General features: G+C 46.7%; 7 protein-coding genes across 8 annotated transcripts in view; 4 read left to right on the plus strand and 3 right to left on the minus strand.

Annotated features, from left to right (window-relative positions):
- The window catches only part of PRKAR2A (protein kinase cAMP-dependent type II regulatory subunit alpha), an 18,765-nt gene extending 10,294 nt beyond the window's left edge, over positions 1 to 8,471 (minus strand). Inside the window, exon 1 of the mRNA XM_075286918.1 lies at positions 7,997 to 8,471. Within this exon, the coding sequence (XP_075143019.1) occupies positions 7,997 to 8,267 (271 nt within the window). The 5' untranslated portion in view covers positions 8,268 to 8,471. The remainder of the gene's footprint in view (positions 1 to 7,996) is intronic.
- A 30,949-nt stretch (positions 8,472 to 39,420) lies between these two features.
- Positions 39,421 to 50,609, minus strand: SLC25A20 (solute carrier family 25 member 20). Its single transcript, XM_075287959.1, has 9 exons — positions 50,416 to 50,609; positions 48,207 to 48,299; positions 47,628 to 47,755; positions 45,927 to 46,017; positions 44,473 to 44,590; positions 43,388 to 43,460; positions 41,709 to 41,818; positions 40,814 to 40,938; positions 39,421 to 40,226 (listed from the first exon to the last, which is right to left on the minus strand). The coding sequence occupies exons 1-9, from the start codon at positions 50,521 to 50,523 to the stop codon at positions 40,164 to 40,166; spliced, it is 909 nt and encodes a 302-aa protein (XP_075144060.1). The 5' UTR covers positions 50,524 to 50,609; the 3' UTR covers positions 39,421 to 40,163.
- A 2,478-nt stretch (positions 50,610 to 53,087) lies between these two features.
- Positions 53,088 to 63,171, plus strand: LOC142218334 (rab GDP dissociation inhibitor beta-like). The gene is made up of 11 exons (XM_075286986.1): positions 53,088 to 53,220; positions 54,997 to 55,104; positions 58,306 to 58,402; positions 58,681 to 58,815; positions 58,931 to 59,129; positions 59,846 to 59,977; positions 60,187 to 60,286; positions 60,364 to 60,535; positions 60,725 to 60,869; positions 61,712 to 61,766; positions 62,815 to 63,171. The coding sequence occupies exons 1-11, from the start codon at positions 53,176 to 53,178 to the stop codon at positions 62,962 to 62,964; spliced, it is 1,338 nt and encodes a 445-aa protein (XP_075143087.1). The 5' UTR covers positions 53,088 to 53,175; the 3' UTR covers positions 62,965 to 63,171.
- Positions 63,172 to 64,622: 1,451 nt separating this feature from the next.
- Positions 64,623 to 84,203, plus strand: ARIH2 (ariadne RBR E3 ubiquitin protein ligase 2). 2 transcript variants are annotated; one of them, XM_075287626.1, is made up of 15 exons: positions 64,623 to 64,746; positions 71,559 to 71,922; positions 75,294 to 75,361; positions 77,144 to 77,207; positions 77,407 to 77,554; positions 77,639 to 77,760; positions 78,517 to 78,626; positions 79,169 to 79,286; positions 79,963 to 80,013; positions 80,972 to 80,993; positions 81,178 to 81,329; positions 81,419 to 81,562; positions 81,801 to 81,869; positions 81,953 to 82,036; positions 83,301 to 84,203. In XM_075287626.1, exons 2-15 carry the CDS (start codon positions 71,671 to 71,673, stop codon positions 83,370 to 83,372), a joined length of 1,476 nt encoding a protein of 491 aa, XP_075143727.1. In that variant the 5' UTR covers positions 64,623 to 64,746; positions 71,559 to 71,670; the 3' UTR covers positions 83,373 to 84,203. The 2 variants fall into 2 exon arrangements, with proteins under 2 accessions (XP_075143727.1, XP_075143726.1); XM_075287625.1 differs by having other exon boundaries at positions 64,630 to 64,761.
- A 2,717-nt stretch (positions 84,204 to 86,920) lies between these two features.
- P4HTM (prolyl 4-hydroxylase, transmembrane) lies at positions 86,921 to 113,758 on the plus strand. The gene is made up of 9 exons (XM_075287324.1): positions 86,921 to 87,357; positions 92,418 to 92,499; positions 101,499 to 101,689; positions 103,964 to 104,060; positions 105,350 to 105,512; positions 107,451 to 107,636; positions 108,226 to 108,316; positions 108,616 to 108,739; positions 109,652 to 113,758. Exons 1-9 carry the CDS (start codon positions 86,971 to 86,973, stop codon positions 109,867 to 109,869), a joined length of 1,539 nt encoding a protein of 512 aa, XP_075143425.1. The 5' UTR covers positions 86,921 to 86,970; the 3' UTR covers positions 109,870 to 113,758.
- Positions 95,247 to 100,664, minus strand: LOC142218543 (secreted frizzled-related protein 5-like). The gene is made up of 4 exons (XM_075287325.1): positions 100,339 to 100,664; positions 99,093 to 99,268; positions 98,121 to 98,210; positions 95,247 to 95,563 (listed from the first exon to the last, which is right to left on the minus strand). Exons 1-4 carry the CDS (start codon positions 100,662 to 100,664, stop codon positions 95,247 to 95,249), a joined length of 909 nt encoding a protein of 302 aa, XP_075143426.1.
- Positions 113,759 to 115,277: 1,519 nt separating the features above from the next.
- UQCRC1 (ubiquinol-cytochrome c reductase core protein 1) lies at positions 115,278 to 121,694 on the plus strand. The gene is made up of 13 exons (XM_075287348.1): positions 115,278 to 115,384; positions 116,304 to 116,444; positions 116,683 to 116,769; positions 117,734 to 117,863; positions 118,246 to 118,444; positions 118,814 to 118,893; positions 119,235 to 119,350; positions 119,821 to 119,964; positions 120,189 to 120,349; positions 120,550 to 120,635; positions 120,722 to 120,810; positions 121,288 to 121,363; positions 121,449 to 121,694. The coding sequence occupies exons 1-13, from the start codon at positions 115,286 to 115,288 to the stop codon at positions 121,511 to 121,513; spliced, it is 1,473 nt and encodes a 490-aa protein (XP_075143449.1). The 5' UTR covers positions 115,278 to 115,285; the 3' UTR covers positions 121,514 to 121,694.
- Positions 121,695 to 128,335: the final 6,641 nt, after the last annotated feature.

A 128,335-nucleotide genomic window follows, 5' to 3' on the forward strand; every position in this document is an offset into this window, starting at 1 on the left:
AGACAGACAAGCGCCTCCAATTTTCATGACCCGATTACCAAAGCCTGAGTGTGTAGTACGTATTCACACAGAGCAGACAATGAGCTGAGCTGCAATACCAAACACTGACACTATACGGCGCTGTGCTGGGTGTCCTGTACAAAGGCCGGGGCGCTCACCCACAGTGCTGAAGATTGCTGGGGCCAGGGACCGCACCCCTCATTCTTGGGGGTCCCAGTGGTTGGAGCCCCACTAACCCTTCATACCAGATGTCCTAAGTCTATGTACATAGAAGCACAACAACCCCCACACAGTGCGAGCACCAGGCTGCGACACAAGGACAGAACTCGCCAGATCTCCGACCAGGACGATGACATTATAACCCAGGGGCTGACGCTTATAACATGACAGGTATGGGACGGATCCGCCATGCTGCCAGTTTACTGGAACAATCCTTGTCTTACAGGTCAGGATTAATGTTCCCTGTTTTTTGCTCCTCCGAGGAGAACATGTTTGACACAAGCGTGAAAGGAGAAGAAAGAAGAAAGTGAAGATGTAATTGCTCCATTTACAGCTAATGAGTCATCACATGACGGCGCGCAGGAGACATCAGGATGTAACATATGGGGGAATACTGAAAAGCCCCAGAAACGGGAAAGTGCATTCACTGCAGGGTCACACCTACTCGCATTTTTGACACCGTTCCAAATCTTTACATAACATTTTACGTCTAGAGAGTCACCTTATAAAAGCAGTGTAGTCTGTACTGAGGCAGAAGAGACCGAAGGGGGGGGGGGCAGACATCTGGGACCCCCACCAGATCCTTAGAATGAAGGGGCTGCAGCACTAGTCTGTCACTGAGCTCGGCCCCCTGTAAAGTAATATCCACATTATTACTCATCTTGTGCCTTATCTTTCTCCTTACTCCTATGTGACCTAGTAATGAGCACAGCGTATAGCGGCACATACGTATGGTTAGTCCACATATAAGGAAACCCTGCTCCCAATTTGAGATCAATATTTGTCTTCATAGATTTCCACTTCCGTCCTGGAATGAACAAATACCCGGTTGTCATGGAGCGGCAGGAACGCTGCAGCGACGGCCCCGGCCTGACTCTCTAGTAACTATAGCTGCAGAGCCCTCGCTGCACAGCCATCACATACTGAACAGACATATGTCACCTCATCTGCCAACCATCACAGCGCCTCGCTATATACATCGCTGGAGGAACGCTGCAGAGGCGCAATATGCTGCAGGACTTATTTGGGCCATGTTTGGGTGGGTTATACTGGTGAAGCCTATGTAGATCCGTCATATACAACCTGCGGCATTCCCACCACGCAGCAGCAGCTTGGCAGCACAGGAGCTCAGCTTGGATCTTTCCTATAAGTCACTAAGGAGAAGAGGCGCCCGGCAGCTGCTTATCCTACACAGGGACAGGATGGAATAACCCGGGCGGCAGCAGCGGCGCTATCACCTGTGACTGACGTATCTCTGCAGGTTGCGCAGTCATTGAGGGAACTAAATGCAAATCCCTGTTGTATCCTTGTATCTAGGTAATATTCCCCGATATCCTCTATTAAAGGCGCGGTGACGCACTGGATCCCCAGAACGACCTGCAGCCACCCACACAGCCATGCTGAGCCATCCAGAGCTGATCAAAAATTGATCCGCCATTTCTCTTTTCAGCCGATACGCTGCTTACTTGACAGCGAGGTTACAGGCCTGATCAATAACTGGAAAATCTGGGCGTAAATGAGAAGAATCGGACAGTCACAATGGGGACCTATTCGGGGTGTTCAGGCAAGTTCACACAGAGGAATCTGAAGTGGATTTTGAGGATATTGTCTATGGACACTTCTTTCCTTCAGAGCTGAAACAGACGCAGACGCCGCGGTGCAAGGATCAGTCCCTAACACCAATGAATGTGAAGCTGATCAGCAGCAGAAACCACGCACGCAGCGCTTCAGGTCTCCACAAGGGCCAGAATATGGGGAGGAATCCAAGGCAATAGACCACCCCAAATTCTCCAAACTCCTCTGCTTGAACTTACCCTCACAATCCGTCTACCCCCGACATCTACCTGCTGATGTTTGGAATCGCCTTCCTAAAGGCTATGCAAGGAGATGTTTAGTTAAAAATGACTTTTCCCAATGATAGCCCCTTTAAGGAAATGAATAGGTTGTCATAAGGATGTTATAAGGACATTGGGACATGATAAGGAGGGGAGAAGTTCCCTGCTCAAAACCCCCTCATTTGCCAAAAGGAAGAGCCATTTATTATGACCAGTTTCATTGAATTACATGGAAAGCCATTCATATAAGTGGCCACTGGGTAATGCTACATTTGTCCCACAGGGGGCATGTATGGGTAATGCCTGCAGGGAACAGGACCCGGGATGATCAGCTGATCCCCTCACACACACATTCTGCCGGCGCTGGAGCTTTTAGTGCTTTATCCTGAGGTGTGATTCGGGATATAATAAAAAATAGATTAACTATTACGGATTTGACTTCCCAACCTGTAGAAACGCCCGGGTGCTGTGAAATACAAAGCTGCAGTCCAGAAAGAGGAGCGGGTAATGCCCGAGACAGTCACCAGCTCCTAAAACAAGGTGAACAGGGGGTGAAGCAGACACAGGAGCGGTCACCAGAGACTCGGGAGGGGTCCTGACTGCACCCCATGGAGGATGTAAGGAGACATCAGGATCTGGAGGCTGGATATCAGCCGGCCCAGGCTCAAGGGGTCTGGCAGCAGCTTATTCCTTTCTTCCCATTGAAAAGACATGCACTCTTGGCTGCCTCCTTTAGGAGCCACTTAGAATAGCAGCCACAAGGATTATTGGTCTCGGACTAAGATGGTGCCACTATATATGGCTGGCTGTAACCTGGAACTGATAAGATTTGCCATGTAAGACCATTTGCAAAGGTTGTGCCCTGTTTTACTTGTAATCCATTGAGTCAAAAATGCTGCCAATCTCCAAGAGGACTTTAAAGGGGTTTTCAGGACCCCCAACGACCAGACTGCACTACTTACCGACCACAGCCTCGTACCTACAGTGGTTGTGCTTGGTATTGCAGCTTAGACCATTCATTTGAAGTGGACTAAGCTGCAACCAGGTCATGTGACCAATGAACGCAACGGCACAGCCTATGATGGGGGGGGGGGGGGGCATTGGTACTTCAAACACTTGAGCAGCAGGGGTCCTAAATATTGGATATTAATTTTACAATCTAAGAACAGGTTTTAATCCCTTCTACAGTCCCTTTACTCTCTAGAGAGATAAACCATTACCATGCCTGTGTTCACACAATGCAGCCACACGCATTTCCCAATCCCTGGAATTTGTTTAGCAATTTCTTCCCCTCGTTTCAGAAATAAAAGACCGTGCCTGCAATAAAAACTGCACCAGTGTGAATGTGGACGGATGAACAAGATCTTCCCAAACCATCCGCAGCAGAAATAATCTTCACTAATGCAAATGTAAGCTAAGCCTCCGAGTCAACAGATCCTGAACAAAGCCGCAGTGTAACAAGTACAAGTCTGTGTGTAAACACAAGGCCGGGTATGAGAGCGCGACTACCCCCGGGATCACCAGAGCATGGAGCACATAGGTGGGAGCCGTACAAGGCTCCAGATCTGCTGCTGTGGACTCATCCTCAGGCCATTCACTACAGCCATTAAAGTCAAATCATCTCTTAAAGGGATTGTCTAAAAGTTGATATAAGGATAAGTCATCAATATAAGACTAGTGGGCGTCTGACACCAACCTGGAAGTGCACGGTGTACAGAGGTGGAAGCCGATAGCGCCATATACTGAGTAGCGGCCACTACGGCTCAGCCCTATCCGTCAGACTGTACGCAGTGGAGCCCACGTAAGATGAGATCACCAACCACCTCATGCGAACGATCCCGGGATCCCCTGATGGTTGGTGTCAGAGGCGAGAAGGATTAGACTGCTGGATTTCAGCTTCCCAAACCTTCTGTTCTCAGGGTAGATTATCCGTCTGAGTGTCTGCAGTGTATGGCGGCCTCAGTCTGCTGAGTGCAACAGAATAAAACAATGGAGACAACTAAGAAGATTGTGGCCGACTCCAGACAATGCACAGACATAAGACACAGCTAATACACGGGAGGTTTATAGTTTCAATCATTAGGACGGGACCTCTAGTTTACCCAGATTTATGACCCCTCCATGCTCCTAAAACCAACCACATACCATAAAGACCTATAGCCGACTGCTGACGTCACCCGCACCATAGGAATGCACTGGAGGTTATAGGATGTCACCAGGCTCTTAAAGGGCAGCTAAACAGGAAAAAAAACAAAACTCTGCAAAGTCCCATCCCATAAGACACCGCCCCGGACTCCAATCTGCTCTGTATACAACCGAAAAACTGAGGAATTCAATCTAGACGTTCCCCCAGCTGCTGAAGACCTGTAGGCCCAGACAGGAGGAACTCTCCACGGACAGCTGTCGTATACACTAGTATATAGCGAGCTGCCCAGGATCTGACAGGAGAACGCTGCTTAGTACTGAGGAGTTAAAGCAGAGCGAATATGTCATGGAGCCGTCCCTTTAAGACATCAGCGCTGGCGCTTTGTAAACATGAACCCTCTTGTGCAGTTTACACAATGTACAGAACAGACCTAAATATTTATCAGCACATCCTGGCCTCCCCCTATAGGCCCCGCGCAGAGGACTCTCCCTGCCGGCCTGCGACAGCTCAGGGGTTCTGATATCAGGATGCCAATGTGGCCGCCAGCTCCCGGCCTTTATCTAGAGAGTGTCACATGCCCTGTTACAAGGACTCATTAGCGCCTGGTGATGGTGAGAGGGGCACGTCAAGGTGCCAGGGCAGATAACGCCATATCAAAGGCTGCAAATACCTTGATAGCTCCGTCACAGTAGTATGAAGGTGGGCACAGCAGCGGGCACAGACCTCAATCATGTAACTTGCCATACAGGGCACCACGCTCCAAGGGTTAAAGCTGAAGAGTCACATAGCACTTCATCTAGGGGAATTAGGAAGATGAAAGCCGGCAAATATAATTACCGACTACCATATGGCACTCCGCTGCCAGGCCCTTTAATTATTAACATGCCAACAGGCTGGGAGACTGAGGTTACAGATCACAAAGAGGTGATGAGCAGAGGGCACCGGGCCCACAACAAAGCACGGCCTCACCCTCCATGGCGACCTTTCAGGGGACAGCCTGGACAACAATACATCAGGAGATATATCAGATAACACAGGACAGGAAGCGCCCACGATACCCGCAACGGGCACCAACCTGGAAGCCACACACTTAAGGGGGATATTCCTCACAAAGACAGCTGAGACTGGAACGGAGATGTTAAACCTAAGCCCTCCCTGGTGTGGCGTGGAACCCATAGGTGGCGCTCTATCTCACCGCCCATCGCACCATGTCTGACATGGGCATGGGGGATGGTGCCTAAGGCCGGGCTCACATCCGTAGTAGTAGTCCGCCAGGCGCAGACTAGTCTAAAAATTGCCAGATAAAAAAAAATCCTATATCCCGGACTTGATTGTGCAGGGATTTCAGTGACGGACCTCATTATATGGAGTTCCCTTGGTGTCCACTATTTTATTGTTTCACGTGTCCATTCTTCTAGTCCTCCGATGGACCAGAACAGATAGTAAGAGGCCGGGGTCATGGGAGGTGGTGTGGAGGCCAGAGCTGAGACAGCGCCACCTACAGGATCCACACCAGGCCAGGGACAACCCATGGAGATTAGAATAGAAAGCTTAGTGGAGAATCCTAGAATAATATAATATATAATGTCACAGATGACGGGGCCATATCCTGATAACCGAACTTGTGGTCGGCCATATATTTCCTGCACGGGTAATACATGACCGGGCCAAGCAGCCGTCCTACTCATCTGAATGGGACCTGGAGAAATTTAGGAACAGAATCAACCCCATTCAGATGAAAGGGACGAACAGAAATATCTGCAATAAAACTGCAGTGTGCGAATACACGCAAGACGCTCAGTACACTCACTGAAGCTAAAGACGGATACGAGAGCTTACAATGACGTGCGAGCACTGGCTGGGCTACAACGCTACGCTTACCTGCACGTGTCGGATTTTTTATGACCGTGCCATAGGAAGCCATCGCGGTGGCGTGGCAGCAGTCCGGAGATTTCACCGTGACCTGCGCGCTATGGTGTGACCTTATCCTACCAGCACATCAGCCCCACATTACTAGATGAGCTGTGCAAATCCCCGGACATCCACTAGGCCACACGTCCCATGTGACGTACATCGCCAGAATTACACTGCAGCAGTCATCCCTACAGTACAGTTCACACAGTGCAACACATGAATCAGCTCTCCATACAGCATCTGCTGGTATAAAAGGACCACAGACAATGGGAGCAGCCCCCACAGATCAATACTAGCCAAAATTACAGGAGCATTGATGAGCGCCCCCTCCCCCCAAGGCCATCAGTAATAATAACAAGGGACGGGATGACAGCGCTGTCACTGGTGACATACAGATCAGCGCTGTCACATTATATACCCGACAGTCACTAATCACAACCCCCTCCCCTGTAGTGCGAGAACCACCTGTAGCCCCCCAGCCTGACGCCAACCACAGATACCAAGACGGCGCCCCAAGTGGCCCTAAAGATGGAAGAGATTCTGGGAACACAGGCAGATCATTGGTGTGGCCCCTCACCATTGAGCACATCACCTCTGCCCACATGGACAATCTAAAAGAAATTGGCGGGATGTAAATACAACCATAGACATGGCAATAGTCAGCATGCATATGGCAGCAAGACAGCAGACGAAGTGTTAAAGGGGTTAGCCAGGCAAACTGGAGGGGGGGGGGGGGGAATCAATAAAACAGACCCATAATCCTGCACCCCAAGTCCTCCATTCTGACATTGGGTTTCCCGTCCATGCGATGTATGAAGTGACTCAGGTGTCAGCTGCAGTGGCCACACAAAGGGTACGGGTGCCCACCGAGGTCAGTGATTGGGGCAGGGGTCACTCGAGCCGCTTCACACCTGGCCAATATGATGGACCGGGAGGGTTCGGGGGCTTGACGCCAGAATAGAGGACCAAGGAAGGCCATTATTGCTTCCCCCCCTTACTGTTCTCCACTTTGTATGGAACACCCCTTTAAGGAACTCCTCAAGTACTCCACCGTACAAACTTAAAGGGGTCCTCCTGACCAGCCGTGTCATTCACTTGTGCTGTAGGGAGGAGGCAGGGAATTCCTAGAAGGGGACACAACACTATGATCCCCCCCCCCATGGTCAGGAATAGTTGGGGTCCCCCCACAATAATACAATACATACTGGTGCAGATCTCTATGGGAAATTCATCACCACAGAAAACTGTCTTATTTAAAGGGAACCTCCACATAAAGCCAACCAACCCGCGTGCCAGACAATCCCCCAATGGATGTTCCCCTGCAGCACCCCCACAGGAGACACCAAGCACTGCACCCATAGAATTAATTATGTATATCAAGGATAGGTCAGGTCCTCCGGGGTAAAAGGGCGCCTTACAGAAGAGGGGATCCCCCAAAACCTTACTAATCCCAGGACAACCCCTTTAAGGCCGATGTTACATCACATTTATGGCTTATTATAACTGGGGACGAGGACAGGAGCGTATAGAAGGGTCAGGGCACAGCATAGGGACCCCCGGGAATATACCTGTAGGTGCCATCGATCAGACGAGGGGGCATCTTAAAGGGGAAGTGCACCCAAATACAGTGTGACAGGAGCCGGGACTTCCCCAATACAAGGAGCAGATTTTTGGGGGTCCAGGGTGAAATTTTTTTTATTCAGTCAGGTTTAGCATTCAGGTGTGCACTTCCCCTTTAAGAGTCCCCTGGCAGGCTGGGAGGTTAGGGGTTAATTGTCAGAGCAGTCTGACAGGTCGGGATGACTGACAGCTGTGAGGTTCTGCAGCAGCAGCAGCGCCCCGGCCATCAGGGGCCTCGGGGCCCGGTCTAGGGGCCTCTTACGTTCAAAGTCAGAGTCGTCGTCGTCCTCGTCGTCCTCCTCCTCGTCGTCCCCGTTGGACTCGGTCTGCATCGGCTCCCCGTCAAAGTTGACCCCGCGGCAGTGAGGCCGCTGAGCTGCGGCAGCCCCGGCGCCATCCTGCAGCCGCTTCTCCTGGAGCCGGGTGAAGTAGTGCACGGCGAAATCCACCAGATCGTGCGGTCTCTGGCGCAGAACCTCCACCGTGTAACCCTGCAGCAACTCCGTCAGGCCGGGCGGGATCTCGATGCTCATCGTCCCCCGGGGGGCTGCTCCGTCACCGGCTCTTCTGTAGACACGGACCGGAGGAGTCTCGCCCTCCCTTCGGCGGTGAACCCCCCTCCCTCCCCCCTGTCACACACGCACGGAGGCCGCTGGGGGGGATGAGGCGGAGGCGGCGGCGGCGGCTCCGGGGGCTTCACCTCACACACAGCCTAAAAGGACCGGCAAAGCGCAGCGCGCACTGATCCTGCTAAACCAGGAGGAGGAGGTGGAGCGGCCCCGGGTGTGCGCACAGCGGGAGGGCGGGAAAAAGGGGGCCGGCCTATTGGAGGAGAGGGAGGGACGCATCACTGACGTCAGCAGCATTTCTTCCGCAGGGACTCATTTTTTTTTTTTCCTCCCAAGCCTGAAGAAGAGTAAGGGGCGTGGCGAGGAGACCTCATCTACATGCAAAGACCACGCCCTTTCTTGTTGATCCAATCACGTAGAGGCCTTTGGCGAGCAGCCACGCCCTTTGACGTCAGCACTAGCTTTTGGCCTTGAGAGCTGTGTAATCAGTCAGTGCTGGTTGTGCTGTGGGCCGGGGCAGTGGCAGGCAGTGAGCTGGCAGGAGGACTACAAGGCTCTGCAGCCCTGCTGTCATCTTACAGGGTGATGGGAACCCCTAATGGGAGGGGGAAAACTCAGGCAGGGTGGGGGGAAATAAAAAATGAAGGGGCGCTCACCTACCAATGGCCACACCAAAGAGGCAGGTGACCGCTCTGACCTCAGAGGTGACATGTTGGGTGTTAGTGATGTCATCGGTACCCATCATGTGACTGCTGATGCTGCAGCGATCACCAGAACCAGCCTGCACTGTACAGGCGTGGGATAGAATGGGGCCCAGGGGTCTCTAGGTTGCCGCAGTCACCGTATATTGAGCCCCTGACCAACACCGGACGTATCATAAACTGACGACTGTCCAAAGTGTTTTTTGCAGGTTCCCAGTGGAGATTTATGGGGTCGTCCCGTGGTGTTATCCCAATCTGGCGGGGCATGCCATTGGGGTTACTCCAGGGCACAGGCGACTATCTAAAGAGCAAAATTTGTGTCGTTCCAGGAGTCTGTTTGGGTTGGTTGCCATCCAGTGACTATTGCCGGGAGCGATGCCTCTGTGACCAGGAGGGGTACCCGCCCGATCATGTGATGTTTCTTGTGACTCCGCCGTATCCCACATGCTCCCACCTGTATCAAACTAAGTAAAGTCTCCGATACAAAAGAGAGTGTCTGGAGGTCTCTGATGTAGGAGACACCACTGTCTGAGGCACTAAGTGAAGGTGGCATGACTTGGAAGGACATTGCCAAGTCCAAGAGGATCCAGGAGGAGTGTAAGGAATGGTTCTCCGATATGGAGCCGGCGTATGGCAACCAGTAGAGCCTGCCCAGGAGTTGGGGGGTTGAGACCTACTATAACTAGGCAATGGGTTCCTCCGAAAATTTGCAACGGAGAACGACCTGTTTGTACATAGAAGATCTGACCATTTTGGTGGGAAGGTTTGGCGATGTGCCCATATGATCTTGAAGTAGGAAAAAAGTTGGTGGTTCATGTGTGTCCAGAGTCCACGTGGTTGGTGGAGCATGTGGCGTACTACCCTGAGAGCGCAGTGACCACCCTTGTGGAAACGGCATGGAGTTGTCCCCTTCAATAGTGGATCCATGGGGCACTAAGAATCAGCAACAGAGGAGCAGCTCACCTGAAATTACAAGTCTGGGGGAGAGAATCTGAGGGCTGTGTTGACTAGGACAAGGCGGTGCAGTGAGAAGCGATTTATGGTTAAGGACCAAAATTGCATCACTGAGCAAAAGTTGGCCCCTCACCAATCATACTACCCCCTATTCTTTGGATAGGGGGTAACTTGTTCTAACTGGAATACCCCTTTAAATTTCCATGCACCCATTGGCATATATAGGCTCTTTTATGACCACAGACTAAACAGCAATCTGCAGACAGGACAACCCACTATAACAGTTTGCGATCCCCTCCATCTCTCACGATCCCCTCCATCTCTGGGCAGTTTGGCCGCTGCATTATATTAGTAGTCGTACAGTGCAGATTATTTACGTCGGTAGGCCGCTCACCGACCCCATGTGAACCCGGCCTAATGCATTTTTCGTGACTATCAGTCACACGAAAGCGGCAGATACCGATCTCATAAAACCCGCAGCCTCCTGCATAATGTCTCTGACCAGCAGGCCATGAGTAACGAATATCCTCATCTCCTGCGATACTGTGCGGCACGCAGCCACTAAGTGTGAAAGACGAGCGGTGACGAGCGGCTGCTTAACATAAGCAATTATCAGGTTGAGAGTGAACGTAAATTGCCTATTACACCGAGCGTTCTCCGCGCTGCGACATCATGCAGAAAAAGAAAAAAATTATATATATATATATATATATATATATATATATATATATATATATATATAAAAAATCCATCAGCGAGAGCTAAGTGGGGAGCGGAGCAGAGGGGCGCCGGCGAGTCAAGCGGCTGCTTATCAGAGGAAAGCCTCCGTAATTTAGTCTTTATCCCAAATATCACTCCGAAAAGACACGAAATGCCAAGAGGAAGCGGCTTTATTAAGAAAATCGCAGAATTCATTGAACTTTATAGTGATTGGCATCAGGCGGACGCTGAGACTACAGATCGTCAAGGCCCGAGGATTCCGGAAGAAAGAATGTTGAGTTTTTTTCTCGTTTCGAGGTGTTGGGTCCCTGATGCCACCAGCCGTATTGGTGCTGGGTGCCCCACTATGGTAGGGGCCACAGTGTGAGCGATCTGTGATGTCCAAATTAATCGATATTTGGGGAATAAATCCATCTACCAATCATCGAGGGCGTGTGTCACCAGAATCCAGCATATCCACCCAGATAGATAGGTTACAGTCACAGAGTCAGCATTATAATGCAGATAGATGGGTCCGGGTCTCCAGAATTAAAGGGTGTTCTCCTAGAAGCTACCGTATATGGATGCCAAGAGCTGCCCTATTAATTACATGATAATTACAGTCGTCTTATTGCGCACCATGCAGGAGAAACGTATAGCCAGTCTTCACTGGAGCAGACAGCAGGGACTATGCATTTCCGTGAAGCCCGGGTGACTTTGTGACTAAATGATAGCTCCATACAGGCTATGTGTCCTCAATGGGCAGAAGGGAGTAAGCCTCTTGTCTTCCTTGAGGGCCAGGTCAAAATCAACAATAAATCCTTATTATCCACTGATCTATGCCAGAGGAAAGTCAGGACAACCCTATTAACATCACATAGATGGTCGACCCACCAAAAACTGTGGGTGCGGAGCACTTTTCGCTGCTCCCTGTGCCCAGCTACAGGATATCCAGGACATAACTGGCTGACACAGGAAGAAACCAGCCCACAGCAATGGAAGGAGAGTTGTCAGCACTGCTAAGCTGCAGGATTTATACAAGCCGTGCTTTGAGTTGACACCTGATGGGGCACTATGATGTATTCAGACAGGGCTGAGGTCTGCGGAGACGCGTCACTACATTCTGCTCCAATGCAAACTGGAACGCTTACACAGAGATCTGGGCAAGGAGATGGTCAGGCTACTAAATGTTACATCATGGCAACTTAAATCCTGGCTGGCTATATAGAGACATGCATGATGGGGAAGTAGTCCTGCACGTGCGGGAGACCATGTCATGTCAGTAAGTCCATCATGGCTTGGAGTGTTTCAGGTTTGTTCCCCATGGCTCTATGCATGGTACTGACCCGTGGACCTCAGTAGTACATACTGCAGGACCTTGCTGTCCTATGGGCACCTCTTATTTTACATTGAGGTCTCTGTCCGGTGTAGCCTGCAAGAAGAAGCTTGTGATATGCTGCAATGCATGTCAGATATGCCTGTAGTCATGCTCTAATCCATTTGCCGCCCACTTCTGCTGGTTTATCTGCCCAATGTATGTTGGGAAACTTAGGAGACCAATTAGAAAGTCGCAGATCTCGTTATTCTTGTATAATATTCGAGCTCGTCCTCGAGTCAGGATCAACCACACTGAACTTCACCTGAGTTTACCTGGTTTAGCTGTGTAACTACAATATAACCATTATGGCTTCTCAACAGTGTAAGGCAGGTTGTCACAGCTCCGCCTCTTAAAGGGGATGTCTTATACGGATAGCAATGTCAAAATTTCCCTTTTAGGGGACGATAAGGTAATAGGGAAACCCATTCTATTACGTCCGGTGATGACTTATTCCTAAAATTTTAGGAGGAATAGAGTGGAACAGCGTTCACTAACACAGACACGTTGGCTGATCCTTTTGGAGAAGCGATGGAGAGGAAGTGACTAATATTGAATGATCTGTCTGATATTTCGGGTGGAGATGTGCTGGGCTCAGCGTTGCGGCGCGTCCTCTCTCACACACTCCACGTACGAGGACATAACAGGATCTGGCTGTGTTTGATGAAAGGCCTGCAATCTATCCCCACAGGAAATGGCCATTCGCTATCAGCGTGCCGGCCCTGCCAGCGCTGGGAATAGACTCTCGGGGCTAAATGACATTTTCTGTGCTGAACCGGAAGCCGGGACGTTTATCACGTTCAGCTCTCATGTCTGCCCGGCCGCTCGTAACACAGTCATCATCATTTACTGCAAAATGACTGCTCCGAATCTCCACAAACACAAAAATCAGGCCGTGCCGGATTATCAGAGATTCTGGATTATCAGTTTATCTAGTAGCAGATCCCTGATGATGTCATCACCTACCTTATGGGCGAGGGTGCTGCAGCCAGGACCTCGGGGGTCCTTAGGATCCTTTGCAGTTTCCTGACACAGTTCAATAATATCATAATTGGCAACTAAGTATCTAATAATGACTGTAATTATACATATGCTAATGAGCCAGGCTGCAGGGGGTATGAAGGAGAGATGACACTTACAGTAGCAGTTGCGGCGCCACCCATGGGTTACCGGTTAATTGCTATTGTTTCAAGCTGCGGTGCGGCAATTTGCAGCAAACCTGAGCAACAACATGTATGTAATAGCCGTGATCGTGCAGGTTAGCCTGAGTGCGGTGGTCACGCTGCTCCATTCAGTTCTATGGGACTGGCAATCTGTAGTCATGCATGTGCACCACCCCCTACATTCACATAGGAAGTGGCGGCCCCTCATGATCCGGATCTCCAGCCACCCCACTGATCAGACACTTCACCCCTTTTCTGTGAATGCCAACCGAAGGGAAATACATGGCAGTTTTGTTGTGGTTACAGCGCCACCCCTGACCACAGGTGGTGTCTGGTACTGCAGCTTAGCCCCATTCACTTCAGTGAGATGAAGATGTTGGTATTGACAAGGCACAGCCTATGGACAAGAGAATGGAGACATTCACAACCGGACACCATAATGTATGCAAAATCTGGAACTGCACCCCCCTTCCCTGCCAGCAAATTGTGCACCCTAAATAGTTAAGCCAAAAGATGAGCGAACCAGGTTAAAGGAACCAGATCCAACCCAAATGTTTTAATAGTTTTGGGTTCACCCCTTACCTTCCCCATCCACGAATTGCTTATACTTACCTTCCCTAACCACTTCTGGTTCCCTCCCAGACCACCGAGACTTGTGATTGGGCCTCCGTGGGTGCACCATTGTCATGACACTAGTGCACCCCACATGACCCAATCCCAGGCCTCAGCCGTCCCCCCGGGACACGTGACATCACCCAGGAGGCCAGAAGAGGACGCAGAGGAAGCCCCGGATGTCATGATGGAGCCCAGGAGAGGTGAGTGTCAGGGTTTATTATGTTTCCGCCCCTCCCCTGGGCCTCCGAATTATACCCTGGGGTGTAAAGAGATCCCAAAATATAATAATAGCAATTCTGGTTTATAAATATATGCAAAACAAATCCTGTGAGGTTCATCCATTTGGTGTAAAGCCCCTGAATATATTAATAATAATAACTTAAGATTAGTCAGCAGCATGCTGATGGTTTCCACTTAGCTAGAAGAGATTTTTATGAAAAATTTACTGAAAAATAACAAAAAAATCATGAAATAAATCTAATGTAACATCTCTAGACAAGGTGCTGGTGCTTGCAGGTATCTTCCACTGCAGACGGAGGGTCGCCGGCTCCACACCGCTCCCTCGGGGTCACTCTTTGACCTTGTCCGGTATCATTCTCCTTGGTATATTTTCACAATAACCGCCGTCTCCTCTTTCTTTTACCGCCTCTCGCACATTTCCAGTAAGTTTCACCTTTTGGACAGCGGCCGGATGTATTTTTAGAAGCTGAAGTTTATAGAATGAAATAAATCTGTACGCTCGCACAAAGCGCGGCCCGGTACAGACATCGCAGGCAGACGTCCACTATACAAGGTATCAGGACTCAGGCTTAAAGGGGTCCTCCTATCCTAAACAACCACTCTCTCATTGGACAGACCTGGATTCTAGAACCCCTGGCAAATACTTGGTTTGACTGCAGAGAGCCATGGCGGCCATTTTCAGTGCAGCGGCCACTACAGGGGGAATGTGGTATTACATGATGGCCATCCAGGTGACGGACTGCCTATGTAATGCAAGGACTGCCCAGGTTTTGTAGCGCAAGATCCCTCCCTTAAGACCCTTATTTTACATCCTACTTAGAGGGACACTACATTTGGACAAGATTTTTCAACACTTTCCTTAAAGGGATTGTCCAAGACTAGACATTGATGGTGCTTGGGATTGGGTGTGAATATCAGAACTGAATGGGCACCGAGTGTCAGTAACCCGGCACGGCCACTACACAGTATACAGAGCTGTCTGTTTCTGGCTCTGTACACTGTGCAGATGGGGCAGCCGCTGGGTGTGGGACCCCCACTGGTCTGATATTACCAACCTACCCACAGGACAGTCCATTAATACCTATCCTGAACCACCCCTTTAACGTGACTGATTTTGAGTCACAATGTTTTCTCCTCTAGTCACTTCCAAAGCAGCAGAGAGGAGTGCATTGTGGGAGACAAACATGGCAGTGTGAGTCGTTTATTTCCAGACCATACCAATCCCTGGACCCTGAGACGTGCAGTAGACACGTCGTCCTCCATTACAGGGGCAGCTCGGGAAATGTGCAACCAGAGAATAGGAAAAGCGATGATCTATAGGAAGAGGAATGGCGCGGAGTGAAGTGTGAACAGAGACTTCCTCAGGCTCTTCCTCCTCTTCATCATGACTTCACTGTCACCCCCATTGCTGTCCGCGCTGTATTTCCTATTACACAGTGAACGGCCCTTTTAGAAGACTTAAAGGGATTATCGACCTTTGCAATATTGACTGCTGATCCTTACTACAGGTTATCAATTTTGGATGGGCGGGGGCTGACTGGTATCTGTTTTCTGGAGCTGTCTACACGCTGGGCGCCGCGCTGATCACTTGTACTTTAGTAGCGCCGGTTCCCTGTCTCGTACAAGTCTATAGGATCATATACTAGCGATGTCACCGTTGTCTATGCTCAGACCGCCCCTTTAATCCCGTACAATTTGCCATCTACCATTCCTTTGCATTCTCAAGAGCCAAAGGCTGAAAGCCAGTCCTGGTCAGACGGGTGAGGGGCTTGTTACAGTGGATCCGACTTCCCTTTTACGGCTACATTCAGGTGAATGGGCGCTAGTCACATGACCGATTTTAAAGGACCATCAAAATATAGATTGTGTCCTTTTCCGTAAAAGCGCGTGCAGATTTTGGAAAATGAACGTGGTTTATATGTCTGCAACAAACCTGCCGTGTGTGAATATGATAAACTGTCCGTGCCGCCATCATTGAGCATAAGAGGAAAGAATTGCGCAGTTTATGGATCTTTATTATCCGTCCCCTTGCAACGAAGCTGGAACTATCAGCGCCGAGTAATGTTTACTGGCGAGACCACAAACCGCACAAGCCTCGCTGCACTTTCCTGATAAGAGGAGATACGGCGGCACAACATTTACCGATCCTGCGCCTCTTCTCACTGACTGACACTTTAAAGGGAAATGTACGACATGATATTGTCTGGCAGAGGCGACATCATCCTGATGGTATACGTGTCTATACCGAGCTCTCACTATATGGCATTAGGTGGTTGCTCCTCTCGGACAGTCTCTTTAGGTCTCCCTATTCACAAAGAGACCTCCAGCGATCAGCGGTTTTATTTATCTGCAGCGCCCCCGTGGGACAAATGAAGAATTACACATTTCCTATTGCGATGAATGGGCTGTCTGTGTAAGGTATGGACATACTGGGTCCTCCAGAGTGAGGGACGCTCTTTCCTACCACTCTCCTGACGTGACCCCTCTCAGAATAGATCACAGAGGGGTCACTTATGTTTTTGGGAAAGCAGGATGACAACCAATGTGGATACCAAAACAGATGCCACAGAGGTTGTCACCTGAATGGAGAGGCTGCTGTTATAGTGGGAATGTATCAGCATCTAAAGATTCATTATAAGGTGGGATCGAGGTCTATGGAGACCAATGGCCAACTGTGCGAGAGTGTCCTACTATAATGCTACCCTACAGTGCCAAATAACAATACTAATACCGCCATATACTGCGCATCATAGTGTGTCACACTATCCTAACAGCAGTTATTTCTCCTGATCCCCATGCATATGTATTGTTGGTTTGGCCGAGTGTGCATGTCATCTAAAAGAGAACAGTGGAATAGCCTTCTGCAAGAATCCTCTCAGAGAAAACATAGATCAGCCATTTCCAAATCCAGGAATCTGATGCCTACATGAAAGGGGCTCTCCAGGAAGCTGCTGAATAGTTATCTAGTCTGGGGCTTTTAGGTAGAGAACCTGGGGGTCCTAGACTAGTTCTGACCCCGGGTCATGTCATTGGATCCAGCACATGGCCCCTGCATCGCTCCACCTCCGCTGCCAAGTTCACTTCTAGTTACCTGTGCTATGGGGGGCTGGCAGACCTGAGTGCAGGATTACAGTAGAGACATATGGCTGCTGGCTAGCACAAACAGCGCCACACCTGTCCACAGGTTGCATGTGGTATTGCAGATCAATTATATTCACTTCACTGTAACTGAGTAACAATACCAGACACAACCCACCGACAGACATAGGGCCAAATAAGCAGCCATGTTTTCCCAATATTAGACAACCCCTATAAGGTACCCTGTAGCCTAGCAGCTTCTGAAGAGTAGCTAACAGTCTGTAGTCCGGGAGTGAAAACCTGGACCGAGAATGACTATATATTGTGATGGTGTCACAACCTCATATACATAAGAATCCTATAATTATCAGAGCCACAAAAAAAGACTCCAAACAGTAATTATGGCGGCCGACACTCCCCGGACCCTTCCCAAGTGTTATGGAAACAACTCTGATCCTCCGTCAGTCTCGCTCTGTCCTGTTTTGGTTACAGATTTATAAAAAGGGAAAAAATGAAAAAGACATTCCTCTAAGGGGTTACTAAAATAGCCGCACGGTGTAAGGTTTCCTTCATCCATACAGGCCAAGAGCTTGGAAATGTGACCATAGACGTCCAGTCTGGTGCAGATTGTGTGTGTAGAGGAGTCCTGTACGGAGGAGATCCTGATCGCATTTGGCATACGGCCACCTGGAACAGTGTGACAATGATCAGTGTTATGGAGACTGCACCCCTTAAATTGGTGCAGAACCGTCAGGAACAATGTGATAATGCTTAGTATTAAGATGACTGTACTGCTTAGATTGGTACAGGGCCGCCAGGAACAATGTGACAATGATCAGTGTTATGGTGACAGTACCACTTAGATTGGTTCACGGCTGCCAGGAACAATGTGACAATGATAAGTGTTATGGAGACTGCATCCCTTAAATTGGTGCACGACCGCCAGGAACAATGTGACAATGATCAGTGTTATGGTGACCATGCCATGTAGATTGGTGCAGGGCCGCCAGGAACAATGTGACAATGATAAGTGTTATGGAGACTGCATCCCTTAAATTGGTGCACGACCGCCAGGAACAATGTGACAATGATCAGTGTTATGGTGACCATGCCATGTAGATTGGTGCAGGGCCACCAGGACCAATGTGACAATGCTCTGTATTAGATTGTACGGCTAACAGCTATACCTTTCCCCATTAATAAATATATACTCTTAGCTGAGCTTGCATGTCTTCTGAATGGGGAGAAGGAAGTAGGACTTTTTTTTTCTGCATGTCCCCTTCCCATCCCAATGATCCGCCATGCTCCGGGGTGGTTAATAACTGGTTCCTGACTTCCCTATTGTGCACAGGGCTGTATGATCAGCTCCAGACCTGCCCATGGGTTGTGTCTGCTATTACAGCTTGGTTCCATTGAGGTGAATGAGGATATCAAGGACGAGCCTATAAAATGCAGGAAGCCATTGTGGCCGCAGTCTTCCACTTCCTGCAAATATAAACTACATTTCACAATGTCTCTGGGCGCCATAAAGCCGTCCGCTCCACAGAACACAAACACTATTATTTACTACAAAACACTCATCATTACCTCTTGCACCATCCAGTGTTTTTCCCTAAGCAGCGACGATAATAATCTGTGACTTATGCGGTAACTGCACCTGTCCTCGCTGTGTGTAGGATTCACTCCTGCGGCCTCTCATCTATTAATACTGCTCAATGGGAGTGTACCTGGAAAATTAAAGGGGTGAAACAGACATGGAGTCTGGCTAACCTTCTAACCCATCATTACCGACAATGGATTGTGGTTGGAGGGGGCAGGAAGATCCGTGGAGGGAAAGCGTAAGACTACAATAGGTGGGTTAGGGCAAGAGAATGGGTGGCAGGACTCTGGTCGGGGCAGGAGGGAGGCTAGGGGAGATGCGTCCTGCCCAGGGTAGTCTGTAGGGTGTAGGAGAGGTAACCTACAAAAATCATTGCACTGAGGCTTCTACTTACACAGAATATTCATAGAGGAAGATATCCCACACCATGGCACATCTGGGGACACTCTGGGCTCACACGTGGCACCCACATAGCCTGTGCAGAACCCAGAATAGACCCCACACCAAACCACCATAAATTAATTATGACCCTACACAAGATCCCTATATTAACTCAGACCCAAGACCAGACCCGTAAAATTGATTCAGACCCCAAATCAGACTCCTAAATTAATTTGGATCCCAAACCACAAAATTATGACCCTACACAAGACCCCTAAATTAATTTGGACCCCAGACCAGACCCCTAATTTCATTCAGACTCTACAATAGACCAGGACCTAAAATTTAATTCAGACCCCAAACCAGACCCCTAAATTAATTCAGACCCCAAACCAGACCCCTAAATTAATTCAGACCCCAAACCAGACCCCTAAATTAATTCAATACCCAGCACTCCTTCCATCATCCCTGAGTATCCCCAGCCATGATGTGACTGGGGTTGTCACAGCCCCGCCCCCTCACTAGCATGACCTAGTCTATAGATATTCCTGCCTCTCCCCCCACAAGCCCCTCCGCCATAAAGTAGCATTGTTATATCCTAATGGCAACTGAAAAGCCTTATGGGAGGGCATTAAAAAAACATAAAAAACGTATTTGCACCCATGTATTATTAATAAAAATGGCATCATACATGTTTGATGCAGAAAGGCGTCGCAGTGAATGGATTGGTTCTGGAGCGGCCGCTTTAATCCACTTGTCTAATCCAATTGTAATCAAACAAATAAGGGAAAAAATTGTTCTATTTGTGTTCGGGTAAAAAAGAGGTGAATAATCGGATGCGGCTGTCAGAATTCCTCATCACATGACACATTGTAACAGAGGGTCAGATGTACTTGGCTCTGGGTATTTCCATTCTAATCATCCAAAATTGTATCCAGATTAAAATGATTATTTTTAGTTCCAGGATTCGACCTCTTCTCATACATCAGGATCCCCTCTGTGGTCTGTTAGAGCAGAGAGGTTTGGTTTTCTGATACAAAGCTCCAAATCCACTGCATAGACAGTTAACAGTAGCAAGCAGCCACCACCAGGGGGAGCTCAGAAGCTTAGTGCATACTGTTTTATGATTGAGTTCAATGTATACAGTATGTAGTCCTTACTGCCAAACATGGTGCCTCTGTTAAGAAGTGTGGCATTGTAATCACTGAGCCTTGGCCCACTACTGTATAAAGGAGACTGTAACCACCAAGCCAGGGACACTACTTTACAAGGGTAGACTGTATCCGAGAAGTCCAAGACCACTACTCTACAAGGGGGACTGTAACCACCAAGCCTGGGCCCATTACTTTACAAAGGTAGACTGTAACCACCAAGTCCTGGACCACTATTGTATAAGGGAGACTGTAACCACCAAGCCAGGGCCACTACTCTACAAGGGGGACTGTAACCACCAAGCCTGGGCCCACTACTGTACAACGGAGACTGTAACCATCAAGACCTGGACCACTATTGTACAAGGGAGACTGTAACCACCAACACCGAGACCACTACTGTACAAGGGTAGACTGTAACTACCAACACCGAGACCACTACTGTACAAGGGTAGACTGTAACTACCAAGCTTGGGCCCACTACCGTACAAGGGAAACTGTAATCACCAAGTCTGGGACCACTACTGTACAAGGGGGACTATAACCACCAAGCTTGGGCCTAATACCGTACAAGGGAGACTGTAACCACCAAGCCAGGGCCACTACTGTACAAGGGTAACTGTAACCACCAAATCTCAGCCCACTATTGTACAAGGGAGACTGTAACCACCAATCCTGGGCCCACTATGAGAGAGACTGTAACCACCATGTCTATTGCCTCCATCCTAAGTAAATATCTGTTTCAGGTCATCCATCTAATTTACTGTAAGTCACCTGATGAGGTGCCCCATTTCCAAAGGTCAAGGGTCAATAAACCCCCACCTTGCAAATGTCAACCACAATGCCCTCATTTTTCCCATTGTTTTTTCTAAGCTTCTGAGTCTTTTAACGACTTGTCATAAATCTGGAGACAAATGTTTTTTTGTTGTTGTCATCTCGGTAAGTGAGCTATTCCAGGAAGCCGCCACAGATTGCAGCCACAGATGCAGCATCGCTAACAAAGGATGAGAATCACTTAGACAACACTCAGTCAGATTCTGTTTTCTTGCCATCACATGGACTACAGAACGGTTACCCTCTGCACTCGCACAAGTGCTGCCCACCCATGAGTGAAATGCCAGAGCAGCAGTGAAGACTGACACTTCCACTATCAAAGATGGAGAGAGGCGGACAGGGATTGCATGTAATCCAGCAAACTGTGGGACAAATTATTGGATATGGGGCAAGCGGTACTGATTATTTGGCAGGTCTCATGCATGAACAACAAAAAATAAATCACAATCCTAAATTTAGGGACCAACTGATATTTCTATAAAAACTCCATTGAACTAATTGTTAATTAGGGATCTGATATTAATATAGGGGTCACGTCTTGGGTCTGATATTAATATAGGGGTCTGGTCTGGGGTCTAATATTAATATAGGGGTCTGGTCTGGGGTCTGATATTAATATAGGAATCTGGTCTGGGGTCTGATATTAATATAGGGGTCTGGTCTGGGGTTTGATATTAATTAGGGTTCTGGTCTGGGGTCTAATAGTAATATATGGTATCTGCATATATTTAAGGGATCTGGTCTAGTATCTCATATTCACATGAGGGACTGGATATATTTAGACGTGGTCTGAAGTATAAAACCAATGTAGGGGTCCGGTCTGTGGTGTGATATTAATATAGGGTATCGGAATAGATTTAGCAATGCCCTTTAATATAAGCCACTCCGGTCGGTGTCTGGTTTTGGGTCTCGTCCATTAAAAATAGATTTCCATTTCCACTTTGATGTGAAATGTCCCTACCACCAGAGGATCCGCCCACCCCGTTTTAGTCCCTCCCCCGAGGAATCAGAAATTGAACTGTTTAAAGTATTAACAATCCTAGCAACCCCATGTATGAAGCTTTATAGTAGAGTTTCTCCATGACATGTGAGAAGGCAGATGTGAAGGGGACAGGGTTATTTTTTGGATTTGTGCAGTTCTCAGAAGGAGCGGTACAGTCTGAACTCACATAGGAACTGACTTGCATTATACGGTTTTATTTTGACTCTGACCTGGACTTCCTCTCATCACCCCGAGTATAACTTTCTATCCATGAAGGCATGGAGGGCTGCCAGACAGACTGTGCAGCGAGAGAACAGCTCCGGCTCATGGTAAGCCAGCGCACCCAGTATAAATATCATCATTTGTGTTCATAAAACAAAGAAGGAAATGATTATCTCCCAGATTGTTTCCAGAGAACCCTTGGCAGTGACAGAAAAATAACACATGAGCAGCAAATTTGGCTGAGGACGGGCTAAAAAAAAACATCTCGACGACTCCATGGCCTGAGCCTCCTCGTGGATGTGCAGAGCTCAACATTGGGCACAAGAGGAACTAATGTGACAATACATGGGGCAAGGAGCCAAAGGGAAATATAACTAAATACACCGTGTCCACATCCGGCCTTGCCGCCATACTCTGCATTAACCGCTACCCACCGTTATATACGCTCTGAAATGCTGCCATATGCTGGCACAGTTTTTGGGCCTCCATTAACTCTTCAGGTTACTTTTTCGGGCCCTTTTTTGTCAATATAGACAGACTTGGTATCCTGATGATTTGGGCAGTGTATGGCGGTGTTATTTAGATACTATATGGCATTATTTTACTAGTTTATAGTGGCGTGAGTATGGTTCGGTATGATTTGTACGCTATTATGTAATGTTAATATTATGGCACCATATTATTTGGGCACTACATAGCACCAAGACTTGATTTTCACACAATACGATGTTGGGTTTTTGGTCCTACGGTAGTCTTATATGAGTTCTGTATTTGTGGTATTATTTAGGACACTCTATGGCAGTATTATTGAATATGGTTTGATTATATTATTTGGTCATCTTTTAGTATTGTTTTTTGATCTGGGCGCTGTATTGCGGAGTTATCTAGGTACTATATGGCACTATTTTACTCATTTATAGTGGTGTTGGTTTGCCTATAGCATTATGATTTGCTGGCTATACAATTTTAATGTTGTGGCGCCATATGATGCTATTAGTTGGGCACAGCGTAGCACTAAAACTTGATTTTCATGCAGTATAATGTGAGGCTTTTGGTCCTGTAGAAGTTTTGTTTGGGTTATGTAGATTCTGCATTTGTGGGATTATTAGGACACTACATGGCAGTATTATTTGATATGGATGGGTTTGGTAACCGTATAGTACTGTTTTTTTGATCTGGGTTACAGTATAGCAGTGTTTTGTTAGTCCTGTGCACTACTTTTATTTGGACACTTTACTCCAGTGTTATTGAACATGGTACAATGATATTTAAGGCACTGTGTAGCAATAACATTTGATCAGGTTACTATGTAGCAGTATTTGCTTTAGTCATGCATAGCATTACATGGGCACTGTAGAGTGATGCTATTTTGGTGCTGTATGTTGGGTATTATTTGGACACAGCATGGCAGTATTATTGAACATGTTATAATAATGTTATATGGGCAGTGTATAGCACCATTATCTGATTTGGACACTGTATAGCGTTACTATTTGTGGACGTTCATTCTCCTGATTCTGACCTGCCCTGTGAGTCCTGGTTTGGCTTCAGATTTTGGAGCATTTATTCCTCATACCAGTTTGTATGTTGACAACTTGGACCCCAAGTTAAGGGCTGGCGCTGGTTAAGGGGTTTGGGTGTCTGATACCTCTCAGCGCTGTATAAGATTTACTGTATTAATACTTCCGCCATATAGACAGACATGATCTTTCAGTTTCCCCATGAAAGTTTCAAAACGTGACGGTGACTCCAAGCATTTACTAAACCTGGTCTACTATAAGGTCGTCACATAGTCAGACCCGCCATAGAAAACTGCGAACACAAGAATTTTTAGTTTTAGACAGTCAGGTACACCGGAGCTTTTCATCTACAATTAACCTTTGAACTGTGACATCAAACACCGAACTCCGCGTCTACGACTCCATTCACCTTGTCACTACATGCCCCACAAATCTGTCAAGTCACTTGTCCTCGGTCATAAAACCAACAACTTCCACTTTATCTGGTGGGAAACATGAGAGGCAAAAACTCACCTGTCACAGGTAGCTTCAGGGAAATATGCGGTAAAGGCGGCTTTCTAATCTACGCCGCACAATAGGGACTTGTGCTCCCGGCAAGGCCGCTCCGGATGATTAAATGGGTTGTATAAGCTATACCCCAGTAAAGTACAAAGAGCCCTCTGTGACACAGGGGCCATAGAAGAAGTTTGGACTGTCCAATCCCAAACCCCCAACCAATGCCCTATAGACATGTCAGAAGAGGTCCTAGGTGGGCGGCCATGAGCTATGGCCCTCAATCATTAACCCGTTCAACTTGGTGATCCCTATAATACTCTGTTTGGAAACGTCTTTAATAGAACATCATTCCTTCCAATCCTCCCAACCCTCTATAGACCGGCTATGCATCATACAACGATGGAAATATCTGAGCAGCTCACAAAAGCTTTGGTTTTTGAAGAGAACACTATGGTCCTTCAATCGAGAAGGGTCAAAGTCCTATATGACATGTCAACAAGCATTGGCACACACTATGGGAACCAGCATTGGTCTGAGTAGTAGTTGGAGTAGTCTTAGCAATCTCTTAAATACCCGAGACTCTGCAACCCTGCTTGGAAACGTCCATCACAGAACATCACTCCTTCCAATATTCCAAACCCTTGATACTGTCCGGACATTCTTTCCTCTATTGACTGGGGTAGGATTGATCCACACGTTGGAAATTTCCAACGATGGAAATATCTAAGCAGCTTTGGATGTTCAAGAGATGGGAAATTGATGAGGGTCAAAACCCTATGAGATATGTCAGAGAACATTGGGACACGCCATGGGAAAGAACAAAGGTCTGAGTTATCCAAGAGGTTTCTAGAAGTGGGATGCGATCATGAAATTGGCACATGCAATACTATTTGTGACCAGAAGTGTTGTCATGGGTCAGACATAGACTATAAATTGCAGTATGTATGACTGTTATAGCAATTTACAATGTCACATTGCAGCTCTGCCTATTCTGCCTGGCTGCTGTGTATAAGCACAAGCCCACCTCAAGCTCACCAAGGATAAGATTGTAAACTTGTATGTAAACTTCAATCCTCAGTCAGTAGAAGGTTATCGGGTTACTGCTGCATGTGTATTACGGGAAACAACGAGATCTTGCCGATCCATAATACATGTCAATGATTGTCTAATAGAGTTCTCATAGACAAGAGGCTCATTGATCCAAGTGCACAGCTCGGGTCACGTCGGTGGCGCTGGATGATATAACTCGTGTAGCTTTACAGGTTTGAGCGTCTTTTTTACAATCTCCATTTATGTTTCCAAATGTTTCACAATAAAGGAACACACCTGGCCCTGCAGCAAAACTGCCTGCACGGGTGCCAAGCACAGCATGCCAACACACACAAGACACCTGAGCAGAGGTTGGAGGTGCAGGCGCGGAAACTCAATATCTGTATCATGGCAGCCGGCTTATAGTGACTGACTACCCTCCCCCAATAAGAAAGAACCAATATGGAAGCCCAAACAGGTCCCCAACAGGTTGTTACCCAGATTACCCCGCAATGTCAAAGCTGTGATATTAACCCTATCAGTGTACTCAATTCTCAGGAACTGTCCAGGAGGCTCCCAAAAAAGGCGAGGCCTTCCAGAAGAGCTGATGAGTCAATCGGGCACCATATTCCAGCTCTGGTGGCAGTGCCTAGTATAAGGAGCTGAGAAGGGGTCTATAGTTATATGGGGGGTCTGATCATTGGTCTGCATTAGCTCAAAGGATCTGATCAGGGGGCTGTACTTATTTTTTTTTTTTTTGGGGGGGGGGGTCTATATTAGTATAAGAGGTTTGGTCTTGGACTGTATTAGTTTAGGGTACCTGGTCTAGGGTCTGTATTTATTTATGGGGGTCTGTATTTAGTTTTGGGGTCTGGCCTGGGCTCTGTTTTAGACTAGGGGGTCTGGTCTGTGATCTGTATTAGTTTAGGGGTCTGGACTGGGGTCTGCATAAGTTTAGGGTATCTGTATTAGTTTAGGTCTGGCTGGGGTATCCCTAAACTTATGCATACCCCAGTCCAGACCCCTAAACTAATACAGATACCCTAATACAGATTTGGGGTCTGTATTAGTTTAGGGGTCTGGTCTGGGGTCTGTATTAGTTTAGGGGTCTGGTCTGGGGTCTGTATTAGTTTAGGGGTCTGGTCTGGGGTCTGTATTAGTTTAGGGGTCTGGTCTGGGGTCTGTATTAGTTTAGGGGTTTGGTCTGGGATCTGTATTAGTTTAGGGGGTCTGGTCTGGGGTCTATATTAATTTGGGAGTTTGGTCTGGGGTCTCTATTTGTTTAGGGGGTCTGGTCTGGGTTGTATATTAATTTGGGGGTCTGGTCTGGGGTCTGTATTAGATTAGGGGTCTGGTCTGGGGCCTGTATTAGTTTAGGGGTCTGGTCTGGGGTCTGTATTAGTTTAGGGGTCTGGTCTGGGATCTGTATTAGTTTAGGGGTCTGGTCTGGGGTCTATATTAATTTGTGGGTTTGGTCTGGGGTCTGTATTAGTTTAGGGGGTCTGGTCTGGGGTCTATATTAATTTGGGAGTTTGGTCTGGGGTCTGTATTTGTTTAGGGGGTCTGGTCTGGGTTGTATATTAATTTGGGGGTCTGGTCTGGGGTCTGTATTAATTTGGGGGTTTGGTCTGGGGTCTGTATAAGTTTAGGGGGTCTGGTCTGGGGTCTGTATTAATTTAGGGGTTTGGTCTGGGGTCTGTATTAATTTGGGGGTTTGGTCTGGGGTCTGTATTTGTTTAGAAGTTCTGAGGTCTGTATTTGTCTATAGCTTCCTGTATTTATAGAGCCTGATCTGGGGTGTATATTTATAGTGTCTGTATTAGTTTAGGGGGTCTCAGGGGTGTAACTGTAGGAGGTGCAGAGGTAGCGAGCACTACAGGGCCCTTGAGTCTAAGGGAGCCCAAAAGCCTCTCTACAAAATAAAAAAGAAACAAATACTATAGCTTGCACACGGTAAGACGGGACCCCATTGTTTATTTAGGGAGTCTATTCACGATTCACTTATGACATACACTCACCGGCCACTTTATTAGGTACACCATGCTAGTAACGGGTTGGACCCCCTTTTGCCTTCAGAACTGCCTCAATTCTTCGTGGCATAGATACAACAAGGTGCTGGAAGCATTCCTCAGAGATTTTGGTCCATATTGACATGATGGCATCACACAGTTGCCGCAGATTTGTCGGCTGCACATCCATGATGCGAATCTCCCGTTCCACCACATCCCAAAGATGCTCTATTGGATTGAGATCTGGTGACTGTGGAGGCCATTGGAGTACAGTGAACTCATTGTCATGTTCAAGAAACCAGTCTGAGATGATTCCAGCTTTATGACATGGCATTGCATTATCCTGCTGAAAATAGCCATCAGATGTTGGGTACATTGTGGTCATAAAGGGATGGACATGGTCAGCAACAATACTCAGGTAGGCTTTGGCGTTGCAACGATGCTCAATTGGTACCAAGGGGCCCAAAGAGTGCCAAGAAAATATTCCCCACACCATGACACCACCACCACCAGCCTGAACCGTTACCGATACAAGGCAGGATGGATCCATGCTTTCATGTTGTTGACGCCAAATTCTGACCCTACCATCCGAATGTCGCAGCAGAAATTGAGACTCATCAGACCAGGCAACGTTTTTCCAATCTTCAATTGTCCAATTTCGATGAGCTTGTGCAAATTGTAGCCTCAGTTTCCTGTTCTTAGCTGAAAGGAGTGGCACCCGGTGTGGTCTTCTGCTGCTGTAGCCCATCTGTAGCCTCAAAGTTGGACGTACTGTGCGGCGTTCAGAGATGCTCTTCTGGCTACCTTGGTTGTAACGGGTGGCTATTTGAGTCACTGTTGCCTTTCTATCAGCTCGAACCAGTCTGGCCATTCTCCTCTGACCTCTGGCATCAACAACGCATTTCCGCCCACAGAACTGCCGCTCACTGGATGTTTTTTCTATTTCGGACCATTCTCTTTAAACCCTAGAGATGGTTGTGCGTGAAAATCCCAGTAGATCAGCAGTTTCTGAAATACTCAGACCAGCCCTTCTGGCACCAACAACCATGCCACGTTCAAAGGCACTCAAATCACCTTTCTTCCCCATACTGATGCTCGGTTTGAACTGCAGGAGATTGTCTTGACCATGTCTACATGCCTAAATGCACTGAGTTGCCGCCATGTGATTGGCTGATTAGAAATTAAGTGTTAACAAGCAGTTGGACAGGTGTACCTAATAAAGTGGCCGGTGAGTGTATATGCCTATAGGTTATCACCCAACTTTCCGAAGAACAGACATAACTAGGAAAAAAGGCTGGAAAGAATATCTGACAATTTCATGTTAGCGCCGTCTCTCCAATTCTGCATCAAACAACCTGCGCTGTGACCCCGGATGTTTGGTGTGTCGGATCTGGATGTAACACGGACACCTGTGCGCTCGCCCTCTCTTATATAGGACGCGCTCAGGAGGTGCTGCCTCATTTGTTGCTCTGTTCCAGCCTGGAAATGAAACGCTTCCTTACTTTGATGATTTCTGTCTTTGATGTGTCCTCCAGGTTTGTTCGCTTTTTTTCCCTGGGCTGTTCTCAGAGATCGGATTTAATAAGGTGAACTTTTCAAGTGTTCCTCACTCTCGCTTCGCCGTAACCCGATCGGCGAAAGCTGTTACCGTCTTATGATTTCAATCTGCGTTTTTGATAGAATAAAAAGTTTTCTCACTAAAGTTATACAACGGAAAAAAATTAAACCAGTCTTAAAGGGCCAGCACATCTTAATACATAGATTAACCCCTTAGGGACTAAGCTTATGTTGGTATTAGAGGGGTTTTCTGGGTAAAACAAATTATATTCCTATATTACCTGATCCCGTCTCACGTCCCGACATACAGGAAATGTATCCGCAGCCGATCACTGGTTGAGGAAGGGGTTACAGTAAGTTAATGATGACTTATACAAAAGATAGGTCATCGATCGTGAAGCCTTGGACAATCCCTTTAATGTAGACCTGATAGATTCCATATTATCACACAGTCCTGGACAATCCCTTTAATCTAGATCTGATAGATTCTATATTATCACCATTTTGGATAGTAAATATAATTCCTTTATTGTAATCTGTAGACGCTCAGAGCCGGTCACAAAGCCCCAGCGAGGACCATCCATTAGTCATAATCTACAAACGGGAGGGGAAATTAAGGCAAACGTTATTAAGATTTCTGTAGAGGGCGAAGAGACCTGACAAGGATTCGCTCTGACTGAATATCCCAAAATCTTTACTGAATTATCAAAAGCAGCGAACGATTCCCTCTTGTTCCACAAAATTAGGACTTTAGAAATCTGTATGTAATTTGGCAGATGAATTCTGCATTGCTAGTAAGTAGTCTAACGGGGCAAGTTGTGGTCCTCGTACAGCTCCGTGCATGGGAACACAGTTACAAACATTTGCCATGTTAATGTAACTGGGTTGCAGTATCAGACAGAACCTGTGGACAGGTGGGGCGCTGTTTCTGAAAGATAACATGATGTCTCTATGATGACTGTGTCGCCCTGTGTCTCCTTATATATCCAAATGGAGTCTCATTGTGACCCCGAGGGTGCGGTGACTGCGATATCTAGTCACATAGCGATACAATACTGCTGGATTTTTAGTGACTACAAGTTGCAGCGCCCTCACAAGGCGACTCCATCTACATACAGACTTGGGCCCCTTTTGTCATGATCACTGGGGGTCCCACTGCTGGGAAGACATCACACACCTATTTCTAGGCCCCATTTTTAAGGGGGTTGGAAAGGGGTTCTATGAAACAGAACCTATATGAGAAGTGCTAGGGCAAATGTGCCCCAAACTGGGCGTCTCCGGGATATTTGTGCGATTCCTTTGATGGAGGGGTTATAATTAGAGATGAGCGAGTACTGTTCGGATCAGCCGATCCGAACAGCACGCTCGCATAGAAATGAATGGATGGATGTAGCCGGCACGCGGGGGGTTAAGCGGCCGGCCGCCGTCAAAGCGGAAGTACCAGGTGCATCCATTCATTTCTATGGAGCGTGCTGTTCGGATCGGCTGATCCCAACAGTACTCGCTCATCTCTAGTTATAATGAACCTCCAATGAGGACTGACATATTGGGAATTTGTCATGTTCACTATCATAGAGACGTAGGTTTGGGTTATCTGTACATTTGTATTTTATCAATAAAGTTAAATGAAACTGACTAGGCCCAATGCCTAAAAATCAAGGCCGACAATACAATGTTGTTACCTAGCAACTTTACGTTATTGTTTTGTTATTGGTGCAGGCCAAAATCGCAATGGAACTGCGCTGTGTGAACAAAACCTAAGTGTTAGGCCACAGGTAGCGCCACCATCCAGCCGAACATGACTCCAAACAATGGTTTCACTTCAAGTTTTTGTGGTTTTCAATTTATTTATATTTTTTACATTTTTTTGGGGGGGTAAGATGGATTTCGGCCACATCATGGCTGCCCGGCCGCCAACCCTTTACGTCTGAGACATGTCCCGCTCTCGTCTTCTTCTCCCATCATTGGGATATCCGAGTAGAAATATCTAGGCCTAATTATTAAGACTTCATGTGCAGTGACATTTTCCTGGTTACCATAGTAACTCCGCGTCATCATGTCTTAATATGGGCTCATGATATATCCTCATCTTCGGTAGAACATAAAGAATAAAGCGACAGGATAACAATATACGGCAGATGGATACGATAACACCGCCGCTACCGCGAATTAATTTATGCATGGAATCTACGTGAGAAAATGCGGCGTAACCGGTATTTAGCGATGTCTAAAGGCAGCTGCTCCAGGCTGGAGACGAGAATGATTACAGCGTGCGGGCCTATGGCAGCTATACGCCACAAATCGGAAAAAAAAACAAAAAGCATTTTCTGATCCAAGATGCAGAATTTTTGTTTCTAAAAATGTTATTGAAAACGACACAAAATCACATTTTTATTTTCCCTCGATGAGGGATCAGGTGACGGCTCATCGATTGCGTTAATGTCCATGCGATGTGGCCATGTCTTGTCACCCAGCTTTCCCAGAAGCAGAAACAACTAAATAGCCAAAACCAAAGCGGATATGCAAACCAGAGGCTACACCTACATGACCACAAACCCGTACACGTTAATAAATGAGCCCAGATGGCAAAATGGACAGGACTAGGACTACGCGGAGTTTTTTGCCCCCCACGTGGAACTGTGAAAATTACAGTCATTACAGTCAGGCGCTCATCCATAGAAATGAAGGATGCACATTGAGGAAACATTTGGTTGTGTGCATGAGGCCTTAGGTTACGTCAAATCCAGAACGCGGAGGTGAACACTTGGATTCCTGCCGCAGGTGTGACAGTGGATTTGCTACATCTTGGTGTAGGCTTAAAGGGATTCTACCATTAAAAAACTTTTTTTTCTAGGTAACACGTCGGAATAGCCTTTAGAAAGGCTATTCGTCTCCTACCTTTGGAAGTGATCTCCGCCGCGCCGTTCGTTCGAAATACCGGTTTGTACTGGTATGCTAATTAGTTCTCTCGCAGCGATGGGGGCGGGCCCCAGCGCAGGAGATGCGATGGGGGCGGGCCCTAGCGCAGGAGATGCGATGGGGGCGTCCCCATTGCTGCTTGAAAACTGACTCCAGCGCCGCCTCTGTCTTCTTCTGCATCCGCCCCTTCCTTCTTCGGCTTGACGTTGGACGCCTGCGCAGTACGCTTTGTTCGGCGAAGTTCGCCAAACTATACTGCGTATGCCCGCGGCCATAGTGCCGACACCGCAATTTCGCGCATGCGCAGTACATTCGGCGAACTTCGCCGAACAAAGCGTACTGTGCAGGTGTCTGACGTCAAGCCGAAGAAGTAGGGGGCGGATGCAGAAGAAGACAGAGGCGGCGCTGGAGTCGGTTTTCGAGCAGCAATGGTGACGCCCCCATCGCATCTCCTGCGCTAGGGCCCGCCCCCATCGCTGCGAGAGAACTAATTAGCATACTGGTACAAACCGGTATTTCGAACAAACGGCGCGGCGGAGAGCACTTCCAAAGGTAGGAGACGAATAGCCTTTCTAAAGGCTATTCCGACGTGTTACCTAGAAAAAAAAGTTTTTTAATGGTAGAATCCCTTTAAGCCCATGTAGCGTCCCGTTGAAAAAAGTGCTGCGGGAAAAAAACGCAGCAACAACACATGGCGGTTTTTCCCATAGCACTTTATACACAAAATCCGCAGGGGTTTCTGGCCCCGGCCTTAGACCTTGTTCAGACAACAATATAGTGGCTGCATTTTAGGATGTGCTACAAGTCCTGGTGCAGACAGCCATAATACTTGCATCGGTACAATATGGCTGCATTCACCGCTATGAGGTCATATTATGGCTCCGCACGGCTTTTTGCGGTATTTTGTGTGCACAAGATCCTATTTTGAGAATTTTTTTTATATTCCAGGTCCATTTCACATAAAATTCCGACTTCATCTAGATTCACCGAAAATGTATTCTCCGTTCATGAATATTTATTTGACTTGTACTTTATTGCATTTTTTTTCCGTGACGTCTGGATATAAAACCGAAGCGATAAAAATGCGATAACGAGATCTGTCTTCCTGCGCTTAATTGACCCCGGATTCGCAGGCCCAATGTATGTGGAGGTTTTTTTTTCTCCTCTTTCGTATTTTTCCTCTCTTTGAATGAAGTGGATTTCATCTGGCAATGAGCGCACGCTATAGGAGTAAGGTTTCCATGGAGATCCCACCGAAGAGCAGGGGCTCTTAACTAAATTGAAAGGAGAACAAAGGTGCGGATAGGGGTGATAAATCGTATTCCAAGCACTTCACACACCGGAGCTTCGTGCGCACCACGCGGCGGACAAATAAGTGGCGCTCATTCAGAAAATGTGATTTAATCGGAGGATGATATATGAAGGCCGCAGCGGTAGGCCATGATAGTGGTCCCACGTGACACGTAATATAGGGCTGGCTGGGGTCATCCGGGGTGACGGCGAGGTGGCCCAGATATAGATAAAATATATATAGTGGTAAAAGCAAATGAAAAACATGGAAATAAATAAAATATATTAATATAAAAATGACGGCAATTTAGATAAAGAGTTCCAAACTGGATCCCTGGGGGCTCAACAGTGATCCTCCGCGAGATTAGCCTGTGGCCACCACCAAAAAGTGATCCCCCTCCAGCAGGACACCCCCTGGCCTGGGGTACTCAGTCCTGACAACTCTGCAGGTGGACTGCAGGGCATGGGGGGTTAATAGAAAGCGCCCTGACCACTAGGTAACAGGGCAGGATAGTTGGGTCAAGTGTCCCCCTTTACGACTCCCATTGGAACCTCTCCCCCTCTACCTATATTTCAGTTTCTCTAAGCATTATATTCATGAACCAGGAAGCTCAGGATGGATAAAATGATGTGCAGATATGGAAAGAGAATGCAGGAACAATATGATGAAATGCACCATAAGCAGGGGAGGGGGGATCATGTGCGGCAGCTTTGAAGGGGTTAATTACCGGGGGAGATTTCCTCACAAGACTCCTGAGCATGTGGCTTTCACAAGTTACACATTGGAGACAAATATTTGCTGTCATGAGAGTAAACCGCCATTGTCAGCCGTCTCCCCGGGCCCCAACCTGGCATAAGAAACATTACCAAAGAGGGACATTTTACTAGCGAGTTACACGGACCCCCACATCCTCAGCGACAAAGAGGGGAGGGGTCTGCACAGCGCTGGGTTATCTGGCAGACGTGTTTGTGGGGTGTGATGAGATTCGCTAATTAATGTAACGGTTACATAATTTACACTTTAAGAAGCTAAAAATCAAGAAATAATTCTCATTGGATGTTTCTTAGTTGTGGCAGCTGAAGTGGGACGTTAAACTGGGGGTAACTAGAGGCAGACAAGTTCCCCTCCAGCTACTCTCATGGTTTAATGTCCCCCTCCCCAGTTATCCCCAGTTTAAGTGCCCCCTTCATCTGCCCCAGTTTAATGTCCCTCCTTCACCTTCTCCCAATTCAATGTTCCCCCTCCATCTCTGCCCCCAGTTTCATGCCCCTCTTTATCTGCCCGCAGTTTCATGTTCCCTCCAGAGACATCATCACATTGCGCCTACAGCTGCCGGGGATGGAGCACAGGGGTAACACAGGAGTTGTCTGCCGAAAGCTCCTGCTTCATTCACCAGTGTATTCAACTCATCTACATCCGGAGGACATACCTCACACCGACGGGGACTGCTGGACAGGACCCACAATCCGGGAATGTTCTGCAAAATCCGGGACAGTTGGAAGGTATGCATATGGCTGTCACTGCTGCTACCAGAAGAGTTGTCAGGGACCAAGCTGTGTAATGACAAGGTACCTAGGGCCTACCATAAGCCCTCATTCCAGATATATAGGGAGATCTTGCCTGACTACTCTTCAGCCTGGGAGCCCCCCAAAAAGTTCCCAATTCTAGGAAGTCTAGATATTTAACTAATTGGGGGTTCAGGGAAGACAGTAAGGACCAGTAGATTGTCACACCCACTACTGAGCCATGTCATCACGTGACCCTCAAAGGCATAGCCATAAGCGGTGCAGTGACAGCAGTTGCTACCAGACCCTGGACACAGAGGGGGCCCAAATGTCCCTCTACCACATAAGATACAGGACTATTTTCAACAGCACAGGTAGGTAAGGGCCCCGTTACAGATTTTGCACTGGGGCCCAGGAGCTTCCAGTTATGCCTCTGCCCATGGCAAATAAAGATGTAGCTGGCGCTTTAGAAGAGACACACGCTATTCTGTGTTTGAGGGCATTCAGTGGTGGTGTGGGTTGGTTTGGACGTTTTTGGGTGCGGGATGAACACTCAGGATGAGCACAGCCCCAACATCACAGTGACTCAAGAAAGTAAACTTTCAATTTTTTTCAAGAACTTCCTGTCTTGCGACAAACCCTTGTGTTGTGCCCAGAAGGACATTCCCAGGAGCGGAGCGGTGACAGCCATCTCTAGAGAAGCATCTTAGGCACGTCAGACACATTCTCAGATTGAAAGGCCACATCTTCATTTTCGAGACAGTGACTTCGACGGCCCAGGAGATTTGCCCGTGATTCCAGGACGCCGAGAGGCCTTCTTGTGGAATCATCCAGGGCGTTTCGAGAAAGTGAGCATGTATAGATTACACACAGGGTAACCATGGAGAAACACAGGTCTGCATAGGTGCTGTATACACAAAACGGTGGTAGATTTTTCAGCAAAACTAGTTGCAAAGTTGCCACATTTTTATTTTGAATTTAATGAGGATCCATCACATTATATACTGCTAGAAAGCCATCAGATTTGCCGGTACGCACCCGGGTGCCAGAGACATCGGTGCTGGTAGTTTTGGGGAGCAGATTGGGGACTAAAGCTCTTCAGGTTCCAGAGAGCTACACCTACATGTCAAGTCCCTTATTTCCCTCCCCATCTCTAATTCTGAGGGTTTCCATTTTTACAGTGGGTTTCACTAATCCCACCCCCCAGACACCCTCTCAAGCCTTTAATCCTCTTAACTTCACGAATTTTACTCTCCATAATCCGGACCTGCCTGAAACGACTACGAGAAAGCAGAACGTGAGACGAGGACTCTCAAAGGATAAGACAGTGATCTCCAAACTACCTGAGCTACCACTCACAAGGAGTTTTATCACAACTTTTGACACTAAGTGTGAGGGGTCTCAGGGTGTAACTACAGGGGATATGGGAGTTACTGTCACACCCAGGGGGCGCTAAAGGTCCCTCTGGCGTGTCAGTAACAAGCGCTATGACCGATAGTAGGAGGTGCCCCATTAAAAAGAACATTGGGGCACAGGAGACAAGTTCCATAGCTGACTAGTGTGGTTGGTTAGCAATGGAGTGGTTAGAAGGTTAGAAGGGTCTGGGGGATCCAGTAGTGAACCCTCCTTGGACTGTTAGTATTGGGCACTGCCCCGGGTTCACACCCCCTCCTAGGAATGTTAGTATTAGGCACCACCCCTGTGCAATGCAGCATTCTATGGTGGAACTTGGAGAAGATTTTGAGATGCAGTTGGATTTTTTTCTCTAGCCCCCACCATTCCTGAGCAATCAGTGATATTAGTTTCAGCACCCAATATGCTAATTAGACTCCCTGCTGGTGGGCGGTCTTGGGCTGGAGGAGGTAGTCTGGAACCTCCCACCTCTCTGAGAGCCTAACAAGCATATTATGTGCTGCAACTACCAGCACCGACTGCTCAGGAACAGTGGGGGCTAGAGAAAATATTGCAACTGTGCCGGAATCAGAGGAGCAGATTCTATTGAACGACACAAAGTGCTGGAGTTGGTGATGAGTCCCTTTAAGTCTTTAACCTTTTTGGAATTCTCTAGGCAGCACCTGTGGCTTCAAACAAGCAGCTATGACGGTATAAATGGCTTTAGAATAGCGCATATATATATATATATATATATATATATATACACATACACACACACAGCGTATACACAAAAGCACAACCCCGCGCAGCGTCGCCGTGACAATCTGGTTGCCTTGTTATTAAATCAGGTCTGCATTCATCGCAGGAGGGAATCCGCTTCAACGTACATTCTTGTTGCCTAGTGAAACAATTGTAATTGGGATATCATCCAGCTGGGTTAATTACCCCTGTCATGTAATTGCCCCCCCCCACTCTGCACAAAGTGCTCTGACGTCACCTGCCACTTCTTAGCAGTTTATGTAATCCGGTAATACATTAATCCCACGACAAGCTGTCAGTGTGTCCTACACCCTCAAGGTCTTTTGTTGTGCAGCCTGGGGGCGCGCGCTGCATTATTAATCAGGCCTTGTAAATCGTTAATTCCAATCACTGCCGGGGTGACACGAGGCGTCGGCGCCGCTGCTCTCACCTGTCTACTGAATACTTTATTGAAGCCAGGTTACTATTACTCTTTCCTGTAGCTCAAATATTTGGGAAATATTACTAGAGCCGAGAGAGCGTGCTCTGTGCGTCCATTCCCACACCTCGCCCGATGCCCTGACAATCAGCATGGCCAACAACAGGGGAGAGGAGTCTGTGAAGTATATATTTAAAGGGGATGTCTGGGATCAGCTGGAGACGGATAGATAGATAGATAGATAGATAGATAGATAGATAGATAGATAGATAGATAGATTAGATAGATAGATAGATAGATAGATAGGAGATAGATAGATAGATAGATAGATAGATAGATAGATAGATAGATAGATAGATAGATAGATAGATAGATAGATAGATAGATTTGTTCATGGAGCTATAGACCATCCTGGAGATCCCAAAATGTCGCAGCTTTCCAGCAGTTGGAAGTAGAAAACTGTGAATATTCTGAATAGGGACAAATAAGCGCCTTTTGTCTATCCCGCCATCCGCCGGGTGCTGCGACATTTTCTGGTAGAAAGCTGTGAACTAGAAGGATCAATGGATATCTAGACTAAGGAGCGCAGGGTGACGGATAGATCACAATGGCTTCTCTGCTCCCGTGTTGTAGAATTTCATTTGCTACTTTTGATATACCTTTCCCTTGCCGCCCACTCACAGCTACAGCGCGGCACATTACTCACTGCACCGTCACCCTACGCCGATCACTTCTTACCAGCACAGGGCGATCTGCTGCTCAGCGAGTCCCTCCCAAATTAATTATGCTCTAATATGATCTTCTTAAAGGGGAAACGCATTCTTATTAAAGTAAATGAGGCAGGACAAAGCTTAACATGCAGATTCACACCAGGCACAAAACTTCAAGCATTAACTCCTGCATTGCCGCAGACCTACTGGATGCTGCATCTGTCACCTATAGGATTATGTATAGGATTGATAGGTAAAGCTTGATCCTTGTATAATGATAAAATACCCGATTTCCTAATATGATTTGTGTTTTACTCCCTCACCAGTCAGTGAATAGGAACGCTCAGGCGCTGAAAATCCTGTAAAGATCTAAAACTTATCACAGCTGAGGGTCCGCTACAATTGTATCCAGTCTAGTCAATCCTCTGACTATCAAAAGCACAAATCTCTCCCCTGTCCTGATATGCTACCATGTATAACATGTATACACTACATAGTGTAAGGCTCCATGCACGCAACCATATTGATTTTCCATACTCCCATCTGTATAGGATCTGTAATTACATGAGTCCATGAACCCGGGCCAGGTCCTATTACTGTCTGTATGGGTCCACAAACCAGTCCAGGTCCTATTCCTATCTGTATGGGTCTATGAACCAGTCCAGGTCCTATTCCTATTTGTATGGGTCCATGAACCCAGGCCAGGTCCTATTTCTATCTGTATGGGTCCATGAACATGAGCCCAAGTCCTATTCCTATCCGTATGGGTCCATGAACATGAGCCCAGGTCCTACTCCTATCCGTATGGGTCCATGAACCCGGGCCAGGTCCTACTCCTATCCGTATGGGTCCATGAACCCGGGCCAGGTCCTGTTCCTATCCGTATGGGTCCACGAACCCGGGCCAGGTCCTATGCCTGTCCACATGGGTCCACGAAATCCACAGATGGCACATGAACAAGTCCATGTACCATCCATTCCATTTCTCATGGATTAGTTTGCAAATGTCACACTACCAGCTGCAACAAAAGAGAATGACCGTGGTCATTCCGAAATCCAGAAGTATTTGGATTCCTGCACAGCCACTGAAGCTACTTTTGAGTCGCAACGCGACCACATTTACTATTGGAGGGTGTAATGTAGTAGGAGGACATTACGATCTTATCTCAAAATGTAGAACTCATGCGGATACAGCTATTCCTCTCAACCACCATATACATGTACACTTGGTGCAGCCAGTGGTGGTTTTATCCCCCTTGGGAACAAATGCTCAGGCATGTTCAATTACATCACGCCCAATCCTTCTTTGTCCTAGCGAGTAGTATCCGAGGAGAGCTGAGATACCCCCATACACATCAGTCAAAGGTTAGGATTGGCAAATCTTTGGTACCTGCTAACTCTTGATGCGTTACATGCTGATCCCTCCATCCTCTGCTCGCCAGCAGCCATATTGTTCCTATTCACTGCTATAAACGCCGTCCAATTCACCAATACGGAAATAAGACATTACAAAAGCTTTGTGTTATAAGGCAAAGATTTACTGCCGATAGAAATGTCTGTACAAAATAAAATCTCTTCCCTTCCCCCTCCCGGATAAAGAGATCTAGCGTCAGTATCGGAAAAACAATTCATAGTCTGCGAGGAGCCGGGATGATATGTACAGGAAACGCTGCGCGACCGCCATGTGGCAGATACTTAATACGGGCAGCTGTATAGGTTTAGAGGTCGCCCTGCTCAGGTTACCCACAGTATTGATGCAAGGAAAGAATGTGCCCACACATGAGGGAGGGGAGCAGCACTGGGCACGGTGGGGTTAGTGCCAGGACAGGTACCAGTCTTATTCTATGGCTTATGGCTTGACAGCTGCAGATGACTGTTCCCTGCCATGTGGGGAGAGATATACCGTATCCCGTGTCCTGCGGCACCAACGTCAGGAGTGAGCAAGACAGAGGTCAGTGCCGGATCGTCTCCTTATTGATGGAGCAGAAATTGCCTGTAAATTAAGACCTAATTCATTGCAGTCCATAGAAATCCCAGCCAGCGGCTCGATACATTCACATGGAGGATCCTAACTATTGGGTTTCAAGTTATTAAGCTTTCGGTACCTGGCAGGTGCCCGTTATGGAGGAACCCCCGCACCGAGATCACGGGGGAACTAAGGCAAGTGGTTATGTCAAAAACAGTCCATTTCTACCCAAAGATGGCAGATGCCAGAGGGGCCGGGAAGCCGGCGGCTTTCCTAGGAGGAGTCTGGAAATCTCACAGATTTGGCGCAGCCCAGTTTAGGAACTTCATGGCGACTTCAAATCCAAGGAAACAAGCCTGAGAAGGGCGAGACAGGGGGGTGGTTAGTTATTTGGGTAAACAGCAATTATTAAAATCTACATTCGGCTGCTCAGTGATATCTGGGAAAGCTGGGTGACTGCCAACATGGCCGCCATTACAGCTCATGCCAAACTGGATTATGGAGCGTCACACTCATTCTATAGGATGCTGTCACCCAGTTTTGTTTTGTTTTTTTGTTTTTTTTGGGGGGGCACGTTATACTCTTATTATTTACAGATCAGTCTACACGCTGCACCGACCATTTAGGATTTAGGGATTATTTTCAGCATGGTCAAAATGGAAAATCCAATAATCCGGGATTATAAGTGGTCTTTTGGGATTGGTCTGGAAATCCCTAACTCTATCAATTACATTAATGGTATCTATTAGGCAGCGCTCGGAGCGGAGACGTTACATATTCAGGGCTTACGTTAGACTATTAAAGGGACACTAAACCTAAAGTTGGCCATTTACGTAAAGCGTATTGCATTGGGCGCCACATGGATGTAGGATGAACGGTTTGGTCCATTTTTACAGCCATTTGACATCACTAATGACGCCTTAAGTGTCAGGCCGCTACTTACAGCATTGGCTGGGAAGGCCCGGAGCATGACCGCCGTGAAGCCTTTATACAGTGATCCGATTCCCTCTTCACGGATTAATTCGCGTAAAACGTCCCGGAATCCATTGGGATATTTTCCTGCAGGGGCTGCGGGAGAAATACAGAAATATATTAGGGTCTTCATGCTTAAAGGGGTCGTCCAAGGCTAGAGATTGATGGTCCATCCTAAGGATAGGTCATGGATCAGATTGGTGGGGTCAAGTGATTGGGAGTGGAGTTGTGTCAATAGGGCATGACCCTACAGACTCTGATACGGTCAGCGATGACCTGAGAGCATCACAAGGTTTAGGATCGCAACCTACTGACATAGGGATCGGTAACACTGTCATCAATGTAGTCGTATTTCCAGGAGGAATAACATAAGGAACAAAAAAATACAACTTTCTTAAAAAAAAGAGATGCCCCGGAGTTGTAATTTAATGGGGACTATAGGAAGGAACTAAAACAGATCTGTCCGGAGAAGTCGCAGGTTCTCTTTATTCTTCTCTAGAAAACGAAATCTGCCTCGTGACCGGTTTCTATGGGCAAACACCACAGATAAGTAGCGGCCTGTCCTGTTGTACACGAGGACCTTTTGCAACGCTGGGCACCCCTGATCTGTACTCCAGTCCTCTTCTCTCCATATCTGCACATGAACCTGGAGTATTGCGAATTTCTGGGAGCCGCTCGGCTCTACTACATCCCCCATTAGCAGCGCGCAGCCCCGCAGAGACTTATTCAATGCACAAGAGGCTCGGAAATTATTAGCACTTGAAGAGGTGGAAAAAGAACAAGGAAAGTAGGAATAGAGCAGGGATTTCGTGAAACCCAACCCTCCCATTAACACTGCAGATCCTCGCAGCCAGCCGATCACCCACCTGTCTGGAAACGAGATTTTAGCACGTCTGGGGGAATTGCGACAGCCCAGTTAAAGATTCCAGCCATTCCTCCAGCGAAGAGAATTCGAGGAACACTCAGCTCGCTTACACTGACGGGAGAGGGGGAGGGGGGAGAAAAAGGAAAAAAAAAAATTAACTTATAGTGCAACTCTGGCGCTGCGCCAGTAATATGGCAGATGGGGATTGAGCGACGCAGGAGGTCCATTAGCATCACTGCCGAAAATTAGTCCTTAGCTGAGGATTTGTCACAATTGCATCCAGTTCAGACAATCCTATCGGAGAACACTTCTCCCTCTGGTTTGTTACAATGTGTCAGTGCAGTTAATACGCCGATCTTGATGACTACGCGGCATAGAGTTATACAGAGCTACATCATACATGTTTACAGGGGACGTCACCCTCATCATCAGTGTAGCCCCCCCTCATTTGGGATCCCCTACATATACTGTGGACATGGGGCGGTTCCATCAGGTTCCCTTTAAGGTTCCCATTCATTTCAATGGTGACCACGGCCCAGCAGAAAACCTCTGCGTTATGTCAAGCATGACTAAGTGCATGTGTGGCCCCCTTTTGGCCCCCATTATGCTGTGTTTACAGCTGTGTTTGACGTCACCAAGAAACTGTAGTGATGTGTCTGCTCTCTGTGCACACTCGTCTGACTGCTCAGCTGGTTCACAGAGCAAAGTGGGCGAGGGGAGGGGGCGCTGCGGGTATGGGAATACGATCAAAATAATCCCTCTAGAGCCGTAACAGCAGCCGCACAGCTTGTGTGGTTAGTAAACAGATTTACAGCAATATTTACTTAGGTCTGGTCAATCCTATGTTGTATGTGTATAATAGATGTAGCAGAGCCGAGTGTGTTATCCACTTCTAGAAGGCATTACGGCAGCTCTCTTGCAATGTAACATGGCTGCAGTACCGGTAGTCTGATGGAAATCCACAGATTATACGGCAACAACCCCAGCTCTGCTGTATCTGTAGGTTTATCCTAATATTCTATCCCCTTTACCTAAATAAACAGTATGTAGGCGGTGTGCCCTGATGGACGGCCTGTAATACTTGGCTGATTATAGGGCTTTACTTTATTTACACCAATTATATCTGTGCACACAACAAACCGGCACAGGCTCCCGCCCCGCACCGCGGACTCGTCAGACCAGATATTCTGGCTCCGTCTATCCATACGGGGATAAAATATAAACTCCACTAAATCATATAATGCAGGAACAACCATCATTTTTGCTGTACGCAATGTTCCAGGGGCAGGAATCAGGACAAGCAACTGGATGGGTGGTTTTTATGGTTGTGCGCATAATGTGGGACACACAAGACACCCTTCAATTCCAAGGGTGATGCCATATTGCTAGAATACGCCATCTTTAGGAGGAGTGGATTACTTTCCCCTCTGCTTTTGGCAGCTCCGCACATTACGTGATGTCATTGTTTACAGACAGTGATGTCACTTTTTCCAAACTGTGGCTCTAGGACACTGTCAATCCATCCATAGTATGGGGGAGGTTCAGGGCGGACTAGGCTTGGAGTTTATAGATAACACACGCACTTGTCTTACCATAAATCCCAGTAACTATATATCATCCTGATAAAGTCCACGGAGCAAACTGACACTACTATCTGCTGTGATATTCCCGCCACCTTACCTGTGTCCCTCTGGGGTGAGGACGTTCTTCAGCCATTCGTACGTCATGAAGTACATTCCACTTGCAGGAACATCTAAGAGACAAAGACACGAGGTTCAGAGGCTGAACTGGTTACTAGTCAAATCCAAGTCTATAAAGGGGATACCCTACAGACCGCACAAAGCAGAACAGGGCAAATATGGCTGCCTGAGCATCTCCCACCTTTCCAATAATCCTGAAGGATAGTTGTGCTCAAGCAGATGTTTTGTTTCACAGATTTGCTCCTCAGAAGTCTAGAAAAGCTGGGTGACAAGCATGGAACTGTAGCAAGTGAATAGAGCCATGGTGCTGTCCCCTGCCAGGTGACCAGGAGCGATGCTCTGCAGGAACACCTCCGAGCTTCATGCTGCAGCCCCTCCCTTCACAGGATGCAGGTGGCAGCAATAGGCAATCACTTTGTCTCATCAGACTACCCCTTTAAGAATTGCTATGGGTTCTGCATTCTGGATCAGCACCAAACAGTCCAGACTAACTAGCAGTAATGTCAGTGAGGTATGAGGTGCTCGATGCCTCAGTACAGTCAGAGAGGTTTTGTTCTGAATATACAGCACCCCGATGAACCATTTCACTATTAAGGGTGTTAAAGGGATCTTGTTACTTTAAGACAGACGAGCATGACGAATATAATGATGTACCAGGGGCCGGCCTGACCTTGAATCAATTCATTCACGCCTCCAGAGTTGGGTTTACAGAATTGCACAGCCATGACTCTGATTAGGACGTGAAATTTAATCAACATGAAGATTACTCGTCGCTTCTGAGTCTCATTATGTGCAGAAGGGGCTGCGGGTCTCATCATCTGAATCCACAAACTAGCCAAGATTTAAGGCCGGGGTACCGAGGCATTAGCACAAGCAAACAGCAATAAATAGAGGGCCCCTTAAACCTGCACATTGCTGGAAAGTTCATCCTCATTGCCCTGCCCCACCATAGACCTACAGGCGGCCACATCTGCTGCTCTGTAATGTCTCCCCCTAGTGTTATTTGCTGATATCTGCAGTGTGAAATTCCCCATGTGCCTTCCATCTGTGCTCCGCTCTGTATACCTCTCATGAGCGTCAGCACAGTTCCTTTGTATATTCCTCTAATTCCAGCTTCTCTGTAGATTTGTTTGGCGCAGTCCATGGGGCCGTTGTATTTCACCTCTCCAGAGGCGGCCTGGATCTGGAAGATGAAATCATGTGCTGTATGAACCAAAATCTATGGCACATGTATCTGTATTAGTATGGGAGGGGGCACCAGTCCTCCAGGTGGTTAATTCCCCAGGGGAGATAATAAGGTGACACTTTGGCCTTATAATTTTGAATCAACCCCATGAAATGGCATTTGGCGGTGGAGCAGATACCTAATATGTCCCCAAACAGCGCCCCATTGTGGGCTGTGTGTGGTATTACAGTTCAGCCCTATTCACTTCATTGGAACAGCATTGCAATACCCAACATAACCCATTAAAGGTGTGGAAGAAATTTCTAATTCTGGGGCTGAGGCAATACATAGAGGAAACACAGCTTATTTTTCTTGCAGATTTTGCTGCAGTTTTTTGAGCCAAAGCCAGGAGTGAATTATTAAGAATGAAGATGTAGAAGAACTTCCCATCTATTTTCTATTCCTTCTGTAGCCACTGCTGGGCTTGGATCACAAAAACGCAGCAAAACCTGCAACAAAACAGCATTTGTGCAACGTGGCGGCTTAGCCTAATAGGGGATTCTAGGGGACGACTCAGTTATGTCGGGCAAGGTTGAGAATGCAGAATTTGGAGAGGAATTTCCTCTCCAAATTCCAGTCCAGTGGAACCTGGAGCAACTTCAGCTTTCTGCAGCAGGTCTGCACACGGACTAGCAACAGCCACAATAAGGCGAAGGGAAGTCTGAAGGATTCTGCAGGTGAATCAGGCACAGAATCTGCAAGAAGATCAAGCTGGAGGCTTCTTCGGTGTTCTAAAACAATTCTGGACAGAATTTGGAGCAGATTGTGAAATGGAACCTGCCACAAGACCTGCATATACTGACAGTGATGTGTATATAGCTGCAGTAGTACATGGTCAATGTTGGTAGTAACAGTGCCATCTGCTGGCCATTAGAGGAAATGCACAATGACACACCAATTAGGGCAAGTTCAAACTGAGTTTTTCGGCAGCGGATTTTAACGCGATATCCGCCTCAAGGTCCGCTGCCAAAACCGGATCCCATTGAAGTCAATGGGAGCTGCTCGCTTCTTTTCTCCGCTACCTAGTAGTGGAAAGAAGAAGCGACATGACCATTCTTGCTGCGGATTCCACAGCTGAATCTGCCGCAGCGCGACATTCCCAACTAGGCCCATTCATGCGGCCTCCGCGTCAAAATCCACTCCAAAAATCCCTGTGTGAACCCAGCCTAAAAGAGTAATATTCAGCTTCATCCACTACACCTTCTGTACGGCACTACCACTGTGACATCTGAAGTCTATGATGTGACTCATTTTCTTTCATTGCAGACATGTTGCACACGCATGGACGATTTACCTGTAATAGACACTTGATTCTCTCACCGGGTGCCATGATCGCTGTTGTGAAGACCCCAGACAACATGCCGGCTGCAAACAGCTGGGGATACCTGTAAATAAAAAGCAATGTACATTAAATCTCTCTATACAAGTAAATGATGAAGCAGACACTTGTATCACAATGTATCTAAGCTGCAGGACACTGGATCTGGACTGGGCGGCGGTGGAATGGAGGGAGTGAAAATGTAGCTACAATAACCAGACCGACACAGAATATGTACAGCGACGGCCAGGCACACGTACCTTACACAGGCCGGGCGGAGGCCGGGGTGGCAGGAACATGCCCCTCCAGAATCCAATGCCTGCAAGGGCAGCAATTAAGACAAAGGGGGCAACCTAAAGATCATAGTAATAAAGGAATACGAACGTTTATTCAATCTATTGCTCCCTGTTATCAGCCACATGACAGGCCGACTCCAGTGTCTAGCAATGGTATGGAAATCCCATCTACAGAGACAATTACACTTCGGGTTGTGACCCTTGGCCTGCTCACATTGAATAGGAACATTTTGGTTCACCTCTATAGTGTGCAAACCTTATATAGACCCAATACTGTCCACAGCTGAGGGTTTGCCGCAGTTGTATCCAGTCTAGTTTCAATATTTTAGAAGTGTTCATTCTCTAGTGATTAGGCTTTATGTACAAAAATCCAGAAGATCCCTTTAAAAGAAGGGGGGGGGGGTCTAACGTGCCCATCTTATAAAGTAATAGGATAGGCCGTGACTTTATGATTGTGACAGTCTGACCTCTGAGGGGCTACAGCACCGATCCAACATGGCAGCCATTCAGAATAACCGCCAGCACCATTGCCAAATTGTCCTGCGCAGCAAGTGGCCGGGGTGCCAGAAAATCAATTTCAGGGGCACAGCACTGACTCAACGATATCATAAGCATGTCCAGAGGTCAGACCCCCGCCAATCATAAAATCATTGCCTATCCTAGTAGTACTTTACAACATGGAAATATTCCCTTAAAGGGTTTTTCCAGGCATAATAATTGATGACCTATCCTTATGCATCAAGTGAAGATGAGCAGGAGGTGGAAGAGAGCGCGCGCACACACACACACACACACACACACACACACACACACACTGCTGCTGCATCACACAGCTGATCCATTGGGGTCCCAGGTGTCAGACCTCCACTGATCTTCAATTGAGGATAGGTCGTCAATTAATAAGTCCCCCAAAAGACCTCTTAAACCCCCCGCCCTACACTCCATTTTCCCAAAGGTGATATTTATTGTACACAGCACCCAATCAGAGTCCATGTTATGGTTTCTCTGAACTCTGATTGGTTTCTGAGGACGATATAGTCATTATTTGATATGGCGATTTGCCCTGGGGATATACAGTGTGTGTGTATATATATATATATATATATATATATATATATATATATATATATATATACACACACACATATACACACACACACACACAGTACACTATAAGGAATCCGTCTCATAGTGCAGCCCGTCTTGTGTTCATTACATTTGCAGCCACGACTGAAGACTAATTAGCAGCAATTAATTTATGATCCGCCGCTGTATACCGGGGAGTCGTGTGCACAGGGGAACGCTGATTATCTCAAGTAATTAAATTACCAGACAATGACACCCCCCTTAAGACTCAGAATAAGAAGAGTCCATGTCTTACGTGAGAACTTCTTCCGGATGCTTCTGCTGGAGCTTCTTTCCAAGACCAAAGCCGAAAAAGCAAACGGCAAACATTGGAGTGACCCCGATGATGGGAGCCGCCATCCCCTTGTAGAGACCTCGGATGCCCTGCAGCAAGGAAAGCGAGAAGTGAGGAGACAGCCTAAGATATTTGCTCCAGATATTCAGAGGTTAGGACTTAGAGGATGACAAGTGTACAATGTAGAAATCCCAGCTGTAGTCTCAGGTCTGGAGATAAGCAGTGTGACAGTGACTGGCGGCCGCCGATCTCCACCACATATGTGGTCAGTTGGGTGGAATAGTAAATGGTCTATACAAGCCAATGAGGCATGCTCTTCTTTTATATCCGTCCTTGGTAAAGCTGGGTGACAGCGATGGACAGGTCTAAACTATGAGCGGGCTCGATCTGTACTTGTGCAGCTCGCTCCTCTTCATCTCAATAGGAGCAGTCACAGGGGGAGCCCCAGTCTAGTCCAAATGTTTACCCAAGCGGGGGTGGGGCAGTAACCCCTCCCTAAACATAGTCGTCCATAAAGCCCCAGTATCTAGATGCCGATACCTCATTTACAAGCGTCTTCTTAAAGCAGTCGAAGGTTCCTGAATACAAGGGCACCTGCCCCGGGACCGGCTTCGGCTGTGTCTGAATACGGACCTACAACATAAAACACAGAAGGGAAAAAGCACAAAAATATTAATGGGACACGAATGATGGAATCACTAGAAACCAGCGACAACACCAAGATATAGTATGGAGCATTATTGCTTTAGTCCAGGGGCAGGGAACGTACGGATCTCCGGCTGTTGCAAAACTACAACTCCCAGCGTGCACACTTCTTGGAACTCCCATGGAAGTGAATGGAGCATGCTGGGAGTTGTAGTTTCACAGCAGCTGGAGAGCCGAAGCTTCCCTACCCCTGCTCTAGTCTGTTTCTGGGATAGCTGGGTGCCAATACTATCATTCTAGAAAACTGGAGAATCACATCCTGCTGTCCCAGGATCCTGAATGGTAATGTTGCCTCAGGCAGATTTGCCTTTTAGCTGTCCTGTCTGTGTTAGCCATAGTGGTGGTCACCCAGCTTTCCCAGAACAAATAGAAAGAACGACAATAAGCGGAGAAGCGCGGAAACAATGTGTCACCTATGACCGGCCATATAATGTACAGTAACAGCCGGGTCTGGGAACCTGCCCTTTACCACTGTAACCTTTTACCTAAAAACTAAGACTGAGCATGAGCGCCCCCTGCAGGGCAATGAGCAGAAGTCACCTTTATACAAGTTCCCTCAAGGCCATTGTGCTGGTGACTAGTCAGCGGTCTGTGTACCCAAATATTGTCAGCACAGGTGTAGGGAAACAGAGCGCAGCGCCACCATGTGGATCCTCAGACACTGCCGCTGCTCTTACCTTGGATTATGTCTTCAGACTCTGACTGATCCCCACTTCTAAGAAAGTCCCCAACTTACCTGCTAGGACTGCTCACCACTGCTTTTGTGCCATTACAACTGAATTTCGGCACCTTCTGCAAAGCCCCATAACATGGCTGACCCCCCCCCCCCCCCCAGCTGCCATCTTCTGCACTGCACCCCCTCCCACTGATGACCACTGGATTCTGCAGAATACTCGCCCTTCCTGCAAAACTCCTCACCCTGACTGAACCTCACCATTACCTACAGAGCCCCCCAATTCCACCAAACCTTGCAACCTCCTGAAGAGCATCTCACTCTGACTGAACCCTACACCCATCTAAAGAGACCCCATAGTCCAACTGAACCACAACATCCACCCACCGCTTCCACAGAACCTCGCTAACTCCTGCAGACCCCCCACAATGACTGACCCCCTCCACCTAAAGAGCCCCCCCCAGTGTGACTGAACCCCCCTTCCATTTACAGAGCCCCCATGACTGACACCCCCCCCCCCAGTGTGACTGAACCCCCCCACAATGACTGACACCCCCCACAATCTGCAGAGACCCCCCCCCCACAATGACTGACACCCCCCACAATCTGCAGAGACCCCCCCCCCCCAATGACTGACACCCCCCACAATCTGCAGAGACCCCCCCCCCCAATGACTGACACCCCCCACAATCTGCAGAGACCCCCCCCCCAATGACTGACACCCCCCACAATCTGCAGAGACCCCCCCCCCAATGACTGACACCCCCCACAATCTGCAGAGACCCCCCCCCCAATGACTGACACCCCCCACAATCTGCAGAGACCCCCCCCCACAATGACTGACACCCCCCACAATCTACAGAGACCCCCCCCCACAATGACTGACACCCCCCACAATCTACAGAGACCCCCCCCCCACAATGACTGACACCCCCCACAATCTACAGAGACCCCCCCCCCACAATGACTGACACCCCCCACAATCTACAGAGACCCCCCCCCCCACAATGACTGACACCCCCCACAATCTACAGAGACCCCCCCCCCCACAATGACTGACACCCCCCACAATCTACAGAGACCCCCCCCCACAATGACTGACACCCCCCACAATCTACAGAGACCCCCCCCCACAATGACTGACACCCCCCACAATCTACAGAGACCCCCCCACACACAATGACTGACACCCCCCACAATCTACAGAGACCCCCCCAATGACTGACACCCCCCACAATCTACAGAGACCCCCCCCCACAATGACTGACACCCCCCTCCCCTTGCTGCCCCGTTATGTGTTATGCCCTCAGCCCACTGTCACCCCCAGCGGGGTCTTCCAGGTACTGCTGCCCATAGTCTGAGCGTCCTCACCTTTATGGTGTCCAGTGGATGTCCGGCAAACACCAGGCACACTCCCCCGAAGCCGCCGGCGAAGAAGTTCTTCAAGGGGCTGATCACTTGCTGCTTGTTCTCGGACATGATGACTGCAGGATGAGCCCGGACCCCTCTCACTGACAGCCGCCTCCCGCCCTCCGGTCAAGGTTTACAGTCGCGACCTTTGCCCTACTTTGCCACACAGGTGAACTGACCAATCACAGCCCTGACTGCGGGCAGCACCAGCCAATAGCAAACCTCTCAGTCATCCACTTCCGCCCTCGCTTGCTGACTGACAATCCTCTCCACCAATCAGTGAGCTCATAGTATTCATATTCCCCGCCCTTCCTTAAGCTCTCTATGGGCTACGTCCGCCTGAACTGGATGATTGACAGACCAGTCCACCAATCAGTGACATGACCATATATTAATCCCGCCTTCTTAAAGGAAAACTAACCTTTTACCACTAAAAGTAAAACTGTGCAGTGCAGGGATCATTGTTGCCCCCTAGGGGTCAGATTCGGAACTGTTATAGTATTTTGCTGCTTCAGAGTCACTTGGCTGCGTCCCATCCTCAGGACCTTCTCTTTATATTACGCTGGGGCTTTATCGCGACTTTGGCTGCGATTCCTGTCACATGACCAAAGCTCGCTGTCACTAATGGGCCTGCGTTGTGACCCTGATGGCGCTGCCATTGCAACTTCTAGTCCCAAAAACTGTCATCAATGTCTTTGAGATTAGAAGTCGCCCTCACAAGACCCACTAAGTCACAATATGGTTCCAGTCACTAGAAGGAGTCGCAGGGAATCTGACAATCATGGGTTGTGTAATGGAAGTTACCGCCAAAGTCGCCAATTAGCCGAAACTTACGGCTCAGAACCGTTTATTACTTAGATACAGATTATTACGTTTCATCTTGTGACTATCAGAGGTAATAAAGAGCGACAAGAGCCAACACAGGAGAACGAAACCCAAATAGGATGGAGGGTAACATGAAGCAACACCGAGGAGTAGAGACCCATAAACTGACCATGTGCACGAGGCCTAAGCAGAATAGTGAGCGCAGCTCTGGAGTATAATACAGGATAAGTAATGTAATGTATGTACACAGTGACTGTACCAGCAGAATAGTGAGCGCAGCTCTGGAGTATAATACAGGATAAGTATTGTAATGTATGTACACAGTGACTGTACCAGCAGAATAGTGAGCGCAGCTCTGGAGTATAATACAGGATAAGTAATGTAATGTATGTACACAGCGACTGTACCAGCAGAATAGTGAGCGCAGCTCTGCAGTATAATACAGGATAAGTAATGTAATGTATGTACACAGTGACTGCACCAGCAGAATAGTGAGCGCAGCTCTGGAGTATAATACAGGATAAGTAATGTAATGTATGTACACAGTGACTGCACCAGCAGAATAGTGAGCGCAGCTCTGGAGTATAATACAGGATAAGTAATGTAATGTATGTACACAGTGACTGCACCAGCAGAATAGTGAGCGCAGCTCTGGAGTATAATACAGGATAAGTAATGTAATGTATGTACACAGTGACTGCACCAGCAGAATAGTGAGCGCAGCTCTGGAGTATAATACAGGATAAGTAATGTAATGTATGTACACAGTGACTGCACCAGCAGAATAGTGAGCGCAGCTCTGGAGTATAATACAGGATAAGTAATGTAATGTATGTACACAGTGACTGCACCAGCAGAATAGTGAGCGCAGCTCTGGAGTATAATACAGGATAAGTAATGTAATGTATGTACACAGTGACTGCACCAGCAGAATAGTGAGCGCAGCTCTGGAGTATAATACAGGATAAGTAATGTAATGTATGTACACAGTGACTGCACCAGCAGAATAGTGAGCGCAGCTCTGGAGTATAATACAAGATGTGTTCACAGATTATTAAAGGCACTTTTCACTTTTGTAGGATCTCATCAACATACTTTCATTTACTTTACTTTATTCTTCTGTTGGTCTGCAGGGGGCGCCCTTGTCCAGGTTAAAGAGATAGAGCCGCAGTACTAGATTCCCTGACTCTTATATAGGAGATGATATGAAGTCTACCTCCTTTCTCTTTTTGCGCCCCCTCATATACTCACAGTCTATTGGGTGAGTGGTACAAGGTACAAGAAGGAGGACAGGACTGAGCCTCATACACCAGGAAAGGCTTGTCAGGATTCTCTATTATAGGCTGTACGACCTGTAGCGGTGACACAGTAAATGGACCATCAGAAATAGCCTAAACTCAGCCCTTGGCCATTCCCAGCAGTCCCGTCCGATCAGCCACATCATTCAAAACTGGGGTGCAAAGATCATGATGATTGGGACTCTCCCTATCCTTTGAATAGGGTGTAGCTTGCAGTGACCTGAATTCCCCTTTCAGGACATTAGCGGTCCCCTTATACCCTATATACATATATACTACCTCCTCCGTTCCTCTACAAACTCCTTATTGATGTAAGATGAATAATTTATGGGGGGGGTCCCCTATATATATATATATATATATATATATATATATATAACCTACCTATAAATAAATCTAGCATTGTCCTGCCTGTGCAACCCTCGGCCAGTTATTTAGCGGGATTACAGGCAGGTGGCCCGGCTTTGGGTCACTGGGGCTAGTGACAGTCTGAAAGCTGGCGGCTTATCACCGTCTGGCAGATCAGCTTAGTACAATAGACTGTCACATACAACAACACAGGTAGCCGCGGATGTGAGGACAGACCCATCTCTCTGGCATGGAGGAAGAGTATGATGTCATTGTGCTGGGAACGGGGCTGACGGTAGGAGATCCACATCGCTGTGGGATCTAGTGGATCCTTATTACAGGCTGCTGGAGATACACTGAGACATTCTGAGACACTTTATTCTTCTGGCCTGACCCATGATGGTTGGAGCTCTTATGATATGTGTGCCGCCATATGGTGCTGAGTGCTGCCTTAGAGTATGGAGATCTTCACCTCTGGAAACAATGTTTCCGGGGTAATGCCCCTGTAATACTGACATAATACGCTATCCTATTCTCCTTTTGGCTTCTGCATGATCTTGGAAGGTATATTGCAGTACAATAGGGCGGTTGTCTTATATCAGCACCATGTTACGGTTCTTTTTACTGCACTGAGTCTTATTACAGTCGTGTACACAAGGCCTGACATGTAGAATTTATGTAACAAGGCTACAAAATGAGGTCGATGTTACATGATGCAAAGCGAGTCGTCCCACTTTATCTTATTCCATATAGATTCTGTTTTAGGACATGGGCGATCCTTACCGTATACCAATGGGCTTCACGTACGGCACAGCTGCTGCAGAAGCTCTTCGGAGAACTCTGAGTATTTATTATCATGTGTTACATACAATGCTGCACTTTGCTCAGTATCATCGCCATAAAGCAACAAAATAAAACAGGTATCCACATCCAGGCCCTTACCGTCAGGGGTCTAACCCCTCCGGGCCTATTTTGGCTTTTACGAACGCCAGAACTTTATATTTTTTGTTGCATTAGAAAAACTTTTTAATTTTTTTTTAAATTTCTCCATCAATGAAGCTGTATAGGGGCTTGTTTATTACGGAATGAGTTGCGTTTTTCATTGGCGCCATCTTGGTGGTCCATATTACATGATGATTATGACATACTGATAGGGAGTCCTATATGTCAGTAAGCCGCTGTGGAATAGGATGGCGCTATATATGTCGCTATATATGTAAGACTCTATTCAGATTACGGTTTTTTTACATCCATTTACAAAGAGAAATAATAAAATGAATACATTTTTTTGAAAAAAAAAGTTTTGAAGTTGTCACTTTACAAGAGCGAGAAGTTTTTAGACATTTCTGCCAATGGATTCCTATGTGGACTTGTTTTTTGTGGGATGTGTCCTATTTTTCCTAGGGATATTTTGGGGTACATATATATTAGGGATATAGGGGAGGTGATGAAATGATAAAGTAATAATAATTTCCCCCAGTGTACTAATTCCTTTAAAATTTTTGTACAAAAAAATGGAAATCCCCTTTAAGATTCTCCATGAGATGTTGCCCCGTCACAAACCTTTGCTCACCTCTGCCGTCCCCATCACACGCTCACATCCCCTGCGCACATTCGCTGACATCACTGGCGGATCTGCGAGGCTGTCACGGTTAATCTACTTGGGGGATTTCAGACACCGTCACCAATCGCAGGCTTATATATCAATCTAAGATGTCAGGGAAGAAGGATTAGCCTTATGTGCTTCATCACAACAACAATGGCGCACGAAACGCAGAAGCCACATGAAATATAATAGAGAAATGCACAGCTAGGAGCTCCCGAATATAAAGGGGGAGATGAAAGAGAACAATCCCTTTAAGTAGAGCTCCACAGATACCTTGTTTTAATTTAGGAGAAAGTTCTGAGTGACCTCAACACCACAAACACATCATGTGACTATGTCCCCCAATATAGTCTAGGAACACTTAATTATAAAAGAGCATCAACTCCTTTATGAGGGGCAATAGAACATCGCCGCCTAGTGGCCAGAATAATACAATGCCTCTTACTTTTCTCATCATCTCTTTAGGAATGTGTATTGTCTGGGATGATGTCTGTGAATGGGAAAAAAGTTTTACACATAGATCGAAACAACTACTATGGAGGAGAAAGTGCATCGATCACCCCCCTGGAGGAGGCAAGTTATTACTACACAAACTGCCCTATACCGAACATATCAGATATTACTATCACTACTCACCTGTCCACACATCTAATATAAGAGCCAAATAAATAACTGGAGGCTTCGTATATTATTGTACATAGGAGCAGTATTATAGTAGTTATATTCTTGTACATAGGGGCAGTATTATAGTAGTTATATTCTTGTACATAGTAGTATTATAGTAGTTATATTCTTGTACATATGAGTAGTATTATAGTAGTTATATTCTTGTATATAGGAGCAGTATTATAGTAGTTATATTCATGTATATAGGAGCAGTATTATAGTAGTTATATTCTTGTACATAGGAGTAGTATTATAGTAGTTATATTCTTGTACATAGGAGTAGTATTATAGTAGTTATATTCTTGTACATAGGAGGTAGTATTATAGTAGTTATATTCTTGTACATAGGAGTAGTATTATAGTAGTTATATTCTTGTACATAGGAGCAGTATTATAGTAGTTATATTCTTGTACATAGGAGCAGTATTATAGTAGTTATATTCTTGTACATAGGAGTAGTATTATAGTAGTTATATTCTTGTACATAGGAGGTAGTATTATAGTAGTTATATTCTTGTACATATGAGTAGTATTATAGTAGTTATATTCTTGTATATAGGAGCAGTATTATAGTAGTTATATTCTTGTACATAGGAGTAGTATTATAGTAGTTATATTCTTGTACATAGGAGTAGTATTATAGTAGTTATATTCTTGTACATAGGAGGTAGTATTATAGTAGTTATATTCTTGTACATAGGGGGCAGTAATATAGTAGTTATATTCTTGTACATAGGAGGTAGTATTATAGTAGTTATATTCTTGTACATAGGAGCAGTATTATAGTAGTTATATTCTTGTACATAGGGGTAGTATTATAGTAGTTATATTCTTGTACATAGGAGGTAGTATTATAGTAGTTATATTCTTGTACATAGGAGTAGTATTATAGTAGTTATATTCTTGTACATAGGAGCAGTATTATAGTAGTTATATTCTTGTACATAGGAGGTAGTATTATAGTAGTTATATTCTTGTACATAGGAGGTAGTATTATAGTAGTTATATTCTTGTACATAGGAGCAGTATTATAGTAGTTATATTCTTGTACATAGGAGCAGTATTATAGTAGTTATATTCTTGTACATAGGAGCAGTATTATAGTAGTTATATTCTTGTACATAGGAGGTAGTATTATAGTAGTTATATTCTTGTACATAGGAGTAGTATTATAGTAGTTATATTCTTGTACATAGGAGGTAGTATTATAGTAGTTATATTCTTGTACATAGGAGGTAGTATTATAGTAGTTATATTCTTGTACATAGGAGTAGTATTATAGTAGTTATATTCTTGTACATAGGAGTAGTATTATAGTAGTTATATTCTTGTACATAGGAGGTAGTATTATAGTAGTTATATTCTTGTACATAGGAGGTAGTATTTTAGTAGTTATATTCTTGTACATAGGAGGTAGTATTATAGTAGTTATATTCTTGTACGTAGGAGTAGTATTATAGTAGTTATATTCTTGTACATAGGAGGTAGTATTATAGTAGTTATATTCTTGTACATAGGAGGTAGTATTATAGTAGTTATATTCTTGTACGTAGGAGTAGTTTTATAGTAGTTATATTCTTGTACATAGGAGCAGTATTATAGTAGTTATATTCTTGTACATAGGAGGTAGTATTATAGTAGTTATATTCTTGTACATAGGAGTAGTATTATAGTAGTTATATTCTTGTACATAGGAGTAGTATTATAGTAGTTATATTCTTGTACATAGGAGCAGTATTATAGTAGTTATATTCTTGTACATAGGAGCAGTATTATAGTAGTTATATTCTTGTACATAGGAGGTAGTATTATAGTAGTTATATTCTTGTACGTAGGAGTAGTTTTATAGTAGTTATATTCTTGTACATAGGAGTAGTATTATAGTAGTTATATTCTTGTACATAGGAGTAGTATTATAGTAGTTATATTCTTGTACATAGGAGTAGTATTATAGTAGTTATATTCTTGTACATAGGAGTAGTATTATAGTAGTTATATTCTTGTACATAGGAGTAGTATTATAGTAGTTATATTCTTGTACATAGGAGTAGTATTATAGTAGTTATATGCTTGTACATAGGAGGTAGTATTATAGTAGTTATATTCTTGTACATAGGAGGTAGTATTATAGTAGTTATATTCTTGTACGTAGGAGTAGTTTTATAGTAGTTATATTCTTGTACATAGGAGCAGTATTATAGTAGTTATATTCTTGTACATAGGAGGTAGTATTATAGTAGTTATATTCTTGTACATAGGAGTAGTATTATAGTAGTTATATTCTTGTACATAGGAGTAGTATTATAGTAGTTATATTCTTGTACATAGGAGCAGTATTATAGTAGTTATATTCTTGTACATAGGAGCAGTATTATAGTAGTTATATTCTTGTACATAGGAGGTAGTATTATAGTAGTTATATTCTTGTACGTAGGAGTAGTTTTATAGTAGTTATATTCTTGTACATAGGAGTAGTATTATAGTAGTTATATTCTTGTACATAGGAGTAGTATTATAGTAGTTATATTCTTGTACATAGGAGTAGTATTATAGTAGTTATATTCTTGTACATAGGAGTAGTATTATAGTAGTTATATTCTTGTACATAGGAGCAGTATTATAGTAGTTATATTCTTGTACATAGGAGCAGTATTATAGTAGTTATATTCTTGTACATAGGAGCAGTATTATAGTAGTTATATTCTTGTACATAGGAGGTAGTATTATAGTAGTTATATTCTTGTACATAGGAGTAGTATTATAGTAGTTATATTCTTGTACATAGGAGCAGTATTATAGTAGTTATATTCTTGTACATAGGAGTAGTATTATAGTAGTTATATTCTTGTATATAGGAGTAGTATTATAGTAGTTATATTCTTGTACATAGGAGTAGTATTATAGTAGTTATATTCTTGTACATAGGAGTAGTATTATAGTAGTTATATTCTTGTACATAGGAGTAGTATTATAGTAGTTATATTCTTGTACATAGGGGGCAGTATTATAGTAGTTATATTCTTGTACATAGGGGGCAGTATTATATTTTTACATGCTTTTCTATAGGGACAGTATCATAGTAAACAATGTAATGTTTGTTCTCTTCAGCTGTATAGAAGGTTTAAAGTGATTGGGCCGCCAGAACCAATGGGTAGAGGCAGAGAATGGAATGTTGATCTTGTTCCCAAGTTTCTTATGGCTAATGGTAAGCAGATGAAATGTAAATGTTGTTTGCTGTATATTAATATTCCTACCAAACCTTATATGAGGATTGTGATAACAAAAGCTGGAGATTCAATAGAAATGTGTGACATAAAGTCTTCTCCAGCTAGTAATGGCTGATAACAGAGAATAAAAGATTGTATTTATTGCACAGTAAATATAGATTATATAGATTGAGGCTTCCTTTGCATGAATATGTTTTTCTATAAGTTATATTTTCATGGTATTATACACGACTCCCAATATGTCTACCGCCATTAGGTCAGCTGGTAAAGATGTTGCTATACACAGAAGTCACCCGATATATGGACTTTAAGGTAGTGGATGGCAGCTACGTGTACAAAGCCGGACGGATCCACAAGGTGCCGTGTACGGAGGAGGAAGCCTTGGTCTCAGGTGAGTGGCTGGAACTACCCAGAAGAGGACCTTGTAGCTCTTCGTCTCCATTGCAAAACCACCATCTGGACGCCCCTTTAAGAAAAGCAGAATCCTGTTTTCTCTTTGGTTTCAGATTTGATGGGAATGTTCGAAAAGAGACGTTTCCGCAAATTCTTACTATTCGTCTTAAATTTCCATGAACACGACATCAAGACTCATCAGGATATAGATCCCAAGAAAATGACCATGCGTGAGGTTTACAGGAAATTTGACCTTGGACCAGAGGTGATGGCGTTCACTGGGCACGCCGTGGCATTGTACAGGACGGATGAGTAAGTCAAAGGGGTCGGACTAAAGGGGACCTGTGGTATTAAAGGGGACCTGTGGTATTAAAGGGGACCTGTAGTATTAAGGGGGACCTGTGGTATTAAAAGGGACCTGTGGTATTAAGGAGGACCTGTGGTATTAAAGGGGTCCCGTGCTATTAAAGGGGACCTGTGGTATTAAAGGGGACCTGTGGTATTAAAGGGGACCTGTAGTATTAAGAGGGACCTGTGGTATTAAAGGGGACCTGTAGTATTAAGAGGGACCTGTGGTATTGAAGGGGACCTGTGGTATTAAGGAGGACCTGTGGTATTAAAGGGGTCCTGTGCTATTAAAGGGGACCTGTGGTATTAAAGGGGACCTGTGGTATTAAAGGGGACTTGTAGTATTAAGGAGAACCTGTGGTATCAAAGGGGACCTGTGGTATTAAGGAGATCCTGTGGTATTAAAGGGGACCTGTAGTATTAAGGAGAACCTGTAGTATTAAGGAGAACCTGTGGTATTAAAGGGGACCTGTGGTATTAAGGAGAACCTGTGGTATTAAAGGGGACCTGTGGTATTAAGGAGATCCTGTGGTATTAAAGGGGACCTGTGGTATTAAGGAGATCCTGTGGTATTAAAGGGGACCTATAGTATTAAGGAGGACTTGTGGTATTAAAGGGGACCTGTGATCCCCCCAATTTCTCTGCTTCAGTAAAATCCATAATCTGCTTCTTCTCTGCAGCTACCTGGACCAGCCATGTCTGGAGACCCTGAACCGAATTAAGCTGTACTGTGAGTCCCTGGCCAAGTATAGCAAAAGTCCTTATCTGTATCCTCTCTATGGGCTCGGGGAGCTGCCGCAGGGATTCGCCAGGTGAGGCCTCCACCATGTCACATCCAGACTCCTGTAATGTCCTGACCTTTTTGCCTGTTGCCAAACTACAGATCCCAGCAGGTCAGTGCATCGGCAGAGTATGCTGGGAGTTGTAGTTTCACAAAAGCCAGAAAGTCACAGGTTACTGATGGTCAATTCTGTGATCACCCCAATGACTATCTGACCGCGTGTCCCCTCTTCTCCCGCAGGCTGAGCGCTCTGTACGGGGGGATTTATATGCTCAATAAACCTGTGGATGAAATATTGATGGAGAAGGGGAAAGTAGTCGGGGTGAAGTCTGAGGGAGAGGTGAGTACAGAGATTGTCACGCGCCTAATGTCTTACAGAAAACCTCCATGACACCCTCATTGTCTTTTACCTTCCAGATCGCGCACTGTAAACAGTTAATCTGTGACCCCAGCTACGTCCCCAACCAAGTGAAGAAAGTGGGCCAGGTGATAAGGGTTATCTGCATCCTCAGCCACCCAATCAGGAACACCAATGAATGCACCTCTTGCCAAATCATTATACCCCAGACACAGGTCAACAGAAAATCCGGTAAGACTTGAAAGCACCAAGTTACAGCTCACCATTGTAACATGACTGCAGGATCAGAAAATGTAGTACCATGGAGACACATAGAGTATGCATTGGAATCCCATACGCTTTACGGTATCAAGGCTTTTTGCAATGTCATATTACGAGCCATGTTGATCCGAGCTGTTATCATGTATTTACCCCGCGCAGACATCTACGTGTGCATGGTCTCTTGTTCGCACTGCGTGGCATCAGACGGGAAATACGTCGCTATTATTAGCACGACGGTAGAAACTGAGAATCCGGAGAGTGAAATCCAGCCAGCCCTGGAACTACTGGAACCTGTCGATCAAAAGTGAGTGGGACCAATAAACAGGGGGTGGGGACTGGATTGTCTGTCCGAGACCCTATAGGAGACTGCAGTATAGACAATCCTCTGTGAGCTACACACATCACCAGTACAAGTCTCTCCTGTCGCGGTTTTTCCCGCAGCACATTTTTTTGGAGAAAATGATCATTATCATTTTGAAATGGCTGAGCTGCAATACCAGACACAGCCACTGGATAAGGGTGGCGCTGTTCTGCAAAGAAATCAGACATCCGTTTCTAATCTTACACAACTTTAAGATTACGCTGTAATTTTTTTTAAGCTTTTGCAACACATGTGAGCAGAAAATTTCCTAGAACTTCATCGGAATTCAGGAAATAGAGCGGCGATGAATCACTGCTCCCGGGGTGAGCTGTGAAAACCAAGCTGGAAAATTCTGGCAATGACACTAAGTAGTCTTTGTAAGAAGGGAGGGGGTGACACTTCAAAGACATCACCCATAGAATGTATCTCCTTAAGGCACCATCAACTAAATCCGGGATCAGCGCTCCAACTACAACTCCCAGCATGCTCCAGTCACTTCTATTGGAGTTGAGTAAGTGCATGCTGGACGTAGTAGTTGTATAACAGCTGGAGGTTGCTGCCCCCAAACTAATTGATCTCCACTTTTGCATAGTTGAATGCAATCTATTGCTCTCTGTTATCAGCCTGACTGTAATGTTGTTGAATGGGATGAGCAGGAGAAGGTGGAGAAACCTCCCCGCCCCCGATCACAGCCTGTCTCCAGTGCTAACGCCCTCCCGAGACGTTTACATGTATACGTGACTGATATAGCCAGAGAGTTTCATCTTCTTTATTTGTTTCCACAGGTTTGTGTCCATTAATGACCAATATATCCCGAAGCACGATGGATCAAAAAACCAGGTGACCGAACAGAACTTTGTCCTAAAGGGGTTCTCAGGACTTTCAGCTGATGCCATCAGTGTATGACCCCTACCGATTCACTGTTCATTAGAGCACAGCGCCATACATATAGATGTGGCTGTGTCTGGTACTGCAGCTGCTTTGTTGTGCTGATCGTGGGGGTCCCAGACCGTCAGCTAATTTACTTGAATGGGACTGAGCTGTGATAGGCAATGTGACCTATGAATGCTCGTGGGAGCATTTTATACAGCGTGTGTGTGTGTGTGGGGAGCATATTATACGGTGTGGGGCCACTGTGGACATATTATACTCTGTGGACATATTATACTCTGTGGGGCATTATACTGTGTGGGAGCTCTGGGAAGCATTATACTACGTGGGGCCACTGTGGAGCATTAAAGTGTGGCAGATTATGGGAAGCCTATTATATTATGTGGGGTCACTCTGTGTAGGCTCTGGGGATCATTATACTGTGTAGGGTCTTGCACATACTTGTAGTGCTCCATGGTCGGGTCATACAGTCCTGTGCATGAACCAGCCAAGGACCTACTGGAGCCTGCACCGTACTATAGAGGATGACGATACAGGGAATGCCAGATAGTCAGCACATATGTAAGATGGCAGTGAAGGAGCCGCGGTGTAGGTTATTAGCAGGGAGCTGTTGGATGGGCCACGAGAGCAAGCACCTCTAGTGGGCCCTAGGCCCTTCAGTCCAACACTGGTCCTTGGTGTCAGCCCCGGACTGATCATGTATTGATAACCTAGTGTAAATAAAAGTGACTCTCACCCATCCCATGTGCCATTATCTGCTCCTGGTCCCGTTAGCCATGAGGCTAACAGAAACGCTGAGATCAGTCAGTGACCTCGGCCATTGCTGGAGAGACCCATGATGACCCTAACATACACTATCCCAGCTACCACATGGGTTGCCCCAAATCCTGGACAACCTCTTTAAAGGGACTGCAAGACATTCATTGGGGGAGGGGGGATCCTGGCAGGGCAATACTTGGATAAACCCCTAATACAATATTTGCAAACCTTTCCCCAGATTTTTATATCTCGATCCTACGATGCCACCACTCACTTCGAGACGACCTGCGATGACATTAAGGACATCTTTCGGAGGATGACTGGCACTAAAATGGACTTCAAAGACATGTGGTGCGCCTGCAGCTCAGATGAACAAGACGCGGAGTGACCTGATATTCCTTTACTCAGTCTGACATTAATTCTTGTATATTTTTTTTCACTGCCTTTCCTGTATTTCATCTTCTGCGGACGTTGATCTTCTCGCTTGCTGGGACTGAGTTTTGTACATAGCTTACCTGCCCCACGTCTCACACGTCTGACGCATAAAGCATTCTACATGTACATGAGGAAGTTTTCTTTACACAATAATAAAAAGACAAACGTCGCATCTGTCTGTGTTATATCTGCTGATACACTGCAACAAATCCCCAGCATCTCTATACTCAGCCACAGGGCTATATGGCCAATTATTATGGAGTGCAGTATAATACTAGTGTCTATGGAGCCGGCGGCGTCACTTAGTGGTCCAGGCCCCTGCCAGGATCGGTGAGTAAATAGGGCCCGTTATTCCAGCCGGTGATGGCCTATTAGGGAAAAAAACCAAACACAGCGGTAGTGGCAGGGGTGAACCTGCACTTTTCGCTGCCCGAAGCGAACAACAGAAAGCAAAAGCGAAGGGGGCAGGGCTTAGCGGCGTTTGCGGGCAGGGAGAGAACCTGTCTGCCTGAGCGTGAGGGGGGGCCGCTGGAGCTCATCCTGGACTGGCTTAGGTAAGCAAAAATGCCGCCCTCCCTGGGGCCCTGGCATAGCGCCGCCTGAAGCGGTCGCTTCAGGTCGCCTCATGGGAGGTGCGGCGCTGGTAGTGGTAATATCAGAAGTTGGGCCCCCTGTGCAACTTCTCTTTATGACCATCAACTGCATCCTACAAACATTTTTGCAGCATTTACATTTCCCTTTCCTTCTCTATCTGGTCCAGACCACCAGTAAGACTTGTTCACTCCATGCCAGTACACATCATCCCTATGCCTGTCAGTGACCCCCACCTTGTGATTCTTTGTAGCCTCCTGCACAGAATCCCTCCTTGACTGTAAGCTGCTGACTAATTGCTATTGTTGGCATTAAAGGGTTAATTTTCTCCTTTCTGACAGTGGAAGGCTGTGTATCATGAATCTTCTCTCCAGTGCACCAGAGGGCAGGGGATATCAAAGGGAATCAGATGATCAAAGAGGTTTATCCAGTCCAAATAGGGTGAGAGAGACCCGTGGCCCCCTGGTTTCTGGGCCTTTCCATCGCTGTGACCCCCTATAGTTATGTCACTGCTTCCATCATCCGCGCTTATCAATAACCACACCTTTATGTGTAACTATAATGGGCCATTCATTGCTGGGTGCGATAGTAACTATTACTACCTATGGTCTAGTAGTATAAGCTTTCGCAGTCTTCTGATCCGCCCATTGGACTCTCCCTGATGACCCCCCTCACAAGGTCACAGCTATAGCTCATGGGAAGCCATTTTCAGGGCTTCATCACACAGAAAAGTAAAGTCCAATAATAAAAATATTCATTTAAAAAAACAGAACCTCGCGATATTTCCGCCTAATAATGACAGGATCGCCGCCATTGCTGGGACTTCTAGTTCTCCCGCCTCCACCTTGGCAGCGCCACAAGCTGCGCACATCGACTACGTGACTACTCTACAGCACTAGGCCACGCCCACTACGGCATCCCACGTGACTAGTACGATTACGCAACCTTCACCACGCCCACCAGTGCGCAAACCCCGCCTTAGAATGTTGTCATAGCGGCCGCACTGCCTAGCGGAAGTGACGTAAGAAGGAGCGAAGCACTTCCTGTGTAGGCAGTCGGTGGAGTCTGGCGGAGGTGGAGTGGTCGGGCTGATTAGCGCCGCCTACCCCCGGGACCTTGCGGCGCTGCTGGGTTTGGGACAGAGGTTCGTCCCGGTTAGGTGAGCATGAGAGCGGGGTGTGAAGGGAGAGAGGGGTAAATAATGGGGGAGGGGAGGAGGGAGCTGCGGGCTTACACAAGAGTGAGGGGTAACTCCTGGGGGATGTGAGGGGTAGAGCAGAGCCCGGGCGGGGGGCTCTATGGAGGGGCTGAGTATAAAGGAGCCCTCTAACCTGGAGGAGGGGGCAGCTCATGACCAGGCGGGTTACTATGGTTAGGGTGACCGTCGTGTCATGTGATCAGGCGATGGGGTCACATGACTCATCCTACCAGGCGATGGCGGCTGCTCCCAACTTCGGCGAAGTTTCAGACGGTGCAATAATCGACGCCAAGAACCGGCTGTCACACAAAGTCTGCACCATCTGCCCCACAACAATGGTCGCCCTCTGCAGCCGGAGACCGGTAGTGTAACGTGGACTAACCCTGCCGAGCCCCTACCCAGAGAGCGGACCCCCTGATCGGCAGCGGTGGCGGATTAGTTACATACAGTGGCCACACCTGGTAAAGTCCAGAGCCCCCCTTTAGTCACCACGTTACCCCCTATTCTCAGGATAAGGAGTGAAACGTTGTGACTGCAGGGGGCGGCGGTGATCTTAGGACGGGGTGTGCAGCTGGCAGCCCTACTCAAATGATAGGGGTCACCCCAGCACCAATCACTGCAAAACACCCTTGTCCCCCTGATTTGTGGGGTCCATAGGGGGGTTCCCAGTATTGCAGCAACTCTTTGTTGTTAGGAATGGAGCTGAGCTGCAATTCCAGGCACAACCCGTGGACGGATGTGGCGCTGTTTTTGGAAGAGGAGTAGCCAGTTAATTCTGGACAACCCTCATGACGTGTATAGTAGGAGTGTTACTGAGTATTGTCTCTTTATATTGGGCTTAAAGGGGCTATCCTTAGTTTCCAGGAATGTTGACCTGCCGGGGGCGCCGCTGCTTTCTTGCTTTGCTGGTACTGCAGTGCTGACCCATTGAAGTCTATGGAGCACTGCTGCAGTACCTAAAGCTGCAACTAAGAATTGCAGCGCGGCCCCTTGCATGTAATCATTACTAAGAGCTGTCCTGGAGCAGCTGATCTGGGGGGGTCCCGGGTGTCAGACAATCACAGATCTGATATTGATGATCTGTCCTATGGTTTGGCCATCAGTATTAGAAAGTGGGGGTGCATTCACATGGTGCAGTTAAAACTGCATTGGAAAAGAGTGCTACCCCTGTAAAATTAAGAAATCTGCATAATGACTCTGCATCCTCAGTCCGGGGTCACAAAGGATGAAAACGCTGCAGAATTTGGCAGGGAAATGTTCCTTTACAAGCTGCTGTGACAAAAATACCCCAAATTATTGGGTTTCTCAGGGTTCACTGCAGTTTGGGGGGTCACGGCTGAAACCTGCAGCAATAATTGGTATCCTGCAGGTTTAGTTGCAGCTTGTGGGGGAGATATGATCTGCTGATACTATACAGCTCAGGGCTCAGGTACACAACAGTTGTGGCTCGACCGTCCTGAAATCTTACAGGATCTGCTCTATAAATATTGAGGCATCGTAATGGAATTCGGACTTTACTCCTTGGTTGTGTGCAGGAGGCTAAGGAGCCCTAACCCGGTGTAATCCCTGCCCCGTGTGTCTCTAGTCTTAGGGTACGTTCACACTGCAGATTTTGGGCAGGAGCTGTACTGCTTTTGGTAGAAAGATTTTCTGTTCCCGTTCACTTCAATGGGAGGTTCAGGTGAAATCTGCCCAAACCCCGGGCAGGTGCTTCTGTTTTCCACTGGCTTCCCATTGAAAAGAACTGATGGCAGATTCTGCTACAAAAATTGCACCATGTGGGGGCAACACGGTGACTCAGTTGTTGGCACTGCAGCCTTGCAGCGCTAGACTCCCGGGTTTGAATCCTGCCAAGGACGAAACATCTGCAAGGAGTTTGTATGTTCTTCCCGTGTTTGCGTGGATTTCTTCCCATACTCCAAAGACATACGGATAAGGAAAAATGTACATTGTGATTCCTATATCATATATCCCTATATGGGGCTCACAATCTACATAAAAAACTTACCCTTAAAGAGGACCTTTCATCAGACTGGGTACAGGCAGTTCTATATACTGCAAAAAAAGGTACAAAAAGATTCAGCTCACCCACAGGTTGATATCAGACATCGGCTTTTCAATGGTTAAATTCTTCGGGGTGCACGGCAACACACTCTATTCCTTGAGTGTAATATCTCCACAGCAAAAACAAATTTCTCCGGCAACTCTCCGATGATAAAATATAACTTTTAATCAGAAAACATCATAAAATGACAAAAAATTTGATGTCGATCACAAAATAAAGAAAAAAAAAAATTGTAAACCCCCTAAAAAACGCAGACGCGTTGCGGAACCATCGTTCCTTCCTCAGTGCACTTGCACTTCCCCTTGCACTGAGGAAGGAACGATGGTTCCGCAACGCGTCTGCGTTTTTTAGGGGGTTTACAATTTTTTTTTTTTCTTTATTTTGTGATCGACATCAAATTTTTTGTTATTTTATGATGTTTTCTGATTAAAAGTTATATTTTATCATCGGAGAGTTGCCGGAGAAATTTGTTTTTGCTGTGTAGTTCTATATACTGCTGGAAAGCTGACCGTGTACTGAATTCAGCGCACTGTCGGCTTTCCTGATCTGTGCCCCGGGTAAAGCGCTAGCGGTCCCGGTACCGTAGCTCTTTACAGTCAGAAGGCCGGTCCTGACAGTCAGGTACTTCCTTCTCCACAGCAGCGCCTATCGCGCTGTACAGTGTGAGCGGGGAGGAACGCCCCCTCCCCCTGCTCACAGTGCTCGTCCATAGACCAGAATTATCAGGAGGGAAGGAGGCGTTCCTCCCCGCTCACACTGTACAGCGCTATAGGCGCTGCTGTGCAGAAGGATGTTCCTGACTGACTGTCAGGAACGCCCTTCTGACTGTAAAGAGCTACGGTACCGGGACCGATATCGCTTTACCCGGGGCACAGATCGGGAAAGTCGGCAATACGCTGAATTCAGTGCACTGTCAGCTTTCCAGCAGTATATAGGACTGCCTGTGCCCAAATCAATGAAAGGTCCTCTTTAAGTGGATTATATGCTTTCTTAATTACCCCTCAAAATTGGTCCCCACCCATGTCCTTGTATAGCCTCAGGGAGATTTATTAAATGTGGTTCATATGAAAGATGGGGTAGTTGTTAATGGCAGCCAATCAGATATCAGCTTTTATTTTTACAGGTAGAACATACAAACTCCTTGCAGATGTTGTTCCTGGTGGGATTCGAACCCAGGACTCCAGCACTGCAAGGCTGCGGTGCTAACCACTGAGCCACCATGTTGCCCCCCTTCCTCTCCTCTAGCTTTCATGCTCCCCCTATAGATGCAGTATGGTCAGTTCCTCTCCATCAGTTTGGTAGCTCAGTGGGGCCTCAGTAATAATGGAGGACGTTATCCCAGCCTCAGTCATGTTTTGCACCATTCACATATTTCCATTTCCTTGTGCCAGCCGCCTCACACAGTGACTTGGGTGTTAACTAGAGATGAGCGGGAGTGGCCGGCGCGCAGGGGTTAAGCGGCCGGCGCTGGCTGCATCCATTCATTCCTATGGGAGCGTGCCATTTGAAACTGCCGTTTCAGATAGTATTCGCTCATCTCTAGTGTTATCCCGTTACACTTTACAGGCTTGTATTCAATCTAGTTTGCATGTCGACATTAATGTGGACAAGGCTTTGGATCCAAACAATGTCACTGCGGTATTGGAGAAATAGCACAGGGCAGGAAGTGTTGTCATAGGGACACAAGTGCTGCAAGTATCAAGCAGAGGTGACATAGTATAGAACAGACTGTCCTCTCTCCCCCCTATTATATCCATATGACCCTTTGTATTTGCAAGGTTTTGTATCCATTGTGTCGTCATGTTCCACCTATCAATACAACATCTATATAAAACCTGCCTGAGATGCTTTATGAAGACGTCACCGCCCTCCCCGCCGCAGTCACCGCGCGCTGTCAGTTTGACGGTGTGGGCAGAGCTGTCATTGATTTATCATTGTGGGAGAGACGAGCTGTCTCCATGATGACAGAATTCATCAGACACCTGGAATAAAGTTGGAAGTTTTTTCATTGTAGAAATGTGAAGTTGGTGTAGCATGTCAGTGGCAGGAGCTATAAAGGGCCAGTAACCCAGCCATAAGTACACAGGAACCGTACCAGCAGAATAGTGAGCGCAGCTCTGGAGTATAATACAGGATAAGTAATGTAATGTATGTACACAGTGACTGTACCAGCAGAATAGTGAGCGCAGCTCTGCAGTATAATACAGGATAAGTAATGTAATGTATGTACACAGCGACTGCACCAGCAGAATAGTGAGCACAGCTCTGGAGTATAATACAGGATAAGTAATGTAATGTATGTACACAGTGACTGCACCAGCAGAATAGTGAGCGCAGCTCTGGAGTATAATACAGGATAAGTAATGTATGTACACAGTGACTGTACCAGCAGAATAGTGAGCGCAGCTCTGGAGTATAATACAGGATAAGTAATGTAATGTATGTACACAGTGACTGTACCAGCAGAATAGTGAGCACAGCTCTGGAGTATAATACAGGATAAGTAATGTAATGTGTGTACACAGTGACTGCACCAGCAGAATAGTGAGCACAGCTCTGGAGTATAATAAAGGATAAGTAATGTAATGTATGTACACAGTGACTGTACCAGCAGAATAGTGAGCGCAGCTCTGGAGTATAATACAGGATAAGTAATATAATGTATGTACACAGTGACTGTACCAGGAGAATAGTGAGCGCAGCTCTGGAGTATAATACAGGATAAGTAATGTAATGTGTGTACACAGTGACTGTACCAGCAGAATAGTGAGCGCAGCTCTGGAGTATAATAAAGGATAAGTAATGTATGTACACAGTGACTGTACCAGCAGAATAGTGAGCGCAGCTCTGGAGTATAATAAAGGATAAGTAATGTAATGTATGTACACAGTGACTGCACCAGCAGAATAGTGAGCGCAGCTCTGGAGTATAATAAAGGATAAGTAATGTAATGTGTGTACACAGTGACTGCACCAGCAGAATAGTGAGCGCAGCTCTGGAGTATAATAAAGGATAAGTAATGTAATGTATGTACACAGTGACTGCACCAGCAGAATAGTGAGCGCAGCTCTGGAGTATAATAAAGGATAAGTAATGTAATGTGTGTACACAGTGACTGCACCAGCAGAATAGTGAGCGCAGCTCTGGAGTATAATAAAGGATAAGCAATGTAATGTATGTACACAGTGACTGCACCAGCAGAATAGTGAGCGCAGCTCTGGGGTATAATACAGGATAAGTAATGTAATGTGTGTACACAGTGACTGTACCAGCAGAATAGTGAGCGCAGCTCTGGAGTATAATACAGGATAAGTAATGTATGTACACAGTGACTGTACCAGCAGAATAGTGAGCGCAGCTCTGGAGTATAATACAGGATAAGTAATGTAATGTATGTACACAGTGACTGCACCAGCAGAATAGTGAGCGCAGCTCTGGGGTATAATACAGGATAAGTAATGTATGTACACAGTGACTGTACCAGCAGAATAGTGAGCACAGCTCTGGAGTATAATACAGGATAAGTAATGTATGTACACAGTGACTGTACCAGCAGAATAGTGAGCGCAGCTCTGGAGTATAATACAGGATAAGTAATGTAATGTATGTACACAGCGACTGCACCAGCAGAATAGTGAGCGCAGCTCTGGAGTATAATACAGGATAAGTAATGTAATGTATGTACACAGTGACTGTACCAGCAGAATAGTGAGCGCAGCTCTGGAGTATAATACAGGATAAGTAATGTAATGTAATGTATGTACACAGTGACTGCACCAGCAGAATAGTGAGCGCAGCTCTGGAGTATAATACAGGATAAGTAATGTAATGTATGTACACAGTGACTGCACCAGCAGAATAGTGAGCGCAGCTCTGGAGTATAATACAGGATAAGTAATGTAATGTATGTACACAGCGACTGTAGCAGCAGAATAGTGAGCGCAGCTCTGGAGTATAATACAGGATAAGTAATGTAATGTATGTACACAGCGACTGCACCAGCAGAATAGTGAGCGCAGCTCTGGAGTATAATACAGGATAAGTAATGTAATGTATGTACACAGTGACTGCACCAGCAGAATAGTGAGCGCTGCTCTGGAGTATAATACAGGATAAGTAATGTAATGTATGTACACAGTGACTACACCAGCAGAATAGTGAGCGCAGCTCTGGAGTATAATACAGGATAAGTAATGTAATGTATGTACACAGCGACTGCACCAGCAGAATAGTGAGCGCAGCTCTGGAGTATAATACAGGATAAGTAATGTAATGTATGTACACAGTGACTGCACCAGCAGAATAGTGAGCGCAGCTCTGGAGTATAATACAGGATAAGTATTGTAATGTATGTACACAGTGACCGTACCAGCAGAATAGTGAGCGCAGCTCTGGAGTATAATACAGGATAAGTAATGTAATGTATGTACACAGTGACTGTACCAGCAGAATAGTGAGCGCAGCTCTGGACATTCATTTCCAAGGTATCTGCAGTTACTCTGTGTAATGGGGACATGTAGATCCTTTAGTAAAAGTTAGTGTCTCCCAGCATGACCTGGTAACAGCTGCAGATGGCTGCTATGGGTCAGTGTCTGTTCTGGACTCGCCTTTTGATTCTTGGGATACCTGGTATTATAAGTGTCTTATGATTTCATCTTGTCTTTACTGACTTGCTTTTGCTTTACTTTTCCAGACTATTACTACCCCAGATGGGTGCCAGACACCAGCCCTATATCCTGCTGTGAGGGGGTCATGCACAGGATTTTGTAGTTTTCATTTCTGACCCCTCCCATCCCGATGGTAAAATGTCTGTAGATATGAACAGTCAAGGATCAGACAGCAATGAAGACTACGACCCTAATTGCGAGGAGGAGGATGAAGAGGAAGATGACGACCCAGGAGACATAGAGGATTACTATGTGGGGGTTGCTAATGATGTGGAGCAGCAGGGGGCAGACTCTTTTGACCCTGAGGAATATCAGTTTACCTGCCTCACCTATAGGGAGTCTGAGAGTGCCCTTAATCAGCAGATGGCTACCCTGGCGTCTCTGATAAAGGTGAGCGGTGTTACATTGCCTTCCTGTGCTTGTTAGGGGTGCAGTAGAGCTGCTTGGGATATGGTGGGTAATTAAAGGGGTCGCCATCATATTTTTTTTATTGTTTAAGGCTAAGGCCCATGTTGCAGAAACACAGCTTTTTTTTGTTGCAGATTTTACTGCGGTTTTTGAGCCAAAGCCAAGACTTGTTACAAAAGGAATGGGAAATGTGTAGGAAGTTCTTGCACTTCTCTCTTCTGCTCAATCCATTCTTGGCTTTGACTGAAATATCTGCAGCAAAATCTGCAACAAAAAAAGCTGCATCTCTGCAATGTGGGGCCTCAGCCTAAAACAGTTTTCCTTCCCCAAATCATCTTTCATACGGATGACCTGTCGAGAGGAAAGGTCACAAGTATGCAGTCCATCGGGGTCCGAACACTTGGAACATCTGTGCTAGCAGCGTCCAAGTCCCAGAAGCTGCTAGTGAATGGGCACTTGTGCAGCGCCGCACTTATACAAGTGATAGGATTGGCACAGCAGCCCCCTCCACTGCATAGCGGTGCTTTCAGAAAATTGCAGCACTTCTTCTATTACTTGTATAGCAGAGGTGCTGCACTCGATCCCTGTCCATTAGCAGCTTCCGGCACTGAGAGACTACTGCAACAGCTGATCTGTGCGGGTCCAGGTGTCAGACCCTGATGGATCATGTTCTAATGACATCCTAAGGGTAAGTCGTGAGTATAAAAAAATTGATTTTGAGTTGGAAAATCCCTTTAATGCTGCTGCCGAAGGGGCCATAAACATCAAAAAAATCTTGACTGTCCTTTCCCTGGGGCAAGTGGAAGGTCTGGTCTTCTGTTTATAGGTCACTCACCCTGTTTGTGCTAGGTGAACGCTGCAGCCAATCACAAGCCTCAGCAGCGACCTCTTCACAAACTGAACACGACTGCCAGGAAAATGGTGTCTGTAAAGAGGTCACCGCGGAGGCCTGTGATTGGCTGCAGTGGTCACCTGGCACAAACATCCTGTAATAGAAGAACTGGATTTACTGATGTTGATCATGGGAAGAATATGCAAATCTGTCTTCCATTATGTAAATAGGAATACACTGCCTCAGTCATGCAGCCCAATAGAGGGCGCTCCCTTTAACATCATGCCCGACCTTCATGGAAGACAGATTTGTATATTCTTCCCATGATCCTCGTCACAGTGGAGCATCTATGGCTTAATAAGACTCCACACACATTACTGCTGTTGGAAATGGAGGATCAGGGAAAGGTGAGAACTTTTTTTTTTTTATTTTTAATGTTCATGGCTCTTTCAGCAGGTCTCTCAAACATTGCAAAATTTGTTGCGCAACCCCTTTAAAAGTTCCTCTACTTGTGACACTTACCTTATCTTACCTGAGCTGACTGGTCAGTGTAGGAGACTTTGCAGCTGCCTCTACCTGGGAAGATTCTTGTTATTCCCTCCATCCCTTCCCCTCCCCCCAAGTTAATTTGCATACAGGACTATGGAACAATAGAGGGTCAAATTTCCGGAATGTGGAGGGGGTGGCAGGGCAGGGTTCAAAAGTATTTAGCCTGAGACCCCATGACTCTGCACGTGAAGGGACCTCCTCCAGGGCAGCTCTGATCATGGTGCTGGGGACCTTTGGCCTTATTCACATGGCAGTGTTTTGTCTGTGTTTTGTAGCTTGGATCTGTCTTATCTCTGTATTGTCTCCTCTCCTGGGTCTAACTACAAACACTGATGTAAAATACTGATGTGTGAGTAGGACCTTAAAGGGGTTGTGCCAACTCAAGTTATTCCCTATTGAAGGTGGGGGAAGGGGTCAGAGCTCATCGCTCCATCATGGGATATAGTCAAGTGCTGTATACAGTTCGGTATAAAATGAACAGAGCATCAGGGCGCATGCTTGGTCCACTGGTCTGGAACCCCAATCTCAAAACATGAAGTTGTCCCCTACAGTTTGGATTGGGATTAGTCTGTAAAGTTAGTGCAGCCCCTTTAAAATGACTTCTTGCTTGTGCCGCCTGCACGATCCTCACCTTTACACCGCCCTCCGCTCCTCTATAGCGCACACTCAGCAGTTTTCATGTTGTCAGACTGCTTTTAAGCAGGTTGCTCAGTGACTAACTGCCCCCTCCCCCTTCTCAATACCTTTATATAAGTCTGTGGAATCCCTATAGCCCTGGTGGTGGTGGGGGCATTATGGGATCTCTTGTTTATATGCTGTGGCGTTCCCCCATCTGACTGCATTGGGATTGATCCTGTTCCTTATACTTCTGGTGCTATAGACTGAAGTACGTTCCTCTTTGCTTCTGAAGTAACTGCTGAGTGTGAATACAGCTCATGGTGACTGCATGTAGCAGAGACTTATGTGCTGCATTATGAAATTATATAAGGGTCTATTAGCTGTGTCCAGTCCATTGCACCTTGTGCTGCTGTTTGTGGTTGCACATTGCCAGGGACAGTGCCATCGGCTCTTATATCAGACTCTGCTGGTGAAGGGTTAATGCAGCGCCCGCCTGTGGGCAGTGATAGGGTTGCAGGTAGTGTGATCCTGCCCACATGCTGACTCATCTCCCTTACCGATCCCTCTATGTATGACATCACTGACCCCCCCCTCCCCTGTATCAGTGGCTGCACTCTCCGGTGGTCTCTCCTGCACCGAGGATGTTTGTTCTCCCTGTGCTGGGGAGATTTTCCTATGAACAGTGCAGCTTCTTCCCTCCACTTCACTAATCCATCCACGTCAGTCTCCTGGCATGTAAAAAGTTGAACGATTTGGCACCAAACACCTTTAATCCAAAAATTGCCACAGCAGGAGAGGCCGCGACATGCCCACCTTAATTTACATCTAAGATTGCCATGAATTGCATCTGATCATCGCTGGGGTGGATTGTCATGTTTGTTGGCCCAGCAGCTTATAAATGTGTTGAAGCCCATGTGAATAAATTTTGAAGCTTTTACTCCAGCTCGTACCTTGGATTAGGCAACGTTGGTCCCTGTATTTGCACAAATCCCCCTGCCCCCTTCAGGGGTGTCCACATTGATATGAGGGATCATTTACTTTGCCCCAAAAAATAATAATTTGACCAGGAAAGCTCCTGCTGTATATATGTCAGATGTAACGACAGTCTTATTAGCGACATCACTTCCATCAGTCATGTGGTCCTAATGCTGATCAGTCCCTTTCAAGTGAATGGGACTGAGCTGCAATACCAAGTACAGCCACTACACTATGGATGGCGCTGTGTCTGGTATCACTGAAGCAGCTGTAGGGTTATCCAAGCACCACAGTTCTTGTTTTTATAACTCCCAGTTATCATTGATTTCTATGTCGGATTATCGGAATTTCTCTAACTTTTACTTGTTCGTTTTTCTAGGTATCCCATTCAGTGGCGAAGCTCATCCTGGTTCACTTTCATTGGCAGGTGTCGGAGATATTAGAGCGGTGAGTATCACCTGCTGAAGCCTCATCCCCCTCCTCCCCCTCTAATGTATCCTAAATCCTATAATGATGTTTCCTCTGCTCCCTGCACATTGATTTTCACCTACAACTTCCATTAGAAAATCAATTCACCCTGCGGGTTTTTTCTGATCCCTATATTGGCGCTGAGGTTTAATGACTTCTAATGGTAGCAAGTTTTAGGAACCGATCGGTCGTCTTGTTTCTGCCTGTCATGGAAGTTTTCTGCACAATAGGCAGGTAGACGGGAAACCTATTTCTGGTAGATATTTTGTGGTGTTCCACTTTTTCCATACTATACTACACTCTTCCTTATTAACATTGGGCCTCTTACTCCATTCACATCCAGAGCTGCTGATACTTACTAGATGTGAGTGGAGTAAAGGTTTGATATTACTCAATAAGAGATGTGAAGGAGGTCGAGCTCTTTACTGATAGGGCTAAGCTACATAACACAAAGGGTCATGGTGCAGATATTGGGCGCCGGAGCAGATACAGTGACAGCGGAGGGGTAAGATGGTTCTTGCACAGGACTGTCCACGGTTTCTCAGATGACCGCAGGCTCAGCGTTTCACTCCGTATCCTGTTTCATAGTTGCAGTCTTTCCTGCTGCAGAGGTTCAGTATATAGCACTGAGTGTCTGAGCCCGACTGGTATATACTGGTCACGCACACGCCTTTATTGCAGGCTACAGTATGTACACACTTGTGGTTTTTAAGTGTACAGGTCACAACCCCCAGGCTAGACTTGAAGTATGGCACTGCAGGTTACACTAGCCTGACAACTTCTGCCTGAGTGACAGAGCGATCATGGAGGAAACCCGTGCAAGACCCCCTGAGTATGAAGCAATCGTCAGAGCTGCCTGGTGATTCCTTAAAGGAATCCTATCATTAAAATGCTATTTTTTCTGGGTACCACATCAGAATAGTCTTAAAGGCTATTCGTCTCTTCCCTTTAGATGTGTTCTCTGCGCTGCCGTTCTGTATAAATGCCTGTTTTCATCAGTGTGCACATGAGTTCTCTCGCAGCACTGGGGGCGAGCCCCAATGCTCAAACAGCACTAGGGGTGTCCCCAATGCTGCGAGAGAACTCTCCAGCGCCGCCTCCATCTTCTTCTGGAACGGCCTCTTTTTGCATCTTTCTCCGGCGCTGGCTTCAAACTTCTAGGCCTTGGGCAGCCGACTGTGCACGCCCACTGGCCACCAGAAAATGGCCGCTTACAGTACTGAGTAATTTTCTTGTGGCCGGCGGGCATGCGCAGTCTGCTTGGCCCAAGGCCTAGAAGTTTGAAGCCAGTGCCGTAAGAATAAGAAAAAGATGTTTTGTATTGATCTAGCCACAGGATAGACCATCAGTATGTGATCTGTGTGGGTGCGACACCCAGACACTACAGGGATCAGCTAGTCCGGGCACTGGGATTTACAACAGTGGTCAGAGAGCTTTTGCGGGCGCCTCCTATTTAAATAATAGGTGTAGCCCTACAGCCCTGTCCACTGCTCTAACGTCCAGCTGATCTGTGCAGGCTGCGGGTGTCAGACCCCCACTGATCATAGGAAACATTCATTTGGGCCAGAAAATAACCCCTTAAAGAGCTAGAATCTGTGGCTATCCCTGTACAATATTCACCAATGCAAGAGGCCCTTGTCGTCCTAGTGCTCCCTACTCCTGGGGACACCCCTGTGAGCTGTGTACATTGGCGGCCCGCTGGTGTCTCCACATGCCTGACTCCATGCCTCCTTATGATCTCATTGTTTCTCTTCCTTCTAGGCATAAACTGAATTCTGTCCAGTTGTTGGTTGACGCCAGGGTTGAGCCTCTATCGTCTAAACATGTGAGTTCTTTGTATACATTTTTTTCATTTCTTAGTGTTGTGGGCGACTTACTCAGTCCAGATCCTTCAGCTGCGAATGTATCCACCATGTCCGCCTCCAATATTAAAGGTTTCTTTCATTGCTGCGATGTATCTAAAGTAAAAAAAAAAAAAAATGCGAGTTTGGTTGTTTTTTTTTTTTTTTTTGCTGTGTCCTCAGGTTATGGCACATTCCTCCCATCACTGCGCCGTCTGCATGCAGTTTGTCCGGAAGGAGAACCTCCTGTCCACCGCCTGTCAGCACCAGTTTTGCCGCAGCTGTTGGGAGCAGCACTGCACAGTCCTAGTGAAAGATGGAGCTGGCGTCGGTAAGATTCCCGCACAGGACGTCTTAGACTTGCTGCTTCTTAACTGGGACGATTCTTATTTCTTATTGTATCTCTCTCCTTAAGGGATCTCCTGCATGGCCCAGGACTGCTTGCTCCGAATGCCAGAAGATTTTGTGTTTCCTTTGCTGCCCAATGAGGAGCTGAAGGACAAATACAAGCGATACCTATTCAGGGACTATGTAGAGGTATGTCTGCTGCAATCATTGGCACTAGATGATCACTGGTGGACCAACATCAAGTGAGTAGGGTCTGCAGCATACCCAGTAGTTGTGGGGCCACTGTGCATAAAACAAAACCAGGGGAACTAAGCAAGTACCGCGGCCTCTTTATACTTTGGATGACAGAGATTCACCCCCATCAACAATAGGGTGGCGGCATATTTGTATGATATGCCTTCATGTCACAGCACAGGTATATTGATTTTAAGTAGAGATGAGCGAGTACTATTTGCAACTCCTGTTTCGAATAGCACGCACCCATAGGAATGAATGGACGCAGGGGGTTAAGCGGCCGGCCGCTGGCAAAGTCTGCGTGCCGGCCGCTTCCATTCATTCTTATGGCCGTTTTGAATAGTACTCGCTCATCTCTACTTTTAAGGGTTATTCCGGTTTTGGCTGCAAGGCACCAGTCACAAGGGGGGTGAGACTTATGGGAACAGGTGAGGGATGCTGTGTCTTTAACTCCAATAGAAGTCAATAGATCCTATGGAAAAAGCCTGGGCATGAAGGAAATCTCATAGAACTGCACCAGTCATTCCGGTCTTGGTCATAGCTTACTATCCCTATAAATCAGGTCAATCCTACATATTATTATTACTGCTGCTCTCTATAGAATTTTGTCCTTTTGTTTTTTTTTTTTTGCTTCCCTGATGATTGGCTCCCTCCATAACACAATCTGGAGGGGGATGAATGATTTCTTATGTTTTTCGCCTCCTCCCCCAGAGCCACTATCAGCTACAGCTCTGCCCCGGTGCTGACTGTCCAATGGTCATACAGGTTCAGGAGCCAAAGGCTCGTCGAGTGCAGTGCAATAGGTGCAGCGAGGTCTTCTGGTAAGTGCTTCTTTAATCCTAAACACATTAAGGTATTTTGGGGTTACCACCACCTTTACCTAATCCATGCAAATCCAATGTATTTCTATATAGTTTCCCTATAATGTATCGGCAGTATGAGCAGATTCTCTTCTCGTCTAAGGTGGACCTGCCAATATTAAACACCTCTCCATAGATTTCTTTGCAGACCATGTAAGGAAATCATTTGTATTACAGGAAATATGGAAGTGAATGTATTGTGTCCTCCCTAAATATCCTTCAGACCCAAATGGGTTAACGTTTCAGGAAAAAGTCTGAAAACCTGCACGGTCTGCCAGGGCTATTTATAAAGGGCTGCTGGCTATGCAGTGTCTATAAACCCCTGCCATTTACTCTGACCCTGATGGTATTGCTCTTCAGATCCTGCCCTTCAATATTACACATGTAAACATTGCTGCCTCATAAATGGTGTAGGCTCCCTTTTAGGGCATTGCCTGCTATTGTACGCAGTTGTCGTGTCCTACTTTGTCGGTAACCTCTCTGCTTGTTAAAAATTCATTCAGCTTCCGGTGTCGCCAAATGTACCACGCTCCCACAGACTGCGCCACCATCCGGAAGTGGCTAACGAAATGTGCGGACGACTCTGAAACTGCAAACTACATCAGTGCTCACACTAAAGACGTAAGATGGGAATCGTACTGGGTGGGTTAGGCTTGTGGGTTTTCAGTTGTGTGTCATTCCATACTCATGATGCTTTTGCTTGTACAGAGGGTTGGGTCTGGGCCCTATGCACACAACCAAGTGTGCCACCCAAGGAGGCTTCTGATTCTCTGATCTGATGCAATCAGTCCTATCCTGCGCCATAACATCTGCATGGTACCCCCTATTGAAATCTTTGGGGACAATCTGTTCTTGTGCGCCCTCCTGCTCTACAGTCGTATGCTTACAAGAAGTTCTACTCTATCTTTACCCTCCCAGTCTATCCCAGTCACCCCAGGTCCGTGTCATCCGCAGCCTGCTCTTCAGACAGGGAGCATGTTGGCTCCGGACTTTGGTGCTGGTATGAAGTACAATATGTCTTTAAGAGCCTGGTATTTCTCGCAGCTGTTTGCTGTGTCAGAGCTCCCCGTCCGGGATCCAGCTTCACGTCAGCAGTGCAGCAGGCTCACGGGGTTGCATCATTCTAGAAAACCTCACCCACTATCTTTATATGCCCCCACTTCACACTGATTTGTGGCAGGAGGGCGGCGGACCCCTAAAGCCAGCTATATTAGGGAAATGTTAGAGAGATAAGGGGCAGGTGCCGCTGCTTCTCTCCGCTTACTCTGCACTTTTTATTGTATGTTTTTTCCTATAGTGTCCCAAGTGCAATATCTGTATTGAGAAGAATGGAGGTTGCAACCACATGGTGAGTAATTGTGGGGGATGGGTACAGTCATTGGCATATTAAAGGAGTTGTCTAGGATTTTTTTAATTTTTATTTATTTATGGCTTATCCTTAGGACAGACCACAGCTTTTTTTTTTTTTTTTTTTTTGGGGGGGGGGGGGGTACATCGGTCCCTGTGCTATACAGTATACAGAGCTGGAAATGGATGGCGTCATGTCTAGTATAGTGGCCGGGAACTGTTACTGCAGCTTAGCTGTCATTGAAGTCAATGGAAACGGAGCTGCAGTGGAGGCCACAGCCACTATACAGGGTGGAGAGCTATCGGCCATAAATCAATTCCTGAACAAAACCTTTAATTTTATTTTTTTTTATTAGTGACTTTTCTTCAAAGAGGTATTTGATCTTCTGATGGTGTGTAGCTGCATAGGATCCCAGTCATCCATTGTGTAACTACAATACGGCCCCTTTGACATGAATCAAACTGTACTGCAGTCTCTGGGTGCCTGGGCTGCCATTGCAGGGAAAGAATAAAGGGGCTGTAGTGGTAAAGCAATGATACCTCTCCGTCTCACAATTCGTTCTGATCTAAGGATGGGTATAGTCACTTTACAAGGTGCAAGAGCCCTTTTAATCCTATATGGCTTATCCCCCTATATGCTAATAATGATACAAGAGGGTTCCAAGTATCATTGCGTTGACCCTTGCCTTAAAGGGAAGATAAACCATTGAAGAGTTGTCCACGCTATCCTAGACTATAAGGGAGGGTTGTGCCTGTGTACTGTCATGCCCTAAGCCAAGGCAGGGAGCCATAACTCCTGTTCTTCAGCTAGATGGTTGTGTAAGTATTTCAGACCCTTATAGTGCATGCTAGGGATAGGCCCTGAATGTCATTTGGCAGGATACCCCCTTTAAGCATTTCTTGTACTGACCTGAGTGTGTTTGGATGACCCTCATGTAACACTGTTTTATTTCTTACAGCAATGCTCAAAGTGCAAGCATGGTAAGTAACCTTATATATCCGTCTATACATCAGATTAGATGACGTTCTGTTTGTGCAGCTTTGACAGGATCCCTATACTAAGCAGCCATTACACTGGGACAGATGTTTCAAAACCTACATCTCCCATCATACAGTGAGAGCCACATCATGGCATCAGAATAACATAGTCATTGTATGTCGGCAGACTTCTGCTGGATGTGCCTTGGGGACTGGAAAACGCACGGCAGTGAATATTACGAGTGCAGCCGATATAAAGAGAACCCCGATATTGTAAACCAGAGTCAGCAGGCTCAGGCCAGAGAGGCCCTCAAGAAATACCTCTTCTACTTCGAGAGGGTAAGAAAGCATCACCTGGGAGTCCACGAATTGGAACGCACGATCAGATGTTGCATCTGTGTGAACATCTCTCATTCTCCTCCTGACAGTGGGAAAACCATAATAAGAGTCTGCAGTTGGAGGCTCAGACCTACCAGCAAATTCAGGAGAAGATTCAGGAACGGGTAATGAACAACCTTGGCACCTGGATAGATTGGCAGTACCTACAGAATGCTGCAAAGCTGCTGGCAAAGGTGAGACATTCTGGATTGTCAAGCCCCACCTGGGAACCTGTATAAGGAATAACGTCCATTCTGCAGGCCTAGCAAGTCATTGTTATGTACAGATTCCAAGACCAGTCATAACTAGCACTTTGTAGGGCCAGATCTGAGGAAGTTCTGTATTTTATGGGCATAGCCACCAGATCTGGTAAACTTTGTGTATTTCATTAGTATCAGCCAGTGACCCCAGTTCTGTTTCCTCTACATCCAGTGCCGATACACTCTGCAATATACATATCCCTATGCTTACTACATGGAGTCCGGCCCACGCAAGAAGTTGGTAAGTTCTCAAGTGCAGTCCTGTCTTTAGTGGTTATAACCGTGCTCATTTCTGTCATCTAAATTTTTTAAATTTTTTTCTAGTTTGAGTATCAGCAGGCGCAGCTAGAGGCCGAGATCGAGAACCTTTCCTGGAAGGTAGAAAGAGCCGACAGCTATGACAGAGGGGTGAGTACGGGGTTCTGGTTTCCAGGCAGGCGTGCATACTACGGCAATCCATGTCAGAATGGCCATGTAATCCTTTGACAGTTTTCTGGCCCAGTTAGCTGGTGAATACATTGGACTCATGTGCAATCTCATTTTTTAGCCAGACTCATAGAATGCAAATTTTAATATTGGGAAATATTTCTAAGGATCAGACATTTGACATTGATGACGATAGCTGTCATAACTAGATTGAGGCTGGGAGAAATCTGCATACTCTATAAGTAGGATGTCCAGGAATTGGTTATGGGTCAGGAGGGGACTCCCATCTTGTAAAGCGATGGCATGTCTACGCTTTGGTTTGGGAGCTTCACTGACCCATAGTATGAATTGCTGATGTTGCAGGTGGCCCTTCTATGGTTCTATGGTGCATAGAGCGCCCCCTTAACAAAATAAAGAAAAACCGTGCTGTGACCGCTTCGTTCCCAGAGGTCAGGCCTTAAAATCATGGTATATACGAGCAATGTGCCAGCACTTAGGGAAATCCTGGTAATTTTATGTCTGGAAGGGGGGACATTAAATGGGTTTTCCAGGCTAAATAATTGAAGACCTGTCTTTAGAATTGGTCATCCATTAAAGATTGGGAGGGGTGCGGCATTGTATAGCAGCTCATACTCATTCACTTGAGTAGGACCGAGCTGCAAACCGGCCACGTCACCAGTGAACATGATGGCACATTGCCTGTGAAGTGGAAGTGGCACTCGGAGCTGCTGGCACTGCGAACAGCGCTATACCTGATCCCATGCTGAGTGCGGTATTGCAGCTCAGCCGTGTTCCTGGGTTGTAGTACCAGACACAACCCACAGGCATATACATTGACTAGTATCTGTGCCTGTTATCGCAGGCCATATGAGTGATATACATGTCAGATGGCCTGTAACGTGAAAGTGACTCTGCAATCTTCCCGACCTATGTTAAGCTATATGTGCTAGGTCCGCTGTAGGATCATCCGTGTTCTCCCTGTGTCTCCACGGCCCCATTCATTCCCATCCCTGAGCCCAGGCTGCAAAGTGAACAGATACCGGACCGGTCCTGAGTTTGCCCTGGGACTCACGGCTGCAACCACAAGCCCACGATAATACATGGGTGTGTAAGGGACCATAGAAGTGAATGCGCCCGCTGTGACATTGCTATCACACTGATTATGAACACAGTAGTATACATGGAGCCTGGGTAACCCCCAACTCTGCATGGTGACCAATACGAACGCCTGTTTTTTCCTCCCCAGGATCTGGAGAACCAGATGCATATAGCCGAGCAGCGTAGAAGAACATTGTTAAAGGACTTTCACGACACATAAGCGGCCGACGCATTTTCCCTAGGAAAAGTGAGCGCATGTTATGGTGTGAGGAAGACTCGATGCTGCAAGGAACCCCGTAGCTCTGAGGAATGTGAAGAAAACCAGAGACCCCACTTTTCTTACCCGCTCGTTAATTTTTGGATCGTGGTCCGTTGGTATTTTTCCTCCCCCCTCTCCTTTATAATTTTTTTTTTTTTTATGTCCCTGACTTCTTCCTACCCCCGAGTAGATGCTGTCAGCGGCGCGGCCGTTCCAGACATCGCTCTTTCCCTATTTTTTTTCTCCCCTTTCCCCTTCTCCTTTAACCCTTCCAGCGCTCCACCAGCCTGCAGAGAATTGCTTGGGCAGTGAAAGGGTCGATCTTCAGTTTTTGGTTTTTTTTTGTTTTTTTTTCTTTTTTTTTTTTCCCTTTGTTCCGGATGGCAAGTGTTGGAAAAGTAGTTCAATTTTTTGAATGGCTGTTAATAGAATTAGATTATTATGGAAAAATGTCATTTTGAACTGTTGTACAATTATACAGAAGAAAAATAGAATTACAAAAAACACTTTTTAAAAACATTAAGTGCGGGAGGTTTTTTTTTTTTTTTTAACTTTTCCTTCTGTCCCCACGTACCCCGGTACTACAATAATGGATGGGATGAGTCTGGGGTTACTGGATCTCCTTTATACACTGCTTTAGTGGTGTCTCCACATCAAGCATGGGCTGGGTAATCTCTGCTGTCCCTTCTAGTTCGCTACAATGTATCAGTGCAGGTAACAAGAATTAGAGTGGAATTGTAGAAAAACATTTGCAAAGTTAGTGTAACCTTGTAGGGCTGTAAGGCTGCGTATGCTTGGAATATTTGCTCAAAATTATTTAATAGAGTTGAATTTAAAAAAAAAAAAAAAAAATTTAATAAAATGGCAAAAAAGATAGCGAACCCCATGTCCGACTCCCTAGAACTAATGTCACCCAGCACTGCTAGCCCAGGATCGTACCCTCACTTCTGTCCCAGCCCAAATCTCACGGCTTGTACCATTGCCACCATGGCTGCCAAACCAAGCCTGTGACTCGAGAGACGCCTCTGATGTATTCCCGGCCTTCATATTGGTAATGGGTTCCATCCACAATGAGCCCTGCTTTGAATGAAACAAAGGTATGATTATAATGGGATCCAAGCCAACAACTGGTAACCTCCATCTAACACTATGCAACACCAAATTATAAGAGAGTGCTGTCAGAAACACAGACAGGGGGCAATACGGTGGCTCAGTGGTTAGCACTGCAGCCTTGCAGTGCTGGAGTCCTGGGTTCAAATCCCGCCAGGAACAACATCTGCATGAAGTTTGTATGTTCTCCCCATGTTTGCGTGGATTTCTACAAAGACATAATGATAGGAGAGAAAAAAATGGGGTTCACAATCTACATTACATCCAAGTGTGAAGTTCTAGAACTTTCTAATATACCTTGTATTTCAATGACAAGATCTCTGCCTGCTGTGAATGTGGATGCTGGTTTCCATTCAGAGGCAGTATCCGTGTACATGGCTGGTCCTGCTGTCGGTGGAGACTATCGTATTCAGTCTAGACAATGCTCTGAGAGCCCAACATGTAAGCGGCTGCTGCACAGATCTCTCTGCTGGTTTGTCACAGTGTACCAGTCTGGAGTCCAGGCTCTGATAGCAAACAGATCCGGAAAATGAAAGACCTCTGGATGCATTACTACTGATTCTTCTGGCACATAGGTGAACTGTTCGTGCACACAGGTTAGCGGGACGTCCACACCTTTGTTGCTTTTGTCCGTACTTCTGTTTTAGACTTTCCCTCTGATCCTAGGACTAAACATTAAAATGGATCCTGAGGGACCCTGCTGACTATAATGAGGTCCGTTGGGTCTCTATTGTTTTGTTTGTGACTTCACCAGATGGAAAAAGTTGCGCTCCACTTTATGGATATGAGAACGAGACTCTCATAAGAATACATTGAGGGGGATTCATCAAGACCAAAGTATTTTACACTGGTCGTGAAGTCCCCTGCACCAGCGGAGGGCGCTCTTAATTCATGATGAGGGGCTTTCCTCCGGTACCCCTGTGCTTAGATGGGGGTAAATGTTAAATTGTATGGATTTCTTCTGGATAAGGCACAATGTAAGTTTAACCCTTACTGAACCCCATGGATTCATAAGGAAAGAGTGCTTCTTTAAATTTGATAGTAAAATTCCTGGCAGTGAAAGTGCACAATGATCAGAAACGTTCCGGTTGACCTCTAGGGTGCTGCTGCTTTTGGTGTATCAGTACCGATGTCTCATATACCTATAGGGGTGCATGGCTGAGATTCTGTCTTCCTAATTACATCATGGAAGACAGATTTGCATATTCTTCCCATGATACCTATAGTTGTAATATAGACTTCGTAAGGCCCGTGGTGGTCGAGCCAAGGTAAACCACAAAGAAGCCATTCCAGGAGTTGGCCATTAGTGATCGCCTATCCTAAGGACACGCCATGAACGCGCTGACCCCAGTAATCCCCCTTAGATTCTCTCTTACCATTTATCTCCGGTCCTGCCACAATGGCGCCCATTTCTAATAACAAGCGCATGCCTTGTGTCAGTGCCAGCCCTAGTCTAGATAAATGAGCCGCCCGCCCTGGTCGATGCTCTCAGATTAGACAGGGCGGGTGTGTACAGCATGTCACCGTCACTGAATGTGCTGCTATTAATACTCAGGGGGTCGTGCCACCGCCAAGATGAAGACTGTGTGGGATTTGACAAAGACCAGCTCCTCGCGCTGTTATCTGCAGGGAATGCACTTGGTTCAGGCTCTTTGTTTTGATAAATCCAAGATTGCAGATATTTTTAGATGTCGTCTATGTATTTTCTGCACCAGACCCGGCTCACTTGCTCCCCTTCCCTCCTGTCCTAGTTGTATCTGTCTGTGGGAAAGCTGGGTGATGAGCCTGATGATTGTTATAGCTCCGGTATGGCTGATCTCTGGGATTCAGCTGATGTGTATCAGTGGAGTATCTATTACTGCAATCCTGGACAAATCGATCACTCGGAAGAACAGACAATATGGCCGCTCCTCTGCAGGGTGCACCGCGTGGGTAGTCGCACTGAGACTAATGGAGTGGGTGATCTGCATCCCTGTGCTTGGGTTTGTGGCGCTATACCGTACAGGGGCTGGAGGGCTCAGTCAAAATTTTGTCATGGCCCGGTTTTTGTTAGTGACGCCCCTGACCTTGGGCCATACGGTGACGCGGTCATGTGATTCACACTTGAGCGTTCGCCTTTCCGCGTCACACAAGCCATTTCTCAGTGATAAGTTGCCTGGCCTAGGACTGAGTGGGAGTTGTAGTCCGCCCAAGTTGCCCCGACCCCCCCAAGACAACATGTAAAGTTTAATTTTAGGATATAAAGGTGAAGCCCCACCTATAATCTGCCCCTTAGCGCCCCCTGCAGTGCGGGCTGTCATTACAGCGGTCAGTCAGTGGCAGCTCCTGGTCCTCCCGTGACGTCACCGGCTCCGCCTGCAGGTGTCGCTAGCAGGTAGGCACGCGCGGTTACCAGGGCGACGAGCGCGGCCCCGGCTCCTGTCATCCAGTCAGTCAGGCCGGGCTTGGGATGGAGGCGGCGGGGACCGGAGCCCCGGGGATCGGGGGGAGCTGCCCGGGCGAGGAGCCCCCGCCACCCATCCGGGACAGGCTAGCCGGGATCCAGAAGGGCAACAGCGTGTGCTCCCGCTCCTACTTCGTGGTGGTCATGGTCTTCGTGCACGTCTATATCCTGAATGTCATCGCGCTGCTGCTCTACGTCTACTACAGCAACGGCAGCCAGAACGGAGCGGACACGGCGGGGGGACCGAGCCCGGCCGCCACCTCCAGCAGCAGCAGCAGCAGCAGCAGCGCCGCCTCCTCCTCCTCCACACCGGCCCCGGAGCACAGAGCTCACCTCAGGCACGAGGGGGACGGCGGGCCCTACAGCTACCTGCCCCGGCTGGAGGGCATCAAGGTGAGGAGGAGCAGCCACGGTCATGTGACCTGGGCTGCAGTCAGGGCTTAGGGGGTCATGTGACCTGGGCTGCAGTCAGGGCTTAGGGGGTCATGTGACCTGGGCTGCAGTCAGGGCTTAGGGGGTCATGTGACCTGGGCTGCAGTCAGGGTTTAGGGGGTCATGTGACCTGGGCTGCAGTCAGGGCTTAGGGGGTCATGTGACCTGGGCTGCAGTCAGGGCTTAGGGGGTCATGTGACCTGGCAGTGCTCGGGGTCATGTGACCTGGGCTGCAGTCAGGGCTTAGGGGGTCATGTGACCTGGCAGTGCTCGGGGTCATGTGACCACAGCAATCACCTCAAACACGTTAGAGGATGGGTAACCCATAGCAAACCAGCAAAATGAAAGCAACAATCTCATTGGTTGTGTCCGGCTCCTGCTGCAGGTTTCACTTGATAGATCCAAAATCATTGCACCCCCCTCCCAATATTTTCACCCCTGTTTGTGGGATATTTAGCGCCCAGATTGGCATGGCAGGGCACATGTATGACGGCGCCATATTCATCCAAAAATTCACACAAATGTCATCAAATTCGGTGCAGGTTTAACTGCGCATGTGAATGCGTCCTAAGGGTCCGCGTCCATTGTGCTCATCTGTCATAGGGTGAGAAAAATGGATGTTAAATGACAGGATCAGACGGCGCCCCCTACATCAGGGGTCTGGAGTTACCCCCGTGTACATTATGGGAGCTTCTTCTGTCCTACGTTTGTATCATCACATCACATTACATTATAGTCAATGGCTCAGATGTCACTTTGCCCATTTTCTGACCTGCTTGCCCATTTAGAGAAAAGTAGATGAAGCAGGGCAGGGATTTTTCCGCGGCGGCGGGGGGGGGGATCTGTGACGGTGCACACACTATGAACACCAGCACACAATGCAGCAGTCTTAGTAAATTCCCAGACAGTAGACAGCTCTGTATACTGTGTAGTGGCTGAGCCAGGTTACTGCCGCTTCCATTCAAGTAAGTCATAACCCAGCTCGCGCGCTACGCTCTGTTTTCTTTATTATATTTTCACAGTTTATTTTTGCGGCTGCCGAGTGTCAGACCCCAATTTATACAATATTGATGACCCTTCCTAAGTATAAGTCAAAAGTAACACAATGCTGGAAAACCCCTTTAAATGATAAAATTCTGTCTGCCTGTAGCCGCCATAAGGGGGCGCTCACTGCGTACACATGTATACAGCACCTGTATATAATTACACAGAAAGCGCCATCTAGTGGCAGATGCTGGCAGCCTGTACAGTGGACCTACCTGGAGTCCAATTCCAGAAGACTCCCAGACTAAGTGTTTCTTGCTTGCGCCCCATTTGCTATCATTTACCCTAATTTCTATAAAGTGACACAGACAAATATAAGATATAGACCGCATGCGCATATAGCCGGGGCGTGATTGGTCAGCACGGACCACATATGGATGACATCAGCGTGCCATAGGGAGCGCAGGTTGCAAAACGGACAGGTATAGTAAAATCACTGACACATTGTAACAAGTCTGCACCTTATTATCAGGCAGCAGTAGCAGGTAACACATGTGCGGCATGCTGAGAGTTGTAGTTCTGTCACGGCTGGAGACCTACAGGTTGTACCACTACCCCAGAGCTCCGCTACTGCTCAGTGCCAGGTAGACATGGCCTTACATGGAGAAAGTCTTACCGGTATGCACAAGACGGATTGCTATCTCTCGGGAAAATTCCCGTGTCTAGACGCAGGCTCTCTCCTCAGATAAGGCGCTGTTCACATCTACATCTGTGTAGCTGAGATGGATGTGTCATGTGATGGATATCAGTGGTGCCCCATGGACGCCATTAGCTTATAATGGGCTCTGTCGCTGTGTTTGTAGAAATAGTGCTGCACATGGTGCTGTTTCCCGTTAAATGTGGTGGAATCCGGCGCAGATTGTTGTCTATATCTTGACGCCCCACATGTATCTGGACCTAATCCATGCACCCACTCCCGTGTCACATGTCATGTCTCCCTTCTGTCACTTTTGCGTGGTATCTCGCCGCTCTGCCCCCCATTAGTGCACTGCCAGGGGATGATGTACGAGGCAGCTGCTACCGCTGCACCAGTACGCCGTCCCCAGTTACAAGCTCCAGTAACCACAGGGCTCCGCCGCCGCGTGTATTCTTAGCCTGACCTACTTTTTATAATAAATTGTTATTTATTACGACTCACATCTGTGCTTTACTTTCCAGAGCTTTCTTAAAGGGGTGGTCCAGGCGTTACATCTTGCTGTCAGTGGATAGAAACATCTTGGCTTGTATCAGGAAATGGATCTAGTGCTCACAGCTGAGGTTTTGTTACAGCCGTGTTCTCCTGACAGCCCGGTCACAGTTCACACCCCCCGAGTCTCCAGATTTTTAGGTGTTGAATGTGTCCTAGACACAACCCTAACCTGCATGGTTAATAGTCACAGGAGGTGGCGCCATCTACTGGATCTACCACATACCAGGCGACATCTGATGTTACCCATTCATTCTAGTGTCTACCATCTCTTGTCCTGTCTGCTTTGATAGTTTGGTACAATGTATCAGTGCAGGTAAATTCCAAGGTCAGGGGCTAAATGCAAATGATCAAGTGTGCCACCGAGGGGGGTCCGATGGAATGGAATCTCCCATTGAAATCAAAATCGGCAGGCACTCAGTGGGAGATTCCATTCATTGGACGCCCCCTGGGATTGCACACACAGTCATGTACATTCAGCCTTGGACCTTGGCTTTCCTCGGTGCATTCACACTACGTAACGCCAGCGTGTGTCACAGCCGTACACGCCGGCGTTATAGCCGGGCTGCCGAACACTTCCCATTCATTTCTATGGTAGCCGGCATACGAGCGCTCCCCATAGAAATGAATGGACTGTTTCTTTCACTGCAAGCAGTCCCATTGAAGTGAATGGGAAGTGCCGGCGTGTATGGCTCGGCCTGAGCAGAGCTTGCCGTATACGCCAGCACTTCCCATTCACTTCAATGGGACTGCTCGCAGTGAAAGAAGCAGCCCATTCATTTCTATGGGGAGCGCTCGTATGCCGGCTCCCATAGAAATGAATGGGAAGTGTTCGGCAGCCCTGTTATAACACTGGCGTGTACGGCTGTGACACACGCTGGCGTTACGTAGTGTGAATGCACCCTAAATCGGTTCCCCTTTGGTCATTTACACGAGGCCTAAGGTACAAGTTGTGTAAAGTATTAGGTTTTGTCTGGAGAGTAAAACTGAATGTTCTCCTTCACTGACAGCAAGCAGAGATCTTATGAACGGTGAGGAATTTAAGCAAATTGAAAGCACTTTAAAAGGTTCATTCAGGACTATGACGCTTCACTACTTACCTAACACAGCACCGTACATCGGATAGTGGCCATGCTTGGCAATGCAGCTCAGCCCCCTTCATTTGAATGGGACTGAGCTGCAACATGGCTATGTGATTAATGAATTGAGAAGAAGAGCTCCATATCATAGTCCTGGACTAACCCTCTTAGGCCGGGCACACAGGGACACATCTGCTGACACTAATGGATTTTTTAGTGTCACACCCAAAATGTTCCGGAGAGATCTGTGAGTAAATACTGCGGGTAGTTGCTGCTTTATCCCCTTGCACTGCATAGATGCTGAGCTCCCCCCATACACATACAGTCAGCCCTGCCCGGAATGGCTGATACCAGAAAGCAATCGATCATATTCCCCAGTATCCTAGATTGTAACGAGACCTTAAAGGGATGGTCCAGGACCTATATACTGAATATTTAATACAGAGTACAGAGCTGCGCTTTGTATGCAGTGAAGAGGCCACAGCCCTCACCCAAACACTGTGGCCACTTCAAGTAGCTGATAAGTGGGGGTACCACAGACCCCCCCCACCAATCCTAAGGGCAGGTCATCACTATAGAAGTCCCAGAAAACTGCTTTCAGTTACAGAGGATCTGTCGGCTCTCATTATATGTCTGTTTTAGGAAATACTTGTTTGAATTCTGCTTCGTGCTGTTCCTCTGTTACTCCTCCTGGAAACGTAAGCCTGTTAGTAGCAGCCCCTGGAATCGCATTCCTCTTGGGTTTACCTTAATCATTGTGACTATATTGGGAGCCGGGAGAATGCCATGGTACACGCCGGTACCTGCACACCATAAGTCATCACATGCTGCGTAATCCTGCTATTATTCCATCACAATAGGAATTTTATACTCCTCGTCCGTCCTCGAGCAGATCTCGGGTTTCTGAGCAGTTTCTAATACCCTTGAAGGAATGTGGCTTAACCTTCAATGACCTCATATGTGACATGTCTGGTCAGCACTTTACCTTAGGACCTCATACAGACACTGCTGCATTTTCGTGTCTCTTGTAGACCATACATCTGAATAGACCTCATTAAAGGGGTTCTGTGTATGTTGTTAGATGTTTCCCCCCCAAACATGGGATGATGGGAACCCCGACAATTTGCTGCACTCTGCAGGGGACCTTTATAGGAACTGTTCATTTTCTCTGCACCGCCACCACAGGAGAGATTGGGTATTACATCATTTTAATTGAAAGCAATGGGTTGCCCACTCCTCCAGAACAAGAGAGGCTCTGGATAATAGATGAGGGACCTGAAATAATCCAGTGAAAACTTATGAGCTCTACCTACATAGTATGGCGCCACCTGGTGTTCAGAGTGTGTAGCAATATGCACGTCCACCAACTGAGGTGGACGCACATGCTCAGTCACTCCTCAGGTCTCTTTATAGTGATCCTCCATTCATCAGTCAATAGAATGATCTTTCTGCCCTACTTGTCAGGGAGGAACAGAGACTGTGCAGTAGGGGGCAGTATAGCTAAGGGGCTACACTGTAGACTGCCAGAGGGAGAAGGAAACTGACTCTGTTGATTTTTCTCCTGCATGGAGCCATTAGAAGATATAAGCCCTGGGAAAGCAGGGGCAGGACATAATGCTTTTCAAGGTTGTGGAAAGCTGGGTGACAAAGCCGACAGTCTATGTAATGGCTACAATTCCCTTTGCTCACAGTGATTGTTCCTCTTTTTTCAGGTTGGCTATAAACAGAGGATTGAATTGGTCAGCAACAAAATGCATGAGATGAAGACGCTGAGCCTAAAGCCCCTTCTGTTTGGTAAGAGCTTCGCCCCCCGTGCCAGGGTCTCTGGTGTTTAGTATGGCTGATGTCGCGCTTCAAGCTGTTGTAAGGGAATTTAATCGTCTTAATGCATCAGGCAGCCTGTCATTTTATTAGTGAGTTGCGGGGGGGGGGGGGATAGAAATGAGCAGCGTATCAGCAGATCTAGTCATGGCTGGGTAGGGGTCACCGGCCCTGCTGTGCAGTAATCCCCTGGATCCTGCAGGACTGATGTCCGCCTGGGTGAGCCCTATAGTGTGATAGCAATGCAGCAGGTCCTGGCAGCAATGGAAGGGGTCTTAAAGGGGCATGGCTAACGTAAAGTACATACATATATAGGCAAACCTCTTAGGGTGCATTCACACTGAGTAAACGCTAGCTTATTTTGTAGAGTAAAATGACACTTGTAAATTTTGCTATCCCATTGACTTCAATGACATTTTACAGGCGTATTTTTACAGGCGTATTTTTTACAGGCGTATTTTTTACTGGCGTATTTTTACACTTGTAAAATAATATCATTGAAGTCAATGGGATAGCAAAATTTACAAGTGTAATTTTACTCTACAAAATAAGCTAGCGTTTACTCAGTGTGAATGCACCCTTAAAGGGGCATGGCGAACGTAAAGTACATACATATGTATGCAAACTCTTAAGGGGGCATGGCTAATGTGAAGTACATACATATGTATACAAACCTCTTAAAGGGGCGTGGCTAACGTGAAGTACATACATATATATGCAAACTTCTTAAAGGGGCATGGCTAACGTAAAGTACATACATATATAGGCAAACCTCTTAAAGGGGCATGGCGAACGTAAAGTACATACATACCTGTATGTATGCAAACCTCTTAAAGGGGCATGGCTAATGTGAAGTACATACATATATATGCAAACCTTCTATATTGACCTCAGACCCCAGACAAGACCACTATATTAATATGAGACCCCAGACCAAGGTCCTATCTTAATTTCAGACCGCTATATTAATCTCAGACCTGAGGCCCCTATGTTTATATCAGACCACACACCAGACCCCCAAGGTGTATTCAGACGCCCCTCACCCCTTGGTGTAGGAATATTGCTCGATCTCTATACAATATATATATTGGACCCCGATGACTATTTATCTCAGTGGCCGCAGTTATTGGGGTACTTGTTCTGATAAATGAAGCGGACTCCAGCCATTTATTACATCCAATTGTATTGATTTTCATTCCAACAATCCCCCCCCCATATATATATATACAGTGCTATCTATATACAGTCCCCACAAAGCCCCTCAGACTTATTTCATTGCAGGCTTAGCGTGTTCCCTTAAGTTAGGGCCACACCGGCCCCGGCCAAGGTACATAGCGGTGCCATAGTCACATGAAGTCGTATTGCCAGGCAAGAAGCATCTCCAGTGACAGCCACATCACTCGTCCATACGGCTGGATTCACACTTGCAGGTTTTGATGTGTTTTTTTTGTACCAGACTTACTTTTGCTTACATTTAGAATAGTCCTAATATTTCTTACAGCTGGGGGTTTGTTACAATGTTATCCCTTCCAGATAATCCCTTACCAGCTAAATGAATACAGTGGCAGGAATCTCTTTCCTGTGCTGATAGTTTGTTACAATGTGTCAGTCTAGAGTCCAGGCCTAAGGTCGGAGAGCGTTGTCTGCATTGGAGACAACTGTGACGGAAGAAATGGCTCACGAGATTAGGAAAGCGTGGCTGCTTTCTTTTGTCAACAGCGCTTCACCTGTCTACAGGTTGTTTGTGGTACTGCAGGTCAGCCACATGCACTTAAAGAGGTTGTGCATGACCAACACTATGGACAACACCCGGACCCTCACCGATCAGCTGGTCTGGCTGTCAGGAGATGTATATCTGCTCCTATTCAAGTTCCTGGCGTCCCGTTACGGCTCCGTACACTGAAGTGGCGATGCCGGGGAACTGCTTTAATAGACACAGAGTGGCTTCTGGCTATATACCCAATATACAGCGTCTGGCAGCTGGACCAACTGATCGGTGAGGGTCTGGGTGTTGGTCAGATACTGATGACCTATCTTTCGGACAACCCCTAACTATAGTCAGGACCCCCCCTTACCCCTTTCCATAGGTCATCGGAACCCCATTCACATGTAGTGTTGCACAACCCCATTATATAGAGCAAACCTGCAATACCAGTCACAGCCTGTAGACAGAGGTGGCGCCATTTTTGCCATGTTTCTATAATCCTGGTTCGCCTCTTGAATACAGACACCAATAACGGCTGCGTACCTATAGCCTCAGGCTGTGACTTTCTTCTGACTACGGGGAAAAAGTTGCACAATTTTTCCAAAAAGTCTCTTGTAAGTCGCAGTCACATGACTTACTGTATCCCTATGGAGCGACCCATACAGTACTTGATATCATGCAATAATAGTCTCTGTGTATCCTCAGCCCCAGAGGGGATTTCCCCTAAAATGAAAAAAATCACCAGTAAATCACTTTAGTCCTATCTGTTCCTTGGAAAGCTGGGTGACTGCCCATATTACCACTAGGAAGATTTCTATATCTCTGCCTAAGTGTGCGCCCCATTCAGGAAAGCTGGGTGACAGCACCTGTAGGCCTCATTGTGGTCACCCAGCTTTACTAGGATCAGATATACTACGATACAGCTGTGTAGCAGTTTTTCCATGTTGAGGATGACTCGGGGTTGTACGTTTACTGTTGACTTGCTGATTTTAGGAGGAGCTCCTCAGTAAGCCCCCTACAATCGGCATCGGTGATGCTTCCATTTCTTCACGGCGACGTTCAGGTTCTTGTTCCTCTTCTGCCAGGCGTAGGCGTTGTGCACCACGATCTTGTCTTCTCGCACGTCCCCGCTGATGACATAAGTGCCCGTCCGGGTGCCCCGCATTATGTTCTGCACACAGGTAGCGTCCAGGTCTAGCCACTGCTGGAGTCGGGGGAAGATGTCGCCCCGGGGGAGCGGCCCGTGCTTTAGGACGTCCACTCTGGAATCCATGTCAAAGTCAGACACCGAGCTGGATGACATATTCCTCTTCGTGATACGGACCTTGGCGGCTGCAGACATAAAACAGGGGTACATTATGGATTATATAACCCCCCACTCTATATAAGGCCTAGGGTTGTCATAAGTTCTGATCCTGGGAAAGCTGGATGGTTCAGCACCAGTCAAGTTAAAGGAGTCCAACGTCTGGAACAGCTGGATCAACTATTTGAAGGCAGTCATGAGTTGCGGCCTCTTCCCTGTGCGCTTGTCGGTCGCATGGGACAGCATCAGCTCAGTCCCATTCAAATAAGCTGCAATACCAAGCACAGCCACTATTCAATGAACAGCGCTGTGCTTAGTATTCATTGAAGCGGGTGCAGCGCTTATCCAAATGCTGCGGCCACTTTATCTAGCGGATCGGTGGGGTTCCTGGGTTTTGGACCCCACCAGTCACATATTTAAGTCTTGGAAAATCCCTTTAACATACAGAGCATGCTGGGAGTTGTAGTCCTGCAACCGCTAGAGAGACACAGGCTGGGGATCACCATTGTAGGGCTGTCAAGTCCCCCCAATATTATTGTTACAATATTATAACTAGTCAAACTGGACCCCCCCTTAAAGACCTCACACCAGGACAGTTCACTGGATATGGCGCGGCTTCCCTGGTCGGATACATGACATCAGCCTCAGTCTCGTGTCTTTCTATGGTCCAGAGCCGGTGTCAGCGTCTTATAATTTACTTTTGCATGGGGGGGCTCCAGTCATTGCCGCCTCTGTATACAGGGCTCCCGTATACGCAGCGCGGCTTCTGAGACAGAAAGCATGTCTTTCCCAGGCATTTAGCCCTTGGAGGAGCAGCCGCTGCGCCGGAGCTGCCAATACCTTTTATGGGGCTGAACATCAAGCAAACGGTTTAAAAAGTTCACATTAAGACATGTGAGAAATGCTGAGCGATCGGGTCACCTGCGCCCCAGAGCGAGCGAGACGCTGGAACGCACGAGAGGACAATGTGTCTGCTATAGGGATATCATGTGTAGATTGGGGAAATGGAGGCTTATGGGCTGATTTGGCCGATAACAGAGAGTAATAGAGTGAATTTCATAGAACGGGCTTACCGTCCCTTTAAATTTAAAGGGAAAGTACCACTAGGCCAGGCTGGTAAAATGAGTAATATGCATTATATCCATATACTAGTGAGTTCATTTCTACCCTGTGAATGTCATCTGGTATTGGGAGGATATCACTTTATGATCAAGGGGGTCCAACTTTAAGACCCCCAAATTCAGTGAAGAACAAGGGCTTTGTCCCAGTGTAACACTACATTGCAAAGTCTTCCCTGCACAGCAGCACCTTAGCCAGAGGAGCAGAGAAATCCTGTTCTCTTAAATGGGGCTGTGCTGCAGTTCCCTGCACTGCCAGGTGTTGGTGGGGGCGCTGCTGTGCAGGAAAAAAAAACTGTGCAGGGGACACAATGCTATACCAGCGCAGCATACCCTTCTTCCTCAGGCTCGATGGTGGTCCCTCACTGATCACAAAGTCATGTCATATCCTAGCAATATACCAAGAATGTCCCTTTAACAAGGCATGTCCAGACTTAGAAAAACATGGACGCTTTCTTCGTGAAACAGCACCACACCCGTCAATAGGTTGTGCCCGGTATTGCAACTAAACTACATTGCAGTGGAACTGAGCTGCAATACCAGACACAACCTGTGGGCAAGTGTGGCGCTGTTTTTAGAAGAAAGGAGACGTGTTTTTCTAGGTGTGGACAATCCCTTTAAGCATCTGTGTCTAACCGATATCTTCTACCTATATGTAGATGTAATGTACAAGGAATATAGGTTAAGTCTATAGAATAAGTGTCCCAGATTGTGTGACCCAACACGCCGAGCGTGGGATGATGAGCAACTACTGCCAGGCGGCTGGGTCATCAGTGTATGTAATGGGATAGAGACTGGTAATTTATGAGTTAACTAAAATGGGTGATGCTCATTGGCTGAGAGCACCTGACTGGGGCTCCTCCCCTTTGTCTCTTTCAGTTGGATGCAGTAATGGTATACAGGCTCCGGCACTTTCAGGGGCTTCTCCAGGATTAGGAACACCTATCTGCTTACTTCTTGAAACAGCGCCACCCTGGTCTGTGGGTAGTACTTGGTATTGCAATTCAGCATTATTGAAGTGAATTGGGTTAAAGGGATTTTTTGGTCTAAATAATTGGGCCTGTGATGTCACATGGGATTGTCGCTGACACCTCTACATCCGCTGTCACCTACATAGCCTCCAGCCAACAGGTGGCGCTAGAGGCTCATTGTTCTTCAATGGAAAGAAACCTCATTTGCATACTTTTTTCCCAGGAGGGCATTGCATGGTCTATAAGACTCCTTACACCTACTTGGCGCTCTCTCTAGGGGTTCATTTTAGCTAAAGTGATGGGCAGGAAGAACAATGGAGGGTCGAAGATTAAAAATAATTGATCTGGAGCCCTTGGCTGCACAAGTGTTACGTATCAAACAGACGGCATCCGCCCGCTGTCTGCTGCTACCCAGAACCGATTACAATTGGGCACAGATGACACTGGCATGGGTACAAGCGGCTGGGTATAGAGGTGTGCACTATGTCAGTACTTACCAAAATCATTAACACAGAACGTATCCAGTATCTCCCTGGCAGAGCTGGCGTCATCTAACTCACAGTCCCTGCAGCTGGCGCGGGGCACGGCTGTAAGAAACAAAGGAAAGTCATGTGTATATATATAGGAGTACTGTGATAGCGAGGATTATTTATACTCTTATTATGCAGTGTAGTGAGCGCAGCTCTGGAGTATAATACAGGATAAGTAATGTAATGTATGTACACAGTGACTGTACCAGCAGAATAGTGAGCGCAGCTCTGGAGTATAATACAGGATAAGTAATGTAATGTATGTACACAGTGACTGCAGCAGCAGAATAGTGAGCTCAGCTCTGGAGTATAATACAGGATAAGTAATGTAATGTATGTACACAGTGACTGCACCAGCAGAATAGTGAGCGCAGCTCTGGAGTATAATACAGGATAAGTAATGTAATGTATGTACACAGTGACTGCAGCAGCAGAATAGTGAGCTCAGCTCTGCAGTATAATATAGGATAAGTAATGTAATGTATGTACACAGTGACTGTACCAGCAGAATAGTGAGCGCAGCTCTGGAGTATAATACAGGATAAGTAATGTAATGTATGTACACAGTGACTGCACCAGCAGAATAGTGAGCGCAGCTCTGGAGTATAATACAGGATAAGTAATGTAATGTATGTACACAGTGACTGTACCAGCAGAATAGTGAGCGCAGCTCTGGAGTATAATACAGGATAAGTAATGTAATGTATGTACACAGTGACTGCACCAGCAGAATAGTGAGCGCAGCTCTGGAGTATAATACAGGATAAGTAATGTAATGTATGTACACAGTGACTGCACCAGCAGAATAGTGAGCGCAGCTCTGGAGTATAATACAGGATAAGTAATGTAATGTATATACACAGTGACTGTACCAGCAGAATAGTGAGCGCAGCTCTGGGGGATAATATAGGATGTAACTTTATATTAAATGTTACTTACTCCTTCCCTTGGTGTTTGTGTCATTGGAAATTGTGGAGATGCACATCCCATGATCGATAGGAAACTGTTCACACTTCAGTATCTCTGGCCAGGGGTAGCCATAACAGGCCATGATGGGGGCACAGCTGTTCCTCACCGCTTGGCACAGGCTTCGGCATGGCTTTATGATTCGGTCTCTGTAGATAGAAGGCTTTCATTAATATTACGATCATTTCCACCTATTGGTCTCTGAGTCGTCTCTTTTGCTGAATTTCTGCTTCTTTGTTTTAGTTGTTCTTGGGAAAGTTGGGTAATGACCAGTATGGCCACCACTGCATTCTTCACAGAACTTGTCACCCATCTTTTCTAAATGGCCATGGCAGATTTGGGTGACACAGTGTGTGGTGTCTGTAGTGAGGTCATCTCGGTTGGGTTGTCACCAAGTTCTCCTAGATATAGCTAAGATACATATACCATGAGTATTGTGCAGACCCCGCCACATAATCCCCGCTCGGCGGCCCCCCGCTCTGGCGGTAGGTGGCCCTAATTCTCATGTCAACTTCTATGTGTCATTGAGACAAAGGGCAGGAGACTCTGCGCTGCCCAAAGACACCGAGTGACGCACGTACAGGTCAGTCAGCCGTAATTCAATAAGATATCCAACAATACCAAAACCACTAATGCGAAAATATGGCTCCTAATTACCGGGCGAGTGACGCAAGTAAGAGTAGTATGTCCGCCCACGAGCCTAGGAGCATAACGACGCCCCCCGGAGGTTACAGTCACCGCCATAATGACCTCCTAATGTCAAAATGTCAGTAGCACTCAGGGCAAGACCGTTCATCCAATTAGCTATTTACTGGCTATATCTCATTCTGGGAAAGCTGGGTGTCCACCAATATGGCCTCTGCTATTTTCACAGAAGCCGTCACTCTGCTTTTTTAGACTCCAGAATGGCGTGTATGCTTTTTTTTTATATAGTGATACAGAAGTGAGAGAGGTATTGCTGCACAACGTGGCAGATTTGCTGTTCAGAGGTCTGGGAAAGCTGGGTGATAATGCTGGTAAATGGGTTATCAGTGACATTATGTGGATTTAGAAATGACTGTGGTTCAATGGTATTAGAGGAGGGGTGAAGGAGAGGGTATGGGTTGTCGGGGTCCGGCTTTAGGTGCCCCTGGTGATCTGCACCCTTTACTGCCCTCCCCCCTCTATGACATCCTAATACATGTATGCAAAGAAATATAATACTTTTAGGGTACGTTACCCTTCCAGACATATCGGTGCGAAGAGCGAGCACAAGAAGATCCTAGCGTCCGGGTGACACTCACGCGCCAGCAGCGGCAGCCAGCTGGAGGATTGCTGTATGACCTCTGCCATGGTCTCGTGCTCCAGCAGGTTAGGGATCCTCATCTCCGTATACCCAATGCCATAACACAGGGGCATTTGCCTGGGGATGGTCATACACCTGGATGAGCTGCTGACAAAGTCCACATATATGGCGTGAGTGCCGGCGCTCCAAAAACACAGCAAAAAGAGCAGCTGCCACCTGGAGCCCGGACGTCCCGGGTATCTGCAGAGCCACGTACTCATGGTCTGTATCCCTGATGTGATCTGATGCGTTGCCTGCACAAGTGACCGGCGGACTGAGTCTCCTGTAGTCATGGCCTATGGTGTTTTATAGGGCCGGGGACACTTTTCCTGCTAATCCTTTCTCATTAAGATCGCGCACACTTGGACAAGACAATCCCACAGTTTGTGTTTGCCAATGGGTCTGATTGTTTGGTCTTGTTAGGGGGGCAGCTTAAAGCAGCAGGTGTTGTAATAGGGGCAGACAAGGGGGTTGAATGGTTGAACTTTGCTGCCCCGTGGCATTATCTCGGCCCATTATTGTACTCTTGATTGGATCTCTGCAGGAAGCCATTTGTCCACCAATCCCTCCACTCTCCGATTTGTGATCATTAACCATCATGTAAAATACAACGCGTTTCCTTCTCGCTCTTCTCAAGCCCAAAAACAATCATTTATGGAGCGGGGGATAAGCCGGGGCTGTTTATTTAGCCCTGGGGAGGCTCAAACAACCCAAGAAGGGGCGCGGGGCTCATTAATTGTTTTCCTTTTTAAAACAATCCCTCCCGACTCGCATCCATTTATAGGTTTTAGGATCTTATTTCCCCGGGGATCGATCAGAATGTCATTGGTGGTGATGTAAAACGTCACAATTTAAGGTTTCAATGAGTCGCCTGCTTAAAGGGGTTTTTGGAATTTGGATATTGATTAGGATGCACCATCAATAGGTGATAGGTTGGGGCCCCGACACCCAGGATCCCCCACAGATCAGCAGGTCAGTGTTGTGGTGCGCAGTGCGGCCTCTTCATTGAATACCATATATTAGATGTATATTAACCATTGATCTCATCCTTGCAGAAATCCCCAACTTTTTGACAGAACAAGAGTGCAAGCTCCTCATCCATCTGTCTCAGTTAAAGGGACTCCAAGCCAGTCAAATTCTACCGGTGGACGGCTACAAGGAAGCCATGGAGAACCTAGAGATAAGCAAGGCGGACATCTTTAATCTATTAGATCACAATCAGGACGGGCAGCTGCAGATCAAAGAGGTAAGGAGGGGGTTAAAACTACTCCCGGGACATCAGGCATAGAGGGGTATGTCAGGTTTAGGTAGAATAATCGTCTAAAGACAAAACCTGCAAACCTCTGCTTGCTGTCAGTGAATGGGAACTTGGCACAGAACGGCCTGGCCTGGACTCCAGACTTATACATTTACCTGCACTGATACTCTGTAGCTTACAGATATAAATGCAGCAAAGTCTCAGCTGTAAGAAGGTTTGTACAAGGGGGGTGTATGTGGACAGAGGCGTCTGTGACTGCTAAGGTCGGTGATATATGTCCAGTCTTCCAACCCTGCGAGCCCCAACACCGGAAAGAGAGAGGGCCGGGACTGTACAACAGAGCACCAGGGATAGGCATGAATATGGAGTATGACGTATTTTTTGTTCTACACCCACCCTGCTGCCCGAGTGTCCTATCATTCCTGGGCAACCCCTTTCAAGTTAGGTATAGGCAGATAAATGGCGGCAGGTGTTCGCTGATGTATTAAAGGAGTTTTCCAGGGCATATTAATTGATAACCTATCCTTAGGATAAATTACCAATTAAAGATCTGCAGGGGTCCAACAGCCATTTGGAGCAGCAGGGAGCCCCGCTTCTGTTTCACAGGTCAGTTATATTCATTAGTCACATGGTCCTATTCGCAGCTCAGTCCTGGTCTAGTGGATGGGTTTAGCTGCAATGCCAATCACAGCCATTATACCATGTACGGCGCTGTGTTTGGTATTCAGTGAACACGCTGCAGTGCTGATCCTAAGAGCAGGACTTCAGTTATTAAGCCTGGAAAATCCCTTTAAGTGAACATGCAGATTAGGCGGTGTGTGCGTGATCATGGGGGTTAGCGGTGGTCGCTGATGTCATACAGTGGCCTCGCCTGCCTGCTGTACGTGATCAGTGACCAGCTCAGGCTTTCATATGTGCAGTGAATAGGGCCATAAACACACTGGAATTTCAGGTATCCCGTCCATTCGTCCTGCTGCTCTGTTTCATGCCATGATGTATCTGCTGGATGGCATCCCGCCCCATCCCCCAGCACAGGATCGGAGCTGTCAGGGCTTGTGTAGTGGTAGATAATGATACGAAGCAGCTCCCTGCAGTTAATGGCTCAGCTCTGTCCAGAGAGGATGGTGCAAGGAAGATGAATGGTCCCTGCTCCTCTGCCAAAAACCTGGGTGACTTACAGGGGGGGCTCTGGTTATGCGTGCAAAGCCGGATCACTATAGAATGACATTTTCTACCACTTTTATACTTTTTATTGGTTTCTTTTGCATTATTTTCTAGATATCTGTTTGCTGTCAGTGACCCGGAGCCGTCCTTGTAGGCCCTAATATATAACAAGGCGCCCTCCTCCTTATAAATGAGGTGCACGTCCTCCGGAGCCGTCCGGGTAGGCCCTAATATATAACAAGGCGCCCTCCTCCTTATAAATGAGGTGCACGTCCTCCGGGATGTGCGAATGGAGGTAAATAACAAAAAATGCACAAACTCCTCTCCATTTTCTGCTGCAGGTACTACAGGGCCAGATTTTGGATAGGATTTTGAGACGACTGACCTTCTCAAGATCCCGTCCGCCCCCCTACAGTTTGCCACTGCAATGTGGATGACGTGTGACACACCCGGGATGTTAGGAGGGTCGAATCCATTCACTGAAAGCAAGCAGAGATCCTGAAAGTAATCACAGATAGTAAAGGGATCATAAAATAATCCTTATGAACGCACCCCACCGCCATGGAGGACACCTATATATTTAGGCCAAGGTTCTGAAGGGGTTAACAGACAAGTGTCTTGAAGACCAGTATTGTCGTTCTTATAGAAACTTCTTAGGATCTTCTCTTGAATCCTCATAAAAGCCGTTATGTATGGCCATATTTATGTTAGGCGCTTCCCGAACCCATTGTGAAGTACAGACCTTACATTAGCGCTGCCGCTATCTATACAAACGCGCCCGCCGCGCCAACATTTCATTTTTATTGTAAGTACATGTCCGGCGCTCCATGTGCACAGCGATGGAAAACTGTCAGAGGTTCCAGAAACAGAGATCAGTCCTCATGGTCGTCGGAGCCTCGTCCCCTAGTTGGGCGTTTAATCTCCCGCGCCAATGGCGGATTCTGCCGCCTCAAAATCAGCCCCAAATTTCGGCCTCCCATTTATTTCAATAGGAAGCAGACGAGTCCCGCTTGTTCCTCAGACGGAATCTGCCTGAAACTCCTATTGAACTGAATTTCTCTGAATTTTTTACGATTTTTTTTTTTTCCTTCTTTGCAGGTATTAACCCATTCCCGCCTGGGGAACGGCAGGTGGATGACGCCGGAGAATATTCGGGAAATGTATACAGCGGTTAAAGCCGACCCCGATGGAAACGGTGAGCGGCTCAGTGTCAGTCTGCTGCGTGCACAGCCCGCTGTAAATGTAGCCCTGTGTTTATGTGACTGCATTATCCCTGTTATGTCCTAATGGATGTCGTCTCTTGAGTGCTTGGAATAGGATTAGGATAGAATTTCCGCCATGTAGTGGCTACTAAAAGGTAAAATACAGGGTTTCTTATCTAATAATGCGTCCTGGTTTCTAGCATTGGGTTATCCATTTATTTTACTGTTTCTGGTATAATAATATATCTATGAAGGAAATTGATATCAATTATATGTGTGGGGTTCAGCACTGGGCACCCCTATTTATCAGGAAAATGGTATCTCCCAGCAGGCTGTGTGTGTGGCTCGGTTCTAGCATAATGGAGCAACATTGAGGGACACAGATTGCTGGGTGGGACCCCCAAAATGTCACTCTTTAGTATACCCTATAAACCAGGGGTACACAACTAGTTTTAGTAAATACCTGGGTTGGTGATCTGGGTCGAAGCTAAAGAATAATAGTAAAGATGTCGCCATTTTGCAAAATTTGGAGGAATATTTGTAAGCGGGAAAACCAGACCTGAGCCCTAAAATTAATCGGACCCCTGATATAATCACCAGACCCTTACGTTTATTAAGAATCAAATCAGATCCAAGACCACACCCCTAAAACAGGTCAGAAGAGACCCCCAAATAAAGTGTGTCACACCCCAGAGCAGACTCCAAATGAATCAGACCTCTAAAATTAAACCGACCCCACCCAGGTCCTCTTGTTGTCCTGACTGTAGTTCTGCTACATGTATGTGAGGAGACCTTGTGCTATACATGACGGCAGGTCCGCAGGGTCCAGACAGCTGAGGGTCCTGGTTTGGATTTGGACCATGGTCCAGCAGATCAGTACTGTTCTATAAACCGCAATAGCCATTGTGCCCCAATACTGGAGTCAGTCACGATGTCCACATACAAAACCCTGCAACAAAACCTCTATAATACACCCCCACTGTGCCACCATCATTGCCACAAATCCACTATGATCGGGGCAACTACAGTGGCCCCTCATATCAGGGACAGCCATAGCCTCCTGCGCCCCCACAATCGTCTGCATAGCAATGAACCAGACCATAATATCCCACAGGCCAGATCTATGAAGTAAGCCCAGGAAGGATCTGAAGACGTTCCCTGGAGAATGGCGCAGCTCCAGACATCTCACTACTTGTAATTGTATTAATGTGTTAATGCCTAGAACTGACGGCAGGTGACGCACGGGATCCGGATCTCCTGGTAACCGCTCCTTGTCTTATAGGTGTCCTCAGTCTGGAGGAATTCAAGAAGCTAAATCTAAGGGACTTCCACAAATACCTGGGCAACCGAGAAATCACCATGAATGACCTGGTGAGGAACAGTCAGCACACGTGGCTGTACCAGGGAGAGGGCGCGCACCAGGTGCTCAGGTCCATACGGCAGAGGTGGGTATATAGGGTTCATAGAAGTCTCCATCGTACACACCTATGGCTTTAGGTGGGAGATTTGTTCACTGGTACGCTGCTATTATGGCATAGTGTGACTGTATGCTTATATAGGGTATAGTAACTGTGATGACTCTTTGCTGCATTGAGTATTTTTGCGTTAATGTCATTTTCTGCAAAGAGGGCAGCGCCGTAATTCTTGTAAATGGGCAGGGTCTGAATGTCCCCATTGGCTGTGTAGCGGGTGGTGGTGTTTTGCATCTCTCACAGTACAGCCATTTGTGACACCTTGAAGTCACACGGCCAGATAGTCTTCTATAAAAGGGGGATTTCCTGCATCTTTTAGGTCTTCTGTCCAGATTTCCATTTCTGCACATTGCAGCCACCCGTCAATCCAGAGCTGGAACCTGGGCTACCATCTCGATCCTTGGCATGCAGATAGGGAACTGGACTCCTACGAGCGGAGTGCGACATCTATGAAAACATGGAGACTACTGCGTTACCACTGGGCTTCTTCTCTCTCACGTTGCTGTTAAAGGGGTTGGCCAGGAATTTTTAATTTATGACCCATCCTTAGAATAGGCCATAAATATCTGACTGGTGGGGGGTCTGACAGGAGCCCCCCACCCCCCCCAAATCTCCCGGGTACCACATAAACCTCCTAGAAGCCTGAACACAGCAATCTATACATGTTTCCTGACTCGGCCCTGGCATATACTGGTGTCGCTATTGCAGGTGTATACATGGGTGGGGTGAGTGATAGGCAGGTGTATTAATATTTTGCACAACGAATTTCCAGGTCTCCCGGTAATGAAGCACAAGTGTACTTGCATGACCAATGCATCATTCACTAATATGAGACAAGGAGCCAACAAAGCCATGAAATATTAGGGATGAATTTCCTGGTTTATATAGTTGCATTTGGTCATACGACAAGTGATGGGGATGATATTCTGGGATTTTACTTCTTCGCCTCCCCTTGAGCTGCTACCTGTGATCACCTTCACCTCCTCCAGTAATCACATTGTATAGCTGAGGTACAGCCCTATGGAGGAGCAGAAGGAAGAGGACGGATCTCCCGAAATCTCTCCTCTGCATAATCCACTCCTAGAGTTTATTTACTGAGCCTAATGTAGTGTTAATTGAGGGCGGCAGAGGAAATGAGGATGAGGCCCCCCCGGTAATTGTCAGCAAACAGCCCGGAAATCAGCAAACAGCGCAGCCCCCCCCCCCCTCTAATTAATGCAAGTCATTGACTCAAGTGATTTATTAGGGCCGGGTTCACACACAGTGTAGTGACTGTACTGCTGAAAATACTGCAGGTCTTCACGGTGCCACAAAGCAGAAGAGCCGGAAGAAAATCAGGACTAATATTTCTCCTCCCTGCCGGGTACTCTTCTGGATTTGACCTGAAAAACTGCATCAAAACTGCATGTGCGATTCCAGCCTTAAAAGGATTTTCCAGGACTTATTAATTGATGACCTATTCTTAGGATGTGTCTTCCATTGAAGATCAGGGGGCCCCCGCAGATCAGCTTGTTTCACAGTGTCACGTTCATTGGTCACATGGCCTGTTTGCAGCTCAGTCCCATTCAAGTGAATGAGCTGAGCTGCAATACCAAGCACAGCCACTATACAATGCAGTGAAGAGACCGCAACGGTCACCTGAAACCTGAAGTCTTTTCAGAGAGTTGGACGCTTGCTGATCTTCAATTGGTGACCTAGTCTAAGGATAGGTCATCCATTAATAAATCTGGAAAACCCCTTTAAGGGCTTGTGACATGATCATAAGACTGCACACAAGTGGATGCCATTTTGTAGAGGTTTTCTCCACTCTGTAAGTAAAGTTGCTGTTTCCATCCTGATCTTCCTGGTTCAGGTAAAGCTGCTGGCTACCGTGTATCTATTACTAATGGCCTTATTCTGTTCACTTTCTAGAGTCATCAGGTTGACCCGTCTGCCCCTGGACGTGGTGGAGAACAGTGAGCCCCTGCAGGTAGTGAGGTACGACACCGGCGGGCACTACCATGCCCATATGGACAGCGGGCCAGTGTTTCCAGAGACAGCCTGCGCACATACCAAGCTAACAACCAATGAAACCGCAGCATTCGAGACTTCCTGTCGGTAAGAGACCCCCCTGCTTTGTGTGTATGTGTATATATATATATTTCTAGCTGATCCTTGACATCTGCCAATATATTGCACTTCTGCTACCAGTATACATTGTCCCTCCCAGGCTTCCATAGATCAGAGTCTGCAGGAGGGAACAGGGCGCTATCTAGTATAGATGGGCTCCTCATTGGTTTCGGCGGCTCCCCTGCCATAACAAAGCCAGTCAGAGCTGAGCCAGCGCCACCTACAGGATCTGTGGCAAGTGCCAACCTCTTAGGGTCCCGTACATTCTAGGGCCTTGCATTTCCATGAAGCCTGGTGAGCCGGTGAATACATGATAGCTCCGGAGCTGCTGAAAATGGCTGCTATAACTCCCTAGAGGAGAATAACTGGCTGATAAAGGAGGAAAATAGCGCACAGAGAGGGAAGGAAAGAAAGGAGGTATGGATTATATTCAATACTGACAGGAGGAACTACCAGACTTATCATTGTGACGCGCCCTCCTGCTGTCTGTGATGTGACTGCCCTCTACTGGCCATGTAGACATAGTACATGCTGGATCAGTGACGTCCGGACTCAGGCTTTGTATTTTCTGTCTCAGGTACGTCACCGTTCTCTTCTATCTGAACAATGTCACCGGGGGCGGAGAGACGACGTTTCCCATCGCCGATAACCGGACCTATGAAGAGATGGTGAGTCCCAGACATCATCATTATAAGACTGCGATCCTAGAGGGTGGGGGGTTTGTGGACTCCCTCTAATTCATCTGCTGAAATACATTGCATTCTCCGCTCTGCACCATGGGATGGCTGATAACAGATAGCAAACCGTAATCCATTAGCGTTAAAGGCAATGAAAAATCCTTTGTGCACATGGTGCAGATTTCAGAAAAATGTCTTCAAATTCTCCATATCAAAATTTTCACCTAAATGCACAAATGTAAGAGATATTCTGTGTATTGTCGTATCCTGACGTGTCACTTCTGTTACAGTCTTTAATCCAGAATGACATTGACCTGAGAGACACGCGGAAACATTGTGACAAGGGGAACTTGAGAATTAAGCCCCGGCAAGGAACAGCCGTCTTCTGGTACAATTACTTGTCTGATGGTAAAGGTACGAGGACTGGCCTTACATTCAGCATTAAAGGGAATGTCCACCATCTAACACTAATTCTGTGCTGACTCATTTCTTAATATACGTTTGTTCCTTATTTCTGACACAGAGCGCCAAACCCCCTGCATAGATTTAAAGATGGTTGTCCAGACTTAAGATCTTCATAGTCTATCCTCAGCATGGGCCATAAATACCTGATCGGTGAGAGGCCCCCGGACTGATCAGCTGTATAGTGATTGGGCACCGTCACCACAGCTCAGCATTCATTGAAGTCAGTGGGAGGCGAGCTGAAGTGACGGCACCCAGATACGATACAGGGGACAAGCTTGCTGCTTCTGGACCTATAGTGTATGGGACAGGCACAGAGAGTGGCTCAATACAGTTGGTCAGTCCAGGGGTCGGCTCTCTACTCCCCCATTGACCTATCCTGAGGATAAGCCTTAAATAACTTAAGCCCAGACAACCCCTTTATATGATAAAATCCAGTTGTCTGCAGCCACCACTAGGGGGACCTCATGCATATTGTGTTTTTATTGCGTTTATCACTATTCAGTAAGCTCCCTCTAGTGGCAGCTATAGGCAGATGAATTTTAACATTCAGCACTTTGGATTTGGAGCTCTGTACGCCACCACTATAGTATACTGCTCTGTACACTGTATATAGCTTCCAGATACGTACACTATACCAGTGAAAAGCAGAGCTGCTTCCAGCTGTATACCTTGTATAAAGGTTCTAGCAGCCAAATCAGCTGATCGGTGCAGGGTCTGGGTATCGAACCCCCCAGCAATCAGATAGTGATGACCTATTCTGTGACCAGGTCATCAGTATCCGGTACCCTTAGGTCTTACACAACCCCATTTAGATACATTTTAGGCTTTAGCTTGATGGTGTTCTTCCTTTTGCTCTTGCAGGCTGGGTAGGGGATGTGGATGAGTTTGCTCTCCACGGCGGCTGTCTCGTAACTGAAGGAATCAAATGGATCGCCAACAACTGGATTAACGTTGACCCCAACAAGGCACGACAGCTGTGGTTCCAACAGGAGATGGCCCGATACGCCAAAGATGACCACGAGAGCCAGAAGGAGTGGACAGTGGATAAGTCATACAAGGACATCCATGTGGATCTGTAACAGCAGAGCAGCATGGCTAAAGGTAGACGCGGGTACGGAGCGCAGCCATCGCTTACCCCGTCATTTACATGCCCTGTCCTTCTTGTTCCACTTCCTGCGAGGATTCAATAGGGCTGTCATACCGGCTCAGTGCCACAGTGAGGCGACAGTGAGTAGAGTCTGCATGGCTGGTATACGGGGGGTACAGTACAGATGGGCTCTGTGTCGTCAGACAGGGCAGCGACGGATGAGCCACACTGAGCTAGAGTCACCAGCTTTGCGTTTCATGATTTTCGAGTCTGGGGCCACAAATCCAGGTTCCATTTTTGGCAACATTTACAATATTGCTTGTCTGTAAACCCTCAAAAATCGCCCTGGAGTATGCAGCGACAAAGATTTCACATATCTGGCAATATTTAGCAATGGAGGAGGTGAAAGTATAGTGGCGCCATCTGCTGGCTGCCTTGTAGAAGCATGTCTCTAACCGATCCCTATGACAACTCTTCCAGTCCTCTGTTCCAATAGGCCAGAATTATTACTGGTAACTTTCTCTAGATACATATATGGATCCACATCAGTGTCTCCATCCATAGGGTTTCGATATTGATGTGTATTGTGATTTTGATCTACATGATATTCCCTAGAGACCGGCTTCTACAAGACAGTCTGAATCTGCAGTAAATGAAAGGGTTGTCCACGACTTGAAGAAAAGCTCTGCTGTTTTTCCAGGAAGAGTGCCTCAGATGTCCACAGGTTGTGTCTGGTATTGCAACCACCTGACTGGGAATGATCCGTAATACCAGAAACGGCCTGTGGACAGAGGTGGCGCTGTTTCTGACTAATAGATGAGCCTTTTTTTCTAATCTTGGACTAGCCCTTTAATATTGCTGCCCCCAAGGAATCTATAAATACCTGTATAGAACAGACAACGGGATTTGTAGATGCACTGGTCATTTTTAGATCCTTCTTTCTGTGCCAGTTTCTTATAATATCAATACAGAGCTCCAAATACCCTGCACAGAGCTAAAAAATAACATTCACCACTAGGGGGAGCTCACTGCATACTGTGTTGTTATTCAGTTCAATGTATGCAGTTAGCTCCTGAGCTCCCCCTAGTGGTTATTGCAGGCAGACTGTTTCATTATACCTGTGCAGGAGATTTGGGGCTCTGTGTCAGTCTGATCAGTATTAGGAAATTTGTCCAGACAGAATGTTGGATTTAGTAAAGGGGTTGTCCGGACGCAAACCAAATTTTTGTACTGATGACCTTCCTACAGGACACGTCATCAGTATGTATTCTGTCGTGGTCTTACTCCCGGCTCCTGTGCAGATCAGCAATTTTAGCAGTCTTTGGATACCTGAAGCCACTAGTGAATGGGTGGCGTGGGCACTGCAGTTCATCAGACCTAAGAGTATGCCCTAGGGGGGGGCTGCTGCGCCACTCTGATTATGCGCCTGCCTGTTCAGAGCCCGCCTGTTAGACCACAACATATCACATACTGAGGAGCTGTCCATCAGTATGAAAATTTGATAAGGGGGCCGGACAACCCCTTTAAGACGGCGCCTGAGCTTAGAGTACATTCTGTACACACGCACCGATAAGTGACCCATCGGACGAGGAGTGACCAGTCTCACCCATCATATCTGCATGTGCTTTATCATAAGGTGGGGGAGGGGGTCACATTTTAATTTTTTTTTTTTTTTACATCATTTGACCAAAATTACAACTATCTATTTATTTAAATGGGTCTTCCCACTAACAACATCGATTCACAGGATGGGCAATAAGTGTCTGGGGGTCCCACCACTGATCACAAGGATGGGGGTCCCGGAGTCTTTGTTGTGTGGGAGGAAACCCACCAAACATGGGGAGAACATACAAACATACAAGGTCGGATTCGAACCCAGGACTCCAGCGCTGCAAGGTAACAGCAGTTCTATAGACGTGAATGCAGTGGTTGTTACACATGCACACTACGACTCCATTCACACTGGGATTGTTGGCGTCTCAGGACTCAGATACTTAAAGGGAATCCTGTTGTTAGTGGGACAATCCCTTTAAAGGGAATGTGTCGCCATTTTTCATTTACATGTATTAATACCAGATCTATCACTATTTTTCTAATCTGTTTTTATTTTCTGATTGTAGATTTTTTTTTTAATTTTATTGTATTTTCTGTCCATGATTATGGGGGTGGCCATCTTGTCTGGGCTTCTCCTCTGTTCTGTTAACAGCATTTAGTGATCTGCTTTACAGCACAGTCAGGGCCATAGGAAGCAATAGACTGGAGCCGACTCATTGAGGTCTATGTGTTTGTGCAAGGAGGGGGAGGAGATAAGCTGTGACATCATCTATTGTCAGCAGTGATGTAATGGTGGCCCAGTGGTGTTCTCTATAGAGGTGTTATCTTCTATTGTAATCCTATCTGTGATGTCAGTGATGTGACTGCTGCAAAGAAAACCCCTAGAGAATTGGCAAGTGTCAGACTGGTATTAGGCTTAGTAGACAGAGTGAAAATTACAGGATCTAGTACAATATTTTTTAAAACATAGATGGCGACATGGAAAAATTTTTAAAGATATGCTAAACATGAAAACTTACAAAAATAGGCGACACATTCCCTTTAATAACAATATATCAGGTGATGAATGTAGATGTGGAGCTTCAGTATTCATCTGGTTCCCACTGTATCGGAAAAAGGGCGAAAGCGCCCGACGGTCATTAACCCTCTCAGAGGATCTATTTTATGTATCTGTCTATGGCTGTGTGTACATTATACGAGACCTGTAGCTTTAACACCTTTCCATTATCGTAGAAGGAGAGGATTACATATCCGGAGCGAGGTCAGGTGTCCTCCTATAGAACGGTGCGGGTGGCTGCTATCACAGTGTTATTATGGCCACCGTTTATTGTCATAGTGTTTCAGGCCCTGTATTCTCTGCCGGTTCATTGCTTCATGTATTTCTATGGTGGGTGAAGCTTTGTTTTTCTGATACAGAGCGACAAATCCCCTGCGCAGACCTGGAGGTAAAGCAGCCACGTGGGAATGGAAATGGTATTCTGACCATCAATCCTGTAGCAGTGACATCACGTACGTTATCACATGACCTAAAAGAAACAAACCCTGGTTGAACATTGAATTCAGCGTATAAACTGTATGCAGTGAAGTCTTGAGCTCCCCCTAGTGGTGGCTACAGACACGGCATGTTCTCTTTCAGTTCTATGTAGGGGATTTGAAGCTCTGAATTAGGAAAAATGCTATAAAAATATGTCAAGGGATACGCAGAGAAACATGGAAATGGGGTCCAAGGGAGGACTAAAGGGGTTCTCCAAAGAGTTATAGTTTTATATACAATGGATCTTCATCAAATTTGTGTCCCCGCTGTGCAGGGGCTGTGTCCTATCATCAGTGGGCACAAAATCCCAAGAGAAGGGGAGAATTATGGATAGAAAATATAGGATCAGCGGCTATAGAATATCCTTAGACATTAGAGGACGGTCTGCTGACAACTGGACATTCAGGAAATTGTCTGACTACTCTTATAACATATCAGCATTCTCAATTGTTCATGTCAGCCCTGAATAAAGTAAAGTCACCTGACCAGGCGATCGACACCAAAGAGTGGCCAGCAGCTAATATGTAAGGTAGCCGGCACCATGAGACACGTTATTCAGGTCTGTTCTAGAGTTTACAGGTTTGTCGTCATTGTAACGTTGCGTCTATGTGATGTCTACACGTGTGGGATATTGCACTTCTCCACTGTTTACACGCCTGGGCTCAGGGCGCTCATCGTACCATCTATCCCTATTATTTATTTGCACGTTTCACTTTATGTCGTGTCTTCGGGTCATGATGTTGTTTGTTCCACCTCTTAAATTATTGAAAAATAAACTTTATTTATACCTGTGTGTCTGACGCGTTTCATTGTAGACCATGGGGAGAGAACACAGCGCCAAATAATACAGCTGATCTATAGGAGAGGTGAAGAGTCCGACCTCAAATATCAACCTCCGGTGGACAGAGGCTTAAAGGGATGGTACCAAGTATTGATGTTATCTCCTATTGATAGGGTAGGACTGCTGGGACATCCACTGGTCCTGAGTCCGTGTCCTGTACTCTCCATCACTCCCATACAGAAGGATTGCAGCAGATATCAATGGGATATTAGCTTTAACCTGTTTCTTCACGTATTTGCCTCCTTCTGCCACTGAACACATTTGTACAATAGAAGTCTATGGAGAGGGGAGGAATAGGAGAGATATCAAACAGGGAGACATCTGCACCATAGAGAGATGGTTCTTTTTCACAACACACAGTAACGGTCTGTCGCCCCCTGTCCGGCTTTAGCCTTCAACTAGGACCCTCTAATGTCTGCGAGCCAGTGATATGGACCCACACAACAGCGGCCTTGGGGAGCAGCAAGAGGATTGATTATCGGGGCCCCCTACTGACACATAAACCTGAATGAAGGGCAATGAATGTACAGATATAGCTATGGGGGCCCACCAAGGACGAGTCAAATGGGCTCCAGTTCCAGCCTCAGTGGTGACCTCTTCATAAATGTCACGTTGGGCTTGTTGCAGCGCTCCCTTACACTACAGAACATATACCCCCCCAAACCCCCAACCATCCCACAGTCAGCAGGACAGTCCCGAATTCCAGGTGCTGCCCTGGTCAGCAGGAGGGATGTTCTCACTTCAACTCATCTGCATTGTCTAAACCTAAATTAGTTCAATACAATGGTGACGATGGAGCCGGCCATTCCCTGCTGAACCAGGTGTAATGTGGTGACATCACTTCCATCGTGCCAGGACCAGAAATGGAGAGAACAGGGGAACGGAGCAGGTAAGGATTAGGATTGTGTTTGCTCCAGGGGACGAGTCTGTCTATTTAGCTGTCTGTGTATGTATCCAGTGGGGGGGGGGACATTATACTGTGGCCTCATACTGTATCAGGGACATTATAGGGACCTGAATGGGAAGAGATGGGGCCAAATTGGAAGTGGTTGGGGCTGGAGATGGGCCATTCTTCACGCCGCACATTGGTGTGTTCCCTGATGGAATCAGAAGCCAACAGGAGATGAGTACTAGTTAGTTAGTTAGTTAGTTACATTTATATGCCTTCTAACATCAATATTACAGAATAGGAATTGGACATCCCCTTTAACTATTTTCTTCCCACATTTCTCCACTCCCACATGAGCCTGTATCACCTACAGTCAAGTGACTAATGAAAGCTCCTCCTATAGTACTGATAGTCCATTACACTCCTATAAGATGTATATAATGTATAATCCCCCATGGCCCTCTATACATTCCTATACAGGGCTACAATGTATGAATTTATCACCTGCACCAGTGACCTCCGAACAGCAGAGGGCGCGCTAAGTGAGTCGTAGCAGAACACAGAGCGCTTTCCCCGGTATCTTCCTGCGCATGCGTGCATCTGTCTGTCTCACTGTCACCTGGAAGATGGCGGCCTCCGTGTACAGAGCCGGGAACGCTGCGGGCAAAGCCCTTCTCTCCGCCCGCTCGGTGGGTACAGGTCACTGGGAGGCTGCGGGTGGAGGCCGGGGCGATGTTAGAGGGGTTACCCTGTGTGATCAGTGATTGGGCGGCTGTGTAGGGCGCCCGCCGCGGTGTGAGGTGAAGGTCACCCAGTCCCAGGACACGGCAGGGCCGCCTATGCGGGGTCTATGAGGAGAGCCGGCACGTATAGTAGTAATAGAGCAGTGTGACCAGTATGGCGGGGCTATATCCAGGGCAGGCACTTAAAGGGGAGCTCTGACACTGACCTTCCTGTTCTCATAATCCAATCACCCATTATTAGATGTAAAACAGCGCCACACTTGTCTACAGGTTGTGTGTGGTATTGCATGTCATCCTCAATAATTTCAGAAAGCAGCCATGTATTTGTAATCTCGTACAATGTCTTAAAGGGATATTCCCGGAGTGAAATAGGGATGAACTGTCCTTAGGATAGGTCATCACCTGGAACCTCCACTGATCAGCCACTCAAATTGGCAGTGTCATTCAGGAGAGCCCGACCTCTATTGTACAGGCCGGTGACTTTACATCACACGCCCTGATTGCAGCTCAGCCTCATTCAAGTCAATGGGGCTGAGCTGCAATACTAAGCACCACCAGTATACAATGTTGGGCGCTGTGCTTGATATTCAGTGAAGAGGTCGCGGGGCTCACCTGAACCCTACAGTCTTTTCTGACAGCTGATCTGCGGGGGGTCCTGAGTGATCAGATATCGATCACTGATGTCCATCATTATTACAGTTCTTCTGGCAGCTGGCGCACTGCAAATACGTAACGGAAAAAGAGCTGCAGCTAAAAACCGCCGTGGATGAAACTCGCTTGTACGCGCACTTTTCATTGCGTTTTACTCTTACAGGGCTTTGTACACATGCAGCAACTTCAATATTTTCTGCCTTTCTTCTTTTAGCCCGCCCTGTTATGCCTGAAGAGGAATCGGAGCGCGGTGTCTTATGCGCAAACATTAGGTAACCTTCCCGATACCCAGATCAGCACCCTGGACAATGGACTGCGCGTCGCCTCCGAGGATTCTGGACAACCTACCTGTACTGTAAGTCCTGTCAGTGGTCCATGTTATGTGAGTGGTGGGGACACGTCTAGTCCAGGGATGACTGTAATAGATTAGATGTGAAAGCTCTGGCGGTTTTCTATTCTACTCAGTAGCTTCAGAACCTCTGCTACCTGTCAGTGGTCAGAACAGAATTCAAGCTTCGGATGGACGAAGCAATGAACTGACTGACAGCGAGCAGAGATCTGGTAGTAGTTACAGGTTTCCTGTCTGTCTTTAGGTTGGCGTGTGGGTCGCTGCCGGCAGTCGCTATGAAAATGAAAAGAACAATGGAGCGGGATATTTCTTGGAACATCTGGCCTTCAAGGTAAGAGATGGTTGTAATGGTCACTGGTCATGATCCTTACCAATGTAGTAGTGATGGCGTTGTCACCAGCTGCACTATACAAGGTCCCGGTAAGTGTGTGACAACCAGCGTGGTCATGTCACCTGCAGGGCTGCACTATACAAGGTCCCGGTAAGTGTGTGACAACCAGCGTGGTCATGTCACCTGCAGGGCTGCACTATACAAGGTCCCGGTAAGTGTGTGACAACCAGCGTGGTCATGTCACCTGCAGGGCTGCACTATACAAGGTCCCGGTAAGTGTGTGACAACCAGCGTGGTCATGTCACCTGCAGGGCTGCACTATACAAGGTCCCGGTAAGTGTGTGACAACCAGCGTGGTCATGTCACCTGCAGGGCTGCACTATACAAGGTCCTGGTAAGTGTGTGACAACCAGCGTGGTCATGTCACCTGCAGGGCTGCACTATACAAGGTCCCGGTAAGTGTGTGACAACCAGCGTGGTCATGTCACCTGCAGGGCTGCACTATACAAGGTCCCGGTAAGTGTGTGACAACCAGCATGGTCATGTCACCTGTCTTTCAGCAACCCAAACAGCTGACTGGGATAGGGTCTGGGTGTGGGACCCTGACCAATCTGATACGGTTGACTTATTCTATGGTGAGGTGTTCTGGTGTCATATGAAGATCAGATTATAAGAGTTCATATTCCATCAGTTTGCACCTGAATCTTTGCTCTAGGTTATAGAGTGCTCCGTATATTACAGCTTGTAGTGACTCCTCAGCTTCACTGTAATATACAGGAGCCTGGTCACCATTACTGCCAGTGAGAGGACTTCTGCTGGGAAATGGAATAAAGAAGGGACAGGGTCATTGATAGCTTAGATACTTTTTAATACAGGCCCCCCTATAATGTGTCAGATGGTACAGATGGGTACGGTGTATCTGAGCAACATCAGCTTAATTATACTATTGTTCCTTTTAATCCAGGGGACAAAGAAGCGCCCGCAGACTGCCCTGGAGCAAGAGGTGGAGAGTATTGGGGCTCACCTCAGTACATACACCGCACGTGAGCAGACGGCCATCTACATAAAGGCGCAGTCCAAGGATCTTCCTAAAGGTAACTTGACCTCTGTATGTTGTAAACCTTTCACCGTCTTACAAGTAGGTGAGGGCAGGTGTGCTATATAACGCCGCTCCTTGTCATCCGATCCTTCAGGACAAGCACAAACCAGAGAAATGCTATTGGCTTTTTATTTCCGGTTTAGTGGCATAAGGAGGAAGGTGTCGTGGAAACTCTCCTGCTTCCACTAATGGGGTTGTTTCTGATTTGTCCACAAGTCCATGACATGATGGTGTTATCGGTCCATATATCTATAAGGGCGGCTGGTCTATAGGAAAACATTGGGACGTCTGAATGATTGGTGTCATGGCAGCCGCACATTATCCATATCTGTACCAGGATTTGCAGTCTAGCATCTGATTTTATTCCCTGTTTTCAGCTGTCGAGATTCTGGCTGATGTGGTTCAGAATAAGAGCCTGGAAGACTCTCAGATCGAGAAGACGCGAGAGGTGGTGCTGAGGGAGATGCAGGAAGTCGACTCCAACCTCCAAGAAGTGACATTCGATTATCTCCATGCCACCGCCTATCAAGGAACCCCTCTGGGCCAGACCGTTTTGGGTCCAACTGAAAATGTGAAGTGAGTGGATAGGGGTTGTTTTATGGGGGACGGGGTTAAGCTGAAAAAAAAAAACCACACATAAGTTATATCTTCCAAAGGGCCTGTATGCAATGTATTGGGTAGTGGGTTCTTAGTTCAGGATATGCACATTATATGCAATGTATTGGGTAGTGGGTTCTTAATTCAGGATATGCACATTATATGCAATGTATTGGGTAGTGGGTTCTTAATTCAGGATATGCACATTATATGCAATGTATTGGGTAGTGGGTTCTTAATTCAGGATATGCACATTATATGCAATGTATTGGGTAGTGGTTTCTTAATTCAGGATATGCACATTATATGCAATGTTTAGATTTATAGACATCTCTCTTCTTCTTCCAGGAAGTTCACAAGGGCCGATCTTCTTGAGTACATCAACCTACACTACAAGGCACCCCGTATGGTCCTTGCGGCAGCAGGAGGTAACACTACATCCATCAGTGATATAAGCCCAGTCTACATTTATTCTTGTTACTGTAATTTCATCATAATCCGGATCTCAATGTCCATTAATATCCGATAGGTGAGGAGGGGGAGGGGGGGGGCAAGTGTCTGCATTCAAGGTCACGGGCTGTTTATAGAGGCTGGGGTACTCATGTGATCGACCTCCGCCTGTCTACATGCATGCCGTACTCCTGGTTGCACAGTATTGCAGCATTGTCCCATGCAAGGCTATATCCCAAAGCTACAATATCATAAGCTATGTGTTACATCATGATATCACAGATACTACGTGTATTCTTACATATTCTCTTGTCACCAGGAATCAATCACAAGGAGCTGCATGATCTTGCCCAAAGACACTTTGGTGGACTTTCTTCAGAGTACGAGGGTGATGTTATTCCTGTGCTTGCACCGTGCCGCTTTACTGGGAGTGCAGTGAGTATTTGCACCAGATCAGTCTTCTCTATATACTGTGTGTCTTTGTGGGTTATGGGCACTATTGCAGATTTTTTTTGCACAAGAAAACTATTTTGCAGCTTTTCCTTTGTCATATATACAGCTCTAGTATAGACTTATGTATTCCCCCAGACACCATGCAGACAATAGGTTACAGATCCCCCCTCCCCAAATCCTCTCCAAATTCTCGGCTGATTCGTCCATAGAACCCACAGCACAAGGCTTCCACTGACTCTCCTCATTGCAACGGGTATTGGAGAGAAATTTGAGACTGAAAGCCACCTCAAATTCCTCTCCAAATTTCCATTTCCATGTGGGGAAATTGATGGTGCAGTTTCCACCTCATCACTGCTGAGCCCAGGGGTAGATTTTCTGTCATTAGAGGTTTTGTACTTTGCCTTTGTGCTGATATTTATCACCGTTTCTCCTCTTTTTGTTGTCCTTTTTAGCTCTCTGCCCGCAATGATGACCTGCCCCTGGCTCACGTCGCCATTGCAGTTGAAGGACCGGGATGGAACAGCACAGATAACGTGGCTTTGGCGCTTGTTAACACCATCATTAGTAACTATGATGCTACATATGGAGGCGGCAAGGTAAGGATGATGGAACTAGTATGGTCCTCTATTGCAGAATGCGTCATACGCTTAGAATATAACGGCGCAGGATTACGGGGAATGACTTCAATGGCTTGTCAAGGACTTTCTTCTATGGATGTGTCTGGTGCCTTTACTGCAGCTCAGTTCTCATTGACCCTTTAAGCATGATGGGAGTGTTACTTCCACAACAATTTTTCATTTTTCTCTGGCATTATTTTTAGAACCTTTCCAGCAATGTGGCCAGGACTGCAGCCGAGTACAACCTCTGCCAGAGCTTCCAGACCTTCAATATCCGCTACTCTGACACCGGTCTCCTCGGAGTTCACTTTGTGACTGATAAACACAAGATTGAGGACATGCTCCATGTGGCTCAGGCCGAGTGGTAAGCAAACAATACCCGAAAACCTGGATTCTTCTGTATGGAAGGGTTATCCTCTGTTCTATGCTCCAATCAATCTGCTGTACTCTGTGGTTAGTTTTCCTGCAGCGCCCCCACAGGATGGATGTGATATTACACAGTATTTATTAACCTCTCACACTGTTATAGGAAAGTTCTAAATCTTTGTAACTTTCTGCCCACAGGATGCGTATTTGTACTAGCGCAACAGACGGGGAACTGGCCCAAGCTAAGAAGACCTTGAAACACGCTCTGGTGGCCCAGTTGGATGGTAGGTGGTCTTCATGTGGGGAAGAGCTAAGATGGCGAACATGTACAGGACACTGGCTTATATTTTGTGGGGGGTTTTTTCTATAGGAACCACCCCTGTGTGTGAAGATATTGGACGTCAGGTGTTGGCTTATGGGCAGCGCGTCTCCTTGGAGGAATGGAATTCCAGGATTGATGTAAGTACCTAGCGCTCAGTCTGCAGGTGGTCACAAAGCTGCTTGCACTGACTACAGGATGCAACTGCACCCCCAGATCTGGTGGGGCGCTATGATAATACGGATGTCTATGTGTTGCAGATCATGGTAGCAGCTTTATTGCTATAACATATCATTAGCATTCGGCAAATCCATGCCCTTTGTTAAGTCCTGATGTCCCTGTTAGTTTGCCTTTTATTTAGGCAGGTTAGATAGCCACCCTATTGGCTCCCTTTAGCCACAGTGATACAGCTCCTATGCAGACCTATGTGTCTCATGGTAACAGACTACAAACCAGTCCAGCGTAGTCTGATATTGAAGCCATACTTCCTTCCATCCATCACCTTCTCAGACTGTAGAAGACAAAACAGAAGGTCTGAAATAGGACTGGACCACGCAGGTTTATTAATTCTGTGCCTAAAAGTATAAAATGTCAATTAATATTCTGTCCTCTTCCAGGCTGTCACTACCAAGAGCCTGAGGGACATTGCCTTTAAGTACCTGTACGATAGGTGTCCAGCTGTGGCTTCTGTCGGTAAGTTTCCCTGAATCCTCCTGACATGACGGGTCCTGTTACTGAGCTGCAGGTACAATCTCATGGTCCTCTCATCTTTCCTTAGGTCCCATTGAGCAGGTTCCCGACTACAACCGTATCCGCAGCGCTATGTACTGGCTGCGCTTCTAAGCTCTGTGCACCCCAACGTTTCTCTGTGAAAAGCTCTTAAGAAGAAAGGTTTTGTTTTTCTATGTGAACCCTATGTGGCTGCTGCAGAACATGTCACCGGGTCGGACGCCCGCAGCTGCCTGTGCATTGTGTGTTCTCTGAAATGCTCAACAGAACATGGAATAAAGTTAATTTAAATGATGAGATTTGTCCTATAGACTTGTCTGTAAGGCTTACACTTCAGGCGGTATCAGGGCAGGTTTATAGCAGAAAGGACACCCCATCCCCCAGTGGTTGGATCCCTCTGCCCTTCATCATGTATTGAGATATAAGCCATCCGCTGGGTTTAGGGGTAAGTATCTGCTTACTTGGTTGTCAACATTCCCCAATGACTGGATGAATAAAGTGACAGCGCCCTCCGGTGGTTAATGCGTGATCTTGAAATGGTGCAATAAATTAATGATAAATAATTTGGATGAATTTTCTAGTGACAGTCCCACCGCAGCGCCCTCCTGTGGCCAAACTCTTAAATCTTGTCCTGAGGATCCATCAGTAGATTAACCTTCCCTTTAGTAGCAGAAATGATGCAGCCCCTCGGCTATATTCGGGTTGCTATGGGAAGCCCTGACATGTTAGATGTGCAGTTATACAATCCTGTAGACGTTTTATGAGTAACGTCACCGCAGTGTTTTACACAGCTCGAGATTACTTTTTACTGCCGCCATAAATCATTTATCGGATTGATTGAGAGGGATGAAGACAAGCAGCTGCAGTCTGGGATATGATGTGCACGATATACCTTATACTGTAGGGTGGTTGTTGCACCCCCATAAAGACCTTGCACACGACTGGACCTTATTAAAGCCATAAAGTTCTGTCCCGGTGATGTCAGTATGGGATTTGCAGCAATAACGTGGTCCGGAAAATACAAATACTTTGTGGTTTTGTCCTGGAGGGCAATAGGGACACTGTCTGCACCCCCTCCTGGACCTAAGATAGTTTAGGTCAGCCTTCCCTACTACCTAATGTGCAGTGTGGACTTCCATAGGACTGACCAGCCAAAGGCCAAGGGCATGCTGTCAGAAAAATGCATAACCAGTAGGGGGTGCTGCTTTGAATTTTGCTTTGGGATACCTTTATATTTCAGACCTAGCGTAGAAAGGGTAAATTCTGCCACCCGCACCCCCTCCCCTGATCCCTGCCTCAGAACATAATCGTGCTTGCAGAAACACAGGGGGACAACGCCCTTAGTACATGCCCGCCATTGGCATGGCACCAGACTCTGCTCATTGAGACGTATTAGCTAATTGTAGCGGGTGCTAAGAGACTCCTGGGGCTACAGACACAGATTTGGGTCACAAACCTCACAGGGCAGGGTGTATTGTCTTCGCTTGTATCCAAGTTTGTTTTTTTTTAGGTGGAGAAGTTGTGGAAAATTTCCAGGGATTCTGAATTACTCAGTGGTGCAGGAGAAGGAGCAAGATGAGGCCTGTCGGGTGCAGAAATCCCCTCTGTGAGTAAGCGGCCGGAGGCTGTGCTGATCTGCCGGGGGGTAGGTGGTGAGGGTGGGGGTCTGTGTGGCCGATCTGCACCCATTATTATTGCATCACATTTTCCTTGACTCTTTTGGGAACTCCATTGCAGTTGCAAGAGCCGCTTATCAGGATAAGTTTTGATGTATCGTACACCAGGCGCAGAGAATTGGAGATTTATGAAGAAACTGGACTCCATAAATCTGCCAGATGACCAGAATGGAACTTTGTATCATAAATCTATCAGGCCGAGGCAGCCTCATGTTCGCACAATGTAGCACGTACTTGGCGGTCAGTGCACCACGAACCTTGTGCCAAACGTGCCCCTCAATATCCTCCCTCTACACCATTATATTTGCCCCCACAAATCTGATTCTCAGGATAAGTGACTTGTCCATGCACTCAAATAGGATCCCGGCATGTTGGAATTGGATCGAAGTGAATAATCGGCATTGATCGCTGCTAATCCCTCTTTTCATGGCAGATAACATGCACACTCGGCCTTCCAGAGCATGCGTGTATATGTTATATAACAATAGGGTACGCAGAATATCGGATCCCTCCCGCTTTCCACCCGTCTGTCCCTCACTCACTCCAGGCGCTATGACATTTTGTTTTTCTTCAAAACTATGTTTCCAGAGCGATGCGTGCAAGTTGTAACACCGGACCGTGTCCTGTACCTGGGGGAGAGGTAGACGCCTCAGCACATCGTATGGGAGAGTTCTGTAGGATTGTTCAAGCTGTCGAACTTGATCCTCTCCCATTATTTCCCGCCTTACAGTGATCAGATTGTTGTCGAGCTGAGTCATCAAGGGTGTCAGAAATATTCTATCTGTAGGTTTTATGGTTATATCTGCACCGGGGAAAGCTGGGTGATAACCAAGATGGCCACTATTGCATCTTCTGCTAAGGTCTCTACCTAGCTTTTCTAGAGTCCTGCATGGACATAGGCATGTGGATATATGTATCAACACCTCCATCATTGGAGTGTTATTAGGCTGTAAGCTCCACAGAACAGGAACCTCCGGATCAGATGTGAATACAGTATACATGTAATACAGACACAACGTACATAGAATATACATAACATACAGTAGAGAGATGACACAATACAATTTACCATGTCATACTTTGTTATAGTCTTTGCTATAAAACGTAACCGCAGAGACGAAGCTTGGTAAGAATCCGGAGTTCCCACAGTATCACGGCGTACAGGGCGGCCAAAATACACAGATCCTAATGACTTCATTACGGCAGAACCTATGTACTACAAACTCTCGGCTTGGCACACAATGGATTGCCCTTTGAACAGGATTTTATGGTTAAATCCTCATAAAATGTTGAGTAACTTTGTCCTAACATTGTGTCTTATACTCCAGTCACATCCAGCCTGATGGGGGCAGTATAGAGGGAACCTGCACCTTTTTATGGGTATCTACGGATTCAGTTCTGTAATTTCTTAGCGAGCGTATATATATATGTATTCAGTATACAGTGGGCTCCCCCTAGTGGTGACAGCAGTTTATCACTTCTCTCTATGCGGTCCAGAACTGAAAAAGTGGAGTAAAACAAAGCTTGACATTGGGATTTTGCAAGTTTTTAAACATCGCTTGCAACAAATATGTCATTTTTACATTGTCCTTGTCATTCTCTGACAAGTGGGTGTGGCTAAGGTCCTGCTATGGGCAGAAGAATGGGGATCTGAGTTCCCAGTTTTAGTGTAGGGTCAGTCGCACGTGTACAATACTCAATTATCCCATAGAGATGAATGGATCGGCAGCGTGCTTATGTGACAGCTGATCCACTGACATGGGGGAGGACTCCTGTGGACCCCAGCTAGAAGACCCCCAACAATCCAGGAACTCTAAGTGATTACCAGAATACCCCTTTAAGATATTAATTATCTCAGACCTTAAGGCTCTGCCCCGCCGGCCTCCATATTAATCCAGACTTCTAGACGTGGCAGTGTACGCTGACTCTTAATAATAAAATAACAATTTCCTATTCGCGGAGATTACCTTAAAGACTAAGTGCCTCAAATGAAGAGTATTCAGCCCCGGGGGCCGTCGTGCAGACCCTGCCCCTGTCTGATCACGAAACGCAGAGTCCCAAGCAATGTGAGCCCCGGAGCGAGAGCCGCATTCCTGAGACATTATCAGCGCTTCCTTCAAGACACCTCCATATAATCCCTTCTATCATATAATTGTAGATGAAACACTGGAAGACGTTAGACGCTATCATTATCCCGCGTGTCATCAGATCTCGCCGCCGTATAGCTGGTACTTAGTGCGTCCTGTAACCGCCATGTTTTATGTTCCCGGCTATTACCCCCTCTTAGCAGAAGTCATAAAGAAGCCATTACCCGTCAATGGCAATTTACATTCCTCAGCCATGTTGTGTTATGCCTGGTGCAGGGCCGCAGCAGGATACAAGCTTCTCTTTGGTGTCCGGTGCCAGGCTCCACCACTTCAGGCCTTGTACTAGGCCTAACACACTAGGCCTCATGTATTAAACTTGCCTTAGACTCTCTGAGTTGCCCAAAGCAACCAATCAGGGCTCAGCTTTCATGTTTTAAAGTGCTCTGGCAAAATGTAAGCTGCACTGTGATTGTTTGCTATGGGCTACAATGAGACTTTACTGTGACGCAGGGCCTGTGATTACGAATGTCTATTGGTTTTAGGGGCTGATCACACTGGAATTTGGCGCTGATTCTGAGGTGGATTCCAATGGTTTCATTGAAACTGTGACTATAATAAGCGGAGGCCCAGGAGAGACGACACATATAATACACAGTAGAGATGAGCGAGTACTGTTCGGATCAGCCGATCCGAACAGCACGCTCGCATAGAAATGAATGGACGTAGCCGGCACGCGGGGGGTTAAGCGGCCGGCCGCCGTCAAAGCGGAAGTACCAGGTGCATCCATTCATTTCTATGGAGCGTGCTGTTCGGATCGGCTGATCCCAACACTACTCGCTCATCTCTAATATACAGTGTTACTCACCTCTCCCAGGCTCATGGCGAGGCTCCATGTTCTCTTCAGAGCTTCTGCCTGATGTCAGTGACTGCTGGTAGGACACATTACAGGGCTTGCCATCCCTGATGTCAGGCAGAAGCCCCCAAAGAGAACAGGGATCCTCACCAGAGCCCGGGAGAGGTGAGTAACACTGTTTATTATGTTTGTCACCTGCCCTGGGCCTCTGCCTATTATACTCTGGGGTGTGAAGAGACTCCGGAGTATAAAAGTCACATTGGTTATCCCATCTGACATTTGGTTTCGGTCATTATTTGATTAATCACCCCACCCTACGTTCTATTATGGTAAAAAAAACACGGTTGTGTGAATAGATTCCTTATTTTCTATGGACGTATGGGTGGCGGTAACAAACGGTGAATAGTGAATCCCAATTGTGTGATTGGGATTTTTCCTTTCTGCTTCTGGAAAAGCTGGATGACAGCTTAATAGAGATGAGCGAACACGAAATAGAAATAAATGGGAGCGGGCAGCACGCGGGGGGTTAAGCAAAGTCTGCGTGCCAGCTGCTTCCATTCATTTCTATGGGAGCGTGCTGTTCGGATCAGCTCATCCGAACAGTGTTCACTCATCTCTACAGCTGAGCTATCGTATTACATTTGCAACAAGGATTGTGACCCAGCTTTTCCCAGTGCTAGATTTCCCTTTTACCCTTGGAAAGAAGGATGACTCTCGTCTCTACCTCCCCATGAAATAAAAGGCTTTGTGCGCTATTATGGCGCTGATCCAATAAAAATTATGAAAATCCGTTACCGTTTTGTGTATACAGCGCCTATGCAGACCTATGTGTGTCTATGGGCTACAAATAAAATACCTGTAGGTCATCAAGATTCCCTGTCGTCCCACCAGCGGCACAATACGGGGCAGAAAATACCCCGCCTTGTGCCGCTGGTGGGACGACAGGGAAAACAGATGATCTACATAATCATCCATTATGGGGCTGATGGCGTAGAGTAACACATGACTGCAGGATCAGACTACATCGAGTTAGTTTGTAGTCTGTAATCATGGAGACACATTGAGCTGCATGGAAGCTGTAGACACAAAGTGGTCGGTTATTTGAGATATAACACTTTATTCTTTATCTTAGATCTATTGAAAAGCCATTATCCACTTAAAAGAGACCGACAACATCAAACGTTGCGCTCCAGGCAGTGTAATAAGATAGCCATCAGGTCAGCAACCTCTTGTGAGACCAGAAGTCACTGGAATACATAAAAGTCTACAGGTGATGGCGGGGTCAGCAGCCGGAGGCCAGAAAAGAAATTACCAATGGACAATAAGAGTAACTCTATGTAAAGGTAAAGCTGAAGGAAGCTCTGTACATGTATAAACTAATGAATAGAATGCTAGAACTTCAGTGAAGACTGACATATGAACAGTCTAATCCGACAGCACAAATGTGTAGGGGATTCAGCACCTCATGTAGGAGACTAGAATCACTGATTATGTAGTTTCCTAGTCCTAACTGCAGCACAAGCGGGCTATTTCTGCCCCTGCATTGTGCTGCTGGTAGGCCGCAAGGAAAAACAGGATTTCTGCCAGGTCTTTCTTCTTGGTATCTGGAAATTTGCCTTCACTAAATTCACTGCATCAATCAAAGCGCCCAGAGGTTATCTATAGGAGGGGGGGTTATATAATAACCGAAATCTGCTGACATGGCGCACATCATGCCAGCACCACTGATGCCAGTGAGTAAAGGATCTCTAGGTGGAGGTGAGACACATCACTCCCAGACACTATCAGCCTGAAGACGTCTCAGCTATGGTAGTGGTGTGCCAAAATGTCTGCACCTCCAGACCGCCCAAGTATTCAGCACGTGCTGCACCCCTTCATTGTATACACAGGTACCCAGCTCTGCCATTGAAGTGATGGGATGAATTGCAGTACCAGGCACTGCCTCCTGAATGGAGGCGCCACTGGGCAGGCACTGTGTCACAGACCCTTCATTGTGCTCATCCTTGGAGATCCCCAGCAATCAGATATAACTCGATCAATTCTTAAAGACGTTTTACAGGACTATGATAATTTTAGGCTAGACCGTTAGTCTGACACCTGGGACCCCCATTGATCAGCTGGTTGAAGAGCTTGCGCTGCTTACTAGGGCTCCGATTCCTATTCCCAGGCCAACGACATCAAGTTCATCGGTCACATGTTAAGGGAAGGCTGGCAAGTATGCCTTTAAGGCGTATTCCTATTTAATAAAGTGATGGTATACCATTAGGATAGTGGGGGTCTGACCTCCGGGCCCCGCACTGATCTGGAGAATGATGGGGTT

This window comes from Leptodactylus fuscus, chromosome 9, assembly GCF_031893055.1.
Source record: "Leptodactylus fuscus isolate aLepFus1 chromosome 9, aLepFus1.hap2, whole genome shotgun sequence".
Classification (NCBI taxonomy): domain Eukaryota; kingdom Metazoa; phylum Chordata; class Amphibia; order Anura; family Leptodactylidae; genus Leptodactylus; species Leptodactylus fuscus.

Coding starts and splice junctions, on each gene's coding strand:
- UQCRC1 (XM_075287348.1), top strand. CDS start 115,286: ATGCGTGCATCTGTCTGTCTCACTGTCACCTGGAAGATGGCGGCCTCC. Junction 115,385..116,303: donor CCCTTCTCTCCGCCCGCTCG/GTGGGTACAGGT, acceptor TTCTTCTTTTAG/CCCGCCCTGTTATGCCTGAA. Junction 119,965..120,188: donor CTACATATGGAGGCGGCAAG/GTAAGGATGATG, acceptor CATTATTTTTAG/AACCTTTCCAGCAATGTGGC.
- SLC25A20 (XM_075287959.1), bottom strand. CDS start 50,523: ATGTCCGAGAACAAGCAGCAAGTGATCAGCCCCTTGAAGAACTTCTTC. Junction 46,018..47,627: donor CATCCGGAAGAAGTTCTCAC/GTAAGACATGGA, acceptor TTTTATTTACAG/GTATCCCCAGCTGTTTGCAG. Junction 44,591..45,926: donor GAATCAAGTGTCTATTACAG/GTAAATCGTCCA, acceptor TTCATCTTCCAG/ATCCAGGCCGCCTCTGGAGA.
- LOC142218543 (XM_075287325.1), bottom strand. CDS start 100,664: ATGAGTACGTGGCTCTGCAGATACCCGGGACGTCCGGGCTCCAGGTGG. Junction 99,269..100,338: donor GCACCGATATGTCTGGAAGG/GTAACGTACCCT, acceptor TTCTATCTACAG/AGACCGAATCATAAAGCCAT. Junction 95,564..98,120: donor GTTCTGTGTTAATGATTTTG/GTAAGTACTGAC, acceptor TTATGTCTGCAG/CCGCCAAGGTCCGTATCACG.
- ARIH2 (XM_075287626.1), top strand. CDS start 71,671: ATGTCTGTAGATATGAACAGTCAAGGATCAGACAGCAATGAAGACTAC. Junction 75,362..77,143: donor GTGTCGGAGATATTAGAGCG/GTGAGTATCACC, acceptor TCTTCCTTCTAG/GCATAAACTGAATTCTGTCC. Junction 77,555..77,638: donor GAAAGATGGAGCTGGCGTCG/GTAAGATTCCCG, acceptor TCTCTCCTTAAG/GGATCTCCTGCATGGCCCAG.
- LOC142218334 (XM_075286986.1), top strand. CDS start 53,176: ATGGAGGAAGAGTATGATGTCATTGTGCTGGGAACGGGGCTGACG. Junction 55,105..58,305: donor CGATCACCCCCCTGGAGGAG/GCAAGTTATTAC, acceptor TGTTCTCTTCAG/CTGTATAGAAGGTTTAAAGT. Junction 61,767..62,814: donor ACGATGGATCAAAAAACCAG/GTGACCGAACAG, acceptor ACCTTTCCCCAG/ATTTTTATATCTCGATCCTA.
- P4HTM (XM_075287324.1), top strand. CDS start 86,971: ATGGAGGCGGCGGGGACCGGAGCCCCGGGGATCGGGGGGAGCTGCCCG. Junction 104,061..105,349: donor AGCCGACCCCGATGGAAACG/GTGAGCGGCTCA, acceptor CTTGTCTTATAG/GTGTCCTCAGTCTGGAGGAA. Junction 107,637..108,225: donor GCATTCGAGACTTCCTGTCG/GTAAGAGACCCC, acceptor TTTCTGTCTCAG/GTACGTCACCGTTCTCTTCT.